The sequence below is a fragment of the Ambystoma mexicanum genome, chromosome 4q (assembly GCF_040938575.1).
Source record: "Ambystoma mexicanum isolate Mex_15411 chromosome 4q, UKY_AmexF1_1, whole genome shotgun sequence".
Classification (NCBI taxonomy): Eukaryota; Metazoa; Chordata; class Amphibia; order Caudata; family Ambystomatidae; genus Ambystoma; species Ambystoma mexicanum.
Genome location: NC_090928.1, coordinates 1,217,427,507 through 1,217,571,685, shown reverse-complemented (window position 1 = coordinate 1,217,571,685; position 144,179 = coordinate 1,217,427,507).

Below are 144,179 nucleotides of genomic sequence, written 5' to 3'. Positions count from 1 at the left end.
TGGAGCCTTGTGCTCAAAGTACCTGCCACGCCGGTGCCAACGGGCAAAAGGGGAAGCTCTTCGGAGGAAGTCAGGCAGTTCGGGTTAGTGCACAGCAGAAGGAGAACAGGTTCCGCAACTCAAGCGCAGCCTCCACAGCGGGCAGAAGCAGAGCGCGAGTACGGCCAAAAGGGTGCTGTTTTTACACAGCAGGGGAAAAGCAATGGGATACTGCAGGAGGGCGACCAGATCCTAGCTAAACTACTCACCGGTCCCCGAAGCAAGCAGACCCAGGCTTCTCCACGTTAGTTTCAGCAGCTGGCAGGTTCAGAAGAGCAGGGAACGCCTCGTAGTCGTGTAGAGCAAAAAGACGTCCCAATCGACGAAACCAGCACAGTTTGTTGCCGCAGCAGGACAACGGAGCGGCCGTGTGTATTCGAGCCAAATGTACACTCCTCCCTTCAGACTTGGGAACGCCAAGTGTACGAAGCGTGGGAGAGTGACAAGGACTCGAAATACAACACAACCTGGCGGCAGTTACAGAGCAGGACTCCCTTGTAAGCTGGTCAGTCAACTGGATGGCCCAATGACACTTCCGAAGGCTTACTTGGCAGGAGATGATGAAGTCGCCGGGAATAGCTGTTCCTGCTATTCCAAAGGTCGAAGCACCAGTACAGGCCTTCTGGTTCGATCAAAGGAGGAAAGGGTTTCACAGGACGACAGCAGTGCCAAGGAGGATTCCTTCAGCGGGTCACCAGCGATTCCTCGGTCCAGCCTCTTGGTTGCAGGATACTTGGCTCCTGTATTCCTTCGTTCGTGAGAACTCAGGAGATCGACATGGTAGTGGTGTTTCCAGCTCCCTCTTATCCACGGTTCCCTTCGCGCCAAAACGGAGGGGAGCCAATGGGAGATCCGCTCATCAACACACATACCATACGTGGACCAATCACGGACCACGGTGGTCCCAGGCATTCACACCACCCTAGACTCTCTGGCACCCAGGATGTGTATTGGGACCAGACATCCCAGCCCACACCCTGGAGGCACACAAAAGACATGTAGAAGCCCGCGAAAGCAACCACGTTTCGCGGGAAAGTACATGCCCAAATAAGGAAGGCCCCGGGTCGCTCGACCCGGGGAAGGTGAAGGGAGCAAGACGGTCAGTGGACAAGACAAAGGAGCCTCGTGGTCTGGCCATTTTGGGAGCCAGGCCACCATTTTGGGTTCAATGCGAAAAACGTGCTCAGAACGCCAAAAGGAGCTCAAAATAAACAAAACGATCGCTGCCACCATTCGAGTCCCTGAATGACTTGCACCGATCAAATACCATCCTAAAAGAGTATCTAGGGCCTGTAGAAGGCTAGAGACCCAAGAGAGCTGTAACTTAGCTTACAGTGCCCTCTTGTGTCATGTTGCACTAAAGCCGCAACACGATAAAAGAAACTACGGGAAACAGCGTTCCCCGGTACTGACTGTCTTAAGGGCATGTCAGTTTCCCCGTAAGAAAGGAGCGAAAGCCCAGAGGAGTGAGGCAGAAGGCTGCACTTCTCTGGCAAAGTCAAGAACAAGGTGAAAAACAACAGCAAAAAGTTTAGGGGTTGCCACATGGAAGGAAAATTACCTACAATTACGAAATCTTTCCTAACACTCGCCCCTCCCAGACTATGGACAGGGGGAACCAATCCACCCCTGGATGAGTCTCTTGTTCAGGTCGGTTAAACATTCTGGACAACCCATCAGCATTGCTATGTTGGACACCTGGCCTATGCTCAATAGTGAAGTCGAAGCCTTGTAGACTTATGGACCACCTAAGCAACTTTGGATTCTCCCCCTTCATGTTCATTAGCCACTTTAACGGCTTATGGTCAGTTTGCACAGTGAAGTAGGTCCCATAGAGGTAGGGCCTCAGCTTCCTTAGGGCCCACACAACAGAGAAACATTCTTTCTCTACCGTGGACCATCTGAGCTCTCTGTCCTTAAGCTGGCGACTAATAAAACCGATAGGGTGTTCCTTACCCTTCTCATCTACTTGTGATAGTACAGCTCCTATCCCAGTGTCAGAGGCGTCCGTCTGCACGATAAAAGGTCTTTGATAATCAGGGGCCCTGAGGACAGGGGCCTGGCACAAGGAGTCTTTTAAGCCATTGAAGGCCTTCTCACACTCGTCGGTCCAAGTTACCTTCTTGGGTTTCTTCGGAGTTGTGAGGGCAGTCAGAGGAGCAGCTATGGTGCCATAGTCTGCCACAAAATTGCGGTAATACCCCGTGAGTCCTAAGAAGGCTCTCACTTGGGTTTGTGTAGTGGGGGTAGGCCAGTCTTGTACTGCTTGTACCTTACTGGATAGAGGCTGTCTCCTCCCTCCACCTACTTCATGTCCAAGGTAAACCACGGAGCCTTGTCCATTTTGGTGAGGGGCCACTCGGACACCCTCAAAAGAGCTTTCTGAAGGACTGCTTTGGAACAGGTCGGGGAGAGGTTCAGACTCCTCTTCCTCAACGTCTGAAGCCAGTAGCAGTGCTGAGATTTCGACGCTTGGGACGAAAGCCTTCAGCCTATTCACGTGAAACACTTTTGGAGCCTGTCCAGGCCTTCCAAGGTCCACTGAATAGTTAACCTCACCCAGGGGCTCCACCACTGGGTAAGGGCCTGACCATTTGTCCTGTAAAGCTCGAGGCCTTATGGGATTCATGATCAGGACTTGCTGACCAAGTGTAAAGTTGATGAGGGAAGCTTTCTGGTCGTACCAATGTTTCACCAGCGCTTGCCCTGCCTTCAATTTATCACTAGCCAAGCCCATCAGAAGTACAATCCGTTTTCTGAGCCCTAGCACATAATCAACTACATTGGTAGTAACAGGGGGAGTGGGCATCTCCCATCCCTCCTTGACGATGGCTAAGGGTCCCCGTACGGGATGACCGAACAGAAGTTCGAAGGGGCTGAAGCCAACACCCTCCTGTGGTACCTCTCGGTAGGCAAACAGTAAGCATGAAACAAGAAGATCCCATTTTCTTCTCTGAGGCTCCTCCAGAGCCCCAATCATGCTCTTTAACGTCCTGTTAAAACGCCCCCCCAGACCATTGGTCTGGGGGTGGTATGCAGAAGAGAACCTGTAGGTGACCCTACATTCTATCCACATAGCCTGCCTATACTTCGACATAAAGTTGCGGCCATCATCCGGCACAACTTCTTTAGGGAAGCCAACCCTAGTAAACATGCCGAGTAAAGCTTCTGCAACTGGCTTGGCAGTTACAGTTGTAAATGGGACGGCCTCAGGATACCGGGTTGCATGGTCGACCAGCACCAGGATAAACCTATTGCCTGAGGATGTTTGCGGGTCAAGGGGACCAACGATGTCGATCCCTAACCTTTAAATGGTACCCCCACAACTGGGAGCGGTACCAACGGAGCTTGGATTGTCGCGCCAACCTTACCAGACAACTGGCAGGCGGCACAACTCCTGCAGTGGCTTTCTACTTGCTCCCCCATCTTGGGCCAGTAGAAGTGCATGGATAACCTTTGCTTGGTCTTCCTCATACCGAGGTGACCAGCAAGGGGAACTTCATGCGCCAACTGCAGGAGGAAGGGCCTAACAGCAAGGGGAACCACCAACCTCCTATGGTCTCCTTCTGTAGACTCTGTGGGCTCACTATACAGGAGTCCACCTTCCTGGTAAATCCTATGCATCCCAGGAGGTTCACCCTCAAGCTGGGAGCAGGCCTGTCTCCTTAGGCCTTCCAGAGATGGGCACTCACGTTGGCCTTTACTGAATTCGTCCCTATCAGGACCTCCTTCAACTAACAAGTCTTTTAGTTCAGGATGATCGTTGGGGTCGATTACTTCAGGCATCGCCACCTCCTCGTCAGGCCCGGGCGATTGACCAACTTCCTCCACCGCAGTGGTAGGCGAGCTCGGGGGAATATTCTCTTTCCCTCGTCTTGACTTGTAGACTCCTTTCGCCTTGGGTTTCCCCTTCGGCTGGGGCGGCGTATTGGACTTGGCCAATGCTGCCCGTGTTTGAGACCGTGTGTAGGGTCTTTCGGCAGTGTCTCCTACGAGCCATAAAGCTCTGAGATCATTACCCAACAAGACCTTTCCCGGGACGTTTCTCTGAATGCTCACTGGAATCCTGACTGCTGTACCATTTAAAGTAAGATTTACAGGTATTACGGGAAACATACGGAGGGGGCCGTCAGCCAACTTAGTGGGCATCAGAGTAGCTCTGGCAACTTCCTCTGAGTCTACCAAGGTAGAATCCACTACAGTGCGACTGCACCCACTATCCCTAAGAGCTGGAGTATCTACTCCATTGATCAGCACACTGTCTTTAAAGTAGTGCTTGGTATTATCCGGAATCCTAGCATAAGCCTCTGCGACTTTAGGCTCCCAGGAACCCAGGGACACTAAAACTACCTCAGCCTCTATTCCGCTGGGAAATGAGTCTGAGGAGAAGGATGCTCCTGTAATCTCTTCTTCCTCGTAGGAGGAGAAGGCCAGATTAGCGGAGTGGACCCCCAAAGGTCTAACCTTACACCGGGGATCCCCCTTCACATGGTCAGTTGCTCCACAAGAAAAACAAGCCCCAGTGGGTCTGTTTACGTAGGGAGGCTTATTGTAACCAGAGTTCTGTTTCGGAGGCGGACCTCCACTGCCCTGTGAGTTCTCTTGTGTCTTACCCTTGTTTTTCTTTTTGTGGCCCTTATGGGAAGAAGATTTAGCAGATTCCCCACCCTCCATATCTTTGGACTTTTTCCCTTCCTCCTGCTTACCAGGATGAGTTTTGTCCTTATGGTACACTCGATGTGACACCCATAAGTCTGCTGCAATGGCCAGCTTCTTAGGATCTATCTCCTTCGAATCGGCCAAATGCTGCTTAAGCTCCGGGGAAGAAGAAGCAAAAATGTGTTCCAGCATGACAAGATTTATCATGCCTTCGAAGGTAGAAACCTTATAACCTTCGACCCAGCCAGTTAAGTTTTTCAAGGATTCAGCGACATAAGATACCCAAGTACCACCTTCCTTTTTCTTATACTCTCGAAAACGCTTTAAATATTGGGCCGGAGTCTTCCCAAACTTTAAAATGAGAGTTTGCTTTAACATTGCTGTTAAGACGGATTTCTGAACTCTGTCCTGGTGGCGCAGAAGTTCAGAAGGCCAACCTAATTACTTGGAACAGGGTAACCTCTGGACAAGCCAGACCAATCAAGGTAGCGATCGCGGCGGTCAAGACTAGGTCTCAAGAGGGGTGAGGGTGACTGAAAGCCCGCAATGAGCACACAAAGCAAGAGCGCTTACAAACTACTCCAAACAGTTGTTATATCAAAAATAGATACACATTTATTTTAAGGCCTTTAAAACAATGACCGTAGCGAGAAAATCACAATATCACAATATTAAACCAACACATCCCATATCAACACAATATATATACAACTACACAGTCGCAAGCGTTTAAAGCACGAAATATGTAGTCCACCTGAAAGGAAAGGAAAACAGGCAGTGCGATAACGCTTTAGACTCAGTTCGCCTTCAGAGGCACCTAACTAGATGGAAGTCCGAGCCCTGCGAAGAGTGGAGCCTTGTGCTCAAAGTACCTGCCACGCCGGTGCCAACGGGCAAAAGGGGAAGCTCTTCGGAGGAAGTCAGGCAGTTCGGGTTAGTGCACAGCAGAAGGAGGACAGGTTCCGCAACTCAAGCGCAACCTCCACAGCGAGCAGAAGCAGAGCGCGAGTACGGCAAAAGGGTGCTGTTTTTACACAGCAGGGAAAAGCAATGGGATACTGCAGGAGGGCGACCAGATCCTAGCTAAACTACTCACCGGTCCCCGAAGCAAGCAGACCCAGGCTTCTCCACGTTAGTTTCAGCAGCTGGCAGGTTCAGAAGAGCAGGGAACGCCTCGTAGTCGTGTAGAGCAAAAAGACGTCCCAATCGACGAAACCAGCACAGTTTTGTTGCCGCAGCAGGACAACGGAGCGGCCGTGTGTATTCAAGCCAAATGTACACTCCTCCCTTCAGACTTGGGAACGCCAAGTGTACGAAGCGTGGGAGAGTGACAAGGACTCGAAATACAACACAACCTGGCGGCAGTTACAGAGCAGGACTCCCTTGTAAGCTGGTCAGTCAACTGGATGGCCCAGAGACACTTCCGAAGGCTTACTTGGCAGGAGATGATGAAGTCGCCGGGAATAGCTGTTCCTGCTATTCCAAAGGTCGAAGCACCAGTACAGGCCTTCTGGTTCGATCCAAGGAGGAAAGGGTTTCACAGGACGACAGCAGTGCAAAGGAGGACTCCTTCAGCGGGTCACCAGCGATTCCTCGGTCCAGCCTCTGGGTTGCAGGATACTTGGCTCCTGTATTCCTTCGTTCGTGAGAACTCAGGAGATCGACATGGTAGTGGTGTTTCCAGCTCCCTCTTATCCACGGTTCCCTTCGCGCCAAAACGGAGGGGAGCCAATGGGAGATCCGCTCATCAACACACATACCATACGTGGACCAATCACGGACCACGGTGGTCCCAGGCATTCACACCACCCTAGACTCTCTGGCACCCAGGATGTGTATTGGGACCAGACATCCCAGCCCACACCCTGGAGGCACACAAACGACATGTAGAAGCCCGCGAAAGCAACCACGTTTCGCGGGAAAGTACATGCCCAAATAAGGAAGGCCCCGGGTCGCTCGACCTGGGGAAGGTGAAGGGAGTAAGACGGTCAGTGGACAAGACAAAGGAGCCTCGTGGTCTGGCCATTTTGGGAGCCAGGCCACCATTTTGGGTTCAGTGCGAAAAACGTGCTCAGAACGCCAAAAGGAGCTCAAAATAAACAAAACGATCGCTACCACCATTCGAGTCCCTGAATGACTTGCACCGATCAAATACCATCCTAAAAGAGTATCTAGGGTCTGTAGAAGGCTAGAGACCCAAGAGAGCTGTAACTTAGCTTACAGTGCCCTCTTGTGTCATGTTGCACTAAAGCCGCAACATGATAAAAGAAACTACGGGAAACAGCGTTCCCCGGTACTGACTGTCTTAAGGGCATGTCAGTTTCCCCATAAGAAAAGGAGCGAAAGCCCAGAGAAGTGCGGCAGAAGGCTGTACTTCTCTGGCAAAGTCAAGAACAAGGTTAAAAACAATAGCAAAAAGTTTAGGGGTTGCCACATGGAAGGAAAATTCCCTACAATTACGAAATCTTTCCTAACACTCGCCCCTCCCAGACTATGGACAGGGGGAACTAATCCACCCCTGGATGAGTCTCTTGTTCAGGTCGGTAAAACATTCTGGACAACCCATCAGCATTGCTATGTTGGACACCTGGCCTATGCTCAATAGTGAAGTCGAAGCCTTGTAGACTTATGGACCACCTAAGCAACTTTGGATTCTCCCCCTTCATGTTCATTAGCCACTTTAACGGCTTATGGTCAGTCTGCACAGTGAAGTGGGTCCCATAGAGGTAGGGCCTCAGCTTCCTTAGGGCCCACACAACAGAGAAACATTCTTTCTCTACCTTGGACCATCTGAGCTCTCTGTCCTTAAGCTGGCGACTAATAAAACCGATAGGGTGTTCCTTACCCTTCTCATCTACTTGTGATAGTACAGCTCCTATCCCAGTGTCAGAGGCATCCGTCTGCACGATAAAAGGTCTTTGATAATCAGGGGCCCTGAGCACAGGGGCCTGGCACAAGGAGTCTTTTAAGCCATTGAAGGCCTTCTCACACTCGTCGGTCCAAGTTACCTTCTTGGGTTTCTTCGGAGTTGTGAGGGCAGTCAGAGGAGCAGCTATGGTGCCATAGTCTGCCACAAAATTGCGATAATACCCCGTGAGTCCTAAGAAGGCACTCACTTGGGTTTGCGTAGTGGGGGTAGGCCAGTCTTGTACTGCTTGTACCTGACTGAGTAGAGGCTGTCTCCTCCCTCCACCTACTTCATGTCCAAGGTAAACCACTGAGCCTTGTCCATTTTGGTGAGGGGCCACTCGGACACCCTCAAAAGAGCTATCTGAAGGACTGCTTGGGAACAGGTCGGGGAGAGGTTCAGACTCCTCTTCCTCAACATCTGAAGCCAGTAGCAGTGCTGCGATTTCGACGCTTGGGCCGAAAGCCTTCAGCCTATTCACGGGAAGCACTTTTGGAGCCTGTCCAGGCCTTCCAAGGTCCACTGAATAGTTAACCTCACCCAGGGGCTCCACCACTGGGTAAGGGCCTGACCATTTGTCCTGTAAAGCTCGAGGCCTTAAGGGATTCATGATCAGGACTTTCTGACCAAGTGTAAAGTTGATGAGGGAAGCTTTCTGGTCGTACCAATGTTTCACCAGCGCTTGTCCTGCCTTCAATTTATCACTAGCCAAGCCCATCAGAAGTACCATCCGTTTTCTGAGCCCTAGCACATAATCAACTACATTGGTAGTAACAGGGGGAGTGGGCATCTCCCATCCCTCTTTGACGATGGCTAAGGGTCCCCGCACGGGATGACCGAACAGAAGTTCGAAGGGGCTGAAGCCAACACCCTCCTGTGGTACCTCTCGGTAGGCAAACAGTAAGCATGAAACAAGAAGATCCCATTTTCTTCTCTGAGGCTCCTCCAGAGCCCCAATCATGCTCTTTAACGTCCTGTTAAAACACCCCCCCAGACCATTGGTCTGGGGGTGGTATGCAGAAGAGAACCTGTAGGTGACCCTACATTCTATCCACATAGCCTGCCTATACTTCGACATAAAGTTGCTGCCATCATCCGGCACAACTTCTTTAGGGAAGCCAACCCTAGTAAACATGCCGAGTAAAGCTTCTGCAACTGGCTTGGCAGTTACAGTTGTAAATGGGACGGCCTCAGGATACCGGGTTGCATGGTCGGCCAGCACCAGGATAAACCTATTGCCTGAGGATGTTTGCGGGTCAAGGGGACCAACCATGTCGATCCCTACCCTTTCAAATGGTACCCCCACAACTGGGAGCGGTACCAACGGAGCTTGGATTGTCGCGCCAACCTTACCAGACAACTGGCAGGCGGCACAACTCCTGCAGTGACTTTCTACTTGCTCCCCCATCTTGGGCCAGTAGAAGTGCATGGATAACCTCTGCTTGGTCCTCCTCATACCAAGGTGACCAGCAAGGGGAACGACATGCGCCAACTGCAGGAGGAAGGGCCTAACAGCAAGGGGAACCACCAACCTCCTATGGTCTCCTTCTGTAGACTCTGTGGGCTCACTATACAGGAGTCCACCTTCCTGGTAAATCCTATGCTTCCCAGGAGGTTCACCCTCAAGCTGGGAGCAGGCCTGTCTCCTTAGGCCTTCCAGAGATGGGCACTCACGTTGGCCTTTACTGAATTCGTCCCTATCAGGACCACCTTCAACTAACAAGTCTTTTAGTTCAGGATGATCGTTGGGGTCGAATACTTCAGGCATCGCCACCTCCTCGTCAGGCCCGGGCGATTGACCAACTTCCTCCACCGCAGTGGTAGGCGAGCTCGGGGGAATATTCTCTTTCCCTCGTTTTGACTTGTAGACTCCTTTCGCCTTGGGTTTCCCCTTTGGCTGGGGCGGCGTATTGGACTTGGCCAATGCTGCCCGTGCTTGAGACAGTGTGTAGGGTCTTTCGGCAGTGTCTCCTACGAGCCCTAAAGCTCTGAGATCATTACCCAACAAGACCTTTCCCGGGACGTTTCTCTGAATGCTCACTGGAATCCTGACTGCTGTACCATTTAAAGTAAGATTTACAGGTATTACTGGAAACATACGGAGGGGGCCGTCAGCCAACTTAGTGGGCATCAGAGTAGCTCTGGCAACTTCCTCTGAGTCTACCAAGGTAGAATCCACTACAGTGCGACTGCACCCACTATCCCTAAGAGCTGGAGTATCCACTCCATTGATCAGCACACTGTCTTTAAAGTAGTGCTTGGTATTATCCGGAATCCTAGCATAAGCCTCTGCGACTTTAGGCTCCCAGTAACCCAGGGACACTAAAACTACCTCAGCCTCTATTCCGCCGGGAAATGAGTCTGAGGAGAAGGATGCTCCTGTAATCTCTTCTTCCTCGTAGGAGGAGAAGGCCAGATTAGCGGAGTGGACCCCCAAAGGTCTAACCTTACAACGGGGATCCCCCTTCACATGGTCAGTTGCTCCACAAGAAAAACAAGCCCCAGTGGGTCTGTTTACGTAGGGAGGCTTATTGTAACCAGAGTTCTGTTTCGGAGGCTGACCTCCACTACCCTGTGAGTTCTCTTGTGTCTTACCCTTGTTTTTCTTTTTGTGGCCCTTATGGGAAGAAGATTTAGCAGATTCCCCACCCTCCATATCTTTGGACTTTTTCCCTTCCTCCTGCTTACCAGGATGAGTTTTGTCCTTATGGGACACTCGATGTGACACCCATAAGTCTGCTGCAATGGCCAGCTTCTTAGGATCTATCTCCTTCGAATCGGCCAAATGCTGCTTAAGCTCCGGGGAAGAAGAAGCAAAAATATGTTCCAGCATGACAAGATTTATCATGCCTTCGAAGGTAGAAACCTTATAACCTTCGACCCAGCCAGTTAAGTTTTTCAAAGATTCAGCGACATAAGATACCCAAGTACCACCTTCCTTTTTCTTATACTCTCGAAAACGCTTTAAATATTGGGCCGGAGTCTTCCCAAACTTTAAAATGAGAGTTTGCTTTAACATTGCGAAATCAGCCCGCTCAGCCTTCGACATTTCCATAATGGCACTGCAGCCAGAATGGGGCAGTCTACTGAGCAACCACGCAATCTTATCAGCATTGTCAACTTCTTGAACCTCGCATGCATACTCAAACGCATTCAGCCAGTCCATAATGTCATTCCTTTCTTCATACACACTGAGCAGATCTTTCGGAAACCGTGGATGAGAGGAAGCCCCAGACCCATGTCTAGGGCCCTTGGATCCATTTGCAACCTGAAGCTTGGCCAGTACCAACTGGTGATCCCTGTCTTTCTGTTTTTCTGCCTGTTCGATTTTTAGTTTGGCTATGCTGAATTCAAGCTCCTGCTGCCTAAACCGCAGCTCTTGCTTCTTGAATTCAAGCATAGCCTCCCCATCAACACTGGCAGAGGAAACATTAGACATCTCGTCCTCCCTGTCCTCGTGGTCGCGATGGATCAGTGCAGCGGCAGAACCGTCGGTTCTACCAGTGAGAGCAGCCCCACCACCTTCTGCACTGTCCTCAGAAGTTATAGCATCAAGCTGCGCTTCTTCCCACGCCACGATTCTTTGGATCATTTCCAATTTTGTGCCTTGAGAGGAAACACCTCTCTCTGCACACATCTTTTTCAGCGTTTCTGATTTGGAAGTATTTAAAGTTAACAAGGTATTTGTTTCCATACTGTTTGATAGGACTATGGCCTTTTTAAAGTTATATTACAACAATTCACTACGTGCACTGTTTGGAATAACCTGAAATGCCCTAGTTCGAGCGCAACACTGGATACCTTCAGTCGTATCCCACCGCTGTACACCAATTTGTTAAGACGGATTTCTGAACTCTGTCCTGGTGGCGCAGAAGTTCAGAAGGCCAACCTAATTACTTGGAACAGGGTAACCTCTGGACAAGCCAGACCAATCAAGGTAGCGATCGCGGCGGTCAAGACTAGGTCTCAAGAGGGGTGAGGGTGACTGAAAGCCCGCAATGAGCACACAAAGCAAGAGCGCTTACAAACTACTCCAAACAGTTGTTATATCAAAAATAGATACACATTTATTTTAAGGCCTTTAAAACAATGACCGTAGCGAGAAAATCACAATATCACAATATTAAACCAACACATCCCATATCAACACAATATATATACAACTACACAGTCGCAAGCGTTTAAAGCACGAAATATGTAGTCCACCTGAAAGGAAAGGAAAACAGGCAGTGCGATAACGCTTTAGACTCAGTTCGCCTTCAGAGGCACCTAACTAGATGGAAGTCCGAGCCCTGCGAAGAGTGGAGCCTTGTGCTCAAAGTACCTGCCACGCCGGTGCCAACGGGCAAAAGGGGAAGCTCTTCGGAGGAAGTCAGGCAGTTCGGGTTAGTGCACAGCAGAAGGAGGACAGGTTCCGCAACTCAAGCGCAACCTCCACAGCGAGCAGAAGCAGAGCGCGAGTACGGCAAAAGGGTGCTGTTTTTACACAGCAGGGAAAAGCAATGGGATACTGCAGGAGGGCGACCAGATCCTAGCTAAACTACTCACCGGTCCCCGAAGCAAGCAGACCCAGGCTTCTCCACGTTAGTTTCAGCAGCTGGCAGGTTCAGAAGAGCAGGGAACGCCTCGTAGTCGTGTAGAGCAAAAAGACGTCCCAATCGACGAAACCAGCACAGTTTTGTTGCCGCAGCAGGACAACGGAGCGGCCGTGTGTATTCAAGCCAAATGTACACTCCTCCCTTCAGACTTGGGAACGCCAAGTGTACGAAGCGTGGGAGTGTGACAAGGACTCGAAATACAACACAACCTGGCGGCAGTTACAGAGCAGGACTCCCTTGTAAGCTGGTCAGTCAACTGGATGGCCCAGAGACACTTCCGAAGGCTTACTTGGCAGGAGATGATGAAGTCGCCGGGAATAGCTGTTCCTGCTATTCCAAAGGTCGAAGCACCAGTACAGGCCTTCTGGTTCGATCCAAGGAGGAAAGGGTTTCACAGGACGACAGCAGTGCAAAGGAGGACTCTTTCAGCGGGTCACCAGCGATTCCTCGGTCCAGCCTCTGGGTTGCAGGATACTTGGCTCCTGTATTCCTTCGTTCGTGAGAACTCAGGAGATCGACATGGTAGTGGTGTTTCCAGCTCCCTCTTATCCACAGTTCCCTTCGCGCCAAAACGGAGGGGAGCCAATGGGAGATCCGCTCATCAACACACATACCATACGTGGACCAATCACGGACCACGGTGGTCCCAGGCATTCACACCACCCTAGACTCTCTGGCACCCAGGATGTGTATTGGGACCAGACATCCCAGCCCACACCCTGGAGGCACACAAACGACATGTAGAAGCCCGCGAAAGCAACCACGTTTCGCGGGAAAGTACATGCCCAAATAAGGAAGGCCCCGGGTCGCTCGACCTGGGGAAGGTGAAGGGAATAAGACGGTCAGTGGACAAGACAAAGGAGCCTCGTGGTCTGGCCATTTTGGGAGCCAGGCCACCATTTTGGGTTCAGTGCGAAAAACGTGCTCAGAACGCCAAAAGGAGCTCAAAATAAACAAAACGATCGCTGCCACCATTCGAGTCCCTGAATGACTTGCACCGATCAAATACCATCCTAAAAGAGTATCTAGGGTCTGTAGAAGGCTAGAGACCCAAGAGAGCTGTAACTTAGCTTACAGTGCCCTCTTGTGTCATGTGCACTAAAGCCGCAACATGATAAAAGAAACTACGGGAAACAGCGTTCCCCGGTACTGACTGTCTTAAGGGCATGTCAGTTTCCCCATAAGAAAAGGAGCGAAAGCCCAGAGAAGTGCGGCAGAAGGCTGTACTTCTCTGGCAAAGTCAAGAACAAGGTTAAAAACAATAGCAAAAAGTTTAGGGGTTGCCACATGGAAGGAAAATTCCCTACAATTACGAAATCTTTCCTAACAATTGCGAAATCAGCTCGCTCAGCCTTTGACATTTCCATAATGGCACTACAGCCAGAATGGGGCAGTCTACTGAGCAACCATGCAATCTTATCAGCATTGTCAACTTCTTGAACCTCGCATGCATACTCAAACGCATTCAGCCAGTCCATAATGTCATTCCTTTCTTCATACACACTGAGCAGATCTTTCGGAAACCGTGGATGAGAGGAAGCCCCAGACCCATGTCCAGGACCCTTGTACCCATTTGCAACCTGAAGCTTGGCCAGTTCCAACTGGTGATCCCTGTCTTTCTGTTTTTCTGCCTGTTCGATTTTTAGTTTGGCTATGCTGAAATCAAGCTCCTGCTGCCTAAACCGCAGCTCTTGCTTCTTGAATTCAAGCATAGCCTCCCCATCAACACTGGCAGAGGAAACATTAGACATCACATCCTCCCTGTCCTTGTGGTAGCGATGGATCAGTGCAGCGGCAGAACCGTCGGTTCTACCAGTGAGAGCAGCCCCACCACCTTCTGCACTGTCCTCAGAAGTTATAGCGTCAAGCTGCGCTTCTTGCCACGCCACGATTCTCTGGATCATTTCCAATTTTGTGCCTTGAGAGGAAACACCTCTCTCCGCACACATCTTTTTCAGCGTTTCTGATTTGGAAGCATTTAAAGTTAACAAGGTATTTGTTTCCATACTGTTTGATAGGACTATGGCCTTTTTAAAGTTATACTAAAACAATTCACTACGTGTACTGGTTGGAATAACCTGAAATGCCTTAGTTCCAGCGCAACACTGGATACCTTCAGTCGTATCCCACCGCTGCCACCAATTTGTTAAGACGGATTTCTGAACTCTGTCCTGGTGGCGCAGAAGTTCAGAAGGCCAACCTAATTACTTGGAACAGGGTAACCTCTGGACGAGCCAGACCAATCAAGGTAGCGATCGCGGCGGTCAAGACTAGGTCTCAAGAGGGGTGAGGGTGACTGAAAGCCCGCAATGAGCACACAAAGCAAGAGCGCTTACAAACTACGCCAAACAGTTGTTATATCAAAAATAGATACACATTTATTTTAAGGCCTTTAAAATAATGACCGTAGCGAGAAAATCACAATATCACAATATTAAACCAACACATACCATATCAACACAATATATATACAAATACACAGTCGCAAGCGTTTAAAGCACGAAATATGTAGTCCACCTGAAAGGAAAGGAAAACAGGCAGTGCGATAACGCTTTAGACTCAGTTCGCCTTCAGAGGCACCTAACTAGATGGAAGTCCGAGCCCTGCGAAGAGTGGAGCCTTGTGCTCAAAGTACCTGCCACGCCGGTGCCAACGGGCAAAAGGGGAAGCTCTTCGGAGGAAGTCAGGCAGTTCGGGTTAGTGCACAGCAGAAGGAGAACAGGTTCCGCAACTCAAGCGCAGCCTCCACAGCGGGCAGAAGCAGAGCGCTAGTACGGCCAAAAGGGTGCTGTTTTTACACAGCAGGGGAAAAGCAATGGGATACTGCAGGAGGGCGACCAGATCCTAGCTAAACTACTCACCGGTCCCCGAAGCAAGCAGACCCAGGCTTCTCCACGTTAGTTTCAGCAGCTGGCAGGTTCAGAAGAGCAGGGAACGCCTCGTAGTCGTGTAGAGCAAAAAGACGTCCCAATCGACGAAACCAGCACAGTTTGTTGCCGCAGCAGGACAACGGAGCGGCCGTGTGTATTCGAGCCAAATGTACACTCCTCCCTTCAGACTTGGGAACGCCAAGTGTACGAAGCGTGGGAGAGTGACAAGGACTCGAAATACAACACAACCTGGCGGCAGTTACAGAGCAGGACTCCCTTGTAAGCTGGTCAGTCAACTGGATGGCCCATAGACACTTCCGAAGGCTTACTTGGCAGGAGATGATGAAGTCGCCGGGAATAGCTGTTCCTGCTATTCCAAAGGTCGAAGCACCAGTACAGGCCTTCTGGTTCGATCAAAGGAGGAAAGGGTTTCACAGGACGACAGCAGTGCCAAGGAGGATTCCTTCAGCGGGTCACCAGCGATTCCTCGGTCCAGCCTCTTGGTTGCAGGATACTTGGCTCCTGTATTCCTTCGTTCGTGAGAACTCAGGAGATCGACATGGTAGTGGTGTTTCCAGCTCCCTCTTATCCACGGTTCCCTTCGCGCCAAAACGGAGGGGAGCCAATGGGAGATCCGCTCATCAACACACATACCATACGTGGACCAATCACGGACCACGGTGGTCCCAGGCATTCACACCACCCTAGACTCTCTGGCACCCAGGATGTGTATTGGGACCAGACATCCCAGCCCACACCCTGGAGGCACACAAAAGACATGTAGAAGCCCGCGAAAGCAACCACGTTTCGCGGGAAAGTACATGCCCAAATAAGGAAGGCCCCGGGTCGCTCGACCTGGGGAAGGTGAAGGGAGCAAGACGGTCAGTGGACAAGACAAAGGAGCCTCGTGGTCTGGCCATTTTGGGAGCTAGGCCACCATTTTGGGTTCAGTGCGAAAAACGTGCTCAGAACGCCAAAAGGAGCTCAAAATAAACAAAACGATCGCTGCCACCATTCGAGTCCCTGAATGACTTGCACCGATCAAATACCATCCTAAAAGAGTATCTAGGGCCTGTAGAAGGCTAGAGACCCAAGAGAGCTGTAACTTAGCTTACAGTGCCCTCTTGTGTCATGTTGCACTAAAGCCGCAACACGATAAAAGAAACTACGGGAAACAGCGTTCCCCGGTACTGACTGTCTTAAGGGCATGTCAGTTTCCCCGTAAGAAAGGAGCGAAAGCTCAGAGGAGTGCGGCAGAAGGCTGCACTTCTCTGGCAAAGTCAAGAACAAGGTGAAAAACAACAGCAAAAAGTTTAGGGGTTGCCACATGGAAGGAAAATTACCTACAATTACGAAATCTTTCCTAACAATTTATAGAAAGGGAAACCTGCAAGCAGAGGCCAGGATCTTACTCTATATTTATAGATAGGGAACCCCAAGGCAGAGGCCAGGATCTTACTCTATATTTATAGAAAGGGAAACCTGCAAGCAGAGGCCAGGATCTTACTCTATATTTATAGAAAGGGAAACCTGCAAGCAGAGGCCATGATCTTACTCTATATTTATAGAAAGGGAACCCCCCAAGCAGAGGCCAGGATCTTACTCTATATTTATAGATAGGGATCTCCCAAGCAGAGGCCAGGATCTTACTCTATATTTATAGAAAGGGAAACCCCAGGCAGAGGCCAGGATCTTACTCTATATTTATAGAAAGGGAACCTGCAAGCAGAGGCCAGGATCTTATTCTATATTTAAAGAAAGGGAACCCCCACATAGAGGCCAGGATCTTACTCTATATTATAGATAGGGATCCCCCAAGCAGAGGCCAGGATCTTACTGTATATTTATAGAAAGGGAACCCCCCAAGCAGAGGCCAGGATCTTACTCTATATTTATAGATAGGGAACCCCCAGGCAGAGGCCAGGATCTTACTCTATATTTATAGAAAGGTAAACCTGCAAGAAGAGGCCAGGATCTTACTCTATATTTATAGAAAGGGAAACCTGCAAGCAGAGGCCAGGATCTTACTCTTTATTTAGAGAAAGGGAAACCTGCAAGCAGAGGCCATGATCTTACTCTATATTTATAGAAAGGGAACCCCCCAAGCAGAGGCCAGGATCTTACTCTATATTTATAGATAGGGATCTCCCAAGCAGAGGCCAGGATCTGACTCTATATTTATAGAAAGGGAAACCCCAGGCAGAGGCCAGGATCTTACTCTATATTTATAGAAAGGGAAACCTGCAAGCAGAGGCCAGGATCTTATTCTATATTTAAAGAAAGGGAACCCCCACGTAGAGGCCAGGATCTTACTCTATATTTATAGACAGGGATCCCCCAAGCAGAGGCCAGGATCTTACTGTATATATATAGAAAGGGAACCCCCGAAGCAGAGGCCAGGATCTTACTCTATATTTATAGAAAGGGAAACCTGCAAGCAGAGGCCAGGATCTTACTCTATATTTATAGAAAGGGAAACCTGCAAGAAGAGGCCAGGATCTTACTCTATATTTATAGAAAGGGAACCCCCCAAGCAGAGGCCAGGATCTTACTCTATATTTATAGAAAGGGAAGCCCCAAGCAGAGGCAAGGATCTTACTCTATATTTATAGATAGGGAAACCTGCAAGCAGGGGCCAGGATCTTACTCTATATTTATAGAAAGGGAAACCTGCAAGCAGAGGCCAGGATCTTACTCTATATTTATAGAAAGGGAAACCTGCAAGCAGAGGCCAGGATCTTACTCTATATTTATAGAAAGGGAAACCTGCAAGCAGAGGCCATGATCATACTCTATATTTATAGAAAGGGAACCCCCCCAAGCAGAGGCCAGGATCTTACTCTATATTTATAGAAAGGGAACCCCCAAGCAGAGGCCAGGATCTTACTCTACATTTATAGAAAGGAAACCCCCAGGAAGAGGCCAGGATCTTACTCTACATTTATAGAAAGGGAAACCTGCAAGCAGAGGCCAGGATCTTACTCTGTATTTATAGAAAGGGAAACTTGGAAGGAGAGGCCAGGATCTTACTCTATATTTATAGAAAGGAAAACTGCAAGCAGAGGCCAGGATGTTACTCTGTATTTATAGAAAGCGAAACCTGCAAGCAGAGGCCAGGATCTTACTCTGTATTTAAAGAAAGGGAAACCTGCAAGCAGAGGCCAGGATCTTACTCTATATTTATAGAAAGGGAAACCCCAAGCAGAGGCCAGGATCTTACTCTATATTTATAGAACGGGATCCCGCAAGCAGAGGCCAGGATGTTACTCTATATTTATAGAACGGGAACCCCCAAGCAGAGGCCAGGATCTTACTCTATATTTATAGAATGGGAACCCCCAAGCAGAGGCCAGGATCTTACTCTATATTTATAGAATGGGAAACCGCAAGCAGAGGCCAGGATCTTACTCTATATTTATAGAAAGGGAAACCTGCAAGCAGAGGCCAGGATCTTACTCTATATTTATAGAAAGGGAAACCTGCAAGCAGAGGCCATGATCTTACTCTATATTTATAGAAAGGGAACCCCCCAAGCAGAGGCCAGGATCTTACGCTATATTTATAGAAAGGGAACCCCCAAGCAGAGGCCAGGATCTTACTCTATATTTATAGATAGGGATCTCCCAAGCAGAGGCCAGGAGCTTACTCTATATTTATAGAAAGGGAAACCCCCAAGCAGAGGCCAGGATCTTACTATATATTTATAGATAGGGAACCCCCAGGCAGAGGCCAGGATCTTACTCTATATTTATAGAAAGGGAAACCTGCAAGCAGAGGCCAGGATCTTACTCTTTATTTATAGAAAGGGAAACCTGCAAGCAGAGGCCATGATCTTACTCTATATTTATAGAAAGGGAACCCCCCAAGCAGAGGCCAGGATCTTACTCTATATTTATAGAAAGGGAACACCCAAGCAGAGGCCAGGATCTTACTCTATATTTATAGAAAGGGAAACCTGCAAGCAGAGGCCAGGATCTTACTCTATATTTATAGAAAGGGAAACCTGCAAGCAGAGGCCAGGATCTTACTCTATATTTATAGAAAGGGAATCCTGCAAGCAGAGGCCAGGATCTTACTCTATATTTAAAGAAAGGGAACCCCCAAGCAGAGGCCAGGATCTTACTCTATATTTATATAAAGGGAACCCCTAAGCAGAGGCCAGGATCTTACTCTATATTTATAGAAAGGGAACCCCCAGGCAGAGGCCAGGATCTTACTCTACATTTATAGAAAGGGAAACATGCAAGCAGAGGCCAGGATCTTACTCTATATTTATAGAAAGGAAACCTGCAAGCAGAGGCCAGGATCTTACTCTATATTTATAGAAAGGGAAACCTGCAAGCAGAGGCCAGGATCTTACTCTATATTTTCAGAAAGGGAAACCTGCAGGCAGATGCCAGGATCTTGCTCTATATTTACAGAAAGGGAACCCCCAAGCAGAGGCCATGATCTTACTCTATATTTATAGAAAGGGAAACCTGCAAGCAGAGGCCAGGATCTTACTCTATATTTATAGAAAGGGAACCTGCAAGCAGAGGCCAGGATCTTACTCTATATTATAGATAGGGATCCCCCAAGCAGAGGCCAGGATCTTACTGTATATTTATAGAAAGGGAACCCCCCAAGCAGAGGCCAGGATCTTACTCTATATTTATAGATAGGGAACCCCCAGGCAGAGGCCAGGATCTTACTCTATATTTATAGAAAGGTAAACCTGCAAGAAGAGGCCAGGATCTTACTCTATATTTATAGAAAGGGAAACCTGCAAGCAGAGGCCAGGATCTTACTCTTTATTTAGAGAAAGGGAAACCTGCAAGCAGAGGCCATGATCTTACTCTATATTTATAGAAAGGGAACCCCCCAAGCAGAGGCCAGGATCTTACTCTATATTTATAGATAGGGATCTCCCAAGCAGAGGCCAGGATCTGACTCTATATTTATAGAAAGGGAAACCCCAGGCAGAGGCCAGGATCTTACTCTATATTTATAGAAAGGGAAACCTGCAAGCAGAGGCCAGGATCTTATTCTATATTTAAAGAAAGGGAACCCCCACGTAGAGGCCAGGATCTTACTCTATATTTATAGACAGGGATCCCCCAAGCAGAGGCCAGGATCTTACTGTATATATATAGAAAGGGAACCCCCGAAGCAGAGGCCAGGATCTTACTCTATATTTATAGAAAGGGAAACCTGCAAGCAGAGGCCAGGATCTTACTCTATATTTATAGAAAGGGAAACCTGCAAGAAGAGGCCAGGATCTTACTCTATATTTATAGAAAGGGAACCCCCCAAGCAGAGGCCAGGATCTTACTCTATATTTATAGAAAGGGAAGCCCCAAGCAGAGGCAAGGATCTTACTCTATATTTATAGATAGGGAAACCTGCAAGCAGGGGCCAGGATCTTACTCTATATTTATAGAAAGGGAAACCTGCAAGCAGAGGCCAGGATCTTACTCTATATTTATAGAAAGGGAAACCTGCAAGCAGAGGCCAGGATCTTACTCTATATTTATAGAAAGGGAAACCTGCAAGCAGAGGCCATGATCATACTCTATATTTATAGAAAGGGAACCCCCCCAAGCAGAGGCCAGGATCTTACTCTATATTTATAGAAAGGGAACCCCCAAGCAGAGGCCAGGATCTTACTCTACATTTATAGAAAGGAAACCCCCAGGAAGAGGCCAGGATCTTACTCTACATTTATAGAAAGGGAAACCTGCAAGCAGAGGCCAGGATCTTACTCTGTATTTATAGAAAGGGAAACTTGGAAGGAGAGGCCAGGATCTTACTCTATATTTATAGAAAGGAAAACTGCAAGCAGAGGCCAGGATGTTACTCTGTATTTATAGAAAGCGAAACCTGCAAGCAGAGGCCAGGATCTTACTCTGTATTTAAAGAAAGGGAAACCTGCAAGCAGAGGCCAGGATCTTACTCTATATTTATAGAAAGGGAAACCCCAAGCAGAGGCCAGGATCTTACTCTATATTTATAGAACGGGATCCCGCAAGCAGAGGCCAGGATGTTACTCTATATTTATAGAACGGGAACCCCCAAGCAGAGGCCAGGATCTTACTCTATATTTATAGAATGGGAAACCCCAAGCAGAGGCCAGGATCTTACTCTATATTTATAGAAAGGGAAACCGCAAGCAGAGGCCAGGATCTTACTCTATATTTATAGATAGGGGACCCCCAGGCAGAGGCCAGGATCTTACTCTATATTTATAGAAAGGGAAACCTGCAAGCAGAGGCCAGGATCTTACTCTATATTTATAGAAAGGGAAACCTGCAAGCAGAGGCCATGATCTTACTCTATATTTATAGAAAGGGAACCCCCCAAGCAGAGGCCAGGATCTTACGCTATATTTATAGAAAGGGAACCCCCAAGCAGAGGCCAGGATCTTACTCTATATTTATAGATAGGGATCTCCCAAGCAGAGGCCAGGAGCTTACTCTATATTTATAGAAAGGGAAACCCCCAAGCAGAGGCCAGGATCTTACTATATATTTATAGATAGGGAACCCCCAGGCAGAGGCCAGGATCTTACTCTATATTTATAGAAAGGGAAACCTGCAAGCAGAGGCCAGGATCTTACTCTTTATTTATAGAAAGGGAAACCTGCAAGCAGAGGCCATGATCTTACTCTATATTTATAGAAAGGGAACCCCCCAAGCAGAGGCCAGGATCTTACTCTATATTTATAGAAAGGGAACACCCAAGCAGTGGCCAGGATCTTACTCTATATTTATAGAAAGGGAAACCTGCAAGCAGAGGCCAGGATCTTACTCTATATTTATAGAAAGGGAAACCTGCAAGCAGAGGCCAGGATCTTACTCTATATTTATAGAAAGGGAATCCTGCAAGCAGAGGCCAGGATCTTACTCTATATTTAAAGAAAGGGAACCCCCAAGCAGAGGCCAGGATCTTACTCTATATTTATATAAAGGGAACCCCTAAGCAGAGGCCAGGATCTTACTCTATATTTATAGAAAGGGAACCCCCAGGCAGAGGCCAGGATCTTACTCTACATTTATAGAAAGGGAAACATGCAAGCAGAGGCCAGGATCTTACTCTATATTTATAGAAAGGAAACCTGCAAGCAGAGGCCAGGATCTTACTCTATATTTATAGAAAGGGAAACCTGCAAGCAGAGGCCAGGATCTTACTCTATATTTTCAGAAAGGGAAACCTGCAGGCAGATGCCAGGATCTTGCTCTATATTTACAGAAAGGGAACCCCCAAGCAGAGGCCATGATCTTACTCTATATTTATAGAAAGGGAAACCTGCAAGCAGAGGCCAGGATCTTACTCTATATTTATAGAAAGGGAACCTGCAAGCAGAGGCCAGGATCTTACTCTATATTTATAGAAAGGGAAACCTGCAAGCAGAGGCCAGGATCTTACTCTATATTTATAGAAAGGGAACCCCCCAAGCAGAGGCCAGGATCTTACTCTATATTTATAGAAAGGGAAACCTGCAAGCAGAGGCCAGGATCTTACTCTATATTTATAGAAAGGGAACCTGCAAGCAGAGGCCAGGATCTTACTCTATATTTATAGAATGGGAAACCTGCAACAGGCCAGGATCTTACTCTATATTTATAAAAAGGGATCCCCCAAGCAGAGGCCAGGATCTTACTCTATATTTATAGAAAGGGAAACCTGCAAGCAGAGGCCAGGATCTTATTCTATATTTATAGAAAGGGAACCCCCAAGCAGAGGCCAGGATCTTACCCTATATTTATAGAAAGGGAAACCTGCAAGCAGAGGCCATGATATTTCTCTATATTTATAGAAAGGGAACCCCCCAAGCAGATGCCAGGATCTTACTCTATATTTATAGAAAGGGAACCCCCAAGCAGAGGCCAGAATCTTACTCTATATTTATAGAAAGGGAACCCCCAAGCAGAGGCCAGGATCTTACTCTATATTTATAGAAAGGGAACCTGCAAGCAGAGGCCAGGATCTTACTCTATATTTATAGAAAGGGAACCCCCAAGCAGAGGCCAGGATCTTACTCTATATTTATAGAAAGGGAAACCTGCAAGCAGAGGCCAGGATCTTACTCTTTATTTATAGAAAGGGAACCTGCAAGCAGAGGCCAGGATCTTACTCTATATTTATAGAAAGGGAAACCTGCAAGAGGCCAGGATCTTACTCTATATTTATAGAAAGGGAAACCTGCAAGTAGAGGCCAGGATCTTACTCTATATTTATAAAAAGGGAACCCCCAAGCAGAGGCCATGATCTTACTCTATCTTTATGGAAAGGGATTCCCCAAGCAGAGGCCAGGATCTTACTCTATCTTTATAGAAAGGGAAACCTGCAAGCAGAGGCCAGGATCTTACTCTATATTTATAGAAAGGGAACCCCCAAGCAGAGGCCAGGATTTTTACCCTATATTTATAGAAAGGGAAACCTGCAAGCAGAGGCCAGGATCTTACTCTATATTTATAGATAGGGATCCCCCAAGCAGAGGCCAGGATCTTACTGTATATTTATAGAAAGGGAACCCCCAAGCAGAGGCCAGGATCGTACCCTATATTTATAGAAAGGGAAACCTGCAAGCAGAGGCCAGGATCTTACTCTATATTTATAGAAAGGAAACCCCCAAGCTGAGGCCATGATATTTCTCTATATTTATAGAAAGGGATCACCCAAGCAGAGGCCAGAATCTTACTCTATATTTATAGAAAGGGAACCCCCACGTAGAGGCCAGGATCTTACTCTATATTTATAGATAGGGATCCCCCAAGCAGAGGCCAGGATCTTACTGTATATTTATAGAAAGGGAACCCCCCAAGCAGAGGCCAGGATCTTACTCTATATTTAAAGAAAGGGAATCCCCACGTAGAGGCCAGGATCTTACTCTATATTTATAGATAGGGATCCCCCAAGCAGAGGCCAGGATCTTACTGTATATTTATAGAAAGGGAACCCCCCAAGCAGAAGCCAGGATCTTACTCTATATTTATAGATAGGGAACCCCCAGGCAGAGGCCAGGATCTTACTCTATATTTATAGAAAGGGAAACCTGCAAGCAGAGGCCAGGATCTTACTCTATATTTATAGAAAGGGAAACCTGCAAGCAGAGGCCAGGATCTTGCTCTACATTTATAGAAAGGGAAACCTGCAAGCAGAGGCCATGATCTTACTCTATATTTATAGAAAGGGAACCCCCCAAGCAGAGGCCAGGATCTTACTCTATATTTATAGAAAGGGAACCCCCAAGCAGAGGCCAGGATCTTACTCCATATTTATAGATAGGGAACCCCCAGGCAGAGGCCAGGATCTTACTCTATATTTATAGAAAGGGAAACCTGCAAGAAGAGGCCAGGATCTTACTCTATATTTATAGAAAGGGAAACCTCCAAGCAGAGGCCAGGATCTTACTCTATATTTATAGATAGGGATCTCCCAAGCAGAGGCCAGGATCTTACTCTATATTTATAGAAAGGGAAACCCTAGGCAGAGGCCAGGATCTTACTCTATATTTATAGAAAGGGAAACCTACATGCAAGCAGAGGCCAGGATCGTATTCTATATTTAAAGAAAGGTAACCCCCCAAGCAGAGGCCAGGATCTTACTCCATATTTATAGATAGGGAACCCCCAGGCAGAGGCCAGGATCTTACTCTATATTTATAGAAAGGGAAACCTGCAAGAAGAGGCCAGGATCTTACTCTATATTTATAGAAACGGAAACCTTCAAGCAGAGGCCAGGATCTTACTCTATATTTATAGAAAGGGAAACCTGCAAGTAGAGGCCATGATCTTACTCTATATTTATAGAAAGGGAACCCCCCAAGCAGAGGCCAGGATCTTACTCTATATTTATAGAAAGGGAACCCCCAAGCAGTGGCCAGGATCTTACTCTATATTTATAGAAAGGGAAACCTGCAAGCAGAGGCCAGGATCTTACTCTATATTTATAGAAAGGGAAACCTGCAAGCAGAGGCCAGGATATTACTCTATATTTATAGAAAGGGAAACCTGCAAGCAGAGGCCAGGATCTTACTCTATATTTATAGAAAGGGAAACCTGCAAGCAGAGGCCATGATCTTACTCTATATTTACAGAAAGGGAACCCCCAAGCAGAGGCCAGGATCTTACTCTATATTTATAGAAAGGGAACCCCTAGGCAGAGGCCAGGATCTTACTCTACATTTAAAAAAAGGGAAACCCCCCAAGCAGAGGCCAGGATCTTACTCTATATTTACAGAAAGGGAACCCCCAAGCAGAGGCCAGGATCTTACTCTATATTTATAGAAAGGGAACCCCTAGGCAGAGGCCAGGATCTTACTCTACATTTATAGAAAGGGAAACCTGCAAGCAGAGGCCATGATCTTACTCTATATTTATAGAAAGGGAACCCCCAAGCAGAGGCCATGATCTTACTCTATATTTATAGAAAGGGAAACCGCAAGCAGAGGCCAGGATCTTACTCTATATTTATAGAAAGGGAAACCTGCAAGCAGAGGCCAGGATCTTACTCTATATTTATAGAAAGGGAACCCCCAAGCAGAGGCCAGGATCTTACTCTATATTTATAGAAAGGGAAACCTGCAAGCAGAGGCCAGGATCTTACTCTTTATTTATAGAAAGGGAACCTGCAAGCAGAGGCCAGGATCTTACTCTATATTTATAGAAAGGGAAACCTGCAAGAGGCCAGGATCTTACTCTATATTTATAGAAAGGGAAACCTGCAAGTAGAGGCCAGGATCTTACTCTATATTTATAAAAAGGGAACCCCCAAGCAGAGGCCATGATCTTACTCTATCTTTATGGAAAGGGATTCCCCAAGCAGAGGCCAGGATCTTACTCTATCTTTATAGAAAGGGAAACCTGCAAGCAGAGGCCAGGATCTTACTCTATATTTATAGAAAGGGAACCCCCAAGCAGAGGCCAGGATTTTTACCCTATATTTATAGAAAGGGAAACCTGCAAGCAGAGGCCAGGATCTTACTCTATATTTATAGATAGGGATCCCCCAAGCAGAGGCCAGGATCTTACTGTATATTTATAGAAAGGGAACCCCCAAGCAGAGGCCAGGATCGTACCCTATATTTATAGAAAGGGAAACCTGCAAGCAGAGGCCAGGATCTTACTCTATATTTATAGAAAGGAAACCCCCAAGCTGAGGCCATGATATTTCTCTATATTTATAGAAAGGGATCACCCAAGCAGAGGCCAGAATCTTACTCTATATTTATAGAAAGGGAACCCCCACGTAGAGGCCAGGATCTTACTCTATATTTATAGATAGGGATCCCCCAAGCAGAGGCCAGGATCTTACTGTATATTTATAGAAAGGGAACCCCCCAAGCAGAGGCCAGGATCTTACTCTATATTTAAAGAAAGGGAATCCCCACGTAGAGGCCAGGATCTTACTCTATATTTATAGATAGGGATCCCCCAAGCAGAGGCCAGGATCTTACTCTATATTTATAGAAAGGGAACCTGCAAGCAGAGGCCAGGATCTTACTCTATATTTATAGAATGGGAAACCTGCAACAGGCCAGGATCTTACTCTATATTTATAAAAAGGGATCCCCCAAGCAGAGGCCAGGTTCTTACTCTATATTTATAGAAAGGGAAACCTGCAAGCAGAGGCCAGGATCTTATTCTATATTTATAGAAAGGGAACCCCCAAGCAGAGGCCAGGATCTTACCCTATATTTATAGAAAGGGAAACCTGCAAGCAGAGGCCATGATATTTCTCTATATTTATAGAAAGGGAACCCCCCAAGCAGATGCCAGGATCTTACTCTATATTTATAGAAAGGGAACCCCCAAGCAGAGGCCAGAATCTTACTCTATATTTATAGAAAGGGAACCCCCAAGCAGAGGCCAGGATCTTACTCTATATTTATAGAAAGGGAACCTGCAAGCAGAGGCCAGGATCTTACTCTATATTTATAGAAAGGGAACCCCCAAGCAGAGGCCAGGATCTTACTCTATATTTATAGAAAGGGAAACCTGCAAGCAGAGGCCAGGATCTTACTCTTTATTTATAGAAAGGGAACCTGCAAGCAGAGGCCAGGATCTTACTCTATATTTATAGAAAGGGAAACCTGCAAGAGGCCAGGATCTTACTCTATATTTATAGAAAGGGAAACCTGCAAGTAGAGGCCAGGATCTTACTCTATATTTATAAAAAGGGAACCCCCAAGCAGAGGCCATGATCTTACTCTATCTTTATGGAAAGGGATTCCCCAAGCAGAGGCCAGGATCTTACTCTATCTTTATAGAAAGGGAAACCTGCAAGCAGAGGCCAGGATCTTACTCTATATTTATAGAAAGGGAACCCCCAAGCAGAGGCCAGGATTTTTACCCTATATTTATAGAAAGGGAAACCTGCAAGCAGAGGCCAGGATCTTACTCTATATTTATAGATAGGGATCCCCCAAGCAGAGGCCAGGATCTTACTGTATATTTATAGAAAGGGAACCCCCAAGCAGAGGCCAGGATCGTACCCTATATTTATAGAAAGGGAAACCTGCAAGCAGAGGCCAGGATCTTACTCTATATTTATAGAAAGGAAACCCCCAAGCTGAGGCCATGATATTTCTCTATATTTATAGAAAGGGATCACCCAAGCAGAGGCCAGAATCTTACTCTATATTTATAGAAAGGGAACCCCCACGTAGAGGCCAGGATCTTACTCTATATTTATAGATAGGGATCCCCCAAGCAGAGGCCAGGATCTTACTGTATATTTATAGAAAGGGAACCCCCCAAGCAGAGGCCAGGATCTTACTCTATATTTAAAGAAAGGGAATCCCCACGTAGAGGCCAGGATCTTACTCTATATTTATAGATAGGGATCCCCCAAGCAGAGGCCAGGATCTTACTGTATATTTATAGAAAGGGAACCCCCCAAGCAGAAGCCAGGATCTTACTCTATATTTATAGATAGGGAACCCCCAGGCAGAGGCCAGGATCTTACTCTATATTTATAGAAAGGGAAACCTGCAAGCAGAGGCCAGGATCTTACTCTATATTTATAGAAAGGGAAACCTGCAAGCAGAGGCCAGGATCTTGCTCTACATTTATAGAAAGGGAAACCTGCAAGCAGAGGCCATGATCTTACTCTATATTTATAGAAAGGGAACCCCCCAAGCAGAGGCCAGGATCTTACTCTATATTTATAGAAAGGGAACCCCCAAGCAGAGGCCAGGATCTTACTCCATATTTATAGATAGGGAACCCCCAGGCAGAGGCCAGGATCTTACTCTATATTTATAGAAAGGGAAACCTGCAAGAAGAGGCCAGGATCTTACTCTATATTTATAGAAAGGGAAACCTCCAAGCAGAGGCCAGGATCTTACTCTATATTTATAGATAGGGATCTCCCAAGCAGAGGCCAGGATCTTACTCTATATTTATAGAAAGGGAAACCCTAGGCAGAGGCCAGGATCTTACTCTATATTTATAGAAAGGGAAACCTACATGCAAGCAGAGGCCAGGATCGTATTCTATATTTAAAGAAAGGTAACCCCCCAAGCAGAGGCCAGGATCTTACTCCATATTTATAGATAGGGAACCCCCAGGCAGAGGCCAGGATCTTACTCTATATTTATAGAAAGGGAAACCTGCAAGAAGAGGCCAGGATCTTACTCTATATTTATAGAAACGGAAACCTTCAAGCAGAGGCCAGGATCTTACTCTATATTTATAGAAAGGGAAACCTGCAAGTAGAGGCCATGATCTTACTCTATATTTATAGAAAGGGAACCCCCCAAGCAGAGGCCAGGATCTTACTCTATATTTATAGAAAGGGAACCCCCAAGCAGTGGCCAGGATCTTACTCTATATTTATAGAAAGGGAAACCTGCAAGCAGAGGCCAGGATCTTACTCTATATTTATAGAAAGGGAAACCTGCAAGCAGAGGCCAGGATATTACTCTATATTTATAGAAAGGGAAACCTGCAAGCAGAGGCCAGGATCTTACTCTATATTTATAGAAAGGGAAACCTGCAAGCAGAGGCCATGATCTTACTCTATATTTACAGAAAGGGAACCCCCAAGCAGAGGCCAGGATCTTACTCTATATTTATAGAAAGGGAACCCCTAGGCAGAGGCCAGGATCTTACTCTACATTTAAAAAAAGGGAAACCCCCCAAGCAGAGGCCAGGATCTTACTCTATATTTACAGAAAGGGAACCCCCAAGCAGAGGCCAGGATCTTACTCTATATTTATAGAAAGGGAACCCCTAGGCAGAGGCCAGGATCTTACTCTACATTTATAGAAAGGGAAACCTGCAAGCAGAGGCCAGGATCTTACTCTGTATTTATAGAAAGGGAAACCTGCAAGAAGAGGCCAGGATCTTACTCTATATTTATAGAAAGGGAAACCTGCAAGCAGAGGCCAGGATCCTACTCTATATTTACAGAAAGGGAAACCTGCAGGCAGATGCCAGGATCTTGCTCTATATTTATAGAAAGGGAAACCTGCAAGCAGAGGCCTGGATCTTGCTCTATATTTATAGAAAGGGAACCCCCAAGCAGAGGCCATGATCTTACTCTATATTTATAGAAAGGGAAACCGCAAGCAGAGGCCAGGATCTTACTCTATATTTATAGAAAGGGAAACCTGCAAGCAGAGGCCAGGATCTTTCTCTATATTTATAGAAAGGGAAACCTGCAAGCAGAGGCCAGGATCTTACTCTATATTTATAGAAAGGGAAACCTGCAAGCAGAGGCCAGGATCTTACTCTATATTTATTGATAGGGAAACCTGCAAGCAGAGGCCAGGATCTTACTCTATATTTATAGAAAGGGAAACCCCAGGCAGAGGCCAGGATCTTACTCTATATTTATAGAAAGGGAAACCTGCAAGCAGAGGCCTGGATCTTACTCTATATTTAAAGAAAGGGAACCCCCCAAGCAGAGGCCAGGATCTTACTCTATATTTATAGAAAGGGAACCCCCAAGCAGAGGCCAGGATCTTACTCTATATTTATAGAAAGGGAACCCCCAGGAAGAGGCCAGGATCTTACTCTACATTTATAGAAAGGGAAACCTGCAAGCAGAGGCCAGGATCTTACTCTGTATTTATAGAAAGGGAAACTTGCAAGCAGAGGCCAGGATCTTACTCTATATTTATAGAAAGGGAACCCCCAGGCAGAGGCCAGGATCTTACTCTATATTTATAGAAAGGGAACCCCCAAGCAGAGGCCAGGATCTTACTCTATATTTATAGAAAGGGAAACCCCAGGCAGAGGCCAGGATCTTACTCTATATTTATAGAAAGGGAAACCTGCAAGCAGAGGCCAGGATCTTACTCTATATTTATAGATATGGAACCCCCAGGCAGAGGCCAGGATCTTACTCTATATTTATAGAAAGGGAAACCTGCAAGCAGAGGCCAGGATCTTACTCTATATTTATAGAAAGGGAAACCTGCAAGCAGAGGCCAGGATCTTACTCTATATTTATAGAAAGGGAAACCTGCAAGCAGAGGCCATGATCTTACTCTATATTTATAGAAAGGGAACCCCCCAAGCAGAGGCCAGGATCTTACTCTATATTTATAGATAGGGATCTCCCAAGCAGAGGCCAGGATCTTACTCTATATTTATAGAAAGGGAAACCCCAGGCAGAGGCCAGGATCTTACTCTATATTTATAGAAAGAGAAACCTGCAAGCAGAGGCCAGGATCTTATTCTATATTTAAAGAAAGGGAACCCCCACATAGAGGCCAGGATCTTACTCTATATTTATAGATAGGGATCCCCCAAGCAGAGGCCAGGATCTTACTCTATATTTATAGAAAGGAAACCCCCAAGCAGAGGCCAGGATCCTACTCTATATTTATAGAAAGGGAAACCTGCAAGCAGGGGCCAGGATCTTACTCTATATTTATAGAAAGGGAAACTTGCAAGCAGAGGCCAGGATCTTACTCTATATTTATAGAAAGGGAAATCTGCAAGCAGAGGCCAGGATCTTACTCTATATTTATAGAAAGGGAAACCTGCAAGCAGAGGCCATGATCTTACTCTATATTTAAAGAAAGGGAACCCCCCAAGCAGAGGCCAGGATCTTACTCTATATTTATAGAAAGGGAACCCCCAAGCAGAGGCCATGATCTTACTCTATATTTATAGAAAGGGAACCCCCAGGAAGAGGACAGGATCTTACTCTATATTTATAGAAAGGGAAACCTGCAAGCAGAGGCCAGGATCTTACTCTGTATTTATAGAAAGGGAAACTTGCAAGCAGAGGCCAGGATCTTACTCTATATTTATAGAAAGGGAACCCCCAGGCAGAGGCCAGGATCTTACTCTATATTTATAGAAAGGGAACCCCCAAGCAGAGGCCAGGATCTTACTCTATATTTATAGAAAGGGAAACCCCAGGCAGAGGCCAGGATCTTACTCTATATTTATAGAAAGGGAAACCTGCAAGCAGAGGCCAGGATCTTACTCTATATTTATAGATAGGGAACCCCCAGGCAGAGGCCAGGATCTTACTCTATATTTATAGAAAGGGAAACCTGCAAGCAGAGGCCAGGATCTTACTCTATATTTATAGAAAGGGAAACCTGCAAGCAGAGGCCAGGATCTTACTCTATATTTATAGAAAGGGAAACCTGCAAGCAGAGGCCATGATCTTACTCTATATTTATAGAAAGGGAACCCCCCAAGCAGAGGCCAGGATCTTACTCTATATTTATAGATAGGGATCTCCCAAGCAGAGGCCAGGATCTTACTCTATATTTATAGAAAGGGAAACCCCAGGCAGAGGCCAGGATCTTACTCTATATTTATAGAAAGGGAAACCTGCAAGCAGAGGCCAGGATCTTATTCTATATTTAAAGAAAGGGAACCCCCACATAGAGGCCAGGATCTTACTCTATATTTATAGATAGGGATCCCCCAAGCAGAGGCCAGGATCTTACTCTATATTTATAGAAAGGGAACCCCCAAGCAGAGGCCAGGATCTTACTCTATATTTATAGAAAGGGAAACCTGCAAGCAGGGGCCAGGATCTTACTCTATATTTATAGAAAGGGAAACCTGCAAGCAGAGGCCAGGATCTTACTCTATATTTATAGAAAGGGAAACCTGCAAGCAGAGGCCAGGATCTTACTCTATATTTATAGAAAGGGAAACCTGCAAGCAGAGGCCATGATCTTACTCTATATTTAAGGAAAGGGAACCCCCCAAGCAGAGGCCAGGATCTTACTCTATATTTATAGAAAGGGAACCCCCAAGCAGAGGCCAGGATCTTACTCTATATTTATAGAAAGGGAACCCCCAGGAAGAGGCCAGGATCTTACTCTACATTTATAGAAAGGGAAACCTGCAAGCAGAGGCCAGGATCTTACTCTGTATTTATAGAAAGGGAAACTTGCAAGCAGAGGCCAGGATCTTACTCTATATTTATAGAAAGGGGACCCCCAGGCAGAGGCCAGGATCTTACTCTATATTTATAGAAAGGGAACCCCCAAGCAGAGGCCAGGATCTTACTCTATATTTATAGAAAGGGAAACCCCAGGCAGAGGCCAGGATCTTACTCTATATTTATAGAAAGGGAAACCTGCAAGCAGAGGCCAGGATCTTACTCTATATTTATAGATAGGGAACCCCCAGGCAGAGGCCAGGATCTTACTCTATATTTATAGAAAGGGAAACCTGCAAGCAGAGGCCAGGATCTTACTCTATATTTATAGAAAGGGAAACCTGCAAGCAGAGGCCAGGATCTTACTCTATATTTATAGAAAGGGAAACCTGCAAGCAGAGGCCATGATCTTACTCTATATTTATAGAAAGGGAACCCCCCAAGCAGAGGCCAGGATCTTACTCTATATTTATAGATAGGGATCTCCCAAGCAGAGGCCAGGATCTTACTCTATATTTATAGAAAGGGAAACCCCAGGCAAAGGCCAGGATCTTACTCTATATTTATAGAAAGGGAAACCTGCAAGCAGAGGCCAGGATCTTATTCTATATTTAAAGAAAGGGAACCCCCACATAGAGGCCAGGATCTTACTCTATATTTATAGATAGGGATCCCCCAAGCAGAGGCCAGGATCTTACTGTATATTTATAGAAAGGGAACCCCCCAAGCAGAGGCCAGGATCTTACTCTATATTTATAGATAGGGAACCCCCAGGCAGAGGCCAGGATCTTACTCTATATTTATAGAAAGGTAAACCTGCAAGAAGAGGCCAGGATCTTACTCTATATTTATAGAAAGGGAAACCTGCAAGCAGAGGCCAGGATCTTACTCTTTATTTAGAGAAAGGGAAACCTGCAAGCAGGGGCCATGATCTTACTCTATATTTATAGAAAGGGAACCCCCCAAGCAGAGGCCAGGATCTTACTCTATATTTATAGATAGGGATCTCCCAAGCAGAGGCCAGGATCTTACTCTATATTTATAGAAAGGGAAACCCCAGGCAGAGGCCAGGATCTTACTCTATATTTATAGAAAGGGAAACCTGCAAGCAGAGGCCAGGATCTTATTCTATATTTAAAGAAAGGGAACCCCCACGTAGAGGCCAGGATCTTACTCTATATTTATAGATAGGGATCCCCCAAGCAGAGGCAAGGATCGTACTCTATATTTATAGAAAGGGAAACCTGCAAGCAGGGGCCAGGATCTTACTCTATATTTATAGAAAGGGAAATCTGCAAGCAGAGGCCAGGATCTTACTCTATATTTATAGAAAGGGAAACCTGCAAGCAGAGGCCATGATCTTACTCTATATTTAAAGAAAGGGAACCCCCCAAGCAGAGGCCAGGATCTTACTCTATATTTATAGAAAGGGAACCCCCAAGCAGAGGCCAGGATCTTACTCTATATTTATAGAAAGGGAACCCCCAGGAAGAGGCCAGGATCTTACTCTATATTTATAGAAAGGGAAACCTGCAAGCAGAGGCCAGGATCTTACTCTGTATTTATAGAAAGGGAAACTTGCAAGCAGAGGCCAGGATCTTACTCTATATTTATAGAAAGGGAACCCCCAGGCAGAGGCCAGGATCTTACTCTATATTTATAGAAAGGGAACCCCCAAGCAGAGGCCAGGATCTTACTCTATATTTATAGAAAGGGAAACCCCAGGCAGAGGCCAGGATCTTACTCTATATTTATAGAAAGGGAAACCTGCAAGCAGAGGCCAGGATCTTACTCTATATTTATAGATAGGGAACCCCCAGGCAGAGGCCAGGATCTTACTCTATATTTATAGAAAGGGAAACCTGCAAGCAGAGGCCAGGATCTTACTCTATATTTATAGAAAGGGAAACCTGCAAGCAGAGGCCAGGATCTTACTCTATATTTATAGAAAGGGAAACCTGCAAGCAGAGGCCATGATCTTACTCTATATTTATAGAAAGGGAACCCCCCAAGCAGAGGCCAGGATCTTACTCTATATTTATAGATAGGGATCTCCCAAGCAGAGGCCAGGATCTTACTCTATATTTATAGAAAGGGAAACCCCAGGCAGAGGCCAGGATCTTACTCTATATTTATAGAAAGGGAAACCTGCAAGCAGAGGCCAGGATCTTATTCTATATTTAAAGAAAGGGAACCCCCACATAGAGGCCAGGATCTTACTCTATATTTATAGATAGGGATCCCCCAAGCAGAGGCCAGGATCTTACTCTATATTTATAGAAAGGAAACCCCCAAGCAGAGGCCAGGATCCTACTCTATATTTATAGAAAGGGAAACCTGCAAGCAGGGGCCAGGATCTTACTCTATATTTATAGAAAGGGAAACTTGCAAGCAGAGGCCAGGATCTTACTCTATATTTATAGAAAGGGAAATCTGCAAGCAGAGGCCAGGATCTTACTCTATATTTATAGAAAGGGAAACCTGCAAGCAGAGGCCATGATCTTACTCTATATTTAAAGAAAGGGAACCCCCCAAGCAGAGGCCAGGATCTTACTCTATATTTATAGAAAGGGAACCCCCAAGCAGAGGCCATGATCTTACTCTATATTTATAGAAAGGGAACCCCCAGGAAGAGGCCAGGATCTTACTCTATATTTATAGAAAGGGAAACCTGCAAGCAGAGGCCAGGATCTTACTCTGTATTTATAGAAAGGGAAACTTGCAAGCAGAGGCCAGGATCTTACTCTATATTTATAGAAAGGGAACCCCCAGGCAGAGGCCAGGATCTTACTCTATATTTATAGAAAGGGAACCCCCAAGCAGAGGCCAGGATCTTACTCTATATTTATAGAAAGGGAAACCCCAGGCAGAGGCCAGGATCTTACTCTATATTTATAGAAAGGGAAACCTGCAAGCAGAGGCCAGGATCTTACTCTATATTTATAGATAGGGAACCCCCAGGCAGAGGCCAGGATCTTATTCTATATTTATAGAAAGGGAAACCTGCAAGCAGAGGCCAGGATCTTACTCTATATTTATAGAAAGGGAAACCTGCAAGCAGAGGCCAGGATCTTACTCTATATTTATAGAAAGGGAAACCTGCAAGCAGAGGCCATGATCTTACTCTATATTTATAGAAAGGGAACCCCCCAAGCAGAGGCCAGGATCTTACTCTATATTTATAGATAGGGATCTCCCAAGCAGAGGCCAGGATCTTACTCTATATTTATAGAAAGGGAAACCCCAGGCAGAGGCCAGGATCTTACTCTATATTTATAGAAAGGGAAACCTGCAAGCAGAGGCCAGGATCTTATTCTATATTTAAAGAAAGGGAACCCCCACATAGAGGCCAGGATCTTACTCTATATTTATAGATAGGGATCCCCCAAGCAGAGGCCAGGATCTTACTCTATATTTATAGAAAGGGAACCCCCAAGCAGAGGCCAGGATCTTACTCTATATTTATAGAAAGGGAAACCTGCAAGCAGGGGCCAGGATCTTACTCTATATTTATAGAAAGGGAAACCTGCAAGCAGAGGCCAGGATCTTACTCTATATTTATAGAAAGGGAAACCTGCAAGCAGAGGCCAGGATCTTACTCTATATTTATAGAAAGGGAAACCTGCAAGCAGAGGCCATGATCTTACTCTATATTTAAGGAAAGGGAACCCCCCAAGCAGAGGCCAGGATCTTACTCTATATTTATAGAAAGGGAACCCCCAAGCAGAGGCCAGGATCTTACTCTATATTTATAGAAAGGGAACCCCCAGGAAGAGGCCAGGATCTTACTCTACATTTATAGAAAGGGAAACCTGCAAGCAGAGGCCAGGATCTTACTCTGTATTTATAGAAAGGGAAACTTGCAAGCAGAGGCCAGGATCTTACTCTATATTTATAGAAAGGGAACCCCCAGGCAGAGGCCAGGATCTTACTCTATATTTATAGAAAGGGAACCCCCAGGCAGAGGCCAGGATCTTACTCTATATTTATAGAAAGGGAACCCCCAAGCAGAGGCCAGGATCTTACTCTATATTTATAGAAAGGGAAACCCCAGGCAGAGGCCAGGATCTTACTCTATATTTATAGAAAGGGAAACCTGCAAGCAGAGGCCAGGATCTTACTCTATATTTATAGATAGGGAACCCCCAGGCAGAGGCCAGGATCTTACTCTATATTTATAGAAAGGGAAACCTGCAAGCAGAGGCCAGGATCTTACTCTATATTTATAGAAAGGGAAACCTGCAAGCAGAGGCCAGGATCTTACTCTATATTTATAGAAAGGGAAACCTGCAAGCAGAGGCCATGATCTTACTCTATATTTATAGAAAGGGAACCCCCCAAGCAGAGGCCAGGATCTTACTCTATATTTATAGATAGGGATCTCCCAAGCAGAGGCCAGGATCTTACTCTATATTTATAGAAAGGGAACCCCCCAAGCAGAGGCCAGGATCTTACTCTATATTTATAGAAAGGGAACCCCCAAGCAGAGGCCAGGATCTTACTCCATATTTATAGATAGGGAACCCCCAGGCAGAGGCCAGGATCTTACTCTATATTTATAGAAAGGGAAACCTGCAAGAAGAGGCCAGGATCTTACTCTATATTTATAGAAAGGGAAACCTCCAAGCAGAGGCCAGGATCTTACTCTATATTTATAGATAGGGATCTCCCAAGCAGAGGCCAGGATCTTACTCTATATTTATAGAAAGGGAAACCCTAGGCAGAGGCCAGGATCTTACTCTATATTTATAGAAAGGGAAACCTACATGCAAGCAGAGGCCAGGATCGTATTCTATATTTAAAGAAAGGTAACCCCCCAAGCAGAGGCCAGGATCTTACTCCATATTTATAGATAGGGAACCCCCAGGCAGAGGCCAGGATCTTACTCTATATTTATAGAAAGGGAAACCTGCAAGAAGAGGCCAGGATCTTACTCTATATTTATAGAAACGGAAACCTTCAAGCAGAGGCCAGGATCTTACTCTATATTTATAGAAAGGGAAACCTGCAAGTAGAGGCCATGATCTTACTCTATATTTATAGAAAGGGAACCCCCCAAGCAGAGGCCAGGATCTTACTCTATATTTATAGAAAGGGAACCCCCAAGCAGTGGCCAGGATCTTACTCTATATTTATAGAAAGGGAAACCTGCAAGCAGAGGCCAGGATCTTACTCTATATTTATAGAAAGGGAAACCTGCAAGCAGAGGCCAGGATATTACTCTATATTTATAGAAAGGGAAACCTGCAAGCAGAGGCCAGGATCTTACTCTATATTTATAGAAAGGGAAACCTGCAAGCAGAGGCCATGATCTTACTCTATATTTACAGAAAGGGAACCCCCAAGCAGAGGCCAGGATCTTACTCTATATTTATAGAAAGGGAACCCCTAGGCAGAGGCCAGGATCTTACTCTACATTTAAAAAAAGGGAAACCCCCCAAGCAGAGGCCAGGATCTTACTCTATATTTACAGAAAGGGAACCCCCAAGCAGAGGCCAGGATCTTACTCTATATTTATAGAAAGGGAACCCCTAGGCAGAGGCCAGGATCTTACTCTACATTTATAGAAAGGGAAACCTGCAAGCAGAGGCCAGGATCTTACTCTGTATTTATAGAAAGGGAAACCTGCAAGAAGAGGCCAGGATCTTACTCTATATTTATAGAAAGGGAAACCTGCAAGCAGAGGCCAGGATCCTACTCTATATTTACAGAAAGGGAAACCTGCAGGCAGATGCCAGGATCTTGCTCTATATTTATAGAAAGGGAAACCTGCAAGCAGAGGCCTGGATCTTGCTCTATATTTATAGAAAGGGAACCCCCAAGCAGAGGCCATGATCTTACTCTATATTTATAGAAAGGGAAACCGCAAGCAGAGGCCAGGATCTTACTCTATATTTATAGAAAGGGAAACCTGCAAGCAGAGGCCAGGATCTTTCTCTATATTTATAGAAAGGGAAACCTGCAAGCAGAGGCCAGGATCTTACTCTATATTTATAGAAAGGGAAACCTGCAAGCAGAGGCCAGGATCTTACTCTATATTTATTGATAGGGAAACCTGCAAGCAGAGGCCAGGATCTTACTCTATATTTATAGAAAGGGAAACCCCAGGCAGAGGCCAGGATCTTACTCTATATTTATAGAAAGGGAAACCTGCAAGCAGAGGCCTGGATCTTACTCTATATTTAAAGAAAGGGAACCCCCCAAGCAGAGGCCAGGATCTTACTCTATATTTATAGAAAGGGAACCCCCAAGCAGAGGCCAGGATCTTACTCTATATTTATAGAAAGGGAACCCCCAGGAAGAGGCCAGGATCTTACTCTACATTTATAGAAAGGGAAACCTGCAAGCAGAGGCCAGGATCTTACTCTGTATTTATAGAAAGGGAAACTTGCAAGCAGAGGCCAGGATCTTACTCTATATTTATAGAAAGGGAACCCCCAGGCAGAGGCCAGGATCTTACTCTATATTTATAGAAAGGGAACCCCCAAGCAGAGGCCAGGATCTTACTCTATATTTATAGAAAGGGAAACCCCAGGCAGAGGCCAGGATCTTACTCTATATTTATAGAAAGGGAAACCTGCAAGCAGAGGCCAGGATCTTACTCTATATTTATAGATATGGAACCCCCAGGCAGAGGCCAGGATCTTACTCTATATTTATAGAAAGGGAAACCTGCAAGCAGAGGCCAGGATCTTACTCTATATTTATAGAAAGGGAAACCTGCAAGCAGAGGCCAGGATCTTACTCTATATTTATAGAAAGGGAAACCTGCAAGCAGAGGCCATGATCTTACTCTATATTTATAGAAAGGGAACCCCCCAAGCAGAGGCCAGGATCTTACTCTATATTTATAGATAGGGATCTCCCAAGCAGAGGCCAGGATCTTACTCTATATTTATAGAAAGGGAAACCCCAGGCAGAGGCCAGGATCTTACTCTATATTTATAGAAAGAGAAACCTGCAAGCAGAGGCCAGGATCTTATTCTATATTTAAAGAAAGGGAACCCCCACATAGAGGCCAGGATCTTACTCTATATTTATAGATAGGGATCCCCCAAGCAGAGGCCAGGATCTTACTCTATATTTATAGAAAGGAAACCCCCAAGCAGAGGCCAGGATCCTACTCTATATTTATAGAAAGGGAAACCTGCAAGCAGGGGCCAGGATCTTACTCTATATTTATAGAAAGGGAAACTTGCAAGCAGAGGCCAGGATCTTACTCTATATTTATAGAAAGGGAAATCTGCAAGCAGAGGCCAGGATCTTACTCTATATTTATAGAAAGGGAAACCTGCAAGCAGAGGCCATGATCTTACTCTATATTTAAAGAAAGGGAACCCCCCAAGCAGAGGCCAGGATCTTACTCTATATTTATAGAAAGGGAACCCCCAAGCAGAGGCCATGATCTTACTCTATATTTATAGAAAGGGAACCCCCAGGAAGAGGACAGGATCTTACTCTATATTTATAGAAAGGGAAACCTGCAAGCAGAGGCCAGGATCTTACTCTGTATTTATAGAAAGGGAAACTTGCAAGCAGAGGCCAGGATCTTACTCTATATTTATAGAAAGGGAACCCCCAGGCAGAGGCCAGGATCTTACTCTATATTTATAGAAAGGGAACCCCCAAGCAGAGGCCAGGATCTTACTCTATATTTATAGAAAGGGAAACCCCAGGCAGAGGCCAGGATCTTACTCTATATTTATAGAAAGGGAAACCTGCAAGCAGAGGCCAGGATCTTACTCTATATTTATAGATAGGGAACCCCCAGGCAGAGGCCAGGATCTTACTCTATATTTATAGAAAGGGAAACCTGCAAGCAGAGGCCAGGATCTTACTCTATATTTATAGAAAGGGAAACCTGCAAGCAGAGGCCAGGATCTTACTCTATATTTATAGAAAGGGAAACCTGCAAGCAGAGGCCATGATCTTACTCTATATTTATAGAAAGGGAACCCCCCAAGCAGAGGCCAGGATCTTACTCTATATTTATAGATAGGGATCTCCCAAGCAGAGGCCAGGATCTTACTCTATATTTATAGAAAGGGAAACCCCAGGCAGAGGCCAGGATCTTACTCTATATTTATAGAAAGGGAAACCTGCAAGCAGAGGCCAGGATCTTATTCTATATTTAAAGAAAGGGAACCCCCACATAGAGGCCAGGATCTTACTCTATATTTATAGATAGGGATCCCCCAAGCAGAGGCCAGGATCTTACTCTATATTTATAGAAAGGGAACCCCCAAGCAGAGGCCAGGATCTTACTCTATATTTATAGAAAGGGAAACCTGCAAGCAGGGGCCAGGATCTTACTCTATATTTATAGAAAGGGAAACCTGCAAGCAGAGGCCAGGATCTTACTCTATATTTATAGAAAGGGAAACCTGCAAGCAGAGGCCAGGATCTTACTCTATATTTATAGAAAGGGAAACCTGCAAGCAGAGGCCATGATCTTACTCTATATTTAAGGAAAGGGAACCCCCCAAGCAGAGGCCAGGATCTTACTCTATATTTATAGAAAGGGAACCCCCAAGCAGAGGCCAGGATCTTACTCTATATTTATAGAAAGGGAACCCCCAGGAAGAGGCCAGGATCTTACTCTACATTTATAGAAAGGGAAACCTGCAAGCAGAGGCCAGGATCTTACTCTGTATTTATAGAAAGGGAAACTTGCAAGCAGAGGCCAGGATCTTACTCTATATTTATAGAAAGGGGACCCCCAGGCAGAGGCCAGGATCTTACTCTATATTTATAGAAAGGGAACCCCCAAGCAGAGGCCAGGATCTTACTCTATATTTATAGAAAGGGAAACCCCAGGCAGAGGCCAGGATCTTACTCTATATTTATAGAAAGGGAAACCTGCAAGCAGAGGCCAGGATCTTACTCTATATTTATAGATAGGGAACCCCCAGGCAGAGGCCAGGATCTTACTCTATATTTATAGAAAGGGAAACCTGCAAGCAGAGGCCAGGATCTTACTCTATATTTATAGAAAGGGAAACCTGCAAGCAGAGGCCAGGATCTTACTCTATATTTATAGAAAGGGAAACCTGCAAGCAGAGGCCATGATCTTACTCTATATTTATAGAAAGGGAACCCCCCAAGCAGAGGCCAGGATCTTACTCTATATTTATAGATAGGGATCTCCCAAGCAGAGGCCAGGATCTTACTCTATATTTATAGAAAGGGAAACCCCAGGCAAAGGCCAGGATCTTACTCTATATTTATAGAAAGGGAAACCTGCAAGCAGAGGCCAGGATCTTATTCTATATTTAAAGAAAGGGAACCCCCACATAGAGGCCAGGATCTTACTCTATATTTATAGATAGGGATCCCCCAAGCAGAGGCCAGGATCTTACTGTATATTTATAGAAAGGGAACCCCCCAAGCAGAGGCCAGGATCTTACTCTATATTTATAGATAGGGAACCCCCAGGCAGAGGCCAGGATCTTACTCTATATTTATAGAAAGGTAAACCTGCAAGAAGAGGCCAGGATCTTACTCTATATTTATAGAAAGGGAAACCTGCAAGCAGAGGCCAGGATCTTACTCTTTATTTAGAGAAAGGGAAACCTGCAAGCAGGGGCCATGATCTTACTCTATATTTATAGAAAGGGAACCCCCCAAGCAGAGGCCAGGATCTTACTCTATATTTATAGATAGGGATCTCCCAAGCAGAGGCCAGGATCTTACTCTATATTTATAGAAAGGGAAACCCCAGGCAGAGGCCAGGATCTTACTCTATATTTATAGAAAGGGAAACCTGCAAGCAGAGGCCAGGATCTTATTCTATATTTAAAGAAAGGGAACCCCCACGTAGAGGCCAGGATCTTACTCTATATTTATAGATAGGGATCCCCCAAGCAGAGGCAAGGATCGTACTCTATATTTATAGAAAGGGAAACCTGCAAGCAGGGGCCAGGATCTTACTCTATATTTATAGAAAGGGAAATCTGCAAGCAGAGGCCAGGATCTTACTCTATATTTATAGAAAGGGAAACCTGCAAGCAGAGGCCATGATCTTACTCTATATTTAAAGAAAGGGAACCCCCCAAGCAGAGGCCAGGATCTTACTCTATATTTATAGAAAGGGAACCCCCAAGCAGAGGCCAGGATCTTACTCTATATTTATAGAAAGGGAACCCCCAGGAAGAGGCCAGGATCTTACTCTATATTTATAGAAAGGGAAACCTGCAAGCAGAGGCCAGGATCTTACTCTGTATTTATAGAAAGGGAAACTTGCAAGCAGAGGCCAGGATCTTACTCTATATTTATAGAAAGGGAACCCCCAGGCAGAGGCCAGGATCTTACTCTATATTTATAGAAAGGGAACCCCCAAGCAGAGGCCAGGATCTTACTCTATATTTATAGAAAGGGAAACCCCAGGCAGAGGCCAGGATCTTACTCTATATTTATAGAAAGGGAAACCTGCAAGCAGAGGCCAGGATCTTACTCTATATTTATAGATAGGGAACCCCCAGGCAGAGGCCAGGATCTTACTCTATATTTATAGAAAGGGAAACCTGCAAGCAGAGGCCAGGATCTTACTCTATATTTATAGAAAGGGAAACCTGCAAGCAGAGGCCAGGATCTTACTCTATATTTATAGAAAGGGAAACCTGCAAGCAGAGGCCATGATCTTACTCTATATTTATAGAAAGGGAACCCCCCAAGCAGAGGCCAGGATCTTACTCTATATTTATAGATAGGGATCTCCCAAGCAGAGGCCAGGATCTTACTCTATATTTATAGAAAGGGAAACCCCAGGCAGAGGCCAGGATCTTACTCTATATTTATAGAAAGGGAAACCTGCAAGCAGAGGCCAGGATCTTATTCTATATTTAAAGAAAGGGAACCCCCACATAGAGGCCAGGATCTTACTCTATATTTATAGATAGGGATCCCCCAAGCAGAGGCCAGGATCTTACTCTATATTTATAGAAAGGAAACCCCCAAGCAGAGGCCAGGATCCTACTCTATATTTATAGAAAGGGAAACCTGCAAGCAGGGGCCAGGATCTTACTCTATATTTATAGAAAGGGAAACTTGCAAGCAGAGGCCAGGATCTTACTCTATATTTATAGAAAGGGAAATCTGCAAGCAGAGGCCAGGATCTTACTCTATATTTATAGAAAGGGAAACCTGCAAGCAGAGGCCATGATCTTACTCTATATTTAAAGAAAGGGAACCCCCCAAGCAGAGGCCAGGATCTTACTCTATATTTATAGAAAGGGAACCCCCAAGCAGAGGCCATGATCTTACTCTATATTTATAGAAAGGGAACCCCCAGGAAGAGGCCAGGATCTTACTCTATATTTATAGAAAGGGAAACCTGCAAGCAGAGGCCAGGATCTTACTCTGTATTTATAGAAAGGGAAACTTGCAAGCAGAGGCCAGGATCTTACTCTATATTTATAGAAAGGGAACCCCCAGGCAGAGGCCAGGATCTTACTCTATATTTATAGAAAGGGAACCCCCAAGCAGAGGCCAGGATCTTACTCTATATTTATAGAAAGGGAAACCCCAGGCAGAGGCCAGGATCTTACTCTATATTTATAGAAAGGGAAACCTGCAAGCAGAGGCCAGGATCTTACTCTATATTTATAGATAGGGAACCCCCAGGCAGAGGCCAGGATCTTATTCTATATTTATAGAAAGGGAAACCTGCAAGCAGAGGCCAGGATCTTACTCTATATTTATAGAAAGGGAAACCTGCAAGCAGAGGCCAGGATCTTACTCTATATTTATAGAAAGGGAAACCTGCAAGCAGAGGCCATGATCTTACTCTATATTTATAGAAAGGGAACCCCCCAAGCAGAGGCCAGGATCTTACTCTATATTTATAGATAGGGATCTCCCAAGCAGAGGCCAGGATCTTACTCTATATTTATAGAAAGGGAAACCCCAGGCAGAGGCCAGGATCTTACTCTATATTTATAGAAAGGGAAACCTGCAAGCAGAGGCCAGGATCTTATTCTATATTTAAAGAAAGGGAACCCCCACATAGAGGCCAGGATCTTACTCTATATTTATAGATAGGGATCCCCCAAGCAGAGGCCAGGATCTTACTCTATATTTATAGAAAGGGAACCCCCAAGCAGAGGCCAGGATCTTACTCTATATTTATAGAAAGGGAAACCTGCAAGCAGGGGCCAGGATCTTACTCTATATTTATAGAAAGGGAAACCTGCAAGCAGAGGCCAGGATCTTACTCTATATTTATAGAAAGGGAAACCTGCAAGCAGAGGCCAGGATCTTACTCTATATTTATAGAAAGGGAAACCTGCAAGCAGAGGCCATGATCTTACTCTATATTTAAGGAAAGGGAACCCCCCAAGCAGAGGCCAGGATCTTACTCTATATTTATAGAAAGGGAACCCCCAAGCAGAGGCCAGGATCTTACTCTATATTTATAGAAAGGGAACCCCCAGGAAGAGGCCAGGATCTTACTCTACATTTATAGAAAGGGAAACCTGCAAGCAGAGGCCAGGATCTTACTCTGTATTTATAGAAAGGGAAACTTGCAAGCAGAGGCCAGGATCTTACTCTATATTTATAGAAAGGGAACCCCCAGGCAGAGGCCAGGATCTTACTCTATATTTATAGAAAGGGAACCCCCAGGCAGAGGCCAGGATCTTACTCTATATTTATAGAAAGGGAACCCCCAAGCAGAGGCCAGGATCTTACTCTATATTTATAGAAAGGGAAACCCCAGGCAGAGGCCAGGATCTTACTCTATATTTATAGAAAGGGAAACCTGCAAGCAGAGGCCAGGATCTTACTCTATATTTATAGATAGGGAACCCCCAGGCAGAGGCCAGGATCTTACTCTATATTTATAGAAAGGGAAACCTGCAAGCAGAGGCCAGGATCTTACTCTATATTTATAGAAAGGGAAACCTGCAAGCAGAGGCCAGGATCTTACTCTATATTTATAGAAAGGGAAACCTGCAAGCAGAGGCCATGATCTTACTCTATATTTATAGAAAGGGAACCCCCCAAGCAGAGGCCAGGATCTTACTCTATATTTATAGATAGGGATCTCCCAAGCAGAGGCCAGGATCTTACTCTATATTTATAGAAAGGGAAACCCCAGGCAAAGGCCAGGATCTTACTCTATATTTATAGAAAGGGAAACCTGCAAGCAGAGGCCAGGATCTTATTCTATATTTAAAGAAAGGGAACCCCCACATAGAGGCCAGGATCTTACTCTATATTTATAGATAGGGATCCCCCAAGCAGAGGCCAGGATCTTACTGTATATTTATAGAAAGGGAACCCCCCAAGCAGAGGCCAGGATCTTACTCTATATTTATAGATAGGGAACCCCCAGGCAGAGGCCAGGATCTTACTCTATATTTATAGAAAGGTAAACCTGCAAGAAGAGGCCAGGATCTTACTCTATATTTATAGAAAGGGAAACCTGCAAGCAGAGGCCAGGATCTTACTCTTTATTTAGAGAAAGGGAAACCTGCAAGCAGGGGCCATGATCTTACTCTATATTTATAGAAAGGGAACCCCCCAAGCAGAGGCCAGGATCTTACTCTATATTTATAGATAGGGATCTCCCAAGCAGAGGCCAGGATCTTACTCTATATTTATAGAAAGGGAAACCCCAGGCAGAGGCCAGGATCTTACTCTATATTTATAGAAAGGGAAACCTGCAAGCAGAGGCCAGGATCTTATTCTATATTTAAAGAAAGGGAACCCCCACGTAGAGGCCAGGATCTTACTCTATATTTATAGATAGGGATCCCCCAAGCAGAGGCAAGGATCGTACTCTATATTTATAGAAAGGGAAACCTGCAAGCAGGGGCCAGGATCTTACTCTATATTTATAGAAAGGGAAATCTGCAAGCAGAGGCCAGGATCTTACTCTATATTTATAGAAAGGGAAACCTGCAAGCAGAGGCCATGATCTTACTCTATATTTAAAGAAAGGGAACCCCCCAAGCAGAGGCCAGGATCTTACTCTATATTTATAGAAAGGGAACCCCCAAGCAGAGGCCAGGATCTTACTCTATATTTATAGAAAGGGAACCCCCAGGAAGAGGCCAGGATCTTACTCTATATTTATAGAAAGGGAAACCTGCAAGCAGAGGCCAGGATCTTACTCTGTATTTATAGAAAGGGAAACTTGCAAGCAGAGGCCAGGATCTTACTCTATATTTATAGAAAGGGAACCCCCAGGCAGAGGCCAGGATCTTACTCTATATTTATAGAAAGGGAACCCCCAAGCAGAGGCCAGGATCTTACTCTATATTTATAGAAAGGGAAACCCCAGGCAGAGGCCAGGATCTTACTCTATATTTATAGAAAGGGAAACCTGCAAGCAGAGGCCAGGATCTTACTCTATATTTATAGATAGGGAACCCCCAGGCAGAGGCCAGGATCTTACTCTATATTTATAGAAAGGGAAACCTGCAAGCAGAGGCCAGGATCTTACTCTATATTTATAGAAAGGGAAACCTGCAAGCAGAGGCCAGGATCTTACTCTATATTTATAGAAAGGGAAACCTGCAAGCAGCGGCCATGATCTTACTCTATATTTATAGAAAGGGAACCCCCCAAGCAGAGGCCAGGATCTTACTCTATATTTATAGATAGGGATCTCCCAAGCAGAGGCCAGGATCTTACTCTATATTTATAGAAAGGGAAACCCCAGGCAGAGGCCAGGATCTTACTCTATATTTATAGAAAGGGAAACCTGCAAGCAGAGGCCAGGATCTTATTCTATATTTAAAGAAAGGGAACCCCCACATAGAGGCCAGGATCTTACTCTATATTTATAGATAGGGATCCCCCAAGCAGAGGCCAGGATCTTACTCTATATTTATAGAAAGGAAACCCCCAAGCAGAGGCCAGGATCCTACTCTATATTTATAGAAAGGGAAACCTGCAAGCAGGGGCCAGGATCTTACTCTATATTTATAGAAAGGGAAACTTGCAAGCAGAGGCCAGGATCTTACTCTATATTTATAGAAAGGGAAATCTGCAAGCAGAGGCCAGGATCTTACTCTATATTTATAGAAAGGGAAACCTGCAAGCAGAGGCCATGATCTTACTCTATATTTAAAGAAAGGGAACCCCCCAAGCAGAGGCCAGGATCTTACTCTATATTTATAGAAAGGGAACCCCCAAGCAGAGGCCATGATCTTACTCTATATTTATAGAAAGGGAACCCCCAGGAAGAGGCCAGGATCTTAATCTATATTTATAGAAAGGGAAACCTGCAAGCAGAGGCCAGGATCTTACTCTGTATTTATAGAAAGGGAAACTTGCAAGCAGAGGCCAGGATCTTACTCTATATTTATAGAAAGGGAACCCCCAGGCAGAGGCCAGGATCTTACTCTATATTTATAGAAAGGGAACCCCCAAGCAGAGGCCAGGATCTTACTCTATATTTATAGAAAGGGAAACCCCAGGCAGAGGCCAGGATCTTACTCTATATTTATAGAAAGGGAAACCTGCAAGCAGAGGCCAGGATCTTACTCTATATTTATAGATAGGGAACCCCCAGGCAGAGGCCAGGATCTTACTCTATATTTATAGAAAGGGAAACCTGCAAGCAGAGGCCAGGATCTTACTCTATATTTATAGAAAGGGAAACCTGCAAGCAGAGGCCAGGATCTTACTCTATATTTATAGAAAGGGAAACCTGCAAGCAGAGGCCATGATCTTACTCTATATTTATAGAAAGGGAACCCCCCAAGCAGAGGCCAGGATCTTACTCTATATTTATAGATAGGGATCTCCCAAGCAGAGGCCAGGATCTTACTCTATATTTATAGAAAGGGAAACCCCAGGCAGAGGCCAGGATCTTACTCTATATTTATAGAAAGGGAAACCTGCAAGCAGAGGCCAGGATCTTATTCTATATTTAAAGAAAGGGAACCCCCACATAGAGGCCAGGATCTTACTCTATATTTATAGATAGGGATCCCCCAAGCAGAGGCCAGGATCTTACTCTATATTTATAGAAAGGGAACCCCCAAGCAGAGGCCAGGATCTTACTCTATATTTATAGAAAGGGAAACCTGCAAGCAGGGGCCAGGATCTTACTCTATATTTATAGAAAGGGAAACCTGCAAGCAGAGGCCAGGATCTTACTCTATATTTATAGAAAGGGAAACCTGCAAGCAGAGGCCAGGATCTTACTCTATATTTATAGAAAGGGAAACCTGCAAGCAGAGGCCATGATCTTACTCTATATTTATAGAAAGGGAACCCCCAGGAAGAGGCCAGGATCTTACTCTGTATTTATAGAAAGGGAAACTTGCAAGCAGAGGCCAGGATCTTACTCTATATTTATAGAAAGGGAACCCCCAGGCAGAGGCCAGGATCTTACTCTATATTTATAGAAAGGGAACCCCCAAGCAGAGGCCAGGATCTTACTCTATATTTATAGAAAGGGAAACCCCAGGCAGAGGCCAGGATCTTACTCTATATTTATAGAAAGGGAAACCTGCAAGCAGAGGCCAGGATCTTACTCTATATTTATAGATAGGGAACCCCCAGGCAGAGGCCAGGATCTTACTCTATATTTATAGAAAGGGAAACCTGCAAGCAGAGGCCAGGATCTTACTCTATATTTATAGAAAGGGAAACCTGCAAGCAGAGGCCAGGATCTTACTCTATATTTATAGAAAGGGAAACCTGCAAGCAGAGGCCATGATCTTACTCTATATTTATAGAAAGGGAACCCCCCAAGCAGAGGCCAGGATCTTACTCTATATTTATAGATAGGGATCTCCCAAGCAGAGGCCAGGATCTTACTCTATATTTATAGAAAGGGAAACCCCAGGCAAAGGCCAGGATCTTACTCTATATTTATAGAAAGGGAAACCTGCAAGCAGAGGCCAGGATCTTATTCTATATTTAAAGAAAGGGAACCCCCACATAGAGGCCAGGATCTTACTCTATATTTATAGATAGGGATCCCCCAAGCAGAGGCCAGGATCTTACTGTATATTTATAGAAAGGGAACCCCCCAAGCAGAGGCCAGGATCTTACTCTATATTTATAGATAGGGAACCCCCAGGCAGAGGCCAGGATCTTACTCTATATTTATAGAAAGGTAAACCTGCAAGAAGAGGCCAGGATCTTACTCTATATTTATAGAAAGGGAAACCTGCAAGCAGAGGCCAGGATCTTACTCTTTATTTAGAGAAAGGGAAACCTGCAAGCAGGGGCCATGATCTTACTCTATATTTATAGAAAGGGAACCCCCCAAGCAGAGGCCAGGATCTTACTCTATATTTATAGATAGGGATCTCCCAAGCAGAGGCCAGGATCTTACTCTATATTTATAGAAAGGGAAACCCCAGGCAGAGGCCAGGATCTTACTCTATATTTATAGAAAGGGAAACCTGCAAGCAGAGGCCAGGATCTTATTCTATATTTAAAGAAAGGGAACCCCCACGTAGAGGCCAGGATCTTACTCTATATTTATAGATAGGGATCCCCCAAGCAGAGGCAAGGATCGTACTCTATATTTATAGAAAGGGAAACCTGCAAGCAGGGGCCAGGATCTTACTCTATATTTATAGAAAGGGAAATCTGCAAGCAGAGGCCAGGATCTTACTCTATATTTATAGAAAGGGAAACCTGCAAGCAGAGGCCATGATCTTACTCTATATTTAAAGAAAGGGAACCCCCCAAGCAGAGGCCAGGATCTTACTCTATATTTATAGAAAGGGAACCCCCAAGCAGAGGCCAGGATCTTACTCTATATTTATAGAAAGGGAACCCCCAGGAAGAGGCCAGGATCTTACTCTATATTTATAGAAAGGGAAACCTGCAAGCAGAGGCCAGGATCTTACTCTGTATTTATAGAAAGGGAAACTTGCAAGCAGAGGCCAGGATCTTACTCTATATTTATAGAAAGGGAACCCCCAGGCAGAGGCCAGGATCTTACTCTATATTTATAGAAAGGGAACCCCCAAGCAGAGGCCAGGATCTTACTCTATATTTATAGAAAGGGAAACCCCAGGCAGAGGCCAGGATCTTACTCTATATTTATAGAAAGGGAAACCTGCAAGCAGAGGCCAGGATCTTACTCTATATTTATAGATAGGGAACCCCCAGGCAGAGGCCAGGATCTTACTCTATATTTATAGAAAGGGAAACCTGCAAGCAGAGGCCAGGATCTTACTCTATATTTATAGAAAGGGAAACCTGCAAGCAGAGGCCAGGATCTTACTCTATATTTATAGAAAGGGAAACCTGCAAGCAGAGGCCATGATCTTACTCTATATTTATAGAAAGGGAACCCCCCAAGCAGAGGCCAGGATCTTACTCTATATTTATACATAGGGATCTCCCAAGCAGAGGCCAGGATCTTACTCTATATTTATAGAAAGGGAAACCCCAGGCAGAGGCCAGGATCTTACTCTATATTTATAGAAAGGGAAACCTGCAAGCAGAGGCCAGGATCTTATTCTATATTTAAAGAAAGGGAACCCCCACATAGAGGCCAGGATCTTACTCTATATTTATAGATAGGGATCCCCCAAGCAGAGGCCAGGATCTTACTCTATATTTATAGAAAGGAAACCCCCAAGCAGAGGCCAGGATCCTACTCTATATTTATAGAAAGGAAACCTGCAAGCAGGGGCCAGGATCTTACTCTATATTTATAGAAAGGGAAACTTGCAAGCAGAGGCCAGGATCTTACTCTATATTTATAGAAAGGGAAATCTGCAAGCAGAGGCCAGGATCTTACTCTATATTTATAGAAAGGGAAACCTGCAAGCAGAGGCCATGATCTTACTCTATATTTATAGAAAGGGAACCCCCCAAGCAGAGGCCAGGATCTTACTCTATATTTATAGATAGGGATCTCCCAAGCAGAGGCCAGGATCTTACTCTATATTTATAGAAAGGGAAACCCCAGGCAGAGGCCAGGATCTTACTCTATATTTATAGAAAGGGAAACCTGCAAGCAGAGGCCAGGATCTTATTCTATATTTAAAGAAAGGGAACCCCCACATAGAGGCCAGGATCTTACTCTATATTTATAGATAGGGATCCCCCAAGCAGAGGCCAGGATCTTACTCTATATTTATAGAAAGGAAACCCCCAAGCAGAGGCCAGGATCCTACTCTATATTTATAGAAAGGGAAACCTGCAAGCAGGGGCCAGGATCTTACTCTATATTTATAGAAAGGGAAACTTGCAAGCAGAGGCCAGGATCTTACTCTATATTTATAGAAAGGGAAATCTGCAAGCAGAGGCCAGGATCTTACTCTATATTTATAGAAAGGGAAACCTGCAAGCAGAGGCCATGATCTTACTCTATATTTAAAGAAAGGGAACCCCCCAAGCAGAGGCCAGGATCTTACTCTATATTTATAGAAAGGGAACCCCCAAGCAGAGGCCATGATCTTACTCTATATTTATAGAAAGGGAACCCCCAGGAAGAGGCCAGGATCTTACTCTATATTTATAGAAAGGGAAACCTGCAAGCAGAGGCCAGGATCTTACTCTGTATTTATAGAAAGGGAAACCTGCAAGCAGAGGCCAGGATCTTACTCTACATTTATAGAAAGGGAAACCTGCAAGCAGAGGCCATGATCTTACTCTATATTTATAGAAAGGGAACCCCCCAAGCAGAGGCCAGGATCTTATTCTATATTTAAAGAAAGGGAACCCCCACATAGAGGCCAGGATCTTACTCTATATTTATAGATAGGGATCCCCCAAGCAGAGGCCAGGATCTTACTCTATATTTATAGAAAGGAAACCCCCAAGCAGAGGCCAGGATCCTACTCTATATTTATAGAAAGGGAAACCTGCAAGCAGGGGCCAGGATCTTACTCTATATTTATAGAAAGGGAAACTTGCAAGCAGAGGCCAGGATCTTACTCTATATTTATAGAAAGGGAAATCTGCAAGCAGAGGCCAGGATCTTACTCTATATTTATAGAAAGGGAAACCTGCAAGCAGAGGCCATGATCTTACTCTATATTTATAGAAAGGGAACCCCCCAAGCAGAGGCCAGGATCTTACTCTATATTTATAGATAGGGATCTCCCAAGCAGAGGCCAGGATCTTACTCTATATTTATAGAAAGGGAAACCCCAGGCAGAGGCCAGGATCTTACTCTATATTTATAGAAAGGGAAACCTGCAAGCAGAGGCCAGGATCTTATTCTATATTTAAAGAAAGGGAACCCCCACATAGAGGCCAGGATCTTACTCTATATTTATAGATAGGGATCCCCCAAGCAGAGGCCAGGATCTTACTCTATATTTATAGAAAGGAAACCCCCAAGCAGAGGCCAGGATCCTACTCTATATTTATAGAAAGGGAAACCTGCAAGCAGGGGCCAGGATCTTACTCTATATTTATAGAAAGGGAAACTTGCAAGCAGAGGCCAGGATCTTACTCTATATTTATAGAAAGGGAAATCTGCAAGCAGAGGCCAGGATCTTACTCTATATTTATAGAAAGGGAAACCTGCAAGCAGAGGCCATGATCTTACTCTATATTTAAAGAAAGGGAACCCCCCAAGCAGAGGCCAGGATCTTACTCTATATTTATAGAAAGGGAACCCCCAAGCAGAGGCCATGATCTTACTCTATATTTATAGAAAGGGAACCCCCAGGAAGAGGCCAGGATCTTACTCTATATTTATAGAAAGGGAAACCTGCAAGCAGAGGCCAGGATCTTACTCTGTATTTATAGAAAGGGAAACTTGCAAGCAGAGGCCAGGATCTTACTCTATATTTATAGAAAGGGAACCCCCAGGCAGAGGCCAGGATCTTACTCTATATTTATAGAAAGGGAACCCCCAAGCAGAGGCCAGGATCTTACTCTATATTTATAGAAAGGGAAACCCCAGGCAGAGGCCAGGATCTTACTCTATATTTATAGAAAGGGAAACCTGCAAGCAGAGGCCAGGATCTTACTCTATATTTATAGATAGGGAACCCCCAGGCAGAGGCCAGGATCTTACTCTATATTTATAGAAAGGGAAACCTGCAAGCAGAGGCCAGGATCTTACTCTATATTTATAGAAAGGGAAACCTGCAAGCAGAGGCCAGGATCTTACTCTATATTTATAGAAAGGGAAACCTGCAAGCAGAGGCCATGATCTTACTCTATATTTATAGAAAGGGAACCCCCCAAGCAGAGGCCAGGATCTTACTCTATATTTATAGATAGGGATCTCCCAAGCAGAGGCCAGGATCTTACTCTATATTTATAGAAAGGGAAACCCCAGGCAGAGGCCAGGATCTTACTCTATATTTATAGAAAGGGAAACCTGCAAGCAGAGGCCAGGATCTTATTCTATATTTAAAGAAAGGGAACCCCCACATAGAGGCCAGGATCTTACTCTATATTTATAGATAGGGATCCCCCAAGCAGAGGCCAGGATCTTACTCTATATTTATAGAAAGGGAACCCCCAAGCAGAGGCCAGGATCTTACTCTATATTTATAGAAAGGGAAACCTGCAAGCAGGGGCCAGGATCTTACTCTATATTTATAGAAAGGGAAACCTGCAAGCAGAGGCCAGGATCTTACTCTATATTTATAGAAAGGGAAACCTGCAAGCAGAGGCCAGGATCTTACTCTATATTTATAGAAAGGGAAACCTGCAAGCAGAGGCCATGATCTTACTCTATATTTATAGAAAGGGAACCCCCAGGAAGAGGCCAGGATCTTACTCTGTATTTATAGAAAGGGAAACTTGCAAGCAGAGGCCAGGATCTTACTCTATATTTATAGAAAGGGAACCCCCAGGCAGAGGCCAGGATCTTACTCTATATTTATAGAAAGGGAACCCCCAAGCAGAGGCCAGGATCTTACTCTATATTTATAGAAAGGGAAACCCCAGGCAGAGGCCAGGATCTTACTCTATATTTATAGAAAGGGAAACCTGCAAGCAGAGGCCAGGATCTTACTCTATATTTATAGATAGGGAACCCCCAGGCAGAGGCCAGGATCTTACTCTATATTTATAGAAAGGGAAACCTGCAAGCAGAGGCCAGGATCTTACTCTATATTTATAGAAAGGGAAACCTGCAAGCAGAGGCCAGGATCTTACTCTATATTTATAGAAAGGGAAACCTGCAAGCAGAGGCCATGATCTTACTCTATATTTATAGAAAGGGAACCCCCCAAGCAGAGGCCAGGATCTTACTCTATATTTATAGATAGGGATCTCCCAAGCAGAGGCCAGGATCTTACTCTATATTTATAGAAAGGGAAACCCCAGGCAAAGGCCAGGATCTTACTCTATATTTATAGAAAGGGAAACCTGCAAGCAGAGGCCAGGATCTTATTCTATATTTAAAGAAAGGGAACCCCCACATAGAGGCCAGGATCTTACTCTATATTTATAGATAGGGATCCCCCAAGCAGAGGCCAGGATCTTACTGTATATTTATAGAAAGGGAACCCCCCAAGCAGAGGCCAGGATCTTACTCTATATTTATAGATAGGGAACCCCCAGGCAGAGGCCAGGATCTTACTCTATATTTATAGAAAGGTAAACCTGCAAGAAGAGGCCAGGATCTTACTCTATATTTATAGAAAGGGAAACCTGCAAGCAGAGGCCAGGATCTTACTCTTTATTTAGAGAAAGGGAAACCTGCAAGCAGGGGCCATGATCTTACTCTATATTTATAGAAAGGGAACCCCCCAAGCAGAGGCCAGGATCTTACTCTATATTTATAGATAGGGATCTCCCAAGCAGAGGCCAGGATCTTACTCTATATTTATAGAAAGGGAAACCCCAGGCAGAGGCCAGGATCTTACTCTATATTTATAGAAAGGGAAACCTGCAAGCAGAGGCCAGGATCTTATTCTATATTTAAAGAAAGGGAACCCCCACGTAGAGGCCAGGATCTTACTCTATATTTATAGATAGGGATCCCCCAAGCAGAGGCAAGGATCGTACTCTATATTTATAGAAAGGGAAACCTGCAAGCAGGGGCCAGGATCTTACTCTATATTAATAGAAAGGGAAATCTGCAAGCAGAGGCCAGGATCTTACTCTATATTTATAGAAAGGGAAACCTGCAAGCAGAGGCCATGATCTTACTCTATATTTAAAGAAAGGGAACCCCCCAAGCAGAGGCCAGGATCTTACTCTATATTTATAGAAAGGGAACCCCCAAGCAGAGGCCAGGATCTTACTCTATATTTATAGAAAGGGAACCCCCAGGAAGAGGCCAGGATCTTACTCTATATTTATAGAAAGGGAAACCTGCAAGCAGAGGCCAGGATCTTACTCTGTATTTATAGAAAGGGAAACTTGCAAGCAGAGGCCAGGATCTTACTCTATATTTATAGAAAGGGAACCCCCAGGCAGAGGCCAGGATCTTACTCTATATTTATAGAAAGGGAACCCCCAAGCAGAGGCCAGGATCTTACTCTATATTTATAGAAAGGGAAACCCCAGGCAGAGGCCAGGATCCTACTCTATATTTATAGAAAGGGAAACCTGCAAGCAGAGGCCAGGATCTTACTCTATATTTATAGATAGGGAACCCCCAGGCAGAGGCCAGGATCTTACTCTATATTTATAGAAAGGGAAACCTGCAAGCAGAGGCCAGGATCTTACTCTATATTTATAGAAAGGGAAACCTGCAAGCAGAGGCCAGGATCTTACTCTATATTTATAGAAAGGGAAACCTGCAAGCAGAGGCCATGATCTTACTCTATATTTATAGAAAGGGAACCCCCCAAGCAGAGGCCAGGATCTTACTCTATATTTATAGATAGGGATCTCCCAAGCAGAGGCCAGGATCTTACTCTATATTTATAGAAAGGGAAACCCCAGGCAGAGGCCAGGATCTTACTCTATATTTATAGAAAGGGAAACCTGCAAGCAGAGGCCAGGATCTTATTCTATATTTAAAGAAAGGGAACCCCCACATAGAGGCCAGGATCTTACTCTATATTTATAGATAGGGATCCCCCAAGCAGAGGCCAGGATCTTACTCTATATTTATAGAAAGGAAACCCCCAAGCAGAGGCCAGGATCCTACTCTATATTTATAGAAAGGGAAACCTGCAAGCAGGGGCCAGGATCTTACTCTATATTTATAGAAAGGGAAACTTGCAAGCAGAGGCCAGGATCTTACTCTATATTTATAGAAAGGGAAATCTGCAAGCAGAGGCCAGGATCTTACTCTATATTTATAGAAAGGGAAACCTGCAAGCAGAGGCCATGATCTTACTCTATATTTAAAGAAAGGGAACCCCCCAAGCAGAGGCCAGGATCTTACTCTATATTTATAGAAAGGGAACCCCCAAGCAGAGGCCATGATCTTACTCTATATTTATAGAAAGGGAACCCCCAGGAAGAGGCCAGGATCTTACTCTATATTTATAGAAAGGGAAACCTGCAAGCAGAGGCCAGGATCTTACTCTGTATTTATAGAAAGGGAAACTTGCAAGCAGAGGCCAGGATCTTACTCTATATTTATAGAAAGGGAACCCCCAGGCAGAGGCCAGGATCTTACTCTATATTTATAGAAAGGGAACCCCCAAGCAGAGGCCAGGATCTTACTCTATATTTATAGAAAGGGAAACCCCAGGCAGAGGCCAGGATCTTACTCTATATTTATAGAAAGGGAAACCTGCAAGCAGAGGCCAGGATCTTACTCTATATTTATAGATAGGGAACCCCCAGGCAGAGGCCAGGATCTTACTCTATATTTATAGAAAGGGAAACCTGCAAGCAGAGGCCAGGATCTTACTCTATATTTATAGAAAGGGAAACCTGCAAGCAGAGGCCAGGATCTTACTCTATATTTATAGAAAGGGAAACCTGCAAGCAGAGGCCATGATCTTACTCTATATTTATAGAAAGGGAACCCCCCAAGCAGAGGCCAGGATCTTACTCTATATTTATAGATAGGGATCTCCCAAGCAGAGGCCAGGATCTTACTCTATATTTATAGAAAGGGAAACCCCAGGCAGAGGCCAGGATCTTACTCTATATTTATAGAAAGGGAAACCTGCAAGCAGAGGCCAGGATCTTATTCTATATTTAAAGAAAGGGAACCCCCACATAGAGGCCAGGATCTTACTCTATATTTATAGATAGGGATCCCCCAAGCAGAGGCCAGGATCTTACTCTATATTTATAGAAAGGGAACCCCCAAGCAGAGGCCAGGATCTTACTCTATATTTATAGAAAGGGAAACCTGCAAGCAGGGGCCAGGATCTTACTCTATATTTATAGAAAGGGAAACCTGCAAGCAGAGGCCAGGATCTTACTCTATATTTATAGAAAGGGAAACCTGCAAGCAGAGGCCAGGATCTTACTCTATATTTATAGAAAGGGAAACCTGCAAGCAGAGGCCATGATCTTACTCTATATTTATAGAAAGGGAACCCCCAGGAAGAGGCCAGGATCTTACTCTGTATTTATAGAAAGGGAAACTTGCAAGCAGAGGCCAGGATCTTACTCTATATTTATAGAAAGGGAACCCCCAGGCAGAGGCCAGGATCTTACTCTATATTTATAGAAAGGGAACCCCCAAGCAGAGGCCAGGATCTTACTCTATATTTATAGAAAGGGAAACCCCAGGCAGAGGCCAGGATCTTACTCTATATTTATAGAAAGGGAAACCTGCAAGCAGAGGCCAGGATCTTACTCTATATTTATAGATAGGGAACCCCCAGGCAGAGGCCAGGATCTTACTCTATATTTATAGAAAGGGAAACCTGCAAGCAGAGGCCAGGATCTTACTCTATATTTATAGAAAGGGAAACCTGCAAGCAGAGGCCAGGATCTTACTCTATATTTATAGAAAGGGAAACCTGCAAGCAGAGGCCATGATCTTACTCTATATTTATAGAAAGGGAACCCCCCAAGCAGAGGCCAGGATCTTACTCTATATTTATAGATAGGGATCTCCCAAGCAGAGGCCAGGATCTTACTCTATATTTATAGAAAGGGAAACCCCAGGCAAAGGCCAGGATCTTACTCTATATTTATAGAAAGGGAAACCTGCAAGCAGAGGCCAGGATCTTATTCTATATTTAAAGAAAGGGAACCCCCACATAGAGGCCAGGATCTTACTCTATATTTATAGATAGGGATCCCCCAAGCAGAGGCCAGGATCTTACTGTATATTTATAGAAAGGGAACCCCCCAAGCAGAGGCCAGGATCTTACTCTATATTTATAGATAGGGAACCCCCAGGCAGAGGCCAGGATCTTACTCTATATTTATAGAAAGGTAAACCTGCAAGAAGAGGCCAGGATCTTACTCTATATTTATAGAAAGGGAAACCTGCAAGCAGAGGCCAGGATCTTACTCTTTATTTAGAGAAAGGGAAACCTGCAAGCAGGGGCCATGATCTTACTCTATATTTATAGAAAGGGAACCCCCCAAGCAGAGGCCAGGATCTTACTCTATATTTATAGATAGGGATCTCCCAAGCAGAGGCCAGGATCTTACTCTATATTTATAGAAAGGGAAACCCCAGGCAGAGGCCAGGATCTTACTCTATATTTATAGAAAGGGAAACCTGCAAGCAGAGGCCAGGATCTTATTCTATATTTAAAGAAAGGGAACCCCCACGTAGAGGCCAGGATCTTACTCTATATTTATAGATAGGGATCCCCCAAGCAGAGGCAAGGATCGTACTCTATATTTATAGAAAGGGAAACCTGCAAGCAGGGGCCAGGATCTTACTCTATATTTATAGAAAGGGAAATCTGCAAGCAGAGGCCAGGATCTTACTCTATATTTATAGAAAGGGAAACCTGCAAGCAGAGGCCATGATCTTACTCTATATTTAAAGAAAGGGAACCCCCCAAGCAGAGGCCAGGATCTTACTCTATATTTATAGAAAGGGAACCCCCAAGCAGAGGCCAGGATCTTACTCTATATTTATAGAAAGGGAACCCCCAGGAAGAGGCCAGGATCTTACTCTATATTTATAGAAAGGGAAACCTGCAAGCAGAGGCCAGGATCTTACTCTGTATTTATAGAAAGGGAAACTTGCAAGCAGAGGCCAGGATCTTACTCTATATTTATAGAAAGGGAACCCCCAGGCAGAGGCCAGGATCTTACTCTATATTTATAGAAAGGGAACCCCCAAGCAGAGGCCAGGATCTTACTCTATATTTATAGAAAGGGAAACCCCAGGCAGAGGCCAGGATCTTACTCTATATTTATAGAAAGGGAAACCTGCAAGCAGAGGCCAGGATCTTACTCTATATTTATAGATAGGGAACCCCCAGGCAGAGGCCAGGATCTTACTCTATATTTATAGAAAGGGAAACCTGCAAGCAGAGGCCAGGATCTTACTCTATATTTATAGAAAGGGAAACCTGCAAGCAGAGGCCAGGATCTTACTCTATATTTATAGAAAGGGAAACCTGCAAGCAGAGGCCATGATCTTACTCTATATTTATAGAAAGGGAACCCCCCAAGCAGAGGCCAGGATCTTACTCTATATTTATAGATAGGGATCTCCCAAGCAGAGGCCAGGATCTTACTCTATATTTATAGAAAGGGAAACCCCAGGCAGAGGCCAGGATCTTACTCTATATTTATAGAAAGGGAAACCTGCAAGCAGAGGCCAGGATCTTATTCTATATTTAAAGAAAGGGAACCCCCACATAGAGGCCAGGATCTTACTCTATATTTATAGATAGGGATCCCCCAAGCAGAGGCCAGGATCTTACTCTATATTTATAGAAAGGGAACCCCCAAGCAGAGGCCAGGATCTTACTCTATATTTATAGAAAGGGAAACCTGCAAGCAGGGGCCAGGATCTTACTCTATATTTATAGAAAGGGAAACCTGCAAGCAGAGGCCAGGATCTTACTCTATATTTATAGAAAGGGAAACCTGCAAGCAGAGGCCAGGATCTTACTCTATATTTATAGAAAGGGAAACCTGCAAGCAGAGGCCATGATCTTACTCTATATTTAAGGAAAGGGAACCCCCCAAGCAGAGGCCAGGATCTTACTCTATATTTATAGAAAGGGAACCCCCAAGCAGAGGCCAGGATCTTACTCTATATTTATAGAAAGGGAACCCCCAGGAAGAGGCCAGGATCTTACTCTACATTTATAGAAAGGGAAACCTGCAAGCAGAGGCCAGGATCTTACTCTGTATTTATAGAAAGGGAAACTTGCAAGCAGAGGCCAGGATCTTACTCTATATTTATAGAAAGGGAACCCCCAGGCAGAGGCCAGGATCTTACTCTATATTTATAGAAAGGGAACCCCCAAGCAGAGGCCAGGATCTTACTCTATATTTATAGAAAGGGAAACCCCAGGCAGAGGCCAGGATCTTACTCTATATTTATAGAAAGGGAAACCTGCAAGCAGAGGCCAGGATCTTACTCTATATTTATAGATAGGGAACCCCCAGGCAGAGGCCAGGATCTTACTCTATATTTATAGAAAGGGAAACCTGCAAGCAGAGGCCAGGATCTTACTCTATATTTATAGAAAGGGAAACCTGCAAGCAGAGGCCAGGATCTTACTCTATATTTATAGAAAGGGAAACCTGCAAGCAGAGGCCATGATCTTACTCTATATTTATAGAAAGGGAACCCCCCAAGCAGAGGCCAGGATCTTACTCTATATTTATAGATAGGGATCTCCCAAGCAGAGGCCAGGATCTTACTCTATATTTATAGAAAGGGAAACCCCAGGCAGAGGCCAGGATCTTACTCTATATTTATAGAAAGGGAAACCTGCAAGCAGAGGCCAGGATCTTATTCTATATTTAAAGAAAGGGAACCCCCACATAGAGGCCAGGATCTTACTCTATATTTATAGATAGGGATCCCCCAAGCAGAGGCCAGGATCTTACTGTATATTTATAGAAAGGGAACCCCCAAGCAGAGGCCAGGATCTTACTCTATATTTATAGATAGGGAACCCCCAGGCAGAGGCCAGGATCTTACTCTATATTTATAGAAAGGTAAACCTGCAAGAAGAGGCCAGGATCTTACTCTATATTTATAGAAAGGGAAACCTGCAAGCAGAGGCCAGGATCTTACTCTTTATTTAGAGAAAGGGAAACCTGCAAGCAGGGGCCATGATCTTACTCTATATTTATAGAAAGGGAACCCCCCAAGCAGAGGCCAGGATCTTACTCTATATTTATAGATAGGGATCTCCCAAGAAGAGGCCAGGATCTTACTCTATATTTATAGAAAGGGAAACCCCAGGCAGAGGCCAGGATCTTACTCTATATTTATAGAAAGGGAAACCTGTAAGCAGAGGCCAGGATCTTATTCTATATTTAAAGAAAGGGAACCCCCACGCAGAGGCCAGGATCTTACTCTATATTTATAGATAGGGATCCCCCAAGCAGAGGCCAGGATCTTACTGTATATTTATAGAAAGGGAACCCCCCAAGCAGAGGCCAGGATCTTACTCTATATTTATAGAAAGGGAAACCTGCAAGCAGAGGCCAGGATCTTACTCTATATTTATAGAAAGGGAAACCTGCAAGAAGAGGCCAGGATCTTACTCTATATTTATAGAAAGGGAAACCTGCAAGCAGAGGCCGGGATCTTACTCTATATTTATACAAAGGGAAACCTGCAAGCAGAGGCCATGATCTTACTCTATATTTATAGAAAGGGAACCCCACAAGCAGAGGCCAGGATCTTACTCTATATTTATAGAAAGGGAACCCCCAAGCAGAGGCAAGGATCTTACTCTATATTTATAGAAAGGGAAACCTGCAAGCAGGGGCCAGGATCTTACTCTATATTTATAGAAAAGGAAACCTACAAGCAGAGGCCAGGATCTTACTCTATATTTATAGAAAGGGAAACCTGCAAGCAGAGGCCAGGATCTTACTCTATATTTATAGAAAGGGAAACCTGCAAGCAGAGGCCATGATCATACTCTATATTTATAGAAAGGGAACCCCCCAAGCAGAAGCCAGGATCTTACTCTATATTTATAGAAAGGGAACCCCCAAGCAGAGGCCAGGATCTTACTCTACATTTATAGAAAGGGAACCCCGAGGAAGAGGCCAGGATCTTACTCTACATTTATAGAAAGGGAAACCTGCAAGCAGAGGCCAGGATCTTACTCTGTATTTATAGAAAGGGAAACTTGCAAGGAGAGGCCAGGATCTTACTCTATATTTATAGAAAGGAAAACTGCAAGCAGAGGCCAGGATGTTACTCTGTATTTATAGAAAGGGAAACCTGCAAGCAGAGGCCAGGATCTTACTCTGTATTTATAGAAAGGGAAACCTGCAAGCAAAGGCCAGGATCTTACTCTATATTTATAGAAAGGGAACCCCCAAGCAGAGGCCAGGATCTTACTCTATATTTATAGAACGGGATCCCGCAAGCAGAGGCCAGGATCTTACTCTATATTTATAGAACGGGAACCCCCAAGCAGAGGCCAGGATCTTACTCTATATTTATAGAAAGGGAACCCCCAGGCAGAGGCCAGGATCTTACTCTATATTTATAGAAAGGGAAACCGCAAGCAGAGGCCAGGATCTTACTCTATATTTATAGATAGGGAACCCCCAGGCAGAGGCCAGGATCTTACTCTATATTTATAGAAAGGGAAACCTGCAAGCAGAAGCCAGGATCTTACTCTATATTTATAGAAAGGGAAACCTGCAAGCAGAGGCCAGGATCTTGCTCTATATTTATAGAAAGGGAAACCTGCAAGCAGAGGCCATTAACTTACTCTATATTTATAGAAAGGGAACCCCCCAAGCAGAGGCCAGGATCTTACTCTATATTTATAGAAAGGGAACCCCCAAGCAGAGGCCAGGATCTTACTCTATATTTATAGATAGGGATCTCCCAAGCAGAGACCAGGAGCTTACTCTATATTTATAGAAAGGGAAACCCCCAAGCAGAGGCCAGGATCTTACTCTATATTTATAGATAGGGAACCCCCAGGCAGAGGCCAGGATCTTACTCTACATTTATAGAAAGGGAAACCTGCAAGCAGAGGCCAGGATCTTACTCTTTATTTATAGAAAGGGAAACCTGCAAGCAGAGGCCATGATCTTACTCTATATTTATAGAAAGGGAACCCCCCAAGCAGAGGCCAGGCTCTTACTCTATATTTATAGAAAGGGAACCCCCAAGCAGAGGCCAGGATCTTACTCTATATTTATAGAAAGGGAAACCTGCAAGCAGAGGCCAGGATCTTACTCTATATTTATAGAAAGGGAAACCTGCAAGCAGAGGCCAGGATCTTACTCTATATTTATAGAAAGGGAATCCTGCAAACAGATGCCAGGATCTTACTCTATATTTAAAGAAAGGGAACCCCCAAGCAGAGGCCAGGATCTTACTCTATATTTATAGAAAGGGAACCCCCAAGCAGAGGCCAGGATCTTACTCTATATTTATAGAAAGGGAACCCCCAGGCAGAGGCCAGGATCTTACTCTACATTTATAGAAAGGGAAACCTGCAAGCAGAGGCCAGGATCTTACTCTGTATTTATAGAAAGGGAAACTTGCAAGCAGAGGCCAGGATCTTACTCTATATTTATAGAAAGGAAACCTGCAAGCAGAGGCCAGGATCTTACTCTATATTTATAGAAAGGGAAACCTGCAAGCAGAGGCCAGGATCTTACTCTATATGTTCAGAAAGGGAAACCTGCAGGCAGATGCCAGGATCTTGCTCTATATTTACAGAAAGGGAACCCCCAAGCAGAGGCCATGATCTTACTCTATATTTATAGAAAGGGAAACCTGCAAGCAGAGGCCAGGATCTTACTCTATATTTATAGAAAGGGAACCTGCAAGCAGAGGCCAGGATCTTACTCTATATTTATAGAAAGGGAAACCTGCAAGCAGAGGCCAGGATCTTACTCTATATTTATAGAAAGGGAACCCCCCAAGCAGAGGCCAGGATCTTACTCTATATTTATAGAAAGGGAAACCTGCAAGCAGAGGCCAGGATCTTACTCTGCATTTATAGAAAGGGAAACCTGTAAGCAGAGGCCAGGATCTTATTCTATATTTAAAGAAAGGGAACCCCTACGTAGAGGCCAGGATCTTACTCTATATTTATAGATAGGGATCCCCCAAGCAGAGGCCAGGATCTTACTGTATATTTATAGAAAGGGAACCCCCCAAGCAGAGGTGAGGATCTTACTCTATATTTATAGAAAGGGAAACCTGCAAGCAGAGGCCAGGATCTTACTCTATATTTATAGAAAGGGAAACCTGCAAGAAGAGGCCAGGATCTTACTCTATATTTATAGAAAGGGAAACCTGCAAGCAGAGGCCGGGATCTTACTCTATATTTATACAAAGGGAAACCTGCAAGCAGAGGCCATGATCTTACTCTATATTTATAGAAAGGGAACCCCACAAGCAGAGGCCAGGATCTTACTCTATATTTATAGAAAGGGAACCCCCAAGCAGAGGCAAGGATCTTACTCTATATTTATAGAAAGGGAAACCTGCAAGCAGGGGCCAGGATCTTACTCTATATTTATAGAAAAGGAAACCTACAAGCAGAGGCCAGGATCTTACTCTATATTTATAGAAAGGGAAACCTGCAAGCAGAGGCCAGGATCTTACTCTATATTTATAGAAAGGGAAACCTGCAAGCAGAGGCCATGATCATACTCTATATTTATAGAAAGGGAACCCCCCAAGCAGAAGCCAGGATCTTACTGTATATTTATAGAAAGGGAACCCCCAAGCAGAGGCCAGGATCTTACTCTACATTTATAGAAAGGGAACCCCGAGGAAGAGGCCAGGATCTTACTCTACATTTATAGAAAGGGAAACCTGCAAGCAGAGGCCAGGATCTTACTCTGTATTTATAGAAAGGGAAACTTGCAAGGAGAGGCCAGGATCTTACTCTATATTTATAGAAAGGAAAACTGCAAGCAGAGGCCAGGATGTTACTCTGTATTTATAGAAAGGGAAACCTGCAAGCAGAGGCCAGGATCTTACTCTGTATTTATAGAAAGGGAAACCTGCAAGCAAAGGCCAGGATCTTACTCTATATTTATAGAAAGGGAACCCCCAAGCAGAGGCCAGGATCTTACTCTATATTTATAGAACGGGATCCCGCAAGCAGAGGCCAGGATCTTACTCTATATTTATAGAACGGGAACCCCCAAGCAGAGGCCAGGATCTTACTCTATATTTATAGAAAGGGAACCCCCAGGCAGAGGCCAGGATCTTACTCTATATTTATAGAAATTGAAACCGCAAGCAGAGGCCAGGATCTTACTCTATATTTATAGATAGGGAACCCCCAGGCAGAGGCCAGGATCTTACTCTATATTTATAGAAAGGGAAACCTGCAAGCAGAAGCCAGGATCTTACTCTATATTTATAGAAAGGGAAACCTGCAAGCAGAGGCCAGGAACTTGCTCTATATTTATAGAAAGGGAAACCTGCAAGCAGAGGCCATTATCTTACTCTATATTTATAGAAAGGGAACCCCCCAAGCAGAGGCCAGGATCTTACTCTATATTTATAGAAAGGGAACCCCCAAGCAGAGGCCAGGATCTTACTCTATATTTATAGATAGGGATCTCCCAAGCAGAGACCAGGAGCTTACTCTATATTTATAGAAAGGGAAACCCCCAAGCAGAGGCCAGGATCTTACTCTATATTTATAGATAGGGAACCCCCAGGCAGAGGCCAGGATCTTACTCTACATTTATAGAAAGGGAAACCTGCAAGCAGAGGCCAGGATCTTACTCTTTATTTATAGAAAGGGAAACCTGCAAGCAGAGGCCATGATCTTACTCTATATTTATAGAAAGGGAACCCCCCAAGCAGAGGCCAGGATCTTACTCTATATTTATAGAAAGGGAACCCCCAAGCAGAGGCCAGGATCTTACTCTATATTTATAGAAAGGGAAACCTGCAAGCAGAGGCCAGGATCTTACTCTATATTTATAGAAAGGGAAACCTGCAAGCAGAGGCCAGTATCTTACTCTATATTTATAGAAAGGGAATCCTGCAAGCAGAGGCCAGGATCTTACTCTATATTTAAAGAAAGGGAACCCCCAAGCAGAGGCCAGGATCTTACTCTATATTTATAGAAAGGGAACCCCCAAGCAGAGGCCAGGATCTTACTCTATATTTATAGAAAGGGAACCCCCAGGCAGAGGCCAGGATCTTACTCTACATTTATAGAAAGGGAAACCTGCAAGCAGAGGCCAGGATCTTACTCTGTATTTATAGAAAGGGAAACTCTCAAGCAGAGGCCAGGATCTTACTCTATATTTATAGAAAGGGAAACCTGCAAGCAGAGGCCATGATCTTACTCTATATTTATAGAAAGGGAACCCCCAGGAAGAGGCCAGGATCTTACTCTGTATTTATAGAAAGGGAAACTTGCAAGCAGAGGCCAGGATCTTACTCTATATTTATAGAAAGGGAACCCCCAGGCAGAGGCCAGGATCATACTCTATATTTATAGAAAGGGAACCCCCAAGCAGAGGCCAGGATCTTACTCTATATTTATAGAAAGGGAAACCCCAGGCAGAGGCCAGGATCTTACTCTATATTTATAGAAAGGGAAACCTGCAAGCAGAGGCCAGGATCTTACTCTATATTTATAGATAGGGAACCCCCAGGCAGAGGCCAGGATCTTACTCTATATTTATAGAAAGGGAAACCTGCAAGCAGAGGCCAGGATCTTACTCTATATTTATAGAAAGGGAAACCTGCAAGCAGAGGCCAGGATCTTACTCTATATTTATAGAAAGGGAAACCTGCAAGCAGAGGCCATGATCTTACTCTATATTTATAGAAAGGGAACCCCCCAAGCAGAGGCCAGGATCTTACTCTATATTTATAGATAGGGATCTCCCAAGCAGAGGCCAGGATCTTACTCTATATTTATAGAAAGGGAAACCCCAGGCAAAGGCCAGGATCTTACTCTATATTTATAGAAAGGGAAACCTGCAAGCAGAGGCCAGGATCTTATTCTATATTTAAAGAAAGGGAACCCCCACATAGAGGCCAGGATCTTACTCTATATTTATAGATAGGGATCCCCCAAGCAGAGGCCAGGATCTTACTGTATATTTATAGAAAGGGAACCCCCCAAGCAGAGGCCAGGATCTTACTCTATATTTATAGATAGGGAACCCCCAGGCAGAGGCCAGGATCTTACTCTATATTTATAGAAAGGTAAACCTGCAAGAAGAGGCCAGGATCTTACTCTATATTTATAGAAAGGGAAACCTGCAAGCAGAGGCCAGGATCTTACTCTTTATTTAGCGAAAGGGAAACCTGCAAGCAGGGGCCATGATCTTACTCTATATTTATAGAAAGGGAACCCCCCAAGCAGAGGCCAGGATCTTACTCTATATTTATAGATAGGGATCTCCCAAGCAGAGGCCAGGATCTTACTCTATATTTATAGAAAGGGAAACCCCAGGCAGAGGCCAGGATCTTACTCTATATTTATAGAAAGGGAAACCTGCAAGCAGAGGCCAGGATCTTATTCTATATTTAAAGAAAGGGAACCCCCACGTAGAGGCCAGGATCTTACTCTATATTTATAAATAGGGATCCCCCAAGCAGAGGCAAGGATCGTACTCTATATTTATAGAAAGGGAAACCTGCAAGCAGGGGCCAGGATCTTACTCTATATTTATAGAAAGGGAAATCTGCAAGCAGAGGCCAGGATCTTACTCTATATTTATAGAAAGGGAAACCTGCAAGCAGAGGCCATGATCTTACTCTATATTTAAAGAAAGGGAACCCCCCAAGCAGAGGCCAGGATCTTACTCTATATTTATAGAAAGGGAACCCCCAAGCAGAGGCCAGGATCTTACTCTATATTTATAGAAAGGGAACCCCCAGGAAGAGGCCAGGATCTTACTCTATATTTATAGAAAGGGAAACCTGCAAGCAGAGGCCAGGATCTTACTCTGTATTTATAGAAAGGGAAACTTGCAAGCAGAGGCCAGGATCTTACTCTATATTTATAGAAAGGGAACCCCCAGGCAGAGGCCAGGATCTTACTCTATATTTATAGAAAGGGAACCCCCAAGCAGAGGCCAGGATCTTACTCTATATTTATAGAAAGGGAAACCCCAGGCAGAGGCCAGGATCTTACTCTATATTTATAGAAAGGGAAACCTGCAAGCAGAGGCCAGGATCTTACTCTATATTTATAGATAGGGAACCCCCAGGCAGAGGCCAGGATCTTACTCTATATTTATAGAAAGGGAAACCTGCAAGCAGAGGCCAGGATCTTACTCTATATTTATAGAAAGGGAAACCCCAGGCAGAGGCCAGGATCTTACTCTATATTTATAGAAAGGGAAACCTGTAAGCAGAGGCCAGGATCTTATTCTATATTTAAAGAAAGGGAACCCCCACGTAGAGGCCAGGATCTTACTCTATATTTATAGATAGGGATCCCCCAAGCAGAGGCCAGGATCTTACTGTATATTTATAGAAAGGGAACCCCCCAAGCAGAGGCCAGGATCTTACTCTATATTTATAGAAAGGGAAACCTGCAAGCAGAGGCCAGGATCTTACTCTATATTTATAGAAAGGGAAACCTGCAAGAAGAGGCCAGGATCTTACTCTATATTTATAGAAAGGGAAACCTGCAAGCAGAGGCCGGGATCTTACTCTATATTTATACAAAGGGAAACCTGCAAGCAGAGGCCATGATCTTACTCTATATTTATAGAAAGGGAACCCCACAAGCAGAGGCCAGGATCTTACTCTATATTTATAGAAAGGGAACCCCCAAGCAGAGGCAAGGATCTTACTCTATATTTATAGAAAGGGAAACCTGCAAGCAGGGGCCAGGATCTTACTCTATATTTATAGAAAAGGAAACCTACAAGCAGAGGCCAGGATCTTACTCTATATTTATAGAAAGGGAAACCTGCAAGCAGAGGCCAGGATCTTACTCTATATTTATAGAAAGGGAAACCTGCAAGCAGAGGCCATGATCATACTCTATATTTATAGAAAGGGAACCCCCCAAGCAGAAGCCAGGATCTTACTCTATATTTATAGAAAGGGAACCCCCAAGCAGAGGCCAGGATCTTACTCTACATTTATAGAAAGGGAACCCCGAGGAAGAGGCCAGGATCTTACTCTACATTTATAGAAAGGGAAACCTGCAAGCAGAGGCCAGGATCTTACTCTGTATTTATAGAAAGGGAAACTTGCAAGGAGAGGCCAGGATCTTACTCTATATTTATAGAAAGGAAAACTGCAAGCAGAGGCCAGGATGTTACTCTGTATTTATAGAAAGGGAAACCTGCAAGCAGAGGCCAGGATCTTACTCTGTATTTATAGAAGGGGAAACCTGCAAGCAAAGGCCAGGATCTTACTCTATATTTATAGAAAGGGAACCCCCAAGCAGAGGCCAGGATCTTACTCTATATTTATAGAACGGGATCCCGCAAGCAGAGGCCAGGATCTTACTCTATATTTATAGAACGGGAACCCCCAAGCAGAGGCCAGGATCTTACTCTATATTTATAGAAAGGGAACCCCCAGGCAGAGGCCAGGATCTTACTCTATATTTATAGAAAGGGAAACCGCAAGCAGAGGCCAGGATCTTACTCTATATTTATAGATAGGGAACCCCCAGGCAGAGGCCAGGATCTTACTCTATATTTATAGAAAGGGAAACCTGCAAGCAGAAGCCAGGATCTTACTCTATATTTATAGAAAGGGAAACCTGCAAGCAGAGGCCAGGATCTTGCTCTATATTTATAGAAAGGGAAACCTGCAAGCAGAGGCCATTAACTTACTCTATATTTATAGAAAGGGAACCCCCCAAGCAGAGGCCAGGATCTTACTCTATATTTATAGAAAGGGAACCCCCAAGCAGAGGCCAGGATCTTACTCTATATTTATAGATAGGGATCTCCCAAGCAGAGACCAGGAGCTTACTCTATATTTATAGAAAGGGAAACCCCCAAGCAGAGGCCAGGATCTTACTCTATATTTATAGATAGGGAACCCCCAGGCAGAGGCCAGGATCTTACTCTACATTTATAGAAAGGGAAACCTGCAAGCAGAGGCCAGGATCTTACTCTTTATTTATAGAAAGGGAAACCTGCAAGCAGAGGCCATGATCTTACTCTATATTTATAGAAAGGGAACCCCCCAAGCAGAGGCCAGGCTCTTACTCTATATTTATAGAAAGGGAACCCCCAAGCAGAGGCCAGGATCTTACTCTATATTTATAGAAAGGGAAACCTGCAAGCAGAGGCCAGGATCTTACTCTATATTTATAGAAAGGGAAACCTGCAAGCAGAGGCCAGGATCTTACTCTATATTTATAGAAAGGGAATCCTGCAAACAGATGCCAGGATCTTACTCTATATTTAAAGAAAGGGAACCCCCAAGCAGAGGCCAGGATCTTACTCTATATTTATAGAAAGGGAACCCCCAAGCAGAGGCCAGGATCTTACTCTATATTTATAGAAAGGGAACCCCCAGGCAGAGGCCAGGATCTTACTCTACATTTATAGAAAGGGAAACCTGCAAGCAGAGGCCAGGATCTTACTCTGTATTTATAGAAAGGGAAACTTGCAAGCAGAGGCCAGGATCTTACTCTATATTTATAGAAAGGAAACCTGCAAGCAGAGGCCAGGATCTTACTCTATATTTATAGAAAGGGAAACCTGCAAGCAGAGGCCAGGATCTTACTCTATATGTTCAGAAAGGGAAACCTGCAGGCAGATGCCAGGATCTTGCTCTATATTTACAGAAAGGGAACCCCCAAGCAGAGGCCATGATCTTACTCTATATTTATAGAAAGGGAAACCTGCAAGCAGAGGCCAGGATCTTACTCTATATTTATAGAAAGGGAACCTGCAAGCAGAGGCCAGGATCTTACTCTATATTTATAGAAAGGGAAACCTGCAAGCAGAGGCCAGGATCTTACTCTATATTTATAGAAAGGGAACCCCCCAAGCAGAGGCCAGGATCTTACTCTATATTTATAGAAAGGGAAACCTGCAAGCAGAGGCCAGGATCTTACTCTGCATTTATAGAAAGGGAAACCTGTAAGCAGAGGCCAGGATCTTATTCTATATTTAAAGAAAGGGAACTCCTACGTAGAGGCCAGGATCTTACTCTATATTTATAGATAGGGATCCCCCAAGCAGAGGCCAGGATCTTACTGTATATTTATAGAAAGGGAACCCCCCAAGCAGAGGTGAGGATCTTACTCTATATTTATAGAAAGGGAAACCTGCAAGCAGAGGCCAGGATCTTACTCTATATTTATAGAAAGGGAAACCTGCAAGAAGAGGCCAGGATCTTACTCTATATTTATAGAAAGGGAAACCTGCAAGCAGAGGCCGGGATCTTACTCTATATTTATACAAAGGGAAACCTGCAAGCAGAGGCCATGATCTTACTCTATATTTATAGAAAGGGAACCCCACAAGCAGAGGCCAGGATCTTACTCTATATTTATAGAAAGGGAACCCCCAAGCAGAGGCAAGGATCTTACTCTATATTTATAGAAAGGGAAACCTGCAAGCAGGGGCCAGGATCTTACTCTATATTTATAGAAAAGGAAACCTACAAGCAGAGGCCAGGATCTTACTCTATATTTATAGAAAGGGAAACCTGCAAGCAGAGGCCAGGATCTTACTCTATATTTATAGAAAGGGAAACCTGCAAGCAGAGGCCATGATCATACTCTATATTTATAGAAAGGGAACCCCCCAAGCAGAAGCCAGGATCTTACTGTATATTTATAGAAAGGGAACCCCCAAGCAGAGGCCAGGATCTTACTCTACATTTATAGAAAGGGAACCCCGAGGAAGAGGCCAGGATCTTACTCTACATTTATAGAAAGGGAAACCTGCAAGCAGAGGCCAGGATCTTACTCTGTATTTATAGAAAGGGAAACTTGCAAGGAGAGGCCAGGATCTTACTCTATATTTATAGAAAGGAAAACTGCAAGCAGAGGCCAGGATGTTACTCTGTATTTATAGAAAGGGAAACCTGCAAGCAGAGGCCAGGATCTTACTCTGTATTTATAGAAAGGGAAACCTGCAAGCAAAGGCCAGGATCTTACTCTATATTTATAGAAAGGGAACCCCCAAGCAGAGGCCAGGATCTTACTCTATATTTATAGAACGGGATCCCGCAAGCAGAGGCCAGGATCTTACTCTATATTTATAGAACGGGAACCCCCAAGCAGAGGCCAGGATCTTACTCTATATTTATAGAAAGGGAACCCCCAGGCAGAGGCCAGGATCTTACTCTATATTTATAGAAATTGAAACCGCAAGCAGAGGCCAGGATCTTACTCTATATTTATAGATAGGGAACCCCCAGGCAGAGGCCAGGATCTTACTCTATATTTATAGAAAGGGAAACCTGCAAGCAGAAGCCAGGATCTTACTCTATATTTATAGAAAGGGAAACCTGCAAGCAGAGGCCAGGAACTTGCTCTATATTTATAGAAAGGGAAACCTGCAAGCAGAGGCCATTATCTTACTCTATATTTATAGAAAGGGAACCCCCCAAGCAGAGGCCAGGATCTTACTCTATATTTATAGAAAGGGAACCCCCAAGCAGAGGCCAGGATCTTACTCTATATTTATAGATAGGGATCTCCCAAGCAGAGACCAGGAGCTTACTCTATATTTATAGAAAGGGAAACCCCCAAGCAGAGGCCAGGATCTTACTCTATATTTATAGATAGGGAACCCCCAGGCAGAGGCCAGGATCTTACTCTACATTTATAGAAAGGGAAACCTGCAAGCAGAGGCCAGGATCTTACTCTTTATTTATAGAAAGGGAAACCTGCAAGCAGAGGCCATGATCTTACTCTATATTTATAGAAAGGGAACCCCCCAAGCAGAGGCCAGGATCTTACTCTATATTTATAGAAAGGGAACCCCCAAGCAGAGGCCAGGATCTTACTCTATATTTATAGAAAGGGAAACCTGCAAGCAGAGGCCAGGATCTTACTCTATATTTATAGAAAGGGAAACCTGCAAGCAGAGGCCAGTATCTTACTCTATATTTATAGAAAGGGAATCCTGCAAGCAGAGGCCAGGATCTTACTCTATATTTAAAGAAAGGGAACCCCCAAGCAGAGGCCAGGATCTTACTCTATATTTATAGAAAGGGAACCCCCAAGCAGAGGCCAGGATCTTACTCTATATTTATAGAAAGGGAACCCCCAGGCAGAGGCCAGGATCTTACTCTACATTTATAGAAAGGGAAACCTGCAAGCAGAGGCCAGGATCTTACTCTGTATTTATAGAAAGGGAAACTCTCAAGCAGAGGCCAGGATCTTACTCTATATTTATAGAAAGGGAAACCTGCAAGCAGAGGCCATGATCTTACTCTATATTTATAGAAAGGGAACCCCCAGGAAGAGGCCAGGATCTTACTCTGTATTTATAGAAAGGGAAACTTGCAAGCAGAGGCCAGGATCTTACTCTATATTTATAGAAAGGGAACCCCCAGGCAGAGGCCAGGATCTTACTCTATATTTATAGAAAGGGAACCCCCAAGCAGAGGCCAGGATCTTACTCTATATTTATAGAAAGGGAAACCCCAGGCAGAGGCCAGGATCTTACTCTATATTTATAGAAAGGGAAACCTGCAAGCAGAGGCCAGGATCTTACTCTATATTTATAGATAGGGAACCCCCAGGCAGAGGCCAGGATCTTACTCTATATTTATAGAAAGGGAAACCTGCAAGCAGAGGCCAGGATCTTACTCTATATTTATAGAAAGGGAAACCTGCAAGCAGAGGCCAGGATCTTACTCTATATTTATAGAAAGGGAAACCTGCAAGCAGAGGCCATGATCTTACTCTATATTTATAGAAAGGGAACCCCCCAAGCAGAGGCCAGGATCTTACTCTATATTTATAGATAGGGATCTCCCAAGCAGAGGCCAGGATCTTACTCTATATTTATAGAAAGGGAAACCCCAGGCAAAGGCCAGGATCTTACTCTATATTTATAGAAAGGGAAACCTGCAAGCAGAGGCCAGGATCTTATTCTATATTTAAAGAAAGGGAACCCCCACATAGAGGCCAGGATCTTACTCTATATTTATAGATAGGGATCCCCCAAGCAGAGGCCAGGATCTTACTGTATATTTATAGAAAGGGAACCCCCCAAGCAGAGGCCAGGATCTTACTCTATATTTATAGATAGGGAACCCCCAGGCAGAGGCCAGGATCTTACTCTATATTTATAGAAAGGTAAACCTGCAAGAAGAGGCCAGGATCTTACTCTATATTTATAGAAAGGGAAACCTGCAAGCAGAGGCCAGGATCTTACTCTTTATTTAGAGAAAGGGAAACCTGCAAGCAGGGGCCATGATCTTACTCTATATTTATAGAAAGGGAACCCCCCAAGCAGAGGCCAGGATCTTACTCTATATTTATAGATAGGGATCTCCCAAGCAGAGGCCAGGATCTTACTCTATATTTATAGAAAGGGAAACCCCAGGCAGAGGCCAGGATCTTACTCTATATTTATAGAAAGGGAAACCTGCAAGCAGAGGCCAGGATCTTATTCTATATTTAAAGAAAGGGAACCCCCACGTAGAGGCCAGGATCTTACTCTATATTTATAGATAGGGATCCCCCAAGCAGAGGCAAGGATCGTACTCTATATTTATAGAAAGGGAAACCTGCAAGCAGGGGACAGGATCTTACTCTATATTTATAGAAAGGGAAATCTGCAAGCAGAGGCCAGGATCTTACTCTATATTTATAGAAAGGGAAACCTGCAAGCAGAGGCCATGATCTTACTCTATATTTAAAGAAAGGGAACCCCCCAAGCAGAGGCCAGGATCTTACTCTATATTTATAGAAAGGGAACCCCCAAGCAGAGGCCAGGATCTTACTCTATATTTATAGAAAGGGAACCCCCAGGAAGAGGCCAGGATCTTACTCTATATTTATAGAAAGGGAAACCTGCAAGCAGAGGCCAGGATCTTACTCTGTATTTATAGAAAGGGAAACTTGCAAGCAGAGGCCAGGATCTTACTCTATATTTATAGAAAGGGAACCCCCAGGCAGAGGCCAGGATCTTACTCTATATTTATAGAAAGGGAACCCCCAAGCAGAGGCCAGGATCTTACTCTATATTTATAGAAAGGGAAACCCCAGGCAGAGGCCAGGATCTTACTCTATATTTATAGAAAGGGAAACCTGCAAGCAGAGGCCAGGATCTTACTCTATATTTATAGATAGGGAACCCCCAGGCAGAGGCCAGGATCTTACTCTATATTTATAGAAAGGGAAACCTGCAAGCAGAGGCCAGGATCTTACTCTATATTTATAGAAAGGGAAACCTGCAAGCAGAGGCCAGGATCTTACTCTATATTTATAGAAAGGGAAACCTGCAAGCAGAGGCCATGATCTTACTCTATATTTATAGAAAGGGAACCCCCCAAGCAGAGGCCAGGATCTTACTCTATATTTATAGATAGGGATCTCCCAAGCAGAGGCCAGGATCTTACTCTATATTTATAGAAAGGGAAACCCCAGGCAGAGGCCAGGATCTTACTCTATATTTATAGAAAGGGAAACCTGCAAGCAGAGGCCAGGATCTTATTCTATATTTAAAGAAAGGGAACCCCCACATAGAGGCCAGGATCTTACTCTATATTTATAGATAGGGATCCCCCAAGCAGAGGCCAGGATCTTACTCTATATTTATAGAAAGGGAACCCCCAAGCAGAGGCCAGGATCTTACTCTATATTTATAGAAAGGGAAACCTGCAAGCAGGGGCCAGGATCTTACTCTATATTTATAGAAAGGGAAACCTGCAAGCAGAGGCCAGGATCTTACTCTATATTTATAGAAAGGGAAACCTGCAAGCAGAGGCCAGGATCTTACTCTATATTTATAGAAAGGGAAACCTGCAAGCAGAGGCCATGATCTTACTCTATATTTAAGGAAAGGGAACCCCCCAAGCAGAGGCCAGGATCTTACTCTATATTTATAGAAAGGGAACCCCCAAGCAGAGGCCAGGATCTTACTCTATATTTATAGAAAGGGAACCCCCAGGAAGAGGCCAGGATCTTACTCTACATTTATAGAAAGGGAAACCTGCAAGCAGAGGCCAGGATCTTACTCTGTATTTATAGAAAGGGAAACTTGCAAGCAGAGGCCAGGATCTTACTCTATATTTATAGAAAGGGAACCCCCAGGCAGAGGCCAGGATCTTACTCTATATTTATAGAAAGGGAACCCCCAAGCAGAGGCCAGGATCTTACTCTATATTTATAGAAAGGGAAACCCCAGGCAGAGGCCAGGATCTTACTCTATATTTATAGAAAGGGAAACCTGCAAGCAGAGGCCAGGATCTTACTCTATATTTATAGATAGGGAACCCCCAGGCAGAGGCCAGGATCTTACTCTATATTTATAGAAAGGGAAACCTGCAAGCAGAGGCCAGGATCTTACTCTATATTTATAGAAAGGGAAACCTGCAAGCAGAGGCCAGGATCTTACTCTATATTTATAGAAAGGGAAACCTGCAAGCAGAGGCCATGATCTTACTCTATATTTATAGAAAGGGAACCCCCCAAGCAGAGGCCAGGATCTTACTCTATATTTATAGATAGGGATCTCCCAAGCAGAGGCCAGGATCTTACTCTATATTTATAGAAAGGGAAACCCCAGGCAGAGGCCAGGATCTTACTCTATATTTATAGAAAGGGAAACCTGCAAGCAGAGGCCAGGATCTTATTCTATATTTAAAGAAAGGGAACCCCCACATAGAGGCCAGGATCTTACTCTATATTTATAGATAGGGATCCCCCAAGCAGAGGCCAGGATCTTACTGTATATTTATAGAAAGGGAACCCCCAAGCAGAGGCCAGGATCTTACTCTATATTTATAGATAGGGAACCCCCAGGCAGAGGCCAGGATCTTACTCTATATTTATAGAAAGGTAAACCTGCAAGAAGAGGCCAGGATCTTACTCTATATTTATAGAAAGGGAAACCTGCAAGCAGAGGCCAGGATCTTACTCTTTATTTAGAGAAAGGTAAACCTGCAAGCAGGGGCCATGATCTTACTCTATATTTATAGAAAGGGAACCCCCCAAGCAGAGGCCAGGATCTTACTCTATATTTATAGATAGGGATCTCCCAAGAAGAGGCCAGGATCTTACTCTATATTTATAGAAAGGGAAACCCCAGGCAGAGGCCAGGATCTTACTCTATATTTATAGAAAGGGAAACCTGTAAGCAGAGGCCAGGATCTTATTCTATATTTAAAGAAAGGGAACCCCCACGTAGAGGCCAGGATCTTACTCTATATTTATAGATAGGGATCCCCCAAGCAGAGGCCAGGATCTTACTGTATATTTATAGAAAGGGAACCCCCCAAGCAGAGGCCAGGATCTTACTCTATATTTATAGAAAGGGAAACCTGCAAGCAGAGGCCAGGATCTTACTCTATATTTATAGAAAGGGAAACCTGCAAGAAGAGGCCAGGATCTTACTCTATATTTATAGAAAGGGAAACCTGCAAGCAGAGGCCGGGATCTTACTCTATATTTATACAAAGGGAAACCTGCAAGCAGAGGCCATGATCTTACTCTATATTTATAGAAAGGGAACCCCACAAGCAGAGGCCAGGATCTTACTCTATATTTATAGAAAGGGAACCCCCAAGCAGAGGCAAGGATCTTACTCTATATTTATAGAAAGGGAAACCTGCAAGCAGGGGCCAGGATCTTACTCTATATTTATAGAAAAGGAAACCTACAAGCAGAGGCCAGGATCTTACTCTATATTTATAGAAAGGGAAACCTGCAAGCAGAGGCCAGGATCTTACTCTATATTTATAGAAAGGGAAACCTGCAAGCAGAGGCCATGATCATACTCTATATTTATAGAAAGGGAACCCCCCAAGCAGAAGCCAGGATCTTACTCTATATTTATAGAAAGGGAACCCCCAAGCAGAGGCCAGGATCTTACTCTACATTTATAGAAAGGGAACCCCGAGGAAGAGGCCAGGATCTTACTCTACATTTATAGAAAGGAAAACCTGCAAGCAGAGGCCAGGATCTTACTCTGTATTTATAGAAAGGGAAACTTGCAAGGAGAGGCCAGGATCTTACTCTATATTTATAGAAAGGAAAACTGCAAGCAGAGGCCAGGATGTTACTCTGTATTTATAGAAAGGGAAACCTGCAAGCAGAGGCCAGGATCTTACTCTGTATTTATAGAAAGGGAAACCTGCAAGCAAAGGCCAGGATCTTACTCTATATTTATAGAAAGGGAACCCCCAAGCAGAGGCCAGGATCTTACTCTATATTTATAGAACGGGATCCCGCAAGCAGAGGCCAGGATCTTACTCTATATTTATAGAACGGGAACCCCCAAGCAGAGGCCAGGATCTTACTCTATATTTATAGAAAGGGAACCCCCAGGCAGAGGCCAGGATCTTACTCTATATTTATAGAAAGGGAAACCGCAAGCAGAGGCCAGGATCTTACTCTATATTTATAGATAGGGAACCCCCAGGCAGAGGCCAGGATCTTACTCTATATTTATAGAAAGGGAAACCTGCAAGCAGAAGCCAGGATCTTACTCTATATTTATAGAAAGGGAAACCTGCAAGCAGAGGCCAGGATCTTGCTCTATATTTATAGAAAGGGAAACCTGCAAGCAGAGGCCATTAACTTACTCTATATTTATAGAAAGGGAACCCCCCAAGCAGAGGCCAGGATCTTACTCTATATTTATAGAAAGGGAACCCCCAAGCAGAGGCCAGGATCTTACTCTATATTTATAGATAGGGATCTCCCAAGCAGAGACCAGGAGCTTACTCTATATTTATAGAAAGGGAAACCCCCAAGCAGAGGCCAGGATCTTACTCTATATTTATAGATAGGGAAACCTGCAAGCAGAGGCCAGGATCTTACTCTTTATTTATAGAAAGGGAAACCTGCAAGCAGAGGCCATGATCTTACTCTATATTTATAGAAAGGGAACCCCCCAAGCAGAGGCCAGGCTCTTACTCTATATTTATAGAAAGGGAACCCCCAAGCAGAGGCCAGGATCTTACTCTATATTTATAGAAAGGGAAACCTGCAAGCAGAGGCCAGGATCTTACTCTATATTTATAGAAAGGGAAACCTGCAAGCAGAGGCCAGGATCTTACTCTATATTTATAGAAAGGGAATCCTGCAAACAGATGCCAGGATCTTACTCTATATTTAAAGAAAGGGAACCCCCAAGCAGAGGCCAGGATCTTACTCTATATTTATAGAAAGGGAACCCCCAAGCAGAGGCCAGGATCTTACTCTATATTTATAGAAAGGGAACCCCCAGGCAGAGGCCAGGATCTTACTCTACATTTATAGAAAGGGAAACCTGCAAGCAGAGGCCAGGATCTTACTCTGTATTTATAGAAAGGGAAACTTGCAAGCAGAGGCCAGGATCTTACTCTATATTTATAGAAAGGAAACCTGCAAGCAGAGGCCAGGATCTTACTCTATATTTATAGAAAGGGAAACCTGCAAGCAGAGGCCAGGATCTTACTCTATATGTTCAGAAAGGGAAACCTGCAGGCAGATGCCAGGATCTTGCTCTATATTTACAGAAAGGGAACCCCCAAGCAGAGGCCATGATCTTACTCTATATTTATAGAAAGGGAAACCTGCAAGCAGAGGCCAGGATCTTACTCTATATTTATAGAAAGGGAACCTGCAAGCAGAGGCCAGGATCTTACTCTATATTTATAGAAAGGGAAACCTGCAAGCAGAGGCCAGGATCTTACTCTATATTTATAGAAAGGGAACCCCCCAAGCAGAGGCCAGGATCTTACTCTATATTTATAGAAAGGGAAACCTGCAAGCAGAGGCCAGGATCTTACTCTGCATTTATAGAAAGGGAAACCTGTAAGCAGAGGCCAGGATCTTATTCTATATTTAAAGAAAGGGAACCCCTACGTAGAGGCCAGGATCTTACTCTATATTTATAGATAGGGATCCCCCAAGCAGAGGCCAGGATCTTACTGTATATTTATAGAAAGGGAACCCCCCAAGCAGAGGTGAGGATCTTACTCTATATTTATAGAAAGGGAAACCTGCAAGCAGAGGCCAGGATCTTACTCTATATTTATAGAAAGGGAAACCTGCAAGAAGAGGCCAGGATCTTACTCTATATTTATAGAAAGGGAAACCTGCAAGCAGAGGCCGGGATCTTACTCTATATTTATAGAAAGGGAAACCTGCAAGCAGAGGCCATGATCTTACTCTATATTTATAGAAAGGGAACCCCACAAGCAGAGGCCAGGATCTTACTCTATATTTATAGAAAGGGAACCCCCAAGCAGAGGCAAGGATCTTACTCTATATTTATAGAAAGGGAAACCTGCAAGCAGGGGCCAGGATCTTACTCTATATTTATAGAAAAGGAAACCTACAAGCAGAGGCCAGGATCTTACTCTATATTTATAGAAAGGGAAACCTGCAAGCAGAGGCCAGGATCTTACTCTATATTTATAGAAAGGGAAACCTGCAAGCAGAGGCCATGATCATACTCTATATTTATAGAAAGGGAACCCCCCAAGCAGAAGCCAGGATCTTACTGTATATTTATAGAAAGGGAACCCCCAAGCAGAGGCCAGGATCTTACTCTACATTTATAGAAAGGGAACCCCGAGGAAGAGGCCAGGATCTTACTCTACATTTATAGAAAGGGAAACCTGCAAGCAGAGGCCAGGATCTTACTCTGTATTTATAGAAAGGGAAACTTGCAAGGAGAGGCCAGGATCTTACTCTATATTTATAGAAAGGAAAACTGCAAGCAGAGGCCAGGATGTTACTCTGTATTTATAGAAAGGGAAACCTGCAAGCAGAGGCCAGGATCTTACTCTGTATTTATAGAAAGGGAAACCTGCAAGCAAAGGCCAGGATCTTACTCTATATTTATAGAAAGGGAACCCCCAAGCAGAGGCCAGGATCTTACTCTATATTTATAGAACGGGATCCCGCAAGCAGAGGCCAGGATCTTACTCTATATTTATAGAACGGGAACCCCCAAGCAGAGGCCAGGATCTTACTCTATATTTATAGAAAGGGAACCCCCAGGCAGAGGCCAGGATCTTACTCTATATTTATAGAAATTGAAACCGCAAGCAGAGGCCAGGATCTTACTCTATATTTATAGATAGGGAACCCCCAGGCAGAGGCCAGGATCTTACTCTATATTTATAGAAAGGGAAACCTGCAAGCAGAAGCCAGGATCTTACTCTATATTTATAGAAAGGGAAACCTGCAAGCAGAGGCCAGGAACTTGCTCTATATTTATAGAAAGGGAAACCTGCAAGCAGAGGCCATTATCTTACTCGATATTTATAGAAAGGGAACTCCCCAAGCAGAGGCCAGGATCTTACTCTATATTTATAGAAAGGGAACCCCCAAGCAGAGGCCAGGATCTTACTCTATATTTATAGATAGGGATCTCCCAAGCAGAGACCAGGAGCTTACTCTATATTTATAGAAAGGGAAACCCCCAAGCAGAGGCCAGGATCTTACTCTATATTTATAGATAGGGAACCCCCAGGCAGAGGCCAGGATCTTACTCTACATTTATAGAAAGGGAAACCTGCAAGCAGAGGCCAGGATCTTACTCTTTATTTATAGAAAGGGAAACCTGCAAGCAGAGGCCATGATCTTACTCTATATTTATAGAAAGGGAACCCCCCAAGCAGAGGCCAGGATCTTACTCTATATTTATAGAAAGGGAACCCCCAAGCAGAGGCCAGGATCTTACTCTATATTTATAGAAAGGGAAACCTGCAAGCAGAGGCCAGGATCTTACTCTATATTTATAGAAAGGGAAACCTGCAAGCAGAGGCCAGTATCTTACTCTATATTTATAGAAAGGGAATCCTGCAAGCAGAGGCCAGGATCTTACTCTATATTTAAAGAAAGGGAACCCCCAAGCAGAGGCCAGGATCTTACTCTATATTTATAGAAAGGGAACCCCCAAGCAGAGGCCAGGATCTTACTCTATATTTATAGAAAGGGAACCCCCAGGCAGAGGCCAGGATCTTACTCTACATTTATAGAAAGGGAAACCTGCAAGCAGAGGCCAGGATCTTACTCTGTATTTATAGAAAGGGAAACTCTCAAGCAGAGGCCAGGATCTTACTCTATATTTATAGAAAGGAAACCTGCAAGCAGAGGCCAGGATCTTACTCTATATTTATAGAAAGGGAAACCTGCAAGCAGAGGCCAGGATCTTACTCTATATGTTCAGAAAGGGAAACCTGCAGGCAGATGCCAGGATCTTGCTCTATATTTACAGAAAGGGAACCCCCAAGCAGAGGCCATGATCTTACTCTATATTTATAGAAAGGGAAACCTGCAAGCAGAGGCCAGGATCTTACTCTATATTTATAGAAAGGGAACCTGCAAGCAGAGGCCAGGATCTTACTCTATATTTATAGAAAGGGAAACCTGCAAGCAGAGGCCAGGATCTTACTCTATATTTATAGAAAGGGAACCCCCCAAGCAGAGGCCAGGATCTTACTCTATATTTATAGAAAGGGAAACCTGCAAGCAGAGACCAGGATCTTACTCTTTATTTATAGAAAGGGAACCTGCAAGCAGAGGCCAGGATCTTACTCTATATTTATAGAATGGGAAACCTGCAAGAGGCCAGGATCTTACTCTATATTTATAAAAAGGGATCCCCCAAGCAGAGGCCAGGATCTTACTCTATATTTATAGAAAGGGAAACCTGCAAGCAGATGTCATGATGCCTACCTCTAAGGAGCTAGGCCGGGCCCAGCAACCCCAGAGGCAGACATCATTTTCCCCAGGGAAGTCTCAGCGGGCCCAAGTCGGGGCCCTTTGGACTCAGTCCTGGCGCCTTAGGCGCCAGGCTCATAGCGGACCCCAGTCCTGGCGCCTTAGGCGCCAGGCTCATAGAAGAGGATATGTGTTTAAGTGCTTGGGTGCACACTTACCTGATGCAGACCTTGCTGATTCATCCAGGCCCTCTTGAGGCCTGAATGGGACTACTTTACCTGTAGGACTACTTCACCACCCGGGTGTGGTCGGGGAAGGATACATACCTGATTGGTGGAAGGATACATACCAGGAACTTCTTCCAAGGCTATTTAAACCCCACCCGAACAGCCACACGTGCTTCGCGTTGTTCTGCACCTAGCAGCTGGATGCTCACCGTGTCAGCTCCTGCATCCTGACTTCAGCCACGCCTGCCAGCACCCTGGGACACCTGCAAGGGGAGAAAGGAAGAGAATAGGAGAAGAAAAGCCCTTACCTGCTAAATCTGCATCCCGGAGTCATTTCTCCAATGGCCCTGAAAAGGAAGACATCATTTTAAAGGCATTTCGTTTCGATGGCTGCAGCGCTGCATTTTACTCACCTTGGCAAGGCGCTTCCATCTTCAGCAGCGATCTTCCGGATTCAGCTACGCCCCGGCGCCTAGAGGAAAAAAGACAAGAACAAAGGTGAGAGGGAGAAAAGGAATAAGGAAAGCTCAGTTTCCTTTTAAGTCTTACCTGTTGGATTATTCCCACTGCATTTCGGGTCCTGCCGCTTCCTGGCATCTCCGGACCCCGGCCCCTATGGGGAAAAAAGACAAAGACATTGAATGAGCGAATGCAAAGACATTACCTGAGCGCTCATCCAGAACTGTTTCACTTCGGGTCGGCGCCATATCTCCGGCACTCCGAACCCCGGCCCCTAAGGGGAAAAAGACATAAGCATTAGCGCTTGCTGCAATTAGACAACGAACATTATTATTAAGCTTGAACTTTTGAACAGAACTTTTACAGCGCCTTACCTGAACAGTCAAGCTTACCTGAACTCCCATCAATCCTCAATACAGTGAAGTAACTGGGTTTCAACGCGCCCCTGCATCAGAAGCAGGATGGAGAGCTCATCCTTCCAAACCCTAAGGTGAGGCTTCACGGGGAATCGTGGAGGAGGTATCGTGGAGGGTTGGAAGGGAGTGGGAGGCTTGAGCATTGTTCCACAGTTGGTAATACTCCCTTTTCACGCACAGGAGGGTATCCAACGAGCCAGGGAAGCCAGAATAGAGGGGCCCTTCCTGTCCATCTTCAGAGTTCTGCGCCTTCGACGCCGCGCCTCCGTGTGAACCAGGTGAGCGTTACAGAACGCAAAGCCTTACCACAATTTCCCACCTGGGCGCTATGGAGACTTCCGAGACAGATCAGCTGGCCCATCTTGTAGGGGAATTACGGGCAGAAGTGCACTCAGCCCGCCAGGAGACTAATGCTCTCAAAAGGGAACTAATCCTATCCAAGGAAAGAACTGATGATCTGGCCAAAAGGTTATTGCAGGGCCAGGCAGAGCACACTCCTTTACCTGTTTCCGGGGATATTTCTACAACAATGGGTTCGAATAACCCGGTACAAATCAATCTACCTGGACACATGCCTTTGGCCCCGCCGGAACGTTTTGCGGGGGATCCCAAGAAATATGCCGTTTTTATGAACCAATGCCGTTTACACTTTTTATGCAGGCCTGGGGCCTTCCCCAACGACCAGACCAAAGTAGCCTTTGTACTATCTTACCTCAGTGGCTGTGCTGCCGATTGGTCTATTCCATTGGTAAATCAGGATAATCCCATTCTCCGGGATTTCCAGGGCTTCCACGCCAGCATGGAAAGATTGTTCGCTCGACACTCGCAGGGACAGGCCCTTGACAACGAACTGCTATCCTTACGACAAGGTAATCAGGATCTTTTGTCCTATATCGCCACCTTTAATAGACTAGTTGTGGAAACCGGATGGCCTGAAAATAAAAGGATCACATTGTTTCATCGAGGCCTGCGCGGAGAGCTTAAAGATGTTATAGCTCAGATAGTAGATCCACCCCAGGCCTGCGCAGACTACATAGACTTAGTGGTTCAACTTGATCACAGACTTCAAAATAGAAAAGCAGATCGGCTCAAGTATGAAACCAGAGTACCTATCAAGACCCACGTTAACTCCAAGAGTATTGACGTTTCCGAACCTATGCAAATTGGCAGTGTTAAAGGACCATTAACGCAGAAGGAACGAGAGAGAAGGCGACAAATGCAACTTTGTCTGTATTGCGGAACTTCCGGGCACTTTCTTCAAAGTTGTCCAGTTAAACCACCCAAGAAGGTGGTTGGAGCCACTGATAACGAGTTATTGACACCTGGTTCGGGAAACGACCTAGCCCGACAAGCGTAGGGGTCCGCTTGCCGAGCTTGAAAACAAACTCTTTGACCTCGCATTTTGTCATGCCAATGGTGCTTGTGAACCCAAAACAGCCTCAGCAGTTGCATGCTATAAAAGCATACATTGACAGTGGAGCTATTGGAAATTACCTAGACCGTGAATTGGCTTCCAGGATTAAGCTTCCTCTCCGCCCGAAAGTAACCCAAGATGTAATTACTACAGTTGATGGAACCGAAATAGCCTCAGGGCCTGTAACGCATTCCACAGTTGAAATCACTCTGGTGGGTCAGGACGGACATCGGGAAGCAATCGTGTTTGATGTGATCAAGGCCCCACAATTTCAAGTACTTCTTGGAATCCCTTGGTTAGAAACACATAATCCGAGAATAGACTGGCGAGCAAAGAAGATAACTTTTCCTGATTGTGAACCAACCTGTTACCCAAGGAATCCAGCTACGGGTCTAGCCTCTGTAACTTCCACCCCTGTACAGCTACCATCTGAATACCAAGAATTCCAAGACGTTTTTCAGAAAGAGCAGGCTAACACCTTACCTCCCCATCGATCTTATGATTGCCAAATCGACTTGGTACCCAATGCACAACTACCCTGTAGTAGGATTTATGCTCTTACTGAACCTGAGAACCTGCATTTGCGCCAGTATTTGGATCAATACCTGGCCAATGGCTTCATTCGCCCATCAAAGTCACCAGTCTCTTCCGCTTTGTTCTTCGTACCGAAAAAGGAAGGAGACCTTAGGGCCTGTATTGACTACCGCGCCCTAAATTAGATAACGATTAAGAATCGTTACCCTTTGCCCCTGATACCTGAGCTTATCGACCAAGTAAAAGATGCTCGTGTGTACACCAAGCTAGATCTCCGAGGAGCTTACCACCTGGTACGTATAAAAGAGGGCGACGAGTGGAAGACTGCATTCCGCACCAAATTTGGGCTCTTCGAATATCAAGTAATGCCCTTCGGTTTGTGCAACGCACCTGCCGCCTTTCAGTACTTCATGAATGATGTTCTTCGGGAACTTATCGATGTTTGTGTCATCGTTTATATTGACGACATCCTGGTGTATTCCTCCTCAGAATCTGATCACAGAAACCATGTTAGGGCAGTTCTTGAGAAATTGCGCCAGCACAAATTATTTGCCAAGCTCGAAAAATGCGTTTTTCATACCACAGAAGTGGAGTTTCTCGGATTCATCCTGACACCACAAGGAATCCGAATGGACTCGCGGAAAGTGGACGCCATTCTCAAATGGCCATCTCCTAGCTCTGTGAAGGGAGTGCAAAGCATGCTTGGCTTTGCCAATTTCTATTGAAGGTTCATCCCGGAATTTTCTCGAACTGTTCAACCCATCACAGCTCTCCTAAAGAAAAATAAACGCTTTGAATGGACTCTTGAGGCTGAACAAGCCTTTCAGGACCTGAAAACCAAATTCACCTCTGCACCTGTATTGAAGCACCCGCGCCCAGATCTCCCTTACATCGTGGAAACAGATGCATCCAGTTCGGCCATGGGAGCTGTCCTGTCGCAAAGAGACCCAGAAACTAACCAACTGCACCATGTAGCCTTTTGGTCCAGAAAATTCTCTCCACCTGAACTCAATTACGCAATTACCGACAAAGAACTACTGGCTATTAAATCAGCTTTCAAGGCTTGGCGTCACTATCTTCTCGGTGCAAGACACACCATCACCGTAATTACGGACCACAGAAATTTGCAGTATTTAAAGACGGCCAAAGCTCAATCTTCGCGACAACTCCGATGGGCTTTATTCTTTGCGGAGTTTGATTTTGTAATTACCTATCGCCCTGGCTGCAAGAATGGTAAGGCAGATGCCTTATCCCGGATAGGCATGGAAGTACCCAATTCGAGTTTAGAACCTGTGCCAATCATACCGGAACAAAGAATTCTGGGCTTGACTTCATTGCAAACCATTGAGGAAATCCAAGCTCAAGTAAAACAACTTTTTGACTATTCTGACTTACTGGAATGGAGTCAAAAGGGTCCTCACTACACCATTAAGGATGATTTACCCTACTTCCAAGAGCGGTTATTTCTGCCAAGTAAAGAATTGCAGGAACTTGTCATTACCCGTCATCATGAATCATTAATGGAAGAACACCCCGGTATCGCGAAAACAGAAGAAAAGATCAAACGCCACTTCTGGTGGCCTTCTTGGAGAAAAGACATAAAGTCATTTGTGTTGTCTTGCGGAATTTGCGCCCAAAATAAGAGTCAAAAGAAAAGGCCAGCCGGCCTACTTCAACCTTTGGACATTCCACCAGCACCTTGGCACACCTTGTCAATGGACTTTATAACTGACCTGCCTCCTTGTGGTGGTTACAACACGATTCTCGTAATAGTGGATCTATTCTCCAAAATGTCCCATTTTATCCCTTTAAAAGGATTGCCGTCAGCTTCCACCTTGGCCAAGGAATTTATGGAAAATATAGTGCGGTTACATGGTTTCCCTTCCATATTAGTCTCAGACCGTGGAAGTCAATTTATCTCCCACTTTTGGAAGAAATGTTGCCAACTAGCACAAATAGACGTGCGGTTATCCACCAGCCACCACCCCCAGACCGACGGACAAACCGAGAGAACCAATCAGACTCTCGAGCAATATCTGCGGTGCATGTTACACCAATCCGAGTTAAATTGGAAAGACATCCTTTGGATTGCAGAATATGCATACAACAATTCAGTGCATTCTGGAACCGGACAGACTCCTTTTTATACCCTGTATGGTCACCATCCTCGGACCTCTGACCTAGATCCACCTCTGACCCTGGAGATGCCTGCAGTAAATCACCTACATTCCACAATAACCCAAGCCTTCAAAGAAGCTACAACCCACTTACAGCAAGCCAAGAAAAAGTATAAAGAAAACGCTGATTTGCACCGAAGTAAAACTCCTCCTTACCAAGTAGGAGATCAGGTATGGCTAGCAACTAAACATCTACCCCTCAAGGGTCAGCGAACTTTTAATCCCAGATTCATTGGGCCTTACCCCATCAAAGCTATTATCAACCCAGTGGCCTTTAAACTCGATTTACCATCCAACATGCGGATTCATCCCGTTTTTCACGCATCTCTTCTAAAACCAGTACAACCTGGAACCAGACTGTCTGAGCCCCCAGGCCCTGTCCAAATTGATGGAGAATTAGAATTCGAAGTGAAAGACATTTTAGATTCCAAGATAGTTAAGTCGAAACTCTTCTATCTTGTTGATTGGAAAGGATATGGACCTCAGGAAAGATCTTGGGAACCCAGTAACTATGTTCACGCACCACGATTAATTCAGAGATTCCATCGAAGATTCCCGCACAAACCAAAACCCCCGGAGGAAAAGACCTTGGGAGGGGCCTTGAGGGGGGGTACTGTCATGATGCCTACCTCTAAGGAGCCAGGCCGGGCCCAGCAACCCCAGAGGCAGACATCATTTTCCCCAGGGAAGTCTCAGCGGGCCCAAGTCGGGGCCCTTTGGACTCAGTCCTGGCGCCTTAGGCGCCAGGCTCATAGCGGACCCCAGTCCTGGCGCCTTAGGCGCCAGGCTCATAGAAGAGGATATGTGTTTAAGTGCTTGGGTGCACACTTACCTGATGCAGACCTTGCTGCTTCATCCAGGCCCTCTTGAGGCCTGAATGGGACTACTTTACCTGTAGGACTACTTCACCACCCGGGTGTGGTCGGGGAAGGATACATACCTGATTGGTGGAAGGATACATACCAGGAACTTCTTCCAAGGCTATTTAAACCCCACCCGAACAGCCACACGTGCTTCGCGTTGTTCTGCACCTAGCAGCTGGATGCTCACCGTGTCAGCTCCTGCATCCTGACTTCAGCCACGCCTGCCAGCACCCTGGGACACCTGCAAGGGGAGAAAGGAAGAGAATAGGAGAAGAAAAGCCCTTACCTGCTAAATCTGCATCCCGGAGTCATTTCTCCAACGGCCCTGAAAAGGAAGACATCATTTTAAAGGCATTTCGTTTCGATGGCTGCAGCGCTGCATTTTACTCACCTTGGCAAGGCGCTTCCATCTTCAGCAGCGATCTTCCGGATTCAGCTACGCCCCGGCGCCTAGAGGAAAAAAGACAAGAACAAAGGTGAGAGGGAGAAAAGGAATAAGGAAAGCTCAGTTTCCTTTTAAGTCTTACCTGTTGGATTATTCCCACTGCATTTCGGGTCCTGCCGCTTCCTGGCATCTCCGGACCCCGGCCCCTATGGGGAAAAAAGACAAAGACATTGAATGAGCGAATGCAAAGACATTACCTGAGCGCTCATCCAGAACTGTTTCACTTCGGGTCGGCGCCATATCTCCGGCACTCCGAACCCCGGCCCCTAAGGGGAAAAAGACATAAGCATTAGCGCTTGCTGCAATTAGACAACGAACATTATTATTAAGCTTGAACTTTTGAACAGAACTTTTACAGCGCCTTACCTGAACAGTCAAGCTTACCTGAACTCCCATCAATCCTCAATCCAGTGAAGTAACTGGGTTTCAACGCGCCCCTGCATCAGAAGCAGGATGGAGAGCTCATCCTTCCAAACCCTAAGGTGAGGCTTCACGGGGAATCGTGGAGGAGGTATCGCGGAGGGTTGGAAGGGAGTGGGAGGCTTGAGCATTGTTCCACAGTTGGTAATACTCCCTTTTCACGCACAGGAGGGTATCCAACGAGCCAGGGAAGCCAGAATAGAGGGGCCCTTCCTGTCCATCTTCAGAGTTCTGCGCCTTCGACGCCGCGCCTCCGTGGGAACCAGGTGAGCGTTACAGCAGAGGCCAGGATCTTATTCTATATTTATAGAAAGGGAACCCCCAAGCAGAGGCCAGGATCTTACCCTATATTTATAGAAAGAGAAACCTGCAAGCAGAGGCCATGATATTTCTCTATATTTATAGAAAGGGAACCCCCCAATCAGATGCCAGGATCTTACTCTATATTTATAGAAAGGGAACCCCCAAGCAGAGGCCAGAATCTTACTCTATATTTATAGAAAGGGAACCCCCAAGCAGAGGCCAGGATCTTACTCTATATTTATAGAAAGGGAACCTGCAAGCAGAGGCCAGGATCTTACTCTATATTTATAGAAAGGGAACCCCCAAGCAGAGGCCAGGATCTTACTCTATATTTATAGAAAGGGAAACCTGCAAGCAGAGGCCAGGATCTTACTCTTTATTTATAGAAAGGGAACCTGCAAGCAGAGGCCAGGATCTTACTCTATATTTATAGAAAGGGAAACCTGCAAGAGGCCAGGATCTTACTCTATATTTATAGAAAGGGAAACCTGCAAGTAGAGGCCAGGATCTTACTCTATATTTATAGATAGGGATCCCCCAAGCAGAGGCCAGGATCTTACTGTATATTTATAGAAAGGGAACCCCCAAGCAGAGGCCAGGATCTTACCCTATATTTATAGAAAGGGAAACCTGCAAGCAGAGGCCAGGATCTTACTCTATATTTATAGAAAGGAAACCCCCAAGCTGAGGCCATGATATTTCTCTATATTTATAGAAAGGGATCACCCAAGCAGAGGCCAGAATCTTACTCTATATTTATAGAAAGGGAACCCCCACGTAGAGGCCAGGATCTTACTCTATATTTATAGATAGGGATCCCCCAAGCAGAGGCCAGGATCTTACTGTATATTTATAGAAAGGGAACCCCCCAAGCAGAGGCCAGGATCTTACTCTATATTTAAAGAAAGGGAACCCCCACGTAGAGGCCAGGATCTTACTCTATATTTATAGATAGGGATCCCCCAAGCAGAGGCCAGGATCTTACTGTATATTTATAGAAAGGGAACCCCCCAAGCAGAGGCCAGGATCTTACTCTATATTTATAGATAGGGAACCCCCAGGCAGAGGCCAGGATCTTACTCTATATTTATAGAAAGGGAAACCTGCAAGCAGAGGCCAGGATCTTACTCTACATTTATAGAAAGGGAAACCTGCAAGCAGAGGCCATGATCTTACTCTATATTTATAGAAAGGGAACCCCCCAAGCAGAGGCCAGGATCTTACTCTATATTTATAGAAAGGGAACCCCCAAGCAGAGGCCAGGATCTTACTCCATATTTATAGATAGGGAACCCCCAGGCAGAGGCCAGGATCTTACTCTATATTTATAGAAAGGGAAACCTGCAAGAAGAGGCCAGGATCTTACTCTATATTTATAGAAAGGGAAACCTCCAAGCAGAGGCCAGGATCTTACTCTATATTTATAGATAGGGATCTCCCAAGCAGAGGCCAGGATCTTACTCTATATTTATAGAAAGGGAAACCCTAGGCAGAGGCCAGGATCTTACTCTATATTTATAGAAAGGGAAACCTGCATGCAAGCAGAGGCCAGGATCGTATTCTATATTTAAAGAAAGGGAACCCCCCAAGCAGAGGCCAGGATCTTACTCCATATTTATAGATAGGGAACCCCCAGGCAGAGGACAGGATCTTACTCTATATTTATAGAAAGGGAAACTTGCAAGAAGAGGCCAGGATCTTACTCTATATTTATAGAAAGGGAAACCTTCAAGCAGAGGCCAGGATCTTACTCTATATTTATAGAAAGGGAAACCTGCAAGCAGAGGCCATGATCTTACTCTATATTTATAGAAAGGGAACCCCCCAAGCAGAGGCCAGGATCTTACTCTATATTTATAGAAAGGGAACCCCCAAGCAGTGGCCAGGATCTTACTCTATATTTATAGAAAGGGAAACCTGCAAGCAGAGGCCAGGATCTTACTCTATATTTATAGAAAGGGAAACCTGCAAGCAGAGGCCAGGATATTACTCTATATTTATAGAAAGGGAAACCTGCAAGCAGAGGCCAGGATCTTACTCTATATTTATAGAAAGGGAAACCTGCAAGCAGAGGCCATGATCTTACTCTATATTTATAGAAAGGGAACCCCCCAAGCAGAGGCCAGGATCTTACTCTATATTTACAGAAAGGGAACCCCCAAGCAGAGGCCAGGATCTTACTCTATATTTATAGAAAGGGAACCCCTAGGCAGAGGCCAGGATCTTACTCTACATTTATAGAAAGGGAAACCCTCCAAGCAGAGGCCAGGATCTTACTCTATATTTACAGAAATGGAACCCCCAAGCAGAGGCCAGGATCTTACTCTATATTTATAGAAAGGGAACCCCTAGGCAGAGGCCAGGATCTTACTCTACATTTATAGAAAGGGAAACCTGCAAGCAGAGGCCAGGATCTTACTCTGTATTTATAGAAAGGGAAACCTGCAAGCAGAGGCCAGGATCTTACTCTATATTTATAGAAAGGGAAACCTGCAAGCAGAAGCCAGGATCCTACTCTATATTTACAGAAAGGGAAACCTGCAGGCAGATGCCAGGATCTTGCTCTATATTTATAGAAAGGGAAACCTGCAAGCAGAGGCCTGGATCTTGCTCTATATTTATAGAAAGGGAACCCCCAAGCAGAGGCCATGATCTTACTCTATATTTATAGAAAGGGAAACCGCAAGCAGAGGCCAGGATCTTACTCTATATTTATAGAAAGGGAAACCTGCAAGCAGAGGCCAGGATCTTTCTCTATATTTATAGAAAGGGAAACCTGCAAGCAGAGGCCAGGATCTTACTCTATATTTATTGATAGGGAAACCTGCAAGCAGAGGCCAGGATCTTACTCTATATTTATAGAAAGGGAAACCTGCAAGCAGAGGCCAGGATCTTACTCTGTATTCATAGAAAGGGAAACCTGCGAGCAGAGGCCAGGATCTTACTCTATATTTATAGAAAGGGAAACCTGCAAGCAGAGGCCAGGATCTTACTCTATATTTATAGAAAGGGAAACCTGCAAGCAGAGGCCAGGATGTTTCTCTGTATTTATAGAAAGGGAAAACTGCAAGCAGAGGCCAGGATCTTACTATGTATTTATAGAAAGGGAAACCTGCAAGCAGAGGCCAGGATCTTACTCTATATTTATAGAAATGGAACCCCCAAGCAGAGGACAGGATCTTACTCTATATTTATAGAAAGGGAACCCCCAAGCAGAGGCCAGGATCTTACTCTATATTTATAGAAAGGGAAACCTGCAAGCAGAGGCCAGGATCTTACTCTATATTTATAGAAAGGGAAACCTGCAAGCAGAGGCCAGGATCTTACTCTATATTTATAGAAAGGGAAACCTGCAAGCAGAGGCCAGGATCTTATTCTATATTTATAGAAAGGGAAACCTGCAAGCAGAGGCCAGGATCTTATTCTATATTTAAAGAAAGGGAACCCCCACGTAGAGGCCAGGATCTTACTCTATATTTATAGATAGGGATCCCCCAAGCAGAGGCCAGGATCTTACTGTATATTTATAGAAAGGGAAACCGCAAGCAGAGGCCAGGATCTTACTCTATATTTATAGAAAGGGAAACCTGCAAGCAGAGGCCAGGATCTTACTCTATATTTATAGAAAGGGAACCCCCCAAGCAGAGGCCAGGATCTTACTCTATATTTATAGAAAGGGAACCCCCAAGCAGAGGCCAGGATCTTACTCTATATTTATAGAAAGGGAAACCTGCAAGCAGAGGCCAGGATCTTACTCTATATTTATAGAAAGGGAAACCTGCAAGCAGAGGCCAGGATCTTACTCTATATTTATAGAAAGGGAAACCCCAGGCAGAGGCCAGGATCTGACTCTATATTTATAGAAAGGGAAACCTGCAAGCAGAGGCCAGGATCTTACTCTATATTTATAGAAAGGGAACCCCCCAAGCAGAGGCCAGGATCTTACTCTATATTTATAGAAAGGGAACCCCCAGGCAGAGGCCAGGATCTTACTCTATATTTATAGAAAGGGAAACCTGCAAGCAGAGGCCATGATCTTACTCTATATTTATAGAAAGGGAACCCCCCAAGCAGAGGCCAGGATCTTACTCTATATTTATAGAAAGGGAACCCCCAAGCAGAGGCCAGGATCTTACTCTATATTTCTAGAAAGGGAAACCTGCAAGCAGAGGCCAGGATCTTACTCTATATTTATAGAAAGGGAACCCCCAAGCAGAGGCCAGGATCTTACTCTATATTTATAGAAAGGGAAACCTGCAAGCAGAGGCCAGGATCTTACTCTATATTTATAGAAAGGGAAACCTGCAAGCAGAGGCCAGGATCTTACTCTATATTTATAGAAAGGGAACCCCCAAGCAGAGGCCATGATCTTACTCTATATTTATAGAAAGGGAAACACCAGGCAGAGGCCAGGATCTTACTCTATATTTATAGAAAGGGAAACCTGCAAGCAGAGGCCAGGATCTTATTCTATATTTAAAGAAAGGGAACCCCCACGTAGAGGCCAGGATCTTACTCTATATTTATAGATAGGGATCCCCCAAGCAGAGGCCAGGATCTTACTGTATATTTATAGAAAGGGAACCCCCCAAGCAGAGGCAAGGATCTTACTCTATATTTATAGAAAGGGAAACCTGCAAGCAGAGGCCAGGATCTTACTCTATATTTATAGAAAGGGAAACCTGCAAGAAGAGGCCAGGATCTTACTCTATATTTATAGAAAGGGAAACAAGCAAGCAGAGGCCAGGATCTTACTCTGTATTTATAGAAAGGGAACCCCCCAAGCAGAGGCCAGGATCTTACTCTATATTTATAGAAAGGGAACCCCCAAGCAGAGGCCAGGATCGTACTCTATATTTATAGAAAGGGAAACCTGCAAGCAGGGGCCAGGATCTTACGCTATATTTATAGAAAGGGAAACCTGCAAGCAGAGGCCAGGATCTTATTCTATATTTATAGAAAGGGAACCCCCAAGCAGAGGCCAGGATCCTACCCTATATTTATAGAAAGGGAAACCTGCAAGCAGAGTCCATGATCTTACTCTATATTTAAAGAAAGGGAACCCCCCAAGCAGAGGCCAGGATCTTACTCTATATTTATAGAAACTGAACCCCCAAGCAGAGGCCAGGATCTTACTCTATATTTATAGAAAGGGAACCCCCAGGAAGAGGCCAGGATCTTACTCTACATTTATAGAAAGGGAAACCTGCAAGCAGAGGCCAGGATCTTACTCTATATTTATAGAAAGGGAAACCTGCAAGCAGAGGCCAGGATCTTACTCTATATTTATAGAAAGGGAAACCTGCAAGCAGAGGCCAGGATCTTACTCTATATTTATAGAAACGGAACCTGCAAGCAGAGGCCAGGATCTTACTCTATATTTATAGAAAGGGAAACCTGCAAGCAGAGGCCAGGATCTTACTCTATATTTATAGAAAGGGAACCCCCCAAGCAGAGGCCAGGATCTTACTCTATATTTATAGAAAGGGAAACCTGCAAGCAGAGACCAGGATCTTACTCTTTATTTATAGAAAGGGAACCTGCAAGCAGAGGCCAGGATCTTACTCTATATTTATAGAATGGGAAACCTGCAAGAGGCCAGGATCTTACTCTATATTTATAAAAAGGGATCCCCCAAGCAGAGGCCAGGATCTTACTCTATATTTATAGAAAGGGAAACCTGCAAGCAGATGTCATGATGCCTACCTCTAAGGAGCCAGGCCGGGCCCAGCAACCCCAGAGGCAGACATCATTTTCCCCAGGGAAGTCTCAGCGGGCCCAAGTCGAGGCCCTTTGGACTCAGTCCTGGCGCCTTAGGCGCCAGGCTCATAGCGGACCCCAGTCCTGGCGCCTTAGGCGCCAGGCTCATAGAAGAGGATATGTGTTTAAGTGCTTGGGTGCACACTTACCTGATGCAGACCTTGCTGATTCATCCAGGCCCTCTTGAGGCCTGAATGGGACTACTTTACCTGTAGGACTACTTCACCACCCGGGTGTGGTCGGGGAAGGATACATACCTGATTGGTGGAAGGATACATACCAGGAACTTCTTCCAAGGCTATTTAAACCCCACCCGAACAGCCACACGTGCTTCGCGTTGTTCTGCACCTAGCAGCTGGATGCTCACCGTGTCAGCTCCTGCATCCTGACTTCAGCCACGCCTGCCAGCACCCTGGGACACCTGCAAGGGGAGAAAGGAAGAGAATAGGAGAAGAAAAGCCCTTACCTGCTAAATCTGCATCCCGGAGTCATTTCTCCAACGGCCCTGAAAAGGAAGACATCATTTTAAAGGCATTTCGTTTCGATGGCTGCAGCGCTGCATTTTACTCACCTTGGCAAGGCGCTTCCATCTTCAGCAGCGATCTTCCGGATTCAGCTACGCCCCGGCGCCTAGAGGAAAAAAGACAAGAACAAAGGTGAGAGGGAGAAAAGGAATAAGGAAAGCTCAGTTTCCTTTTAAGTCTTACCTGTTGGATTATTCCCACTGCATTTCGGGTCCTGCCGCTTCCTGGCATCTCCGGACCCCGGCCCCTATGGGGAAAAAAGACAAAGACATTGAATGAGCGAATGCAAAGACATTACCTGAGCGCTCATCCAGAACTGTTTCACTTTGGGTCGGCGCCATATCTCCGGCACTCCGAACCCCGGCCCCTAAGGGGAAAAAGACATAAGCATTAGCGCTTGCTGCAATTAGACAACGAACATTATTATTAAGCTTGAACTTTTGAACAGAACTTTTACAGCGCCTTACCTGAACAGTCAAGCTTACCTGAACTCCCATCAATCCTCAATACAGTGAAGTAACTGGGTTTCAACGCGCCCCTGCATCAGAAGCAGGATGGAGAGCTCATCCTTCCAAACCCTAAGGTGAGGCTTCACGGGGAATCGTGGAGGAGGTATCGTGGAGGGTTGGAAGGGAGTGGGAGGCTTGAGCATTGTTCCACAGTTGGTAATAATCCCTTTTCACGCACAGGAGGGTATCCAACGAGCCAGGGAAGCCAGAATAGAGGGGCCCTTCCTGTCCATCTTCAGAGTTCTGCGCCTTCGACGCTGCGCCTCAGTGGGAACCAGGTGAGCGTTACAGAACGCAAAGCCTTACCACAATTTCCCACCTGGGCGCTATGGAGACTTCCGAGACAGATCAGCTGGCCCATCTTGTAGGGGAATTACGGGCAGAAGTGCACTCAGCCCGCCAGGAGACTAATGCTCTCAAAAGGGAACTAATCCTATCCAAGGAAAGAACTGATGATCTGGCCAAAAGGTTATTGCAGGGCCAGGCAGAGCACACTCCTTTACCTGTTTCCGGGGATATTTCTACAACAATGGGTTCGAATAACCCGGTACAAATCAATCTACCTGGACACATGCCTTTGGCCCCGCCGGAACATTTTGCGGGGGATCCCAAGAAATATGCCGTTTTTATGAACCACTTTTTATGCAGGCCTGGGGCCTTCCCCAACGACCAGACCAAAGTAGCCTTTGTACTATCTTACCTCAGTGGCTGTGCTGCCGATTGGTCTATTCCATTGGTAAATCAGGATAATCCCATTCTCCGGGATTTCCAGGGCTTCCACGCCAGCATGGAAAGATTGTTCGCTCGACACTCGCAGGGACAGGCCCTTGACAACGAACTGCTATCCTTACGACAAGGTAATCAGGATCTTTTGTCCTATATCGCCACCTTTAATAGACTAGTTGTGGAAACCGGATGGCCTGAAAATAAAAGGATCACATTGTTTCATCGAGGCCTGCGCGGAGAGCTTAAAGATGTTATAGCTCAGATAGTAGATCCACCCCAGGCCTGCGCAGACTACATAGACTTAGTGGTTCAACTTGATCACAGACTTCAAAATAGAAAAGCAGATCGGCTCAAGTATGAAACCAGAGTACCTATCAAGACCCACGTTAACTCCAAGAGTACTGACGTTTCCGAACCTATGCAAATTGGCAGTGTTAAAGGACCATTAACGCAGAAGGAACGAGAGAGAAGGCGACAAATGCAACTTTGTCTGTATTGCGGAACTTCCGGGCACTTTCTTCAAAGTTGTCCAGTTAAACCACCCAAGAAGGTGGTTGGAGCCACTGATAACGAGTTATTGACACCTGGTTCGGGAAACGACCTAGCCCGACAAGCGTAGGGGTCCGCTTGCCGAGCTTGAAAACAAACTCTTTGACCTCGCATTTTGTCATGCCAATGGTGCTTGTGAACCCAAAACAGCCTCAGCAGTTGCATGCTATAAAAGCATACATTGACAGTGGAGCTATTGGAAATTACATAGACCGTGAATTGGCTTCCAGGATTAAGCTTCCTCTCCGCCCGAAAGTAACCCAAGATGTAATTACTACAGTTGATGGAACCGAAATAGCCTCAGGGCCTGTAACGCATTCCACAGTTGAAATCACTCTGGTGGGTCAGGACGGACATCGGGAAGCAATCGTGTTTGATGTGATCAAGGCCCCACAATTTCAAGTACTTCTTGGAATCCCTTGGTTAGAAACACATAATCCGAGAATAGACTGGCGAGCAAAGAAGATAACTTTTCCTGATTGTGAACCAACCTGTTACCCAAGGAATCCAGCTACGGGTCTAGCCTCTGTAACTTCCACCCCTGTACAGCTACCATCTGAATACCAAGAATTCCAAGACGTTTTTCAGAAAGAGCAGGCTAACACCTTACCTCCCCATCGATCTTATGATTGCCAAATCGACTTGGTACCCAATGCACAACTACCCTGTAGTAGGATTTATGCTCTTACTGAACCTGAGAACCTGCATTTGCGCCAGTATTTGGATCAATACCTGGCCAATGGCTTCATTCGCCCATCAAAGTCACCAGTCTCTTCGCTTTGTTCTTCGTACCGAAAAAGGAAGGAGACCTTAGGGCCTGTATTGACTACCGCGCCCTAAATCAGATAACGATTAAGAATCGTTACCCTTTGCCCCTGATACCTGAGCTTATCGACCAAGTAAAAGATGCTTGTGTGTACACCAAGCTAGATCTCCGAGGAGCTTACCACCTGGTACGTATAAAAGAGGGCGACGAGTGGAAGACTGCATTCCGCACCAAATTTGGGCTCTTCGAATATCAAGTAATGCCCTTCGGTTTGTGCAACGCACCTGCCGCCTTTCAGTACTTCATGAATGATGTTCTTCGGGAACTTATCGATGTTTGTGTCATCGTTTATATTGACGACATCCTGGTGTATTCCTCCTCAGAATCTGATCACAGAAACCATGTTAGGGCAGTTCTTGAGAAATTGCGCCAGCACAAATTATTTGCCAAGCTCGAAAAATGCGTTTTTCATACCACAGAAGTGGAGTTTCTCGGATTCATCCTGACACCACAAGGAATCCGAATGGACTCGCGGAAAGTGGACGCCATTCTCAAATGGCCATCTCCTAGCTCTGTGAAGGGAGTGCAAAGCATGCTTGGCTTTGCCAATTTCTATCGAAGGTTCATCCCGGAATTTTCTCGAACTGTTCAACCCATCACAGCTCTCCTAAAGAAAAATAAACGCTTTGAATGGACTCTTGAGGCTGAACAAGCCTTTCAGGACCTGAAAACCAAATTCACCTCTGCACCTGTATTGAAGCACCCGCGCCCAGATCTCCCTTACATCGTGGAAACAGATGCATCCAGTTCGGCCATGGGAGCTGTCCTGTCGCAAAGAGACCCAGAAACTAACCAACTGCACCCTGTAGCCTTTTGGTCCAGAAAATTCTCTCCACCTGAACTCAATTACGCAATTACCGACAAAGAACTACTGGCTATTAAATCAGCTTTCAAGGCTTGGCGTCACTATCTTCTCGGTGCAAAACACACCATCACCGTAATTACGGACCACAGAAATTTGCAGTATTTAAAGACGGCCAAAGCTCAATCTTCGCGACAACTCCGATGGGCTTTATTCTTTGCGGAGTTTGATTTTGTAATTACCTATCGCCCTGGCTGCAAGAATGGTAAGGCAGATGCCTTATCCCGGATAGGCATGGAAGAACCCAATTCGAGTTTAGAACCTGTGCCAATCATACCGGAACAAAGAATTCTGGGCTTGACTTCATTGCAAACCATTGAGGACATCCAAGCTCAAGTAAAACAACTTTTTGACTCTTCTGACTTACTGGAATGGAGTCAAAAGGGTCCTTACACCATTAAGGATGATTTACCCTACTTCCAAGAGCGGTTATTTCTGCCAAGTAAAGAATTGCAGGAACTTGTCATTACCCGTCATCATGAATCATTAATGGAAGAACACCCCGGTATCGCGAAAACAGAAGAAAAGATCAAACGCCACTTCTGGTGGCCTTCTTGGAGAAAAGACATAAAGTCATTTGTGTTGTCTTGCGGAATTTGCGCCCAAAATAAGAGTCAAAAGAAAAGGCCAGCCGGCCTACTTCAACCTTTGGACATTCCACCAGCACCTTGGCACACCTTGTCAATGGACTTTATAACTGACCTGCCTCCTTGTGGTGGTTACAACACGATTCTCGTAATAGTGGATCTATTCTCCAAAATGTCCCATTTTATCCCTTTAAAAGGATTGCCGTCAGCTTCCACCTTGGCCAAGGAATTTATGGAAAATATAGTGCGGTTACATGGTTTCCCTTCCATATTAGTCTCAGACCGTGGAAGTCAATTTATCTCCCACTTTTGGAAGAAATGTTGCCAACTAGCACAAATAGACGTGCGGTTATCCACCAGCCACCACCCCCAGACCGACGGACAAACCGAGAGAACCAATCAGACTCTCGAGCAATATCTGCGGTGCATGTTACACCAATCCGAGTTAAATTGGAAAGACATCCTTTGGATTGCAGAATATGCATACAACAATTCAGTGCATTCTGGGACCGGACAGACTCCTTTTTATACCCTGTATGGTCACCATCCTCGGACCTCTGACCTAGATCCACCTCTGACCCTGGAGATGCCTGCAGTAAATCACCTACATTCCACAATAACCCAAGCCTTCAAAGAAGCTACAACCCACTTACAGCAAGCCAAGAAAAAGTATAAAGAAAACGCTGATTTGCACCGAAGTAAAACTCCTCCTTACCAAGTAGGAGATCAGGTATGGCTAGCAACTAAACATCTACCCCTCAAGGGTCAGCGAACTTTTAATCCCAGATTCATTGGGCCTTACCCCATCAAAGCTATTATCAACCCAGTGGCCTTTAAACTCGATTTACCATCCAACATGCGGATTCATCCCGTTTTTCACGCATCTCTTCTAAAACCAGTACAACCTGGAACCAGACTGTCTGAGCCCCCAGGCCCTGTCCAAATTGATGGAGAATTAGAATTCGAAGTGAAAGACATTTTAGATTCCAAGATAGTTAAGTCGAAACTCTTCTATCTTGTTGATTGGAAAGGATATGGACCTCAGGAAAGATCTTGGGAACCCAGTAACTATGTTCACGCACCACGATTAATTCAAAGATTCCATCGAAGATTCCCGCACAAACCAAAACCCCCGGAGGAAAAGACCTTGGGAGGGGCCTTGAGGGGGGGTACTGTCATGATGCCTACCTCTAAGGAGCCAGGCCGGGCCCAGCAACCCCAGAGGCAGACATCATTTTCCCCAGGGAAGTCTCAGCGGGCCCAAGTCGGGGCCCTTTGGACTCAGTCCTGGCGCCTTAGGCGCCAGGCTCATAGCGGACCCCAGTCCTGGCGCCTTAGGCGCCAGGCTCATAGAAGAGGATATGTGTTTAAGTGCTTGGGTGCACACTTACCTGATGCAGACCTTGCTGCTTCATCCAGGCCCTCTTGAGGCCTGAATGGGACTACTTTACCTGTAGGACTACTTCACCACCCGGGTGTGGTCGGGGAAGGATACATACCTGATTGGTGGAAGGATACATACCAGGAACTTCTTCCAAGGCTATTTAAACCCCACCCGAACAGCCACACGTGCTTCGCGTTGTTCTGCACCTAGCAGCTGGATGCTCACCGTGTCAGCTCCTGCATCCTGACTTCAGCCACGCCTGCCAGCACCCTGGGACACCTGCAAGGGGAGAAAGGAAGAGAATAGGAGAAGAAAAGCCCTTACCTGCTAAATCTGCATCCCGGAGTCATTTCTCCAACGGCCCTGAAAAGGAAGACATCATTTTAAAGGCATTTCGTTTCGATGGCTGCAGCGCTGCATTTTACTCACCTTGGCAAGGCGCTTCCATCTTCAGCAGCGATCTTCCGGATTCAGCTACGCCCCGGCGCCTAGAGGAAAAAAGACAAGAACAAAGGTGAGAGGGAGAAAAGGAATAAGGAAAGCTCAGTTTCCTTTTAAGTCTTACCTGTTGGATTATTCCCACTGCATTTCGGGTCCTGCCGCTTCCTGGCATCTCCGGACCCCGGCCCCTATGGGGAAAAAAGACAAAGACATTGAATGAGCGAATGCAAAGACATTACCTGAGCGCTCATCCAGAACTGTTTCACTTCGGGTCGGCGCCATATCTCCGGCACTCCGAACCCCGGCCCCTAAGGGGAAAAAGACATAAGCATTAGCACTTGCTGCAATTAGACAACGAACATTATTATTAAGCTTGAACTTTTGAACAGAACTTTTACAGCGCCTTACCTGAACAGTCAAGCTTACCTGAACTCCCATCAATCCTCAATCCAGTGAAGTAACTGGGTTTCAACGCGCCCCTGCATCAGAAGCAGGACGGAGAGCTCATCCTTCCAAACCCTAAGGTGAGGCTTCACGGGGAATCGTGGAGGAGGTATCGTGGAGGGTTGGAAGGGAGTGGGAGGCTTGAGCATTGTTCCACAGTTGGTAATACTCCCTTTTCACGCACAGGAGGGTATCCAACGAGCCAGGGAAGCCAGAATAGAGGGGCCCTTCCTGTCCATCTTCAGAGTTCTGCGCCTTCGACGCCGCGCCTCCGTGGGAACCAGGTGAGCGTTACAGCAGAGGCCAGGATCTTATTCTATATTTATAGAAAGGGAACCCCCAAGCAGAGGCCAGGATCTTACCCTATATTTATAGAAAGAGAAACCTGCAAGCAGAGGCCATGATATTTCTCTATATTTATAGAAAGGGAACCCCCCAATCAGATGCCAGGATCTTACTCTATATTTATAGAAAGGGAACCCCCAAGCAGAGGCCAGAATCTTACTCTATATTTATAGAAAGGGAACCCCCAAGCAGAGGCCAGGATCTTACTCTATATTTATAGAAAGGGAACCTGCAAGCAGAGGCCAGGATCTTACTCTATATTTATAGAAAGGGAACCCCCAAGCAGAGGCCAGGATCTTACTCTATATTTATAGAAAGGGAAACCTGCAAGCAGAGGCCAGGATCTTACTCTTTATTTATAGAAAGGGAACCTGCAAGCAGAGGCCAGGATCTTACTCTATATTTATAGAAAGGGAAACCTGCAAGAGGCCAGGATCTTACTCTATATTTATAGAAAGGGAAACCTGCAAGTAGAGGCCAGGATCTTACTCTATATTTATAGATAGGGATCCCCCAAGCAGAGGCCAGGATCTTACTGTATATTTATAGAAAGGTAACCCCCAAGCAGAGGCCAGGATCTTACCCTATATTTATAGAAAGGGAAACCTGCAAGCAGAGGCCAGGATCTTACTCTATATTTATAGAAAGGAAACCCCCAAGCTGAGGCCATGATATTTCTCTATATTTATAGAAAGGGATCACCCAAGCAGAGGCCAGAATCTTTCTTTATATTTATAGAAAGGGAACCCCCACGTAGAGGCCAGGATCTTACTCTATATTTATAGATAGGGATCCCCCAAGCAGAGGCCAGGATCTTACTGTATATTTATAGAAAGGGAACCCCCAAGCAGAGGCCAGGATCTTACTCTATATTTAAAGAAAGGGAACCCCCACGTAGAGGCCAGGATCTTACTCTATATTTATAGATAGGGATCCCCCAAGCAGAGGCCAGGATCTTACTGTATATTTATAGAAAGGGAACCCCCCAAGCAGAGGCCAGGATCTTACTCTATATTTATAGATAGGGAACCCCCAGGCAGAGGCCAGGATCTTACTCTATATTTATAGAAAGGGAAACCTGCAAGCAGAGGCCAGGATCTTACTCTACATTTATAGAAAGGGAAACCTGCAAGCAGAGGCCATGATCTTACTCTATATTTATAGAAAGGGAACCCCCCAAGCAGAGGCCAGGATCTTACTCTATATTTATAGAAAGGGAGCCCCCAAGCAGAGGCCAGGATCTTACTCCATATTCATAGATAGGGAACCCCCAGGCAGAGGCCAGGATCTTACTCTATATTTATAGAAAGGGAAACCTGCAAGAAGAGGCCAGGATCTTACTCTATATTTATAGAAAGGGAAACCTCCAAGCAGAGGCCAGGATCTTACTCTATATTTATAGATAGGGATCTCCCAAGCAGAGGCCAGGATCTTACTCTATATTTATAGAAAGGGAAACCCTAGGCAGAGGCCAGGATCTTACTCTATATTTATAGAAAGGGAAACCTGCATGCAAGCAGAGGCCAGGATCGTATTCTATATTTAAAGAAAGGGAACCCCCCAAGCAGAGGCCAGGATCTTACTCCATATTTATAGATAGGGAACCCCCAGGCAGAGGACAGGATCTTACTCTATATTTATAGAAAGGGAAACCTGCAAGAAGAGGCCAGGATCTTACTCTATATTTATAGAAAGGGAAACCTTCAAGCAGAGGCCAGGATCTTACTCTATATTTATAGAAAGGGAAACCTGCAAGCAGAGGCCATGATCTTACTCTATATTTATAGAAAGGGAACCCCCCAAGCAGAGGCCGGGATCTTACTCTATATTTATAGAAAGGGAACCCCCAAGCAGTGGCCAGGATCTTACTCTATATTTATAGAAAGGGAAACCTGCAAGCAGAGGCCAGGATCTTACTCTATATTTATAGAAAGGGAAACCTGCAAGCAGAGGCCAGGATATTACTCTATATTTATAGAAAGGGAAACCTGCAAGCAGAGGCCAGGATCTTACTCTATATTTATAGAAAGGGAAACCTGCAAGCAGAGGCCATGATCTTACTCTATATTTATAGAAAGGGAACCCCCCAAGCAGAGGCCAGGATCTTACTCTATATTTACAGAAAGGGAACCCCCAAGCAGAGGCCAGGATCTTACTCTATATTTATAGAAAGGGAACCCCTAGGCAGAGGCCAGGATCTTACTCTACATTTATAGAAAGGGAAACCCTCCAAGCAGAGGCCAGGATCTTATTCTATATTTACAGAAAGGGAACCCCCAAGCAGAGGCCATGATCTTACTCTATATTTATAGAAAGGGAACCCCTAGGCAGAGGCCAGGATCTTACTCTACATTTATAGAAAGGGAAACCTGCAAGCAGAGGCCAGGATCTTACTCTGTATTTATAGAAAGGGAAACCTGCAAGCAGAGGCCAGGATCTTACTCTATATTTATAGAAAGGGAAACCTGCAAGCACAAGCCAGGATCCTACTCTATATTTACAGAAAGGGAAACCTGCAGGCAGATGCCAGGATCTTGCTCTATATTTATAGAAAGGGAAACCTGCAAGCAGAGGCCTGGATCTTGCTCTATATTTATAGAAAGGGAACCCCCGAGCAGAGGCCATGATCTTACTCTATATTTATAGAAAGGGAAACCGCAAGCAGAGGCCAGGATCTTACTCTATATTTATAGAAAGGGAAACCTGCAAGCAGAGGCCAGGATCTTTCTCTATATTTATAGAAAGGGAAACCTGCAAGCAGAGGCCAGGATCTTACTCTATATTTATTGATAGGGAAACCTGCAAGCAGAGGCCAGGATCTTACTCTATATTTATAGAAAGGGAAACCTGCAAGCAGAGGCCAGGATCTTACTCTGTATTCATAGAAAGGGAAACCTGCGAGCAGAGGCCAGGATCTTACTCTATATTTATAGAAAGGGAAACCTGCAAGCAGAGGCCAGGATCTTACTCTATATTTATAGAAAGGGAAACCTGCAAGCAGAGGCCAGGATGTTTCTCTGTATTTATAGAAAGGGAAACCTGCAAGCAGAGGCCAGGATCTTACTATGTATTTATAGAAAGGGAAACCTGCAAGCAGAGGCCAGGATCTTACTCTATATTTATAGAAAGGGAACCCCCAAGCAGAGGACAGGATCTTACTCTATATTTATAGAAAGGGAACCCCCAAGCAGAGGCCAGGATCTTACTCTATATTTATAGAAAGGGAAACCTGCAAGCAGAGGCCAGGATCTTACTCTATATTTATAGAAAGGGAAACCTGCAAGCAGAGGCCAGGATCTTACTCTATATTTATAGAAAGGGAAACCTGCAAGCAGAGGCCAGGATCTTATTCTATATTTATAGAAAGGGAAACCTGCAAGCAGAGGCCAGGATCTTATTCTATATTTAAAGAAAGGGAACCCCCACGTAGAGGCCAGGATCTTACTCTATATTTATAGATAGGGATCCCCCAAGCAGAGGCCAGGATCTTACTGTATATTTATAGAAAGGGAAACCGCAAGCAGAGGCCAGGATCTTACTCTATATTTATAGAAAGGGAAACCTGCAAGCAGAGGCCAGGATCTTACTCTATATTTATAGAAAGGGAACCCCCAAGCAGAGGCCAGGATCTTAATCTATATTTATAGAAAGGGAAACCTGCAAGCAGAGGCCAGGATCTTACTCTATATTTATAGAAAGGGAAACCTGCAAGCAGAGGCCAGGATCTTACTCTATATTTATAGAAAGGGAAACCCCAGGCAGAGGCCAGGATCTGACTCTATATTTATAGAAAGGGAAACCTGCAAGCAGAGGCCAGGATCTTACTCTATATTTATAGAAAGGGAACCCCCCAAGCAGAGGCCAGGATCTTACTCTATATTTATAGAAAGGGAACCCCCAGGCAGAGGCCAGGATCTTACTCTATATTTATAGAAAGGGAAACCTGCAAGCAGAGGCCATGATCTTACTCTATATTTATAGAAAGGGAATCCCCCAAGCAGAGGCCAGGATCTTACTCTATATTTATAGAAAGGGAACCCCCAAGCAGAGGCCAGGATCTTACTCTATATTTCTAGAAAGGGAAACCTGCAAGCAGAGGCCAGGATCTTACTCTATATTTATAGAAAGGGAACCCCCAAGCAGAGGCCAGGATCTTACTCTATATTTATAGAAAGGGAAACCTGCAAGCAGAGGCCAGGATCTTACTCTATATTTATAGAAAGGGAAACCTGCAAGCAGAGGCCAGGATCTTATTCTATATTTAAAGAAAGGGAACCCCCATGTAGAGGCCAGGATCTTACTCTATATTTATAGATAGGGATCCCCCAAGCAGAGGCCAGGATCTTACTGTATATTTATAGAAAGGGAACCCCCCAAGCAGAGGCAAGGATCTTACTCTATATTTATAGAAAGGGAAACCTGCAAGCAGAGGCCAGGATCTTACTCTATATTTATAGAAAGGGAAACCTGCAAGAAGAGGCCAGGATCTTACTCTATATTTATAGAAAGGGAAACCTGCAAGCAGAGGCCAGGATCTTACTCTATATTTATAGAAAGGGAAACCTGCAAGCAGAGGCCATGATCTTACTCTGTATTTATAGAAAGGGAACCCCCCAAGCAGAGGCCAGGATCTTACTCTATATTTATAGAAAGGGAACCCCCAAGCAGAGGCCAGGATCGTACTCTATATTTATAGAAAGGGAAACCTGCAAGCAGGGGCCAGGATCTTACGCTATATTTATAGAAAGGGAAACCTGCAAGCAGAGGCCAGGATCTTACTCTATATTTATAGAAAGGGAAACCTGCAAGCAGAGGCCAGGATCTTACTCTATATTTATAGAAAGGGAAACCTGCAAGCAGAGGCCATGATCTTACTCTATATTTAAAGAAAGGGAACCCCCCAAGCAGAGGCCAGGATCTTACTCTATATTTATAGAAACTGAACCCCCAAGCAGAGGCCAGGATCTTACTCTATATTTATAGAAAGGGAACCCCCAGGAAGAGGCCAGGATCTTACTCTACATTTATAGAAAGGGAAACCTGCAAGCAGAGGCCAGGATCTTACTCTATATTTATAGAAAGGGAAACCTGCAAGCAGAGGCCAGGATCTTACTCTATATTTATAGAAAGGGAAACCTGCAAGCAGAGGCCAGGATCTTACTCTATATTTATAGAAACGGAACCTGCAAGCAGAGGCCAGGATCTTACTCTATATTTATAGAAAGGGAAACCTGCAAGCAGAGGCCAGGATCTTACTCTATATTTATAGAAAGTGTAAGAGGATTCAATTCAGCACTACAGCCAGGTTAACGCCTAGTCTAGGATACTGAATGAAAACCCTTATTGATATATCTTTAGGTCCAGTTCATGCGTTCTGGATGACTACCCTTGTATAACACCCCTCTCTTGGAATCCCCCTGACCCCACTGAGCCAAGAAGTAATTCTGTTTTGCAAGTTTAAAAGGTTTATTTGATAAATTAAAATATATATCACACTTTTTAATAAATTAATAATTGAATATCACACTTAATCTGATATGGTAAATATTAACAACGGAGAATCTGACACTAGCACACTTCTTTAATCACTAAGGAGTTGACCTGAAATGGATAAGGTAGCACACTGGTAAATAGGAACAAAAGTATAATGTGGTAGAGGATGCTTTATGTAGGCTCAGGTGGATGCAATATTCAATGAATGCAGTACAGAAAATACGCAATATGATTTCACCCAGACAATGTAATCACTTTTCTCGGGCTATTCCCCTCCCCCCCTTGATGCAAGGCAAGGAAATGGAAGGAAAACACACAGTTCTCAGAAATGCAATCAACTGTAATTCAGTTCAATCCAGCAAGCTTAGACAACAGAAAACAGATAGGAGTTTTGAAATCACAGGCAATGCTTGGATATGTGCTGGCAATGAATGAGAAATATGCTAAATTTGCTTTTAATTCCCTTATAGAGGTTCAGGGTGAGTGGTATCTAGTTAATATTAGTCCAGGCTCACACTAGCAATGATGCAGGAATGATTAGCAGGTTAAACGAATTTCTGGCCAATGGAAAGCAAACAGCAGCAGTTTTTACATGTGAAGAAATTGCAAATCGCGGTAAAATTCGCGGATGCGCCGAGCGCTATTACAAAGGAACCGCAAGGACTATCTCTACCGTTTTGGGGTCCTAGAAAAGCCTGGGATCTCAGCTTCCAAATGAAAGTTATTGCAAGTCTCTAGCCCAAACGGTTGCGGAGATATGAGTAATTTAGTAAAGGTCGTTTTTGGTTTTGTAAATTTTAAACGCACACTTTTTCAAAATGACAAGTGACACATTTTTGCAGCTAGAATGACAGGTGACAGCTAGGAGGCAGTTCTACTTAGGTTAAATAGATTGAATTAGATGAATTTAAACTAAGAGATGTGTTCTGAGTTTTGCTAAGTACTCACAAGAGATTTTGAACAGGAAAGCGACTTGGTCACGGACTTCAGTCTGGTCAGGTCTTTCCGGGTTCTGCTCACAGCGCCTGGCCTCTGGAACTGCTCACAGGGGTCTGGTCTCTGCTAGGCACCGGTTCTTTGGGTCTCTCTGCTCTGGATAGATTGAAGTCTCTAGTTTGGCTCTCTGGAGGTTGATGGAGGTAAGTATGGATTTTTCCGGCAGGGCTTCCAGCGGCAGATGAAAAATGAATCTCCCTATGTGTCCTGACTCTCTGCTTTTTATCTGTTTCTTGAGAATGGGTGTGTGTGTTGCATCACTAGACTTGCCCCTCTCAATCGTCATTGGTCAGCTTTCATTCGTCCCCTTGATTGGGGGAATGAAATGAAGTGTCATCATGATGAGGTCTGTTTATGATACAGAGAACCCACCCCTGTCAACTTTACACACAATCTATATCTGACCTAAAAACATATTTGCACAGGTACACATTTGTTTAAAATTACATATACATGGTGTGGCTGAATTTAGCCATGTCTATGTCCAAATCTGCTCATTCTCGGAGCTTGCATTCAAAGAGTGTACATAATTGACTTTTTAACTGCTTTTCCAATTTCCGACATGGACCCAACTTTACATACATGTGTGCAGGGGGTAGGGACATTAACTGATGAAGTTTCAGATTTTTAACATGCACACATTTAGAGTAATATCCACTTTTCCGCTAAAACCCCCCTGAACATACCACCGGTTCCTACCACGTCTTAAACTGTGGGCAGAAAAATCACAAGAATTATGGTATCATTTATAAAATTTTCACATGTCCGCTCTATGAATTATCCCCCTTTTTATAAAACCATATCCTTGCTGCAGGGGTGTGTCTTTTCAGGTCACATGGTACAGAAACCAGTCTTTCCAGTTTCTGCCAAGCCAGCTTGCTTCTCACAGGCAGTGCTCCTCCCAGCTTCTCCAGGAGGAAGCCACTTTTTACGACGTCTGTAATAAAAAACCTTTGCCTGAGTGGAGAGGGCTTTGTTCACTCTCTGGCAGAGCACAGGAAATTCAATTATCAGATAGATGGCATATCCTTAGCCTGGGCAGCAAAAGGAAGGTTGGCCGTGGAACACAGTGGTGACTCAAGTTTCACTGCTGATGGGTAGTTGCTAGGCAAAATCAAGTTCCTTAAGCCAGACCTTCAGCTAACTTTTTGTTGCTTTTAAAATAACTTGTAATTTTACACATGCAGCTAGAATGCTGATTCTAAGCGCAAAACTATGACATTTCAACAGTTACAAAGGCATGTGACACCAAACATAGGTCACTCATTTAATTTAACATTTTCGATTTTGGTGGTTTTAAATCCAGTTGTAGTTAGGCTTAAGCTGCTGACTCCATAGCATTTTTGTTATAAGCATTGTTTTTGGGCTCTTCATTTCCCAGATTTTGTAGGCACACAAAACTCCATTCTGCCAAATGTCTGCTGGTGTTCAGTGAATATTTTGCACATGTTGCAAGGTTTGAAATAGGCATTTTGCTTGCCTTCAGAAAAACACACAGAGTGGTTTTAAAACGCCGGCTTTTGGATAGTGGTGAGTACTGGTACTGCACCCATTTTTGGGATTTAAGAAATGAATTCCCCACAATTCTAGGTTGCATTTGGCAATCAGCATTGCCATTCCCAATGGTTTCAGACTACTGTGCGGGTAGTCCAATGGTGGTTTTAAAGCGCTTTGAAGCTAACCGGCGCTACTGTTTTTCCTTTGGCAACCCATTTCCCTCATGGCAACCCGGCCTTTCATTCTCGCACTGGTGGGTGGCAAGTGAGGCAACCATTTTGGTGGGCGCACAAACTGCGCAGCTTTCCTGGATTTCAGCGCACATGTGGGTTTTCCGCCATCTTGAATTTTCTAAGCCCACAGCACCAAATGTTGTAGCAGGGTAGCTTAAACGTGGGTCAGGACACCCAACAAGTCCCCCCCACGCGACTGCACTTTGAATTTGAGTCGATGGGGAGTCGCGTGCACAAGGGTTTTGACCCATGCACCGGTCTGTCCGCATAATCTTCTTCCTCTTCTGTAGATGACACAGTTCAGCGTTTTCTTCTCCATCCGGTACTGATCGATCGGTTCTCCTCGCCGGTCCTGATGGGAAGATTGGGCGGTACCCCGGGCCCGTTGCGTCTCTGCTCCCGGTCTCCGGATCGTTCTTCTTGGTCATCCTTCATGGTTTCATCTCTCCTAGGATGATAAAGCAAAAGCGGCAATATCTACTCATAGACGTTTTTCCACCACTGTTGAGGTAGTGGGGCAGCATATGCATTTTATCATAACGAAACATTACATTCTTATTTTGAGAAAAAAAAAACAGTATAACTAAGAGACAGTTTCATGCAAATCACAATATTTTAGAGACTAGATGTGGTATGTTTTATGGTTGGAACTGAATTAGTCTGAGACAGTGCCTGCTAGGATTCCAGAGGATTCCTCCAGTTGTTGCAGAGTGTGCCTGGGATGGCAACATTTCAACTGGTTTATGTGGACCCACTTGTCTTCCCCCTCTGCCGAACCGCCTTTGGGGATGCGGATCTTGTAGGCCACAGGGGAGATCTTATCGACGATCTCAAAGGGTCCCTTCCATGTAGGCAAAAATTTGCGCTGCTTGGCCTGGTTCCTTTGGAAGTTGTATAGATAGACCCGGTCTCCCACCTGATATTCCTTCCTGGAAGTTTTCAGGTCATAATGGGTCTTCATGCTATCAGCTGATCTTTCTAGATTCCGCTGAGCATAAGCAAAAGCATGTTGGAGGTGTTTCCTTAAATTTTCTACATACTCATGAGTAGTGGAGGCATTTATCAGTGTCTGCTCTTGGGTCCTGTAGAGCAAATGCTGAGGAAGCACCATCTTGCGCCCAGTCATCAACTCAAATGGTGACATTTTGGTTGCAGATGAAGGGGTAGATCTGATGGCCATTAGGACCAGAGGTAATCGGATATCCCAACTTGGCCCAGAATCTGCCACAAACTTCTTTAATATGCTCACAATTGTCCGGTTATATCTCTCTACTGCCCCAGAAGAAGCTGGCCGGTAAGCAATATGCAACTTCCTTTTGACCCCCAGTATCTCCCACATCTTTGTCATTACTTCACTGGTGAAGTGGCTACCTCTGTCTGACTCAATCCTTTGAGGTAGACCAAAACGGGAAAAGATGTGGTTAATCATCAAGGCCGCTGCAGTTTCTGCCTTGCAATTTGGGGCTGGGAGACATTCCACCCACTTGGTAAACAAGCATGTCACCGTCAACATGTACTTATTCCCCCTCGCCGAGCGAATCACAGGGCCTACAAAGTCGATTTGTAAATCTGACCATGGCAGTGTCATTCCCCTCTTTTGTAAAGGCGCCCGGTGCGTGAGGGATGATGGCTGAAATTGTGCACACACAAGACACCCCTTCAAGTATTGGTCGAGGTCCTGCCCCATGTGTGGCCAGTATGCAACCTCTCTTAAGATTTCCAATGTTGTGTGAAACCCCCTATGACCGGCGGTGGCCGCATCATGGGCGTGACTTAACATCAGGCTTCGGAATGAGGTAGGAACCACCCACTGATCGTGGCCAGCTTTGGATTTCCTTACCAACAAACCGTCTTGGATCCGGAACATTTTTGGACATTTCATCAACACTCTTAGGTCCTCTTTCCCAATGTAATCGGTATCCGTCAGGGGAAAGTTCTCAGGGTCCTCAAGGTGCTGGTAAAATTTACCAATTATTGGATCCCCCTTCTGAGCAGTAATCAAATCAGCATCAGGGGTCTCCTTACTCCATTGTGCAATTGAGAGGTCGTTGTGAGCATTTGTCTGGGACCTAGTGATGGCAGTGACCTGGATTTCCCCCACCAGGGACTCAATCTCAATTAGATCCCCTTGGATGGCCCCGGTTTTGGCCAGCTGATCAGCTAAGTCATTTCCAGTTTTGTCTGGTCCCTCTACTTTGGAATGACCCTTGATCTTCTTCCAATAGATGGTCATCCCATTCGAGGTGACCAGATCATCAATGTTTTGGATCAACTTCCCATGTTTCAAGGGTTTGTTGTTAGCACATACCATGCCTCTGGTCTTCCAATTAACCAGGTGCTCCACGAACCCGTTCCGTACATAATCCGAATCTGTGATTATGACCAGTTCGTGGAGTTGATGCTGGACAGCAGTGAGGATGGCCTGATGCACAGCCATCAATTCTGCCACCTGACTACTTCGGGGACCAATTTTGTATCCAGCGGAGGGTTCTGGGGACTCATTCACCCATGCATTCCCTACGCCGGCCACCAGTTCTTTCTCCCCGTTGTTGTCGACATGGTAAGAGCATCCATCCACATACACAGTGGGCATTCCCTCACACTTGTCTTCTTCAAAGACTTTGTGGGGGGAATTGAGGTATGCCTCCATGTTGTCCTTTATTTTTAGACTTTCGTCCTCGAGACAGTTTTCTCTGGCACAATCATGCAAGTCAGCCAGACCTTGCGCGAGGGGACTCTTCTTGTTTTGGCCATATCTGACCTCCACAGGAAAGCCTTGCATTGACAGAATCCAGGAAGTAATTCGGGAATTACTCACATTTCCGGCCCGGATTCTGTCACTTTGGAGATATTGCAGAGGCTGGTGTGGAGTCTCCACTATGATGTGTTCCCCCTGGATAAACGGGCGGTAATTCTTCAATGCCCACACCGTTGCCAGGAGTGCCTTCTCACAATCGTTGAATTTTTCCTCCACAGAGGATAAAGTTTTGCTCGCATAGGAGATTACTTTATTGACCTTGTCATGCTTTTGGTATAATACTGCCGTCAAGCACGTATTAGAGAACCCCGTCTCCAGGAAGAACTCCTTGTTTCTGACAGGGTAAGCTAGGCAAGGAGCTTGTGAGAGGCTTCTTTTGAGTTGTTTTACTGCCTCGGCTTGTTCTGGACCCCATTCCCACTTGACCCCCCCCTTCAGGAGATGAATCAGGGGTCTGGTGATCTCTGCGTAGCCCTCAATGAACTTTCTGCTGTAATTAGTCAGTCCAAGGAGGCTCCTTAGTTCCCGCAGAGTTGTGGGGTCTTTCAGTTTCTGAAGTGCTTCCACTTTCTTTTCCTGGGGACAGAGACCCTGAGGAGTAATCTCATGCCCCAAGAAATTAACACGGGTTCTACACCACTGTGCTTTCTGAAAGGAAAGTTTTGCTCCGGCGGCCCTCAACTGTGTCAGAACATAACGGATCTCCGCTATGTGTTCCTCAACAGTTGAGCTTTTGATGAGGACATCATCTACATAAGCCAGGTTACCCCTTGCACCCAAGTCGGGCATGGCCTTGTGTAGAAAAATGTTGAATTCATTGCCGGAGTTGAGGTATCCGAAGGGAGTCCGGGTCCATGTGTACTGCTGGCCCCCAAAGGTAAAAGCCAGTTTGTATTGGTCCTCCCTACTGACAGGCACGGTCCAGTACCCATTGGTCAGGTCTATTGCAGTGAATACCTGTGACCCCTGGATCTGGGCCAGCCCTTGGTCAATGTAGGGCAGAGGCCATCGGGAAGTATGGACCCGTTTGTTGAGCTCCCTGAGGTCGGCGCAGAGTCTCCACTGGCCGTTTGGCTTCAATATTCCCAGCACCGGATTATTGAAGGTGCTGTGGACGGGACGGATTATTCCCCGGGACTCAAGGTTCTTAATTATTTCGGTAAGGGACTCCATTGATGCGAGAGGCAAGCGATATTGCTTCACAAACACAGGAGTCATGCCAGGGTCCGTGGGGATTGTTGTGGTGTGGATGTCGGTGCGACCACAGTCATATGAGTCTACCGCAAAGAGATCTTGGAAATCCAAGAAAACTTGTTTCAACTTTTGCTTTTGTTCCAGAGTCACACAGGCATCAGCTAGGTTGACTCTCTCTTCCACCATCTGCCTGAAGCCTGGAAAGACTTCTGGTTTGGCTATCTCCGCGGCCTCCTCCAGCTGGGTGGAGAAGTCCCTGGTCAGAGTGCTGATTTGGACCGGAGGCTTCAGGTGGGAAAGGCAGCCCTCATGGACCTGGAAAATCACCTCATCCCTCCTGAAGTCACAGGTCACATCTTCCTTACCATAGGGGCAGGAAGTGTACACCAGGAAGTTCCCCCCATGCCGGGTAAAAATCCTGTCTGGTGTTGCGTTGTCATCACTGTCACTGTCAAAACAGTCCTTGGGGATGGGTCCTAACAGTTCATTTACAAGATCAATGGAGAAATGTCGGTCATCAACCGCCATTCCAATAATGGTGCCTGCGGCTAGAGTAACACTCTTTAAGTCGCTGTTATCCACCTCTATTGGAATGGTGTCATGTTCTAGGTTGACTAATGGAGTGGGGTTTACCCCCAACCCTTGCTGTTGGAGAGAAGCATTTAGATGTATGTAAGCATCAGGGTTTTTCAACTCTTGTCCCCTTTTAACTTTCACTTCCAGGGAGAATTGTCGGGTCCTTTCTGGGATGGTGACTTCCTCTTTAACCTGAATTTCAACTGCATAAGGTAGCAATTGAGCGGACCTAAATGCTTTTTCTGGATCATCAAAGCCCATGGGATTATCCGTTAATCGGGACCAAGCTTTGAAGTTTATTAGGTCCAAACTAATGGCAAAGCGATTGAGAATGTCACTGCCTAAGTAAAAGGCGGCAGGGACGTCTCGCACGACCCAACAATTATGGACTATGCTCTTGTTGCCAATGGAGATTTTGAGCATACACCTGCTTGGCAGGAGATGTTTGGAATTAGGTACTTCCAGGTCCATTTCCCATTTGTCTATCAGTTTGAAGGTGGGAATGGCTGGTTCTTTTGGGAGTTGGCGAAACATGGCTTCGCTGATGAAGCTCTTACCGTTGTTCACACACACTCGAGCGAGAACAGAGTCCTTCCCATCATTTAACTGAACAGGGATGAACAACTGCTCTCCAATTTGCTGAATATCAGCCAGGCTCTGAGCTGATTTCACATCTTTCTGGACTATAGGAGTGGGAGTTTCAGATTGTGGATTGGTATAGAATTTCAGAGTGTTTCCTTCCAGCGTGGAGTACCACTTTAGACTGGAAGGAAGGTTGATTTTCAGAAATAGAGAGGACCCCCCATCACCAGTCTGTTGTCCTACTGCTATTACTGTCACGTCTGGAATTTGGCTATTCTGGAAGTGAAATTCTACTTGGTCAGATTTTTGTTCAACCATGTGGCATGTGCCGTTTAAACTAACATGGTTGGCACTCTGTTTTAATTTTATTGGTCGGCTAGTCTGGGTCCAGAGGACCTTGTTTACGCAATCTATTAGGGGTGACAACCTTCTCAGGAGGTCATTCCCTAGTAAACAAGGGGTGCCCTCTGGGGTCACAACTATGACCGGGTGTTTCAACTTGTGTCGCCCGATCTTAATGTCCAAGTCTGCCGTCCCCTCGACGGGAATTTCCTTCCCGTCAAAGTTCTGCAGTTGTCCAGGAAGAGAGGTGAGAGGAATTTGGTAATTCTCTCCCCTTCCTGCATTCAGTTCGTCAAAGGCCCTTCTGGACAGAAGGGTAGCTTGAGATCCAGTGTCCACCAGCGCTGAGATTGTACCCTGCCCCTGTACTTGTACCGGGGCATAATATCTTCCCTCCTTCTCCTCAAGGGGGCACAGATAATGCACATTTTTGGACAACTGGTGGGCTAACTTTCTGGTTTTGGACATCGCTAGCGAGGAGATTTGGGCAGAATTCTGTGGAGAGTCTTGGGAATCTGAAAGAAAAAATTTGCAACTGGAGATCAGAGCCATTGTGGGTTCCCCTGGCTCCGTTTCTGGGCCGCCCCCCCCTTTTTGGAGGCAGTCGCCAGGATGGGTTTGAACCAGGGGATTTTCTTGCTGTTGGTTCTGGGATGAGATGGTGGGCGGCGGTAGCTCAGTCTCCACATCTCCCCAGTCTGGATTTGCATCCCTAGGGACCCATTTTTCTTTGGGAGGAGTTCCCCCCTCTCTGAAGGAGAAGATCCTTTTCCCAGGATCCTCTGAGGATCCCTCTCCCTCAAATTGGAAGATCTGTACCTCCTCCTCAAACTGAGTCTGTTTGGGTCTTTTGTTTCTCCTACCCCCCCTCTGCTCCTTAGGAGGCAGACTTTCAGGGGCAAGAGATTTTGTTTCCGGTTCCTGGGTTTCCAGGGGCTGTTTACAAGTGAGGAAGGAAGCTTCCTCCAAGGCTTTACACCCCCCTTCCCTTTGTGCCTCCTCCCTGGGAACCGGTGATTTATCGGGGTGCTGCCCCCGTCATTGTTCTGGAGCACCAGGTCCAGAGTTGGGTGCGTTCTGCGCCGGCATGCTGATCTGAGGGTTCTGCTGTGCCCTCAGTATATGACCCATATCCCGCGCCATGTTTTGAACCTGGCGCTCTAACTGGGAAACCCGCTCAGGCTGATACGGGGCCCTGTTTTCTCCCCTGGGCTGATCCCGGGAAGGGTAGCTGTCCCTCCTCTGGTAGTACCCCTGGTTGGGAAGATTTTGGTACCCCTCCACCCTTGGCCTCCCCTCTCCCGGATTCAGTGGTCTGGGCTCAGGGAATTGAGGAAAGAAGGATGGATGATTTTGGGGTTGGAAGTTGGGTGGATATCTGGGGAAAAAGTTCTGCCCAGGGTTTGGTAAATTTCTGCCCTCCTGTGGGAAGTTTGGAGGGAAGTTCCCTGGGTTAGGTGCTTGTCTGGATCCCCCCCCTTGGGCTGGAGGAGTCCACACATAACCCAGGATGGGTCGATTACCTTTGTAGCGAGGACTTACATAGTCAGGAGAGCGAGGGACCCCATTTGTGGGGCTGCCTCCCTGGCTCCCTGTCTGCGACTGGCCCGAGGACCTTCTGGGCCTAGCATTATTAGGTGCAGGTAGGTTTTTAGGCCCCCCCATCTCCAAATCCAAAACGGGGGTGACCTTTACCTCTGCCACCTTGGCAGCAGCAGGGGTGCTGTTGGCTTTGGGGTTTTTCTGGGCATTGCTTTTATTTTCTATGGGCTTCTGCACCTCATAGATGCGGGTAGCCTGTTCAATGACCCAGTCTAAAGATCTTTTCTCGTGAAAATCCCTCACGAGCTGGGTCATGATATATTTGGGCAAGGCATGGAAAAACGTGTTTATAAATTCACGGCTATCCGTGCGCACCCTTCTTGTGGTCTGTGCAAAAGCCCGCTTTAACTCCTGCACAAATTCTTGTGGGGCCTGATCCTCCCCACATTGCAAATTGTAGGCTGCCTTGCGAGCCTCTTGAGGATTTCTGTGAACAGAAAAATGTTTCAGGATGGCCGCCTTATAGGTGGACCATCTTAAATGATTTTGGTCCTCCAGCCCCGCAAAGAAACTGGAGTATTCCGGGGAGAAGGTCCACTTTACATATTGAATGCAGCTTTGGCTGTCCTTCAAATGGAAAGTCTCCATCATTTGTTCAAACAACTCTAAGTGCTCCCAAACAGAATACTTAGCGTTCTTATGGTAAGGCGTGATGACGCTCCTGATCGCCTTAATCTGCTTTAAGGGGTCCTTGAGCAAGGCCCTTTTTGCCTTATTGGCCTTTTTGGTTCGGGTAACCCTTGTCCATTCTTCGTCGGACTCAGAGGCACTGCTCCCAGAGGTTCCCGTCTGTTCTTCCAGGTTTTCCCGGATTCTGCGAGCCTGGGAATGGCTGGCAGAATGTGGGGACCTGGTCTCCTGTGTCCTGCGCAGTTCAGAGGAGTCTTCAGATTCCTCCTTGCTGTCAGGATTTGATGGGTACCCCCTCCACTGACCTAACTGGGCAGAGGTTTTCAGGATGCCCTTAATGGGCCTACTCTCCTGGGGTTCCCCACTGAACTGTATTGTACTTGGGTGCCCATACCCGGATGCCCACCCCTCCATTCCTGGATGGTACTGGCCTATGAGCCCCATACTCTTAGCTGGATAGTAATCTGCCATCCCTGTGGCCCTGTGCTCATGTGCGCCAGGGGACACGGGGGTGGTAGAGTCCAGGGACTGGGGAAGATGAAGGCCCCTGGTGTTAGGGCTCCTGCGGTTATGGTCAGGAGTCTCTCTTTCCCAGCGGACCTCATCTCTATCCGCCCCTGCTCCCTGTTGCAATGCAAGAGCCTGCATTTGTGCTTTCAGTTCCTCTGTTAAGGCCTTACTCGACTCTATCAGTCTCTCCTGCATCGCTACCTGTTGCTGGAGCCTATCATTGTGTTGACAGAGGGCCTCATTTTCCCTCTGTGCTTCCTGGTTGGTCCTGGAGAACTGGGCCAGTCTTTGCTGCAGGAGGGTTACCTCCTGAGCTGTGTCCCTATTGGCCTGCTCCTTTCTTGCTAGAGCATCCTCCACCCTTCTGGTGTGCTCTACCAAGTTCTGGTTTTCTTTTTGGAGGTCACCCAGCCCCTGGTGGGCCAGGTGATTTTCTTCCATTTTCCTTTTTAAATGGCAGACTTCCTGGCCTAAGGCGTCTCTTTCCTGACTAAGAGCCTGCATTTGTGCCGCCAGGTCGTCCCTTTGCCGTTGAAGGGCACCAGCTTTTTGGCGCTCCTCATCAAACTCTGCCTGGGTATCCAGGTCTTTCAAGATCAGCTTGTTGCTCTCTACCTTCACTCTATCTAGATGACTTTGCAGGGTGGCTACCTGCTCCGTGCATGCCCTGTTAAAGTCTAATTGTTGCTCCAGCTTTTTCTGGCTCTGCAGTAAGGAGTCCAAACTGTCTTGGTGCTCCTTCTGTAGGGCCAGAAATCTGGTATCCTGTTCTGACTTTTCCTTTTGCAGCACATCCATATCCTCCTTTATTTTAGTGATGTACCGTCTGCTGTCATTTTCTGACTCCTGGCTCCTCTGCAGCCTCTGCTCAGAAGAGTCCAGATCAGATTGGGCCTTCTGTAATGCCATCTGTTGCCTTTTTGCCAGATCATGGCCTTCAGCACATTTATTCTGTATGGCTCCCATGTATAAATATAAATATGCCGCTATCCTAACAATCTTGTCGTGCTCATCTTTGGCCTTAGGAGCCATATATAGTTCACTCAGGGCCACGTGTAATGGACCCTGATCTCTATATATATCTGACCCTGTTTCCGTGACCTGTTGCATGATGGCCTGCAACCAGACTGTTTGGTCCTGGTGAGTCCACTCACCTCTCACAAATAACTTATGTAAGAAGTGCTCTCTGGCTATTTTCATATCTACCAAGGTCGTCATTCTAGAGATTGGTCTCTGTCCTGACTTACAGAAGTTAGTATTTTAGTTTTGCAGAACAGAACTTTTCTTGGAGTGTCCCTTTTGAGGAATGCTTCACAGCGTAATGCAGCGTGGTGATCCGACTGGATGTATGTATCCCGTCAGTTAGCACACTGTATTAAGCTGCACAAGTGGTATTCTAACCCAGAATCCCGGATACGAGCCCCCACTTTGTAAGAGGATTCAATTCAGCACTACAGCCAGGTTAACGCCTAGTCTAGGATACTGAATGAAAACCCTTATTGATATATCTTTAGGTCCAGTTCATGCGTTCTGGATGACTACCCTTGTATAACACCCCTCTCTTGGAATCCCCCTGACCCCACTGAGCCAAGAAGTAATTCTGTTTTGCAAGTTTAAAAGGTTTATTTGATAAATTAAAATATATATCACACTTTTTAATAAATTAATAATTGAATATCACACTTAATCTGATATGGTAAATATTAACAACGGAGAATCTGACACTAGCACACTTCTTTAATCACTAAGGAGTTGACCTGAAATGGATAAGGTAGCACACTGGTAAATAGGAACAAAAGTATAATGTGGTAGAGGATGCTTTATGTAGGCTCAGGTGGATGCAATATTCAATGAATGCAGTACAGAAAATACGCAATATGATTTCACCCAGACAATGTAATCACTTTTCTCGGGCTATTCCCCTCCCCCCCTTGATGCAAGGCAAGGAAATGGAAGGAAAACACACAGTTCTCAGAAATGCAATCAACTGTAATTCAGTTCAATCCAGCAAGCTTAGACAACAGAAAACAGATAGGAGTTTTGAAATCACAGGCAATGCTTGGATATGTGCTGGCAATGAATGAGAAATATGCTAAATTTGCTTTTAATTCCCTTATAGAGGTTCAGGGTGAGTGGTATCTAGTTAATATTAGTCCAGGCTCACACTAGCAATGATGCAGGAATGATTAGCAGGTTAAACGAATTTCTGGCCAATGGAAAGCAAACAGCAGCAGTTTTTACATGTGAAGAAATTGCAAATCGCGGTAAAATTCGCGGATGCGCCGAGCGCTATTACAAAGGAACCGCAAGGACTATCTCTACCGTTTTGGGGTCCTAGAAAAGCCTGGGATCTCAGCTTCCAAATGAAAGTTATTGCAAGTCTCTAGCCCAAACGGTTGCGGAGATATGAGTAATTTAGTAAAGGTCGTTTTTGGTTTTGTAAATTTTAAACGCACACTTTTTCAAAATGACAAGTGACAAATTTTTGCAGCTAGAATGACAGGTGACAGCTAGGAGGCAGTTCTACTTAGGTTAAATAGATTGAATTAGATGAATTTAAACTAAGAGATGTGTTCTGAGTTTTGCTAAGTACTCACAAGAGATTTTGAACAGGAAAGCGACTTGGTCACGGACTTCAGTCTGGTCAGGTCTTTCCGGGTTCTGCTCACAGCGCCTGGCCTCTGGAACTGCTCACAGGGGTCTGGTCTCTGCTAGGCACCGGTTCTTTGGGTCTCTCTGCTCTGGATAGATTGAAGTCTCTAGTTTGGCTCTCTGGAGGTTGATGGAGGTAAGTATGGATTTTTCCGGCAGGGCTTCCAGCGGCAGATGAAAAATGAATCTCCCTATGTGTCCTGACTCTCTGCTTTTTATCTGTTTCTTGAGAATGGGTGTGTGTGTTGCATCACTAGACTTGCCCCTCTCAATCGTCATTGGTCAGCTTTCATTCGTCCCCTTGATTGGGGGAATGAAATGAAGTGTCATCATGATGAGGTCTGTTTATGATACAGAGAACCCACCCCTGTCAACTTTACACACAATCTATATCTGACCTAAAAACATATTTGCACAGGTACACATTTGTTTAAAATTACATATACATGGTGTGGCTGAATTTAGCCATGTCTATGTCCAAATCTGCTCATTCTCGGAGCTTGCATTCAAAGAGTGTACATAATTGACTTTTTAACTGCTTTTCCAATTTCCGACATGGACCCAACTTTACATACATGTGTGCAGGGGGTAGGGACATTAACTGATGAAGTTTCAGATTTTTAACATGCACACATTTAGAGTAATATCCACTTTTCCGCTAAAACCCCCCTGAACATACCACCGGTTCCTACCACGTCTTAAACTGTGGGCAGAAAAATCACAAGAATTATGGTATCATTTATAAAATTTTCACATGTCCGCTCTATGGATTATCCCCCTTTTTATAAAACCATATCCTTGCTGCAGGGGTGTGTCTTTTCAGGTCACATGGTACAGAAACCAGTCTTTCCAGTTTCTGCCAAGCCAGCTTGCTTCTCACAGGCAGTGCTCCTCCCAGCTTCTCCAGGAGGAAGCCACTTTTTACGACGTCTGTAATAAAAAACCTTTGCCTGAGTGGAGAGGGCTTTGTTCACTCTCTGGCAGAGCACAGGAAATTCAATTATCAGATAGATGGCATATCCTTAGCCTGGGCAGCAAAAGGAAGGTTGGCCTGGGAACACAGTGGTGACTCAAGTTTCACTGCTGATGGGTAGTTGCTAGGCAAAATCAAGTTCCTTAAGCCAGACCTTCAGCTAACTTTTTGTTGCTTTTAAAATAACTTGTAATTTTACACATGCAGCTAGAATGCTGATTCTAAGCGCAAAACTATGACATTTCAACAGTTACAAAGGCATGTGACACCAAACATAGGTCACTCATTTAATTTAACATTTTCGATTTTGGTGGTTTTAAATCCAGTTGTAGTTAGGCTTAAGCTGCTGACTCCATAGCATTTTTGTTATAAGCATTGTTTTTGGGCTCTTCATTTCCCAGATTTTGTAGGCACACAAAACTCCATTCTGCCAAATGTCTGCTGGTGTTCAGTGAATATTTTGCACATGTTGCAAGGTTTGAAATAGGCATTTTGCTTGCCTTCAGAAAAACACACAGAGTGGTTTTAAAACGCCGGCTTTTGGATAGTGGTGAGTACTGGTACTGCACCCATTTTTGGGATTTAAGAAATGAATTCCCCACAATTCTAGGTTGCATTTGGCAATCAGCATTGCCATTCCCAATGGTTTCAGACTACTGTGCGGGTAGTCCAATGGTGGTTTTAAAGCGCTTTGAAGCTAACCGGCGCTACTGTTTTTCCTTTGGCAACCCATTTCCCTCATGGCAACCCGGCCTTTCATTCTCGCACTGGTGGGTGGCAAGTGAGGCAACCATTTTGGTGGGCGCACAAACTGCGCAGCTTTCCTGGATTTCAGCGCACATGTGGGTTTTCCGCCATCTTGAATTTTCTAAGCCCACAGCACCAAATGTTGTAGCAGGGTAGCTTAAACGTGGGTCAGGACACCCAACAAAAGGGAACCCCCCAAGCAGAGGCCAGGATCTTACTCTATATTTATAGAAAGGGAAACCTGCAAGCAGAGGCCAGGATCTTACTCTTTATTTATAGAAAGGGAACCTGCAAGCAGAGGCCAGGATCTTACTCTATATTTATAGAATGGGAAACCTGCAAGAGGCCAGGATCTTACTCTATATTTATAAAAAGGGATCCCCCAAGCAGAGGCCAGGGTCTTAATCTATATTTATAGAAAGGGAAACCTGCAAGCAGAGGCCAGGATCTTATTCTATATTTATAGAAAGGGAACCCCCAAGCAGAGGCCAGGATCTTACCCTATATTTATAGAAAGGGAAACCTGCAAGCAGAGGCCATGATATTTCTCTATATTTATAGAAAGGGAACCCCCCAAGCAGATGCCAGGATCTTACTCTATATTTATAGAAAGGGAACCCCCAAGCAGAGGCCAGAATCTTACTCTATATTTATAGAAAGGGAACCCCCAGGCAGAGGCCAGGATCTTACTCTATATTTATAGAAAGGGAACCTGCAAGCAGAGGCCAGGATCTTACTCTATATTTATAGAAAGGGAACCCCCAAGCAGAGGCCAGGATCTTACTCTATATTTATAGAAAGGGAAACCTGCAAGCAGAGGCCAGGATCTTACTCTTTATTTATAGAAAGGGAACCTGCAAGCAGAGGACAGGATCTTACTCTATATTTATAGAAAGGGAACCCTGCAAGAGGCCAGGATCTTACTCTATATTTATAGAAAGGGAAACCTGCAAGTAGAGTCCAGGATCTTACTCTATATTTATAAAAAGGGAACCCCCAAGCAGAGGCCATGATCTTACTCTATCTTCATAGAAAGGGATCCCCCAAGCAGAGGCCAGGATCTTACTCTATATTTATAGAAAGGGAAACCTGCAAGCAGAGGCCAGGATCTTACTCTATATTTATAGAAAGGGAACCCCCAAGCAGAGGCCAGGATCTTACCCTATATTTATAGAAAGGGAAACCTGCAAGCAGAGGCCAGGATCTTACTCTATATTTATAGATAGGGATCCCCCAAGCAGAGGCCAGGATCTTACTGTATATTTATAGAAAGGGAACCCCCAAGCAGAGGCCAGGATCTTACCCTATATTTATAGAAAGGGAAACCTGCAAGCAGAGGCCAGGATCTTACTCTATATTTATAGAAAGGAAACCCCCAAGCTGAGGCCATGATATTTCTCTATATTTATAGAAAGGGATCACCCAAGCAGAGGCCAGAATCTTACTCTATATTTATAGAAAGGGAACCCCCACGTAGAGGCCAGGATCTTACTCTATATTTATAGATAGGGATCCCCCAAGCAGAGGCCAGGATCTTACTGTATATTTACAGAAAGGGAACCCCCTAAGCAGAGGCCAGGATCTTACTCTATATTTAAAGAAAGGGAACCCCCACGTAGAGGCCAGGATCTTACTCTATATTTATAGATAGGGATCCCCCAAGCAGAGGCCAGGATCTTACTGTATATTTATAGAAAGGGAACCCCCCAAGCAGAGGCCAGGATCTTACTCTATATTTATAGATAGGGAACCCCAGGCAGAGGCCAGGATCTTACTCTATATTTATAGAAAGGGAAACCTGCAAGCAGAGGCCAGGACCTTACTCTATATTTATAGAAAGGGAAACCTGCAAGCAGAGGCCAGGATCTTACTCTACATTTATAGAAAGGGAAACCTGCAAGCAGAGGCCATGATCTTACTCTATATTTATAGAAAGGGAACCCCCCAAGCAGAGGCCAGGATCTTACTCTATATTTATAGAAAGGGAACCCCAAAGCAGAGGCCAGGATCTTACTCCATATTTATAGATAGGGAACCCCAAGGCAGAGGCCAGGATCTTACTCTATATTTATAGAAAGGGAAACCTGCAAGAAGAGGCCAGGATCTTACTCTATATTTATAGAAAGGGAAACCTCCAAGCAGAGGCCAGGATCTTACTCTATATTTATAGATAGGGATCTCCCAAGCAGAGGCCAGGATCTTACTCTATATTTATAGAAAGGGAAACCCTAGGCAGAGGCCAGGATCTTACTCTATATTTATAGAAAGGGAAACCTGCATGCAAGCAGAGGCCAGTATCGTATTCTATATTTAAAGAAAGGGGACCCCCCAAGCAGAGGCCAGGATCTTACTCCATATTTATAGATAGGGAACCCCCAGGCAGAGGCCAGGATCTTACTCTATATTTATAGAAAGGGAAACCTGCAAGAAGAGGCCAGGATCTTACTCTATATTTATAGAAAGGGAAACCTTCAAGTAGAGGCCAGGATCTTACTCTATATTTATAGAAAGGGAAACCTGCAAGCAGAGGCCATGATCTTACTCTATATTTATAGAAAGGGAACCCCCCAAGCAGAGGCCAGGATCTTACTCTATATTTATAGAAAGGGAACCCCCAAGCAGAGGCCAGGATCTTACTCTATATTTATAGAAAGGGAAACCTGCAAGCAGAGGCCAGGATCTTACTCTATATTTATAGAAAGGGAAACCTGCAAGCAGAGGCCAGGATATTACTCTATATTTATAGAAAGGGAAACCTGCAAGCAGAGGCCAGGATCTTACTCTATATTTATAGAAAGGGAAACCTGCAAGCAGAGGCCATGATCTTACTCTATATTTATAGAAAGGGAACCCCCCAAGCAGAGGCCAGGATCTTACTCTATATTTGCAGAAAGGGAACCCCCAAGCAGAGGCCAGGATCTTACTCTATATTTATAGAAAGGGAACCCCTAGGCAGAGGCCAGGATCTTACTCTACATTTATAGAAAGGGAAACCCCCCAAGCAGAGGCCAGGATCTTACTCTATATTTATAGAAAGGAAACCCCCAAGCTGAGGCCATGATATTTCTCTATATTTATAGAAAGGGATCACCCAAGCAGAGGCCAGAATCTTACTCTATATTTATAGAAAGGGAACCCCCACGTAGAGGCCAGGATCTTACTCTATATTTATAGATAGGGATCCCCCAAGCAGAGGCCAGGATCTTACTGTATATTTATAGAAAGGGAACCCCCCAAGCAGAGGCCAGGATCTTACTCTATATTTAAAGAAAGGGAACCCCCACGTAGAGGCCAGGATCTTACTCTATATTTATAGATAGGGATCCCCCAAGCAGAGGCCAGGATCTTACTGTATATTTATAGAAAGGGAACCCCCCAAGCAGAGGCCAGGATCTTACTCTATATTTATAGATAGGGAACCCCAGGCAGAGGCCAGGATCTTACTCTATATTTATAGAAAGGGAACCCCCCAAGCAGAGGCCAGGATCTTACTCTATATTTATAGAAAGGGAACCCCCAAGCAGAGGCCAGGATCTTACTCCATATTTATAGATAGGGAACCCCAAGGCAGAGGCCAGGATCTTACTCTATATTTATAGAAAGGGAAACCTGCAAGAAGAGGCCAGGATCTTACTCTATATTTATAGAAAGGGAAACCTCCAAGCAGAGGCCAGGATCTTACTCTACATTTATAGAAAGGGAAACCTGCAAGCAGAGGCCATGATCTTACTCTATATTTATAGAAAGGGAACCCCCCAAGCAGAGGCCAGGATCTTACTCTATATTTATAGAAAGGGAACCCCCAAGCAGAGGCCAGGATCTTACTCCATATTTATAGATAGGGAACCCCAAGGCAGAGGCCAGGATCTTACTCTATATTTATAGAAAGGGAAACCTGCAAGAAGAGGCCAGGATCTTACTCTATATTTATAGAAAGGGAAACCTCCAAGCAGAGGCCAGGATCTTACTCTATATTTATAGATAGGGATCTCCCAAGCAGAGGCCAGGATCTTACTCTATATTTATAGAAAGGGAAACCCTAGGCAGAGGCCAGGATCTTACTCTATATTTATAGAAAGGGAAACCTGCATGCAAGCAGAGGCCAGGATCGTATTCTATATTTAAAGAAAGGGAACCCCCCAAGCAGAGGCCAGGATCTTACTCCATATTTATAGATAGGGAACCCCCAGGCAGAGGCCAGGATCTTACTCTATATTTATAGAAAGGGAAACCTGCAAGAAGAGGCCAGGATCTTACTCTATATTTATAGAAAGGGAAACCTTCAAGTAGAGGCCAGGATCTTACTCTATATTTATAGAAAGGGAAACCTGCAAGCAGAGGCCATGATCTTACTTTATATTTATAGAAAGGGAACCCCCCAAGCAGAGGCCAGGATCTTACTCTATATTTATAGAAAGGGAACCCCCAAGCAGAGGCCAGGATCTTACTCTATATTTATAGAAAGGGAAACCTGCAAGCAGAGGCCAGGATCTTACTCTATATTTATAGAAAGGGAAACCTGCAAGCAGAGGCCAGGATATTACTCTATATTTATAGAAAGGGAAACCTGCAAGCAGAGGCCAGGATCTTACTCTATATTTATAGAAAGGGAAACCTGCAAGCAGAGGCCATGATCTTACTCTATATTTATAGAAAGGGAACCCCCCAAGCAGAGGCCAGGATCTTACTCTATATTTATAGAAAGGGAACCCCTAGGCAGAGGCCAGGATCTTACTCTACATTTATAGAAAGGGAAACCCCCCAAGCAGAGGCCAGGATCTTACTCTATATTTACAGAAAGGGAACCCCCAAGCAGAGGCCAGGATCTTACTCTATATTTATAGAAAGGGAACCCCTAGGCAGAGGCCAGGATCTTACTCTACATTTATAGAAAGGGAAACCTGCAAGCAGAGGCCAGGATCTTACTCTGTATTTATAGAAAGGGAAACCTGCAAGCAGAGGCCAGGATCTTACTTTATATTTATAGAAAGGGAAACACGCAGGCAGATGCCAGGATCTTGCTCTATATTTATAGAAAGGGAAACCTGCAAGCAGAGGCCTGGATCTTGCTCTATATTTATAGAAAGGGAACCCCCAAGCAGAGGCCATGATCTTACTCTATATTTATAGAAAGGGAAACCGCAAGCAGAGGCCAGGATCTTACTCTATATTTATAGAAAGGGAAACCTGCAAGCAGAGGCCAGGATCTTTCTCTATATTTATAGAAAGGGAAACCTGCAAGCAGAGGCCAGGATCTTACTCTATATTTATTGATAGGGACACCTGCAAGCAGAGTCCAGGATCTTACTCTGTATTTATAGAAAGGGAAACCTGCAAGCAGAGGCCAGGATCTTACTCTGTATTCATAGAAAGGGAAACCTGCAAGCAGAGGCCAGGATCTTACTCTATATTTATAGAAAGGGAAACCTGCAAGCAGAGGCCAGGATCTTACTCTATATTTATAGAAAGGGAAACCTGCAAGCAGGGGCCAGGATCTTACTATGTATTTATAGAAAGGGAAACCTGCAAGCAGAGGCCAGGATCTTACTCTATATTTATAGAAAGGGAACCCCCAAGCAGAGGCCAGGATCTAACTCTATATTTATAGAAAGGGAACCCCCAAGCAGAGGCCAGGATCTTACTCTATATTTATAGAAAGGGAAACCTGCAAGCAGAGGCCAGGATCTTACTCTATATTTATAGAAAGGGAAACCTGCAAGCAGAGGCCAGGATCTTATTCTATATTTATAGAAAGGGAAACCTGCAAGCAGAGGCCAGGATCTTATTCTATATTTAAGGAAAGGGAACCCCCACGTAGAGGCCAGGATCTTACTCTATATTTATAGATAGGGATCCCCCAAGCAGAGGCCAGGATCTTACTGTATATTTATAGAAAGGGAAAACGCAAGCAGATGCCAGGATCTTACTCTATATTTATAGAAAGGGAAACCTGCAAGCAGAGGCCAGGATCTTACTCTATATTTATAGAAAGGGAACCCCCCAAGCAGAGGCCAGGATCTTACTCCATATTTATAGATAGGGAACCCCAAGGCAGAGGCCAGGATCTTACTCTATATTTATAGAAAGGGAAACCTGCAAGAAGAGGCCAGGATCTTACTCTATATTTATAGAAAGGGAAACCTCCAAGCAGAGGCCAGGATCTTACTCTACATTTATAGAAAGGGAAACCTGCAAGCAGAGGCCATGATCTTACTCTATATTTATAGAAAGGGAACCCCCCAAGCAGAGGCCAGGATCTTACTCTATATTTATAGAAAGGGAACCCCCAAGCAGAGGCCAGGATCTTACTCCATATTTATAGATAGGGAACCCCAAGGCAGAGGCCAGGATCTTACTCTATATTTATAGAAAGGGAAACCTGCAAGAAGAGGCCAGGATCTTACTCTATATTTATAGAAAGGGAAACCTCCAAGCAGAGGCCAGGATCTTACTCTATATTTATAGATAGGGATCTCCCAAGCAGAGGCCAGGATCTTACTCTATATTTATAGAAAGGGAAACCCTAGGCAGAGGCCAGGATCTTACTCTATATTTATAGAAAGGGAAACCTGCATGCAAGCAGAGGCCAGGATCGTATTCTATATTTAAAGAAAGGGAACCCCCCAAGCAGAGGCCAGGATCTTACTCCATATTTATAGATAGGGAACCCCCAGGCAGAGGCCAGGATCTTACTCTATATTTATAGAAAGGGAAACCTGCAAGAAGAGGCCAGGATCTTACTCTATATTTATAGAAAGGGAAACCTTCAAGTAGAGGCCAGGATCTTACTCTATATTTATAGAAAGGGAAACCTGCAAGCAGAGGCCATGATCTTACTTTATATTTATAGAAAGGGAAACCCCCAAGCAGAGGCCAGGATCTTACTCTATATTTATAGAAAGGGAACCCCCAAGCAGAGGCCAGGATCTTACTCTATATTTATAGAAAGGGAAACCTGCAAGCAGAGGCCAGGATCTTACTCTATATTTATAGAAAGGGAAACCTGCAAGCAGAGGCCAGGATATTACTCTATATTTATAGAAAGGGAAACCTGCAAGCAGAGGCCAGGATCTTACTCTATATTTATAGAAAGGGAAACCTGCAAGCAGAGGCCATGATCTTACTCTATATTTATAGAAAGGGAACCCCCCAAGCAGAGGCCAGGATCTTACTCTATATTTATAGAAAGGGAACCCCTAGGCAGAGGCCAGGATCTTACTCTACATTTATAGAAAGGGAAACCCCCCAAGCAGAGGCCAGGATCTTACTCTATATTTACAGAAAGGGAACCCCCAAGCAGAGGCCAGGATCTTACTCTATATTTATAGAAAGGGAACCCCTAGGCAGAGGCCAGGATCTTACTCTACATTTATAGAAAGGGAAACCTGCAAGCAGAGGCCAGGATCTTACTCTGTATTTATAGAAAGGGAAACCTGCAAGCAGAGGCCAGGATCTTACTTTATATTTATAGAAAGGGAAACACGCAGGCAGATGCCAGGATCTTGCTCTATATTTATAGAAAGGGAAACCTGCAAGCAGAGGCCTGGATCTTGCTCTATATTTATAGAAAGGGAACCCCCAAGCAGAGGCCATGATCTTACTCTATATTTATAGAAAGGGAAACCGCAAGCAGAGGCCAGGATCTTACTCTATATTTATAGAAAGGGAAACCTGCAAGCAGAGGCCAGGATCTTTCTCTATATTTATAGAAAGGGAAACCTGCAAGCAGAGGCCAGGATCTTACTCTATATTTATTGATAGGGACACCTGCAAGCAGAGTCCAGGATCTTACTCTGTATTTATAGAAAGGGAAACCTGCAAGCAGAGGCCAGGATCTTACTCTGTATTCATAGAAAGGGAAACCTGCAAGCAGAGGCCAGGATCTTACTCTATATTTATAGAAAGGGAAACCTGCAAGCAGAGGCCAGGATCTTACTCTATATTTATAGAAAGGGAAACCTGCAAGCAGAGGCCAGGATCTTACTATGTATTTATAGAAAGGGAAACCTGCAAGCAGAGGCCAGGATCTTACTCTATATTTATAGAAAGGGAACCCCCAAGCAGAGGCCAGGATCTAACTCTATATTTATAGAAAGGGAACCCCCAAGCAGAGGCCAGGATCTTACTCTATATTTATAGAAAGGGAAACCTGCAAGCAGAGGCCAGGATCTTACTCTATATTTATAGAAAGGGAAACCTGCAAGCAGAGGCCAGGATCTTATTCTATATTTATAGAAAGGGAAACCTGCAAGCAGAGGCCAGGATCTTATTCTATATTTAAGGAAAGGGAACCCCCACGTAGAGGCCAGGATCTTACTCTATATTTATAGATAGGGATCCCCCAAGCAGAGGCCAGGATCTTACTGTATATTTATAGAAAGGGAAAACGCAAGCAGATGCCAGGATCTTACTCTATATTTATAGAAAGGGAAACCTGCAAGCAGAGGCCAGGATCTTACTCTATATTTATAGAAAGGGAACCCCCCAAGCAGAGGCCAGGATCTTACTCTATATTTATAGAAAGGGAACCCCCAAGCAGAGGCCAGGATCTTACTCTATATTTATAGAAAGGGAAACCTGCAAGCAGAGGCCAGGATCTTACTCTATATTTATAGAAAGGGAACCCCCAAGCAGAGGCCAGGATCTTACTCTATATTTATAGAAAGGGAAACCTGCAAGCAGAGGCCAGGACCTTACTCTATATTTATAGAAAGGGAAACCCCAGGCAGAGGCCAGGATCTTACTCTATATTTATAGAAAGGGAAACCTGCAAGCAGAGGCCAGGATCTTACTCTATATTTATAGAAAGGGAACCCCCCAAGCAGAGGCCAGGATCTTACTCTATATTTATAGAAAGGGAACCCCCAGGCAGAGGCCAGGATCTTACTCTATATTTATAGAAAGGGAAACCTGCAAGCAGAGGCCAGGATCTTACTCTATATTTATAGAAAGGGAACCCCCCAAGCAGAGGCCAGGATCTTACTCTATATTTATAGAAAGGGAACCCCCAAGCAGAGGCCAGGATCTTACTCTATATTTATAGAAAGGGAAACCTGCAAGCAGAGGCCAGTATCTTACTCTATATTTATAGAAAGGGAACCCCAAAGCAGAGGCCAGGATCTTACTCTATATTTATAGAAAGGGAAACCTGCAAGCAGAGGCCAGGATCTTACTCTATATTTATAGAAAGGGAAACCTGCAAGCAGAGGCCCGGATCTTACTCTATATTTATAGAAAGGGAACCCCCAAGCAGAGGCCATGATCTTACTCTATATTTATAGAAAGGGAAACCCCAGGCAGAGGCCAGGATCTTACTCTATATTTATAGAAAGGGAAACCTGCAAGCAGAGGCCAGGATCTTATTCTATATTTAAAGAAAGGGAACCCCCACGTAGAGGCCAAGATCTTACTCTATATTTATAGATAGGGATCCCCCAAGCAGAGGCCAGGATCTTACTGTATATTTATAGAAAGGGAACCCCCCAAGCAGAGGCCAGGATCTTACTCTATATTTATAGAAAGGGAAACCTGCAAGCAGAGGCCAGGATCTTACTCTATATTTATAGAAAGGGAAACCTGCAAGAAGAGGCCAGGATCTTACTCTATATTTATAGAAAGGGAAACCTGCAAGCAGAGGCCAGGATCTTACTCTATATTTATAGAAAGGGAAACCTGCAAGCAGAGGCCAGGATCTTACTCTATATTTATAGAAAGGGAAACCTGCAAGCAGAGGCCAGGATCTTACTCTATATTTATAGAAAGGGAAACCTGCAAGCAGAGGCCATGATCTTACTCTATATTTATAGAAAGGGAACCCCCCAAGCAGAGGCCAGGATCTTACTCTATATTTATAGAAAGGGAACCCCCAAGCAGAGGCCAGGATCGTACTCTATATTTATAGAAAGGGAAACCTGCAAGCAGAGGCCAAGATCTTACTCTATATTTATAGAAAGGGAAACCTGCAAGCAGAGGCCAGGATCTTACTCTATATTTATAGAAAGGGAACCCCCAAGCAGAGGCCAGGATCGTACTCTATATTTATAGAAAGGGAAACCTGCAAGCAGAGGCCAGGATCTTACTATGTATTTATAGAAAGGGAAACCTGCAATCAGAGGCCAGGATCTTACTCTATATTTATAGGAAGGGAACCCCCAAGCAGAGGCCAGGATCTTACTCTATATTTATAGAAAGGGAACCCCCAAGCAGAGGCCAGGATCTTACTCTATATTTATAGAAAGGGAAACCTGCAAGCAGAGGCCAGGATCTTACTCTATATTTATAGAAAGGGAAACCTGCAAGCAGAGGCCAGGATCTTACTCTATATTTATAGAAAGGGAAACCTGCAAGCAGAGGCCAGGATCTTATTCTATATTTATAGAAAGGGAAACCTGCAAGCAGAGGCCAGGATCTTATTCTATATTTAAAGAAAGGGAACCCCCACGTAGAAGCCAGGATCTTACTCTATATTTATAGATAGGGATCCCCCAAGCAGAGGCCAGGATCTTACTGTATATTTATAGAAAGGGAAACGCAAGCAGAGGCCAGGATCTTACTCTATATTTATAGAAAGGGAAACCTGCAAGCAGAGGCCAGGATCTTACTCTATATTTATAGAAAGGGAACCCCCCAAGCAGAGGCCAGGATCTTACTCTATATTTATAGAAAGGGAACCCCCAAGCAGAGGCCAGGATCTTACTCTATATTTATAGAAAGGGAAACCTGCAAGCAGAGGCCAGGATCTTACTCTATATTTATAGAAAGGGAACCCCCAAGCAGAGGCCAGGATCTTACTCTATATTTATAGAAAGGGAAACCTGCAAGCAGAGGCTAGGATCTTACTCTATATTTATAGAAAGGGAAACCCCAGGCATAGGCCAGGATCTTACTCTATATTTATAGAAAGGGAAACCTGCAAGCAGAGGCCAGGATCTTACTCTATATTTATAGAAAGGGAACCCCCCAAGCAGAGGCCAGGATCTTACTCTATATTTATAGAAAGGGAACCCCCAGGCAGAGGCCAGGATCTTACTCTATATTTATAGAAAGGGAAACCTGCAAGCAGAGGCCAGGATCTTACTCTATATTTATAGAAAGGGAACCCCCAAGCAGAGGCCAGGATCTTACTCTATATTTATAGAAAGGGAAACCTGCAAGCAGAGGCCAGGATCTTACTCTATATTTATAGAAAGGGAAACCTGCAAGCAGAGGCCAGGATCTTACTCTATATTTATAGAAAGGGAACCCCCAAGCAGAGGCTATGATCTTACTCTATATTTATAGAAAGGGAAACCCCAGGCAGAGGCCAGGATCTTACTCTATATTTATAGAAAGGGAAACCTGCAAGCAGAGGCCAGGATCTTATTCTATATTTAAAGAAAGGGAACCCCCACGTAGAGGCCAGGATCTTACTCTATATTTATAGATAGGGATCCCCCAAGCAGAGGCCAGGATCTTACTGTATATTTATAGAAAGGGAACCCCCAAGAAGAGGCCAGGATCTTACTCTATATTTATAGAAAGGGAAACCTGCAAGCAGAGGCCAGGATCTTACTCTATATTTATAGAAAGGGAAACCTGCAAGAAGAGGCCAGGATCTTACTCTATATTTATAGAAAGGGAAACCTGCAAGCAGAGGCCAGGATCTTACTCTATATTTATAGAAAGGGAAACCTGCAAGCAGAGGCCATGATCTTACTCTCTATTTATGGAAAGGGAACCCCCCAAGCAGAGGCCAGGATCTTACTCTATATTTATAGAAAGGGAACCCCCAAGCAGAGGCCAGGATCGTACTCTATATTTATAGAAAGGGAAACCTGCAAGCAGGGGCCAGGATCTTACTCTATATTTATAGAAAGGGAAACCTGCAAGCAGAGGCCAGGATCTTACTCTATATTTATAGAAATGGAAACCTGCAAGCAGAGGCCAGGATCTTACTCTATATTTATAGAAAGGGAAACCTGCAAGCAGAGGCCATGATCTTACTCTATATTTAAAGAAAGGGAACCCCCCAAGCAGAGGCCAGGATCTTAGTCTATATTTATAGAAAGGGAACCCCCAAGCAGAGGCAGGATCTTACTCTATATTTATAGAAAGGGAACCCCCAGGAAGAGGCCAGGATCTTACTCTACATTTATAGAAAGGTTAAACCTGCAAGCAGAGGCCAGTATCTTACTCTGTATTTATAGAAAGGGAAACTTGCAAGCAGAGGCCAGGATCTTACTCTATATTTATAGAAAGGAAACCTGCAAGCAGAGGCCAGGATGTTACTCTGTATTTATAGATAGGGAAACCTGCAAGCAGAGGCCAGGATCTTACTCTGTATTTATAGAAAGGGAAACCTGCAAGCAGAGGCCAGGATCTTACTCTATATTTATAGAAAGGGAACCCCCAAGCAGAGGCCAGGATCTTTCTCTATATTTATAGAAAGGGAAACCTGCAAGCAGAGGCCAGGATCTTACTCTATATTTATTGATAGGGACACCTGCAAGCAGAGTCCAGGATCTTACTCTGTATTTATAGAAAGGGAAACCTGCAAGCAGAGGCCAGGATCTTACTCTGTATTCATAGAAAGGGAAACCTGCAAGCAGAGGCCAGGATCTTACTCTATATTTATAGAAAGGGAAACCTGCAAGCAGAGGCCAGGATCTTACTCTATATTTATAGAAAGGGAAACCTGCAAGCAGAGGCCAGGATCTTACTATGTATTTATAGAAAGGGAAACCTGCAAGCAGAGGCCAGGATCTTACTCTATATTTATAGAAAGGGAACCCCCAAGCAGAGGCCAGGATCTAACTCTATATTTATAGAAAGGGAACCCCCAAGCAGAGGTCAGGATCTTACTCTATATTTATAGAAAGGGAAACCTGCAAGCAGAGGCCAGGATCTTACTCTATATTTATAGAAAGGGAAACCTGCAAGCAGAGGCCAGGATCTTATTCTATATTTATAGAAAGGGAAACCTGCAAGCAGAGGCCAGGATCTTATTCTATATTTAAGGAAAGGGAACCCCCACGTAGAGGCCAGGATCTTACTCTATATTTATAGATAGGGATCCCCCAAGCAGAGGCCAGGATCTTACTGTATATTTATAGAAAGGGAAAACGCAAGCAGATGCCAGGATCTTACTCTATATTTATAGAAAGGGAAACCTGCAAGCAGAGGCCAGGATCTTACTCTATATTTATAGAAAGGGAACCCCCCAAGCAGAGGCCAGGATCTTACTCTATATTTATAGAAAGGGAACCCCCAAGCAGAGGCCAGGATCTTACTCTATATTTATAGAAAGGGAAACCTGCAAGCAGAGGCCAGGATCTTACTCTATATTTATAGAAAGGGAACCCCCAAGCAGAGGCCAGGATCTTACTCTATATTTATAGAAAGGGAAACCTGCAAGCAGAGGCCAGGACCTTACTCTATATTTATAGAAAGGGAAACCCCAGGCAGAGGCCAGGATCTTACTCTATATTTATAGAAAGGGAAACCTGCAAGCAGAGGCCAGGATCTTACTCTATATTTATAGAAAGGGAACCCCCCAAGCAGAGGCCAGGATCTTACTCTATATTTATAGAAAGGGAACCCCCAGGCAGAGGCCAGGATCTTACTCTATATTTATAGAAAGGGAAACCTGCAAGCAGAGGCCAGGATCTTACTCTATATTTATAGAAAGGGAACCCCCCAAGCAGAGGCCAGGATCTTACTCTATATTTATAGAAAGGGAACCCCCAAGCAGAGGCCAGGATCTTACTCTATATTTATAGAAAGGGAAACCTGCAAGCAGAGGCCAGTATCTTACTCTATATTTATAGAAAGGGAACCCCAAAGCAGAGGCCAGGATCTTACTCTATATTTATAGAAAGGGAAACCTGCAAGCAGAGGCCAGGATCTTACTCTATATTTATAGAAAGGGAAACCTGCAAGCAGAGGCCCGGATCTTACTCTATATTTATAGAAAGGGAAACCCCAGGCAGAGGCCAGGATCTTACTCTATATTTATAGAAAGGGAAACCTGCAAGCAGAGGCCAGGATCTTATTCTATATTTAAAGAAAGGGAACCCCCACGTAGAGGCCAAGATCTTACTCTATATTTATAGATAGGGATCCCCCAAGCAGAGGCCAGGATCTTACTGTATATTTATAGAAAGGGAACCCCCCAAGCAGAGGCCAGGATCTTACTCTATATTTATAGAAAGGGAAACCTGCAAGCAGAGGCCAGGATCTTACTCTATATTTATAGAAAGGGAAACCTGCAAGAAGAGGCCAGGATCTTACTCTATATTTATAGAAAGGGAAACCTGCAAGCAGAGGCCAGGATCTTACTCTATATTTATAGAAAGGGAAACCTGCAAGCAGAGGCCAGGATCTTACTCTATATTTATAGAAAGGGAAACCTGCAAGCAGAGGCCAGGATCTTACTCTATATTTATAGAAAAGGAAACCTGCAAGCAGAGGCCATGATCTTACTCTATATTTATAGAAAGGGAACCCCCCAAGCAGAGGCCAGGATCTTACTCTATATTTATAGAAAGGGAACCCCCAAGCAGAGGCCAGGATCGTACTCTATATTTATAGAAAGGGAAACCTGCAAGCAGAGGCCAAGATCTTACTCTATATTTATAGAAAGGGAAACCTGCAAGCAGAGGCCAGGATCTTACTCTATATTTATAGAAAGGGAACCCCCAAGCAGAGGCCAGGATCGTACTCTATATTTATAGAAAGGGAAACCTGCAAGCAGAGGCCAGGATCTTACTATGTATTTATAGAAAGGGAAACCTGCAATCAGAGGCCAGGATCTTACTCTATATTTATAGGAAGGGAACCCCCAAGCAGAGGCCAGGATCTTACTCTATATTTATAGAAAGGGAACCCCCAAGCAGAGGCCAGGATCTTACTCTATATTTATAGAAAGGGAAACCTGCAAGCAGAGGCCAGGATCTTACTCTATATTTATAGAAAGGGAAACCTGCAAGCAGAGGCCAGGATCTTACTCTATATTTATAGAAAGGGAAACCTGCAAGCAGAGGCCAGGATCTTATTCTATATTTATAGAAAGGGAAACCTGCAAGCAGAGGCCAGGATCTTATTCTATATTTAAAGAAAGGGAACCCCCACGTAGAAGCCAGGATCTTACTCTATATTTATAGATAGGGATCCCCCAAGCAGAGGCCAGGATCTTACTGTATATTTATAGAAAGGGAAACGCAAGCAGAGGCCAGGATCTTACTCTATATTTATAGAAAGGGAAACCTGCAAGCAGAGGCCAGGATCTTACTCTATATTTATAGAAAGGGAACCCCCCAAGCAGAGGCCAGGATCTTACTCTATATTTATAGAAAGGGAACCCCCAAGCAGAGGCCAGGATCTTACTCTATATTTATAGAAAGGGAAACCTGCAAGCAGAGGCCAGGATCTTACTCTATATTTATAGAAAGGGAACCCCCAAGCAGAGGCCAGGATCTTACTCTATATTTATAGAAAGGGAAACCTGCAAGCAGAGGCTAGGATCTTACTCTATATTTATAGAAAGGGAAACCCCAGGCATAGGCCAGGATCTTACTCTATATTTATAGAAAGGGAAACCTGCAAGCAGAGGCCAGGATCTTACTCTATATTTATAGAAAGGGAACCCCCCAAGCAGAGGCCAGGATCTTACTCTATATTTATAGAAAGGGAACCCCCAGGCAGAGGCCAGGATCTTACTCTATATTTATAGAAAGGGAAACCTGCAAGCAGAGGCCAGGATCTTACTCTATATTTATAGAAAGGGAACCCCCAAGCAGAGGCCAGGATCTTACTCTATATTTATAGAAAGGGAAACCTGCAAGCAGAGGCCAGGATCTTACTCTATATTTATAGAAAGGGAAACCTGCAAGCAGAGGCCAGGATCTTACTCTATATTTATAGAAAGGGAACCCCCAAGCAGAGGCTATGATCTTACTCTATATTTATAGAAAGGGAAACCCCAGGCAGAGGCCAGGATCTTACTCTATATTTATAGAAAGGGAAACCTGCAAGCAGAGGCCAGGATCTTATTCTATATTTAAAGAAAGGGAACCCCCACGTAGAGGCCAGGATCTTACTCTATATTTATAGATAGGGATCCCCCAAGCAGAGGCCAGGATCTTACTGTATATTTATAGAAAGGGAACCCCCAAGAAGAGGCCAGGATCTTACTCTATATTTATAGAAAGGGAAACCTGCAAGCAGAGGCCAGGATCTTACTCTATATTTATAGAAAGGGAAACCTGCAAGAAGAGGCCAGGATCTTACTCTATATTTATAGAAAGGGAAACCTGCAAGCAGAGGCCAGGATCTTACTCTATATTTATAGAAAGGGAAACCTGCAAGCAGAGGCCATGATCTTACTCTCTATTTATGGAAAGGGAACCCCCCAAGCAGAGGCCAGGATCTTACTCTATATGTATAGAAAGGGAACCCCCAAGCAGAGGCCAGGATCGTACTCTATATTTATAGAAAGGGAAACCTGCAAGCAGGGGCCAGGATCTTACTCTATATTTATAGAAAGGGAAACCTGCAAGCAGAGGCCAGGATCTTACTCTATATTTATAGAAATGGAAACCTGCAAGCAGAGGCCAGGATCTTACTCTATATTTATAGAAAGGGAAACCTGCAAGCAGAGGCCATGATCTTACTCTATATTTAAAGAAAGGGAACCCCCCAAGCAGAGGCCAGGATCTTAGTCTATATTTATAGAAAGGGAACCCCCAAGCAGAGGCAGGATCTTACTCTATATTTATAGAAAGGGAACCCCCAGGAAGAGGCCAGGATCTTACTCTACATTTATAGAAAGGTTAAACCTGCAAGCAGAGGCCAGTATCTTACTCTGTATTTATAGAAAGGGAAACTTGCAAGCAGAGGCCAGGATCTTACTCTATATTTATAGAAAGGAAACCTGCAAGCAGAGGCCAGGATGTTACTCTGTATTTATAGATAGGGAAACCTGCAAGCAGAGGCCAGGATCTTACTCTGTATTTATAGAAAGGGAAACCTGCAAGCAGAGGCCAGGATCTTACTCTATATTTATAGAAAGGGAACCCCCAAGCAGAGGCCAGGATCTTACTCTATATTTATAAAAAGGGAACCCCCCAAGCAGAGGCCAGGATCTTACTCTATATTTATAGAAAGGGAAACCCCAGGCAGAGGCCAGGATCTTACTCTATATTTATAGAAAGGGAAACCTGCAAGCAGAGGCCAGGATCTTACTCTATATTTATAGATAGGGAACCCCCAGGCAGAGGCCAGGATCTTACTCTATATTTATAGAAAGGGAAACCTGCAAGCAGAGGCCAGGATCTTACTCTATATTTATAGAAAGGGAAACCTGCAAGCAGAGGCCATGATCTTACTCTATATTTATAGAAAGGGAACCCCCGAAGCAGAGGCCAGGATCTTACCCTATATTTATAGAAAGGGAACCCCCAAGCAGAGGCCAGGATCTTACTCTATATTTATAGATAGGGATCTCCCAAGCAGAGGCCAGGATCTTACTCTATATTTATAGAAAGGGAAACCCCAGGCAGAGGCCAGGATCTTACTCTATATTTATAGAAAGGGAAACCCCCAAGCAGAGGCCAGGATCTTACTCTATATTTATAGAAAGGGAACCCCCAGGCAGAGGCCAGGATCTTACTCTATATTTATAGAAAGGGAAACCTGCAAGCAGAGGCCAGGATCTTACTCTATATTTATAGAAAGGGAACCCCCCAAGCAGAGGCCAGGATCTTACTCTATATTTATAGAAAGGGAACCCCCAAGCAGAGGCCAGGATCTTACTCTATATTTATAGAAAGGGAAACCCCCAAGCAGAGGCCAGGATCTTACTCTATATTTATAGAAAGGGAACCCCCAAGCAGAGGCCAGGATCTTACTCTATATTTATAGAAAGGGAACCCCCAAGCAGAGGCCAGGATCTTACTCTATATTTATAGAAAGGGAAACCTGCAAGCAGAGGCCAGGATCTTACTCTATATTTATAGAAAGGGAAACCTGCAAGCAGAGGCCAGGATCTTACTCTATATTTATAGAAAGGGAAACCTGCAAGCAGAGGCCAGGATCTTATTCTATATTTATAGAAAGGGAAACCTGCAAGCAGAGGCCAGGATCTTATTCTATATTTAAAGAAAGGGAACCCCCACGTAGAGGCCAGGATCTTACTCTACATTTATGGAAAGGTTAAACCTGCAAGCAGAGGCCAGGATCTTACTCTGTATTTATAGAAAGGGAAACTTGCAAGCAGAGGCCAGGATCTTACTCTGTATTCATAGAAAGGTAAACCTGCAAGCAGAGGCCAGGATCTTACTCTGTATTTATAGAAAGGGAACCCCCCAAGCAGAGGCCAGGATCTTACTCTATATTTATCGAAAGGGAACCCCCCAAGCAGAGGCCAGGATCTTACTCTATATTTATAGAAAGGGAACCCCCAGGCAGAGGCCAGGATCTTACTCTATATTTATAGAAAGGGAAACCTGCAAGCAGAGGCCAGGATCTTATTCTATATTTAAAGAAAGGGAACCCCCACGTAGAGGCCAGGATCTTACTCTACATTTATAGAAAGGTTAAACCTGCAAGCAGAGGCCAGGATCTTACTCTGTATTTATAGAAAGGGAAACTTGCAAGCAGAGGCCAGGATCTTACTCTGTATTCATAGAAAGGTAAACCTGCAAGCAGAGGCCAGGATCTTACTCTGTATTTATAGAAAGGGAAACCTGCAAGCAGAGGCCAGGATCTTACTCTGTATTTATAGAAAGGGAAACCTGCAAGCAGAGGCCAGGATGTTACTCTGTATTTATAGAAAGGGAAACCTGCAAGCAGAGGCCAGGATCTTACTATGTATTTTTAGAAAGGGAAACCTGCAAGCAGAGGCCAGGATCTTACTCTATATTTATAGAAAGGGAACCCCCAAGCAGAGGCCAGGATCTTACTCTATATTTATAGAAAGGGAACCCCCAAGCAGAGGCCAGGATCTTACTCTATATTTATAGAAAGGGAAACCTGCAAGCAGAGGCCAGGATCTTACTCTATATTTATAGAAAGGGAAACCTGCAAGCAGAGGCCAGGATCTTACTCTATATTTATAGAAAGGGAAACCTGCAAGCAGAGGCCAGGATCTTACTCTATATTTATAGAAAGGGAAACCTGCAAGCAGAGGCCAGGATCTTACTCTATATTTATCGAAAGGGAACCCCCCAAGCAGAGGCCAGGATCTTACTCTATATTTATAGAAAGGGAACCCCCAGGCAGAGGCCAGGATCTTACTCTATATTTATAGAAAGGGAAACCTGCAAGCAGAGGCCAGGATCTTACTCTATATTTATAGAAAGGGAACCCCCCAAGCAGAGGCCAGGATCTTACTCTATATTTATAGAAAGGGAACCCCCAAGCAGAGGCCAGGATCTTACTCTATATTTATAGAAAGGGAAACCTGCAAGCAGAGGCCAGGATCTTACTCTATATTTATAGAAAGGGAACCCCCAAGCAGAGGCCAGGATCTTACTCTATATTTATAGAAAGGGAAACCTGCAAGCAGAGGCCAGGATCTTACTCTATATTTATAGAAAGGGAAACCTGCAAGCAGAGGCCAGGATCTTACTCTATATTTATAGAAAGGGAACCCCCAAGCAGAGGCCATGATCTTACTCTATATTTATAGGAAGGGAAACCCCAGACAGAGGCCAGGATCTTACTCTATATTTATAGAAAGGGAAACCTGCAAGCAGAGGCCAGGATCTTATTCTATATTTAAAGAAAGGGAACCCCCACGTAGAGACCAGGATCTTACTCTATATTTATAGATAGGGATCCCCCAAGCAGAGGCCAGGATCTTACTGTATATTTATAGAAAGGGAACCCCCCAAGCAGAGGCCAGGATCTTACTCTATATTTATAGAAAGGGAAACCTGCAAGCAGAGGCCAGGATCTTACTCTATATTTATAGAATGGGAAACCTGCAAGAAGAGGCCAGGATCTTACTCTATATTTATAGAAAGGGAAACCTGCAAGCAGAGGCCAGGATCTTACTCTATATTTATAGAAAGGGAAACCTGCAAGCAGAGGCCATGATCTTACTC